This window comes from Muntiacus reevesi, chromosome 21, assembly GCF_963930625.1.
Source record: "Muntiacus reevesi chromosome 21, mMunRee1.1, whole genome shotgun sequence".
Classification (NCBI taxonomy): Eukaryota; Metazoa; Chordata; class Mammalia; order Artiodactyla; family Cervidae; genus Muntiacus; species Muntiacus reevesi.
The window spans coordinates 8845402-8989580 of NC_089269.1; positions in this window are offsets into that span (position 1 = coordinate 8845402).

A 144179-nucleotide genomic window follows, 5' to 3' on the forward strand; every position below is an offset into this window, starting at 1 on the left:
ACTTTTTTATCTTCTATAACCATCATTCAAGCTAATTCTACATATTTTTTCAATGAAGATATTTATTTTCTTATTGATTTCTGATAACTTCATGGTAAAGACCTATTAGAAAATTCCAGTTCTTTATTGGCAGAACTGTAATCTACTCTGATTTAGTTAGGGTGTCCTTTAGAATACTCATGAATTTTAATATTTCCTTTCAATGAAACATAATAACTAGATACTTTAATTCCTGCAAATTTAATTTATTGGAAGTTAATAGTAGTGTACCACAGTTGTATATGATCTTAGTATTTAATATTCTAAATTTTAATATCTTGTAGGCTCTAGGTGCAAAGTTTTCCTGATTATAATAAATGTATCCTGATGGGAGAAGCTTTTGAGGTCATGAGTGTCTGTTTCTTGCTTTGGTAAGAATATAATGAGGCTGTAAGCATAAAACTACTTTATCTCTCCAACTTTCCAAAGGGCATTCAAATTATAACTAGGTGGTCTAAACTCTGTTTTGTTTATTTATTTCTTTAGAGTTTGATACATGATTTCTGAAAATTTTTTGCATTAAAATATCAGGTTAATTCAGAGGGCAGTCCGTTATATCAGTATTGACATTCTGAAAAGTCATGCACTTTTTCATTTACATTCACTTGGTTTTACTTGTGTTGATTCTATCCATATCACTTGTATTTTTGTATGCATATTAAATGATAATATTCTTCTTATTTCAATTTGTTATATCCCAAAGTCCTTCTTTTTTTCCAGTAGTCACATATGGATGTGAGAGTTGGACTACAAAGAAAGCTAAGCACTGAAGAACTGATGCTTTTGAACTGTGGTGTTGGAGAAGACTTGAGAGTCTCTTGGACTGCAAGAAGATCAAACCAGTCCATCCCAAAGGAAATCAGGCCTGAATATTCATCGGAGGGGCTGATGCTAAAGCTGAAGCTCTAATACTTTGGTCACCTGATACGAAAAACTGACTCACTGGAAAAGACCCTGATGCTACGAAAGATTGAAGTCAGGAAGAGAAGGGGACGACAGGATGAGGTGGTTGTATGGCATCACTGACTCGATGGACATGAGTTTGAGCAAGCTCCAGGATTTGGTGATGGACAGGGAAGCCTCACATGCTCCAGTCCGTGGGGTCACAAAGAGTCAGACACAAATGAGTGACTGAACTGAAGTGAATTGAAAATCCTTCTGCTCAAGAAGCATCAACATTAAAAATGAGTAAAGCAGGGTATTTCCTTCCACATCATTGATAAGCATAATATCTTTCTTCACTCCATATCTAAAAGTTGATATATGCTCTATTTATTGGTCAGGGTTCTCCACAGAAACAGAATTACTATAAATATATAGAAGATTTATTATTAGACAGTGATCCAGGTGTCACAGATACTGGTGAGTCTAAAATCTGCAGTATAGGCTTGCAAACTAGAGATCTAGGAGATAAATCTAGGTGCAAATGAAGTCTGAGTGTAGTCTGCTGGAGAATTCTCTCTTGATTTGGGAGAAAGTTCTTTATGTTCTATTCAGGCTGTCAATTGATTGGATGGGGCCTACCTATTTATAGAGGGCGATCTGCTTATTCAAAGTTTATGAACTTAAATGCTTATCTCCTTCAGAAACACCCTTCAACCTGACACATAAAACTAACCATCACATATGCAATTAAGATATAAATATCAGATGCTAATCATCTCATTAACATTAGGCTATCCACTCCAGTATTCTTGGACTTCCCTGGTGGCTCAGCTGGTAAAGAATCCTACTGCAATGTGGGAGACCTGGGTTCAATCCCTTGATTCGGAAGATCCCCTGGAGAAGGGAACAGCTACCCACTCCAGTATTCTGGCCTGGAGAATTCCATGGAATGTATATACCATGGGGTCCGAAGGAGTTGGACATGACTTAACGACTTTCACTTTCACCACATACAAAGCATTGGGTTACATCAATTATTAAATGGCCACACCCAAAAGCTCTTAAGTTTCCCATGAAATTCCAATCACATGATTCTGTAAATAAATGGGAAACTGAATTAGAAATATCAGTTCAGTCGTTCAGTCCTGTCTGACTTTTTGTGACCCCATGGACTGCAGCACGCCAGGCTCCCCTGTCAATCACCAACTCCCAGAGCTTGCTCAAACTCATGTCCATTGAGTCAGTGATGCCATCCAACCATCTCATCCTCTCTCTTCCCCTTCTCCTTCCTCCTTCAGTCTTTTCCAGCATCAGGGTCTTTTCAAATGAGTCAGCTCTTCACATCAGGTGGTCAAAGTATTGGAGTTTCACTTTCAGTCCTTCCAATGAATATTCAAGATTGATTTCCTTTAGGATTGACCAGTTTGATCTCCTTGCAGTCCAAGGGACTCTCAAGGGTCTTCTCCAATACTACAGTTTAAAAGCATCAATCATCAATTCTTTGGCACTCAGCCATTATGGTCCAACTCTCACATCCATGCATGACTACTGGAAAAACCACAGCTTTGACTATATGGACCTTTGTTGGCAAAGCAATGTCTCTGCTTTTTAATATGCTGTCTAGGTTTGTCATAGCTCTTCTTCCAAGGAGTAAGAATCTGTTAATCATGGTTGTAGTCACCGTCTGTAGTGATTTTGGAGCCTAAGAAAATAAGGTCTTTCATTGTTTCCATTGTTCCCCCATGAAATGATGATACTGGATGCCATAATCTTAGTTTTTTGAATTGAGTTTTAAGCCATCTTGTTCACTCTCCTCTTTCACTTTCATCAAGAGGCTCTTTAATCCCTTTTTACTTTCTGCTATAACAGTGGTGCCATAAGGCAAAAAGATGTAAACTGAAAGATGAACTCCCCAGGTGTGTAGAGGCCCAGTATGCTACTGGAGAGAGTGGAGAAATAGCTCCAGAAAGAATGAAACGGTTGAACCAAAAGGAAAACAACACCCAGTTGTGGATGTGACTGATGATGGAAGTAAAATTCAATGCTACAAAGAACAACATTGGGTAGGAACTTGGAATGGTCCATGAATCAAGTTAAATTGGAAGTAGTCAACGGGACATGGCAAGAGTGAACATGAACATTTTGGGAATCAGTGAACTTAAATGGACCGGAATGGGTGAATTTAATTCAGTTGACTATTATATCTACTCACGTGGGCAAGAATCCCTTAGAAGAAATGGAGTAGCTCTCATAAATCAACAGAAGTGTCTGAAATGCAGTACTTGAATGCAATCTCAAAAATGAGAGAATGATCTCTGTTCATTTTCAAGGCAAACCATTCAACATCACAGTTATCCAAGTCTATGCCCCAACCACTATTTCTGAAAAAGCTGAAGTTAAAGGGTTCTATGATGACCTACAAAACCTTCTAGAACTAACACCAAAAATGGTGTCCTTTTCATTATAGGGGACTGGAATGCAAATGTAGGAAGTCAAGAAACACCCAGAGTAACAGGCAAGTTTGTTCTTGGAGTGCAAAATGAAGGGGGGAAAGGTTAATAGAGTTTTGTCAAGAGAATGCATTGGTCATAGCAAACACCCTCTTCCAACAACACAAGAGAAAACTCTACATATGGACATCACCAGAAGATCAATATTGAAATCAGATTGATTATATTCTTTGCAGCCAAAGATGGAAGAGCTCTATGCAGTCAGCAAAAACAAGATTGGGAGGTGACTGTGACTCAGATCATAATCTCCATATTGCCAAATTCAGACTTAAATTGAAGAAAGTAGGGAAAACCACTAGACCATTCAGGTATGACCTAAATCAAATCCCTTACAATTACACAGTGGAAGTGACAAATAGATTCAAAGGATTAGATCTGATAGGCAGAATGGCTGAAGAACTATGGACAGAGGTTCATAATACTTTACAAAGAGGTGGTGGCCAAGACCTTCCCAAGAAAAAGAAATGCAAAAAGGCAAAATGGTTGTCTAAGGAGGCCTTACAAATAGCTGAGAAAAGCAGAGAATTAGGAATATAGGGGTAATTAATTACCACTAGAAAATGAGTCTGTCATGATCAGCTTTTTCATAGTATTGTGCTAGAATTTTCATGAAATGCTGTCAGAAGAGTTTATTCTACTGTATCATGGTGGTTTGGTTACAAGTCATGTCCGACTTACAGTATCATATTTCTTCCCAAGTAACAGAAGGGAACTTATTGCTAAAATGTTTCTGTGTGCATGTGTGTTTGTACATGTGCACTCAACTTGCCTTTCATGCACCCTCAAATTCCAGCATGTGGTCAGATACTGTATTTCCTTGCTTAAGGAAGTTTCAAAGGGCTGAAAGCAGAAGTTGTTTAATTATAGAACTGCTTCATATTCAGATATTCCTCAATTTATCAGGGGGTTATGCTCCAAAAAACCCATCCTAAGGTAAAAGTATCCTAAGTCAAAATTTCATTAAATACTCCACTCCTATAGAACATCACAGTTAAGTCTAGCCTACCTTAAACAGGCTCTGTCAGAACACTACATCAAGCACACACCTATTTTATAATACAGAGTTGAATGTCTCATGTAATTTATTGAATGCTGTACCGAAAGGGAAAACTGCATGGCCGTACAGGTACAGATGGTTTAGTGTACTGTCCACCCTCATGGTTGTGCAGTTGGCTGGGAGCTGTGACTCTCTGCCACTGCCCAGCACTCCAGAGCATCGCGCTGCATATCAGTCACCTGAGAGATCAGAATTCAAACTTCAAAGAACAGTTTATCCTGAATGTGTATCACTTCACCATCACCGTAAAGTTGAAAAATTCTAATTCAGGGACAGTCCATTTTTGGTTAAAGTCTGCTCATTACAGAAAGGATGCTGGGTTTTGAGGAGAGGTGGGAAGCAAATAGAAACTGCTTTTAAGTGTGGAAATGTCTACAAAGCTACCTAGAATGGAGACAGAAGAGAGAAATCCCAGCAGAGTGGAAAACTCTATGGAGTAACTCCGCCAAAAAGTGGGTGAATTGCAGAAAGGCCAAGGTGCACAATGTATCAAGGGAGTCTGAAGCCCAAGAGCCCAGTTTACCTGCTCTGGGTAAATTCCATTCATAGGAACGGCAGAGAAGGAGAAAGCCGCTGGCCTGGACTGTAAGGGACCCTGTGACCTGAGACTGAGCTGCAAATGGTTGCACAGTGCATAAAGTAAATTATACAGACCATAAGATCATTTGCGAAATACAGAAAGAAAGGGGACCTAATTAATAATTGAGGTTGACTGTAGATCCAGCATCAAGTCAAATTAAACCAAATAAGGTTATATCTCTCATACATCTAGGTGTAAATTTTGAAATTCACACTGATAAACTTGACTCTCATAGAGCAACTCAGTAGGATAAGAATGAGAAGCTGGCCGATGATGTGTTTAATTTCAACTTAGATATGGGGAAATAGGATGTAAATATTAGGTTGCTGGTCTTCTGCTAGGTATTTACTCACAGTTATCACATTTAACATCTACTGGTGTACCTACTGGTGTATCTACTGATGTCCCTGTTTTACAAATGAGGAATTGAGGTTAAGTGTGAATAATTTAAGTCACAGAGCTTACAAGTGGTTGAAATGTGACATGAACTGGGACCCAAATGCCTCTGATTTTCTTCATTAAACCCAAGTGCTTCAACTCAAGGGTTCTGTTGTATGTTCCGTCAGCCCTTCAATAAGGCTGAACTTTCATGGTGTGGCTTGACAAGATCTCTTTCAATTCTTATTAAATATTGGTATTTCCCAAGCACTGACAGCTCATACGCTATGCCTGTGAACATGATTCCTAATTGGCTGGCTGTCTACTTTTCAGGATATTTCTGCTTTTTCACTTTTCTCCAAAATATGTGTCACAGTATCATCTGTAAATGGGAAAGATCTAAATGTCCATCCACAGAGAGAGAAATAGGGAAGCTATTTTGGCAAACTTGGATTGGATACATTTTATAGCCAATTTATTAAAATATAACTCAGATATTATATTAAATATATGATAAATATAAAAGCCTTCTGTTATTTTCTGGAGTTATGAAAAAGTTGATTTTGAGAATTTTTTTTCCAGTGTCCTTAATGCTTGTATGGAGAAGTAGATAGTTTTAAGTTTCTTACTTTGTCATTCCAGAAGTCTTGCTTCTGAAACGATAATTTAGGTATTTTTCATACCTGCTTTTCCTTACTATGTAATTTACCTTATGAGGTAAAACAAAAGCATTTCTAATCCCAAAGTGCTACCACAGAACCTAATTTCTAATCACTAAGCAATGAGATATTTAACTGCTCTAAGATTCAACCTTAGAAATAAAAGTACAAGACATTGATAATGGTAATTTTACTTAGTTTGAAGTCAATATGCAAAAGTACAAATATTCATCAAATATGAAATAACAATATAGAATGTCAAATAATGAAAAACTGAAAATCTCTTTGTGTAGTTGATTTTTCGAGCTTAAATTTATAAAAAATCTACACATAAAACAAAAATTTTAGTTACCTTAGCATCTCATTGTGATGTTTCACATAGACAACAAGCATTGTTGAAGGCTTATAAGAAGGCTGCCTTCTCTAAACCATAGAGAGAAAGAGAAGGTTTTTATCATGATCAACAGAATAAGAACTGTAAACTAGTGAGCCTAACCAAAACCTATCAAAGTTTTACTCTCATATCCTCTATGTAAATACTCTCATTATTAAAATATGATTTTTCCAAAATTAAATGTAGCTTGGTTCACAAAAGATAATGGGATAAAAATGAAAAAGCTTAATTATTTCTTTAAAATATGAACAGTCCCAAGACAAACTCATCATATAATCTATAAATGGTCATAGCATAAATTCTAATTTAAGACTGGGTTGTATTAAGACTTCTGATGAAGAAACACTATAATGCACACAACAGACTTTTTCATCCTAAAATATAATGCTTCTTTCTTGACTCAATTTCAAAGTATATATATAATAGAATGTATCTTATCTATCAAAATATACATAGTCTCCCTAGTCAGAGAACTAAAGAAAATCAATAAATAATATCTGACCCCAGAACTCTAATTTTATGAGGGTTCTCATTTTTAATACACATAATTGACAAGCTAAGATAATGGAAACAAAATTGCTCTAATGGTAATAAAATATTTGTAAACTAAAAAATATTCATTTTGCCAGCAGAAGAGACATTTAAATAATTTAACTGCTGTGAGTAAAATTGAAATGGGGTTGTAATTACTAAGACTTCCAGCATCCCTTCCTTTATGAAAAGAAATGACTGCTGGCTTTCCCACCACAGATAGTTTTCCCCTGCCAAATAAAAAGATTAAAAATATGTGCCAGGTGCAGGGAGAGTGAGCCTGCAGAAAATTAACAAAATACAGGTGATACTTTTTCCAATCACCTTTTTTTATTAATGTGATGTCTTACAAATATGTATTTCATTAACTCTATAAGTATATACATGAGGGATATATCAGCCTTAGGTAAAAGCTAAAAAATAGCTACCATTCTGTCAATTTTGAAATCCTTTCCACTAGCTCTTTCAGTTCAGTTCAGTCACTCAGTCGTGTCCGACTCTTTGTGACCCCATGGAATGCAGCATGCCAGGCTTCCCTGTCCATAGAAAGTACTAAAAATAACTCTTAAATCAATACTACAAAAAAGCAACCCAAAAGTTACCTAAGTAGTTTTCCTGCTCTTCATTGGGACACTCCTCCCCCACAATAATCTGGGAAGCTATAAATATCAAAGTCTAAAGTCTAGGGAAACAAAGTTAAATGAGTTCAATATCATTGTAATGTTTTTCTTGAATATTTATAGATGAGAGGATTTTGGAATAAAGACATTTAGAATAAAGAAACTTTCCATGACTCTCTAGCACCTCTCCTACTCCTTTTCCTCAGACCAAAAAAGCAGCTTTTTTTTCTTAAAATATATGTTCTACTAATGACTATTATGCTCTGTTCTTTTTCCTTCATCCAGCCATTGCTTTTTTTTTTCTGCCCATTGTTCCATATTAAACATATGGAACAAATTAAATCCTCCCTTGAATCTTGGGCACATTCAAGTAGCCAAGGACCACTATTATTTTAATAGCCACTGATGTCTCCATTGATTAACTGATCTCTCTTATACTAATATTCATGTGGCTCAATTAGACCTCAAAAAGAAGGATAAAATCTTTTTGTTGTCCCTGAGAGTTACCCAGCCTCCTATAGCTGGAGTTACTACGAGGATCCACCAGAGTTGATCCTAATCAGGAAAAAATGTTTATCCTCATTGTCTGTCCTCAAGGTGATAAGATCCAGATGTCAATCACCCAAGTATAAAGCCCGTCGGGGATGAAACGGGGATGAAACGAGAAGCTCCCAAGTCATTAGACCCTTCTACCAACAATTCATGACCAACAGCTCCAGGAAGGGTCCTGCTGCCTTATCGGTGCACACAGCTGTATTTCTGGCTCATTTTCCATCCTTAACAGCGATCTGGGAATGGAGGGCTGACTGACCTGGTTTGTGGTGCCATATTCCTAGCTCTTGTCAGCTCTTCCTTCCAAGTGACGTAGCCTCTACTGTCTCCTCATTCCCAGCAAACACTAGCTGGCGACCTGTGGCAAGAGCGCTCTCAGAATTCCAAGGCCATACCATCTTTCACACAAATTCCTTTCTTTTCAGTACCTCCTTCTGTTTTTTTAGAGAAATAAGACTCCTTCCTTTGATAAATGTCTCTTCCTCTTGTCCAACTACGTGATTCCAGCGGTGGCTTTCAATGAACACATTTGCTGGTAATCCAGCCATGGAGATCCTGTTTGATCCATGCAGACCCCATCATCGTCACACTGTGGTGTTAGTCCAGCAGGTGAACACTTTCCTAAGCAGTTCCAGAGTCTTTCTCCGAGGGTTTGTTTTGATATTTATATTTTTGCTTGTGGGTTTTGTTTTTGTTTTGTTTTTGTTTTTGTAGTTGGAAAAACAAATCCTTTAGGGAATCACAAACTATGAGGGCTGAGCTTACAAGCTGCTAGCCAACACAGTTCTACTTTGTGTAGGTTAGTGGCTAGAGATATTGAAGTTGTCATGGAAAGAAAGATGGAAAGGAGAAGGGTTATTGGCACCATTCTTGAGGTGTTTTGAGATGCATGGGGCCTACCTTCTGTAGATTGGGTTCCTTAGCCCTTTCTTCAACATAGTGAATTGGATAACTTTACTTTTACCTAAGTTAATTTTAGTTACATTGCTAAACTCCTTCAAACCCACACTCCAGGACCACTTGATTTGTGGAAATATACAATATCACCACTTGTATTACTCCAGCATTATTACCCAAATAATGTCCAACTTATAGAGTCAAGCTGATTATTCTCAATGTTCAACAGAGCTAATACCAGGTATTGTTCACTTTCAACTATCAAAATTAGTCCACTCAAATCACTGGTATTAGTCTAAGATTAATATTTAAATATTTAAACTCCTATTGCAAAAATCATTCAAGTTATGTCTACCCTTAACAGATTATAAATCAATCCATGATCAAATCTCACTCATTTCTTAAACTGTTGTGTAGTGAGGTTTTCTGTATGGTCCATTTAAATTATGAGACAAGCTCACCAATTTTACACAAATAGGTCCATAAACTTTTCAAAGTTTTACTATTTTAAAATATTAACTCACAAATTATATTTTAAGCATCATCTAAAACTGTATCAACTTTATCACCTTTTACACTAAGTATAGCATGAATTAGATAAAAAGAGTACATATCTCTGAGTTCTCTTTTCTATGTTCAATGATAATTAATGCTTGAAAACTCTACAACGGGCAAAGATTTTAAAAATTACTTTGTATAGTGTTTATAATGTAAGGTAAACCACGCCGCTAGAATGTGTGCCAATAAAGACTCTTACAGGCAGCTGATGGCCTTCCCATGAGGATCCATGTTAATAAGCAAGTAGTTTCATTTTCATTTTATTTATTATTATTATTAATTATCTACAAGTAACACCATCACTAAACACTGCATAAATTCAAAGTGTCACAAAAGACTTCATGGAATAAGTGAAATTTGACTTGAGATTTGACACACAAATGGAATATAGCTGGAAATGCTTTAGGAATGTCATGGATATAGGCATAAAAGCAATGTTCAGGGAACTGTGAGTAGGTAAGTTTGGTTGGGATAGATTGGCTGTGTATGGAGCTACTGAAAAAATAAAGTTGGAAAGATGGGCAGAATTCAAATTATGGAGGAATATAAACATTATATATTAATCATTCTATCAAGGAAAGTCAATCTTCAAACCACACCTAACAAATATGTACCATGTTTCAGGTACTGTCTATAGCACTGATAATTCAAACCCTGATGTGGGGAAAGATTGAGGGCAGGAGGAGAAGGGGAGACAAATAACGACGTGGTTGCATGGCATCATGGACTCAATGGACATGAGTTTGAGCAAACTCTGGGAGATGGTGAAGGACAGGGAAGCCTGGCGTGCTGCAGTCCATGGGGTCACAGAGAGTCAGACACAACTGAACAACAACAGCAATACAAACCTCACTTTGGTCCTTCACGGCTACTAGAAGAACAACAAGTAACTATGACATGATGGGGAGTATTGAGGACTTAGTAGGTTTCCTGGAGGACTTGCTGTCTGAGATGAGTCCTGAAAAATGATAATCACTAACCAAGTCAAGGAGAGGTAAGATTGAAAGCAGGAAATCTATATTAATTATCAGGACAAGGGTAAGGGGACAGAGCCAAAAAGAATCTGACAAAGAGAGAATTACAAATTGTTCTGTAAACTTGACAGCGTCGAAACATAATTCTGGAACTACATTTAGAAACTGAAATATTATACCCCACTATTGATAGGGAAAAAGGACGCAATTATCACTTAGTTCATGTTGCTTTATTCTCTCAAAGTTAGAAAGGATTTTGTGCACTTTCTTTATGTGACTACTTAGAAAAAGTCTTCTTCATGAAACTCTTTCAGTATAGCTTGAAGTCACATTATCACAAAGTATTATTCCGCTTAGTTTACATGACGAAGGCAGAATATTTTTTCTTCTGTTCACTAATATATCTCAAAATTTGAGAAATACGATCTCTAGATCTTTGAGCAGTACCTGGCATAGGAAGAGTATTCAGAAAACATTGGTTGAGTGAAATTAATGATATATTAATATATTCTCAGAAAGCCTTTTTTTTCTTCTTACTTGATGAACACATTGAAATAAAAGAAAGGCTATCACTGATCTATGTTCAAAGATTCATATTATCGAACTATGTAGAAGAATAATAGTTTCACTCGTTCTTCTGCAATTGCCTTTTGGAAAAGGATCCTAGGGAGCAAAACTCCTTCCGACTCTGATTGTCCCATATTGTCTGGAGAAGACTTCTCCCAGAAACACACTGAATAAAAATCTGGGCTGCATAAGATCTCAGCCAGCTTTCAGCACTGAGCTTATTTAAATTAGTCAAACACTTACTCTAAAAAGCACTGATGTGGGAGGACTCATCTTCTGATGCATTCTGGTTGAGCACAAATCAACTACTAGCCTCCTGCTGCTAGTGAGGTTTGCTCCTCATAGGAGTTCAAACGGAAAATCTGCAGCAGTTTATACATTGAATTTCTGAAGATAACAGTCCCAAACCTATCCTTTTTAAACTCTAAGAGTGGGAGAATAAAATAATATTTTAGTATTTGTCCCTCAAAATTTAAATTCATCACATTTAGGAAGGATATTAGAACTGTCAAATGCAAACAACTGTCAACCAACCAAAATCCCTAGGCCCATAGGACACACTTTTCTCAGAAATGGGATGAATGCATTCAAGACTAAAATATCATATGATATCACTTATATGCAGAATTTAAAGAAAATGGTAAAAATGAGCTAATATACAAAACAGACCCAAAGACAGAGAAAACAAATTTATGGTTACTGAAGGGGAAAGGGAGTAGGGAGGGATACATTAGGAGTTTAGGATTAACATATACATACTGCTATATATAAAATAAAGATCCAGCAAAGGCCTAGTAAAGAGCACAGCAACTCTATTCAATTCACTTACAAGTGAAAAGACTCTGAAAAATAGATATATGTGTATGTATACCTGAATCACTTTGCTGTACATCTGAAACTAACACATTGCAAATCAACTAGACTTCAATAAGAAAAGACAAAACTATCTGAAAGGATAAAGCATCATGATACCAGCGGTACTCTTCCCTGTAGAAAGTATGTGTGTTTCATGAGAAAACCCAATCTTGCATTTCTTGTCCTCTTTTCCTTAATCAAAATACTTTGAGCATTTTGTATTAGATGTACAAAGGCTATAGTAGCATGACAATGACTTTATAAGCTCTTGGATTTAGGGTCCATATACCTTCTTCATTATGTCTCAACATTCCCCAGGTAAGAAATAAACATTTACTGAGTGCCCATTATGTGCTCCAAACCATGAAATGATATTTAATGATTGATGCCTAAGTGAACAGTTCTGAATTTTATAAGTGACATAAGAGAGGATAAGTTAAAATAGGCTATCAAATATCATCAGTTCAAATATCATCATTTGAATTGAGGGGCAACATAATGCAGTGATTATACTAGACTGTTTGGACATAAATGATAGCTGTTATACTTACCAGCTTTCTGTATTTGAGCAAGTTTTAAAAATTTCTTTGAGTCTCTTAGCACCTCAGTTTCCTTATCTATAAATCAGTAACAACAGTGGCAAGGAGTTGATACATTAACTTGCAAAGAACATTGATGCAACATAGAAAGTAATTAATAGAGCTGATCCCTGAACAACACAGTTTGAACTGCACAGATTCACTTACATGGGAATTTTTTTCAATGAATATGGCCCACACAACTACACTATATGATTTTGGTTAAATTTGCAGATGTGGAACTGCATACACAGGGCTAACTGTAAAGTTATACTTGGATTTTCTACTGGCACGTGGTAAGGATTGATGTCCCTGACCAGGTTGTTCACAGGTCAAATGTACTAGCTATTATTATCAAGATTATTCCCACTTACAAACTCCAGGACTCATCATTGCACTTTGCTCAGAGTTAGGTAACTAAAAAATATTTTGTGAGAAAAAATTAATAATTCAATTCTTTTGGGGAAGATGTAATAATCAGTCATATAGATTGCAACAAAATAGATGAAATAAACCAACTGCTCAGAAAAAGTTCAATTCACCTCGGTGGTAAGATCAAACAGTAATTTCTTCTAGGGTTCCTGATAAAAAGGCCACTGTATAATGAAATAAACAATAGTCTTCACAACAGCCATATAACAAGCATAATGACAACTCCAAATATCAGTACAGGCTGATGGCATCATACTAGAGTCCGATTCAGAACAGCAATTAAGAAGAGACTCTGCAGAGAGCTGATAATGATTCACAAAAAGAAGAGCTTTGGAGGTCAAATCTTAAACTGGCCCTGTACAAAGAGGGCAGGGAGAGGCCTAAGAAAGAAGCAGGCCACTCCAGATTGGTAGGTGGCAGTTTTCATAAAAAGATATACCAGGCTTGTCTTGGTTAGTCACAAGACCAGTAGGTCTCTGCACCTGCCAGCCAGAGTTTTCAAAGATCATACAGCCTTACCTGGATTCAGTCACTTATTTAGTTCAGATGGTCTCAACGGCATTTAGTTTCTCAAGGTTCATCCTAGAAACAGCTCCTAGCAGGCAAAGAGAAAGTACATCACAGGGACCAGGGGACGAGTGAGGAGCCTCCGACCATCTGCGTCCACTTGAGAGTCAACAAGTGGCAGGTCCTCCTGGTGCTCTCTGCCAACAGGTGTTAATTAGCTAAATGACTTGCTTTCAGCTGTTTTCTCTTCAAGGAATACAATTTATACCAAGGAGAAGGAGGGGATAGACAGCTTGACTTTAAGAGTCCTCCTTGAACACTTTCTCCATCAAGTAATGCTTTGAAAAATGAGTGGCAGAGCTTGAGATTGCATTCTTGGCAAAAGAAGCCAGGAGGGCGATCTGAGCGTAAATGTTTTCCTTAACAAACAAAATTGTGAGTAAAATCATTTGCTAGACGTCAAGGTCTCTAATGGAGACAGTTACCTAAATATAAGTCCATTCTGCCTTTGCTCTGTAGGGATGTTGTCCAGCATCTTTTACAGACAGGTCTATACAGCCCAGTGCATAGACAAATTAGAGATCAACCTTGTAAGTTTCAGTACTGGGGCGGACTCCCGAAATCTCCTTGCCAACGGGGGCGCTGGCCGGCTGCCTCTGTTCCCACCACCCAAGAACGTGACCCTGCACCGAGGCCGGAGAAGCAGAGCAGCCAAGATTCCCACCTGCCCACATGCGTGCTTCGACGCTCGCTCACGACTACCTGTGCCGCCTGGGTTCCACTCCCAGGATCAGCTCCTGCAAAGTGCAGAGCTCCGTGGGAAAGCCACCCCCACCACTGCCGTCCCCCCAAGGCCAACCTGCGTCCCTGGTACCCAGCTTCCTTCTGGCAAGTCCGCTTCCCCATTCCTGGCCACACTGTTTGGAGTCCCGAGCACTCTGAATTTCCCGGGCCTCCAGCGGCATGGCTGTGATCTGGCTCTGGAAGCCACAAGGAATTAGGATCCCGGTGGTCAGCCCTGCAAAACCAAGGCGGGGGCCCCTTCTCGAGGGGCCACCACCAACCGCCAAAATTCTTTCCCAGAAGCTGAGCTTATTAGAGCTCCTCCTCTCCCGGGTCCGCCCGCCCCACCCTGAGACTAGGCAGGCCCAAGCCAGAAGTCACTGGGCTATTTTATATGAGAACAGCAAAACACCAAAAAGGATTGAGAAAACTCTGCTCATTACTCTCCAAGGCACTCGTGAGCCTTCCTGACACCCTCAACCAGGTGTCTTGAACCAAGTTGACAATAAACTTCCAAGTGGCCAGCAAGAAAAAAAAAAAAAAAAAAGAGAGAAATCAAGGATGCAATATTTTACTCCATAAAACATAAATTATTTTATTTTGAAAAAAATAGCAGTAATTATAAACACAACTTTCCCAGGCAAAACAACTTCTCAGGAGTGTATGCATAGAATGCCTACTTTTGAGCAGGATAACTCCTAAATAGACTGCTTATGAAAGAATACCAAAGTAACCAAATGAGGTAATTTATCCTCTGGCTTTGTCTTTTATAAACCTGTTAAAAGCAGCGACAATGTCTATCAAAGGTAATTGGCTCTGTGTTAGAGTCAATAGTGTGTTTCTCTTGGAAAAACATTAGGAAGCAAGATAGAATGTTTCTGAACAAATCAAATTCACACTGATAAAGTTATAACAGACTCTTAGGTGTTTACTGTAAGGCAAGTGCAGAGAAAAAGAGTGAGCCTGGCAGCCAGGCAAGAAAAGGAAAATTTATTAGAAAGAAATGAGAGGGTGACTGGCCCTTAAGGAGGACCAGCGTCCTCCCTTTCTCAGACGGGATCTTTCTTATACCCCACCAAAGAAAGAGTCTCTGAAGGGATGGTTAATTTTTACCCTGTAGTTGAGTCCTGTGGTCACATAGCCAGAGGCCTGGAATCTGGTGGCCTCATAGCTTTGAGAAGCTCAGCACCAGTGAGATAATAGAATGTCATTTGGGCAATTTGGTCAGTCTCAAGGGTCACTGTGATTTTATTCTTTGTTTGGGAGGTTAACATAATGATCCATCTTAACAATGAGACCCCCTCAGGCCCTATCATTTACTATTCAAAAAGTGGTGTCAGATCATTAAAGATACATTTTTAAAGACAGAACAAAATATACTTCTTACACCTTTGGAAACTTAAGTCTGCCTCACAAGACTGTCCTACCAATTCTAATTAGTGCATTAGTACAAAAGTGTGACTTTCCACAAGTAGCAAATGGGTCTGTAATGACGGTCTAACTCTTTGAGACCCCATGGACTGTAACCCACCAGGCTTTTCTGCCCATGGGATTTCCCAGGCAAGAAAACTGGAGTGGGTTGCCATGCCCATCTCCATGGGAACTTTCAACCCAGGCATCGAACCTGGGTCTCCTGCATTGCAGGTGGATTCCTTACCATCTGAGTCACCAGGTAGGCCTTTAATGATACTAACAACCTGCCTATCACTCAGGACTGCTGAGGTAGAAGCTGAGAAAATAGCAGATTTATTTGCCTGGTGGATGTTTGATGCGGCAATAAAGAATGCAACAAGAGATGCCTGTCTCTAAAGACCCTAAAGCTGCCACCATCACCTTCCTGTACCTTGGGCAAATATTATTGTATTATTATTATTCCTGAGACTGAGCAGGACCTTGTGGGGCTCCTGGGCACAAAAGCCTTTCTGTGAATCTCATTTCTTGACAGGAAAAAGATTTCACTCAGCCTCCATGGTCTCTGCTGCATTCCACAGAGTTGCTAATTGGGATGGGAGGGGATGCAGAGGCACGGGAAGAGCAGTCAAGAAAAAAATGTTGCAGCCTGGGGGTAGGGTCCTGGTTCCCCCTCAAGGGCTATTCATAATAATTTCTCTGAACCTTTTGGCAGGTACTGAAATCTCACCAGGTGGGAGATGCTAACTCTATGCTGCCCATAGGCACATAGATCCCAGACTGGTTGGAACCAGAAGGTTGATGATGCTGACTCCTATTTACCTCACCATCAACTAATCAGAAGAGTGTCCACAAGCTAATCATATCCTCTTTAAACCAATGCCATAAAACCACTCGCAACCCCTCCAGGTAAGGACACAGTAGCCCACCATGGCTCCTTTTGCCTGGCAAAGCAAAAAATTCATTTCTACTTCACTCAAAACGCTGTGTCTGAAATTTAATTCAGTGTCAAAGTACAGAGGCTGGATTCAGCGTCATTCTGAATATTCAAGATTAGCGCTAAATAAGCTATACAATTTGTTTGGGATACTTTATACTTTACTTGGAACAGAGGATTTTCCTTTTTGAAATTAAATAACCACACTCTGAAATAGCCAATAAGACCATGCCTTTGAATTGATAAATATAAAATAATTAGTGATAATATGCAAAAAGCTTTAGCAGCCTTGGATGGAAGAAGGAGGAAGGGAGGGAATCCTCCCTAGATGCTTTTTTCAGATAAATATAATAAGATAAAAATGAGAAGGAATATTAATGAGGTCCACTGGAAAATCACATCGAATTTACAAAATTTACAACCCCTTTATCTTGTTTTATAGAGCTAAGAAGATTAAGTCTCCATGATGTAATTAGAATTGGAATTTTATACCCTCAACCCCTAGTTCTCCCTTAATAGATTTAAAAGAACTACCACATGATCTTGCAATCCCACTCCTGGGTATATATATGTAGAAAACAATAATTTGAAAAAATACTTGAAGATACATGCACCTGAATATTCATTGCAGCCCTATTTACAATAGCCAGGACATGGAAGCAACCTAAATGTCCATCAAAAGAGAAATGGATAAAGAAGTGTATATCAATGGATGAAGAAGTATATATATATATGGAATATTATTCGGCCATAAAAAGCACAATAGTGTCATTTGCAGCAACATGGATTATCACACTAAGTGAAGTAAGCCAGACAGAGAAAGACAAATATTACATGATATTGCTTATAAGTGAAATCTAAAAAATGATACAAAATGAACATATATACAAAACAGAAATAGATGCACAGACATAGAAAACAAGCTCATGGTTAACAAGGGGAAAGGGGGAAGAAGGATAGATTAGGAGTTTGGGATTAACATCTATATTTTTTATCTGTATAAAATAGATAACCAACAAGGACCTACTGTATAGTAAAAGGAACTCTACTCAATATCTTGGAATAACCTATAAGTGAAAAGAATCTGAAAATGAATATATATATGGTTTGCTTTACTATACACCTGAAACTAACACAACATTGTAAATCAACTATGTTGTCATTTAGTCATTAACTCATGTCCAACTCTTTTCAACACCATGAACTGCAGCATGCCAGACTCCCCTATCCTTCACTACTTCCCTGAGTTTGCTCCAGCTCATGTCCAACGAGTCAGTGATGCCAGTGGAGAAGGGTATGGCAAACCACTTCAGTATTCTTGCCTTAAGACCCCCATGAGCAGTATGAAAAATCAACTAAATTTAATTAAAAAAATAAATTTTGCACAAGCTAAAATTTTAGAAGCACTCTGATATATATTAATACTTTAATAAACATTAAATATTATAGAGTCTCACATTTCAAAATTTCATTTTTTGCATGATGCTTCACAAAGCTCATTAAAGTATTTTCCCCTTATAATGGTCCTTGTCAAAAAAAGTAGCCACAGGACTCTTCAAGATAGGAGTCTGTCCTGTGCATTATTTCATACCCAGAACACCGGCTAGGGTCTCCAAATATCTATTATTTTAGAACCAGGAACTGGTATAGTTGCATTGTAGCCACATGTTCCGGGAAACAAACTCACTCAGAAGGACAATGCAGATGGTGGAGTGCAGTTTATTACACTGACGGGCCCAAGGCAGAGTCTCCTCTTAGCCAAAGACCCCAACCAATTTCTGTGAAAACCTTATATACTCTAAGTGTACATGCTCAAACCCCCCTCCCCAAATTCTCTGAAACTAGTCTGAACAAAGGAAAAGAAAGACACAAAGTTAACCCATGATTCGTATGCCTTAAACCCATGATCCGTACACCTAGAGCCTAGAGAGGTAAGAGTGGACAATTTCCAATAGGCCTGTGGTCATACCGTAGGCCATACCCTAGGATTTCCCTGGTAACTCAGACGGTAAAGTGGCTGCCTGCCGGGGTCCAGCCTCGGCAGGATCCAGGGGTACCCTCAGGATGAACGGCGTCGGTGAGAGAAGACACATGAGACCAGTCTTGTTAGGGCCAAGTCTGTGTTTTACTTTTGACAACAGTTTTTATACCCTCACGCAGAACGTTTCCAAGGTACCAGATGCTTACTCATGCTTACACAGGATTAGTATTACATCCGTTTGTTTTTTAGGAAGAGCAGGATGTTTTCTGCTTTCTAATTCTATAGTAAATCTTAGCACATAATCTTCTGACCTTGGGGCCCATTAACATTTTATGCAGGTCAGGTGAATGTAAACCTATTTTCCATTTCTGTGGTAACCTTAACTGAAAGGTAGCAGTCTCCTAGGGCAACAGTACAGAGTAGAAGTATAACCTTGTTAACACAGAAATTAATCCTTCTGCAGAAGTTGTCAGTTGAGTGTATCTAAGAAGTTTACCCCACACTGACTCTGCGACTTTGGTGAGGCAGGCCCTGCCTAGAACTCCTGGCTAATAATTAACAACTGTTTCATTGTTACCACACTAGGGCTAAGCTCTTATTTTTCTAGATCTATAACTATATTAGCAATGGTTTCCACAGCACAACCTTAGCACATTAAAAGCAAAAATACAGCAAGCAAAACACAGCAAGCAAATATCAACCCAACAGCCACCTTTAGAATAATTTTTCTTATGTTTTCTAATAAGACTCCCTCACCCCCCCCCAAAAGGCTCTATGTCTATTAGGGCCTTTATATGATCAGGTTCTTTATGCTATTTTATGATTAGGGTATTATAAGCAGTCATGCATATTAGTACCAAGGGCATAAACGCATTTGCCAAACAAACTAAAATACCAGCAAAAGAGTTTAAATTAAAACACTCCTTTCACCCTGGATAATCTCATAAAATACCACCACCCATTCCCCCCCCCCAAAAAAAATACCACCACCTGGAAACTTACTGATTAAAGTTTTAAATTGATTCCTATTTGGGAAGAGATCGGGGAAGGCTTTCTGCCTGTGTCACAGAAATTAGGGAGTAGTCTATTGACAAGCATCAGAAAGACAGATATCATCTTTAAGGTGAGAGCCGGGGGCAGGTTTTCAGAATCCCTGAAAACCTGATCTGCCTTGCCTATCAGGTTTTCTCTTCATGACCTTGTCATGGGTGGGATCTCGTGAGCTGGCCTTTTTGAAATCCCTGAAAACCTGATGTGCCTTGCCTGTCAGGTTTTCTCCCTCATGACCTTGTCATGGGTAGGGTCTCGTGTGCCAGCTCCCGGCATCTGCCTACAATGCGGGAGACCTGGGTTCAATCCCTGGGTTGGGAAGATCCCCTGGAGAAGGAAATGGCAACCCACTCCAGGATTCATGCCTGGAAAATCCCATGGACCGAGGAGCCTGGTGGGCCACAGTCCATGGGGTCACAGAGAGTCGGACACGACTGAGCGACTTCACTTCACTTCACTTCGTAGTCATACCCCCAAAAGAATAATAGAATTTATAATTCTATTCAGTTACACAGATAATTAAGGTATTCTTAGGCGACGGAGAGTCTAGATACAGGCCCTGGGGCTCTTCCATCAAGGGGGTCTGATTTTCCAGCCGGTATATCATTTCCATAGATACTGGGCATAGAGCTCAAAGTCCATAGTCCTGGCCAAGCTGGAGTCCTGCTTTCAAGATGGAGCCTGTTCGGTCTGTTTCCGCCTTCAGTTGGGTTTACGCTTATAACTCTCTGGAATTAAGAACTGTTTTAGCTTATCTACCAGAAAAGAAATTTTATCCTCAAGACTGTAAGTCCAGTTTTACATGATCCTTTGCCCGACACAGTCATGAGTAGAGCTGTTCTTGTTCAGTCGCTCAATCGTCCCTGAGTCTTTACGAACCCTCGAACTGCAGCACACCAGGCTTTCCTGTCCTTCACCACCTCCTGGAGTTTGCTCAAATTCTTGTCCATTGAGTCAGTGATGCCATCCAACCATCTCATCCTGTCTTCCTTCTCTTCCTGCTTTCAACCTTTCCCAGCATCAAAGTCTTTTCCAATGAATCGGTTCTTCACACCAAGTGACCAAAGTGTTGAAGCTTCAGAATCAGTCCTTCCAATGAATATTCAGGACTGATCTCCTTTTGGATGGACTGGTTGGGTCTCCTTGCAGTCCAAGGAACTCTCAAGAGTCTTCTCCAGCACTATAATTTGAAGGTATCAATTCTTCGGTGCTCAGCATTTTTAATTGTCCAGCTCACATATCCATACATGACTACTGGAAAAACCATAGCTTTGATTACAAACAGCTTTGTTGGCAAAGTAATGTCTCTGCTTTTTAATAAGCTATCTAGGTTTGTCATTGCTTTTCTTCCAAGGAGCAAACATCTTTTAATTTCACAGTTGTAGTCAGCATCCACAATGATTTTAGAGCCCAGGAAAATAGTCTGTCACGATTTCATGGTTTCCCCATCTATTTGCCACGAAGCGATGGGACCAGATGCCATGATCTTCGTTTTTTCAATGTTGAACTTTAAGTCAGCTTTTTCACTCTCCTCTTTCACCTTCATCAAAAGGCTATTTAATTCCTCTTCACTTTCTGCCACTAGGGTGGTGTCATCTGCATAGCTGAGGTTATTGCTATTTCTCTCCGCAATCTTGATTCCAACTTGTGCTTCATCAAGATTGGCATTTCGCATGATATACTGTACATATAAGTAAAATAAGCAGGGTGACAATATAAATTCTTGACATATTCCTTTCCCAATTTGGAACCAGTCCATTGTTCCATATCCAGTTCTAACTGTTGCTACTTGATTTGCGTACATATTTGTCAGGATGCAGGCAAGGTGGCCTGGTATTCCCATCTCTTGAAGAATTTTCCACAGTGTGTTGTGATCCACACAGTCAAAGGCTTTAGCATAGTCAATGAAGAAGAAGCAGATGTTTTACTGGAATTCTTTTGCTTTTCTGATGATCCAGCAGATGTTGGCAAGTTGATCTCCAGTTCCTTGCCTTTTCTAAATCTAGCTTGTACATCTGAAAGTTCTTGGTTCACATACTGTTGAAGCCTAGTTTGGATGATTTTGAGCATTAGTTTGTTAGCATGTGAAATGTGCAGTTGTGCAGTATTTGAACATTCTTTGGCATTGCCCTCCTTGGGACTGGAATGAAAACCACTTTTCCAATCATGTGGCCACTGCTGAGTTTACCAAATTTGTTGGCATACTGAGTGCAGCACTTTCACAGCATCATCCCTTAGGATTTGAAATGGCGCAACTGGAATTCCATCACCGCCACTCACTTTGTTCTTTATGATGCTTCCTAAGGCCCACTTGACTTTGCATTCCAGGATGTCTGGTTCTAGGTGAGTGATTATACCATCGTGTTTATTCAGGTCATGAAGATCTTTTTTGTATAGTTCTTCTATGTATTCTTGCCACCTCTTCTTAATATCTTCTACTTCTGTTAGGTCCATTTCTGTCATTTATTGTGTCTGTCTTTGCAAGAAATGTTCCCTTGGTATCTCTAGTTTTCTTGAAAAGATCTCTAGTCTTTCCCATTCTATTGTTTTCTTCTATTTCTTTGCATTATTCACTTGAAAAATGGCTTTCTTATCTCTCCTTGCTATTCTGTGTAACTCTGCATTCAGATGGGCATATCTTTCTCCTGAGTAGAGTGAATATTAATTTATTTTAGTCATATTTCATAGCTTTTCTAGTGCATTCATTTGTCCTAATAAAACTATGACATAGAAATGATGAAGTTTAAAACAAAGGGAAAATAATCTTTCCTTTTTTGTTTCTTTTTTTACTCAATTATAGCATGTATTTTTAAAGTGGCATGGGCAACAATGCATAGATGGTAAACAATAATACAATGTAATGCTGTCTCTTTAAATCAATATGTGGGCACATTTCCCTTATATCTATCCTATATAATATTTAACCCACTAAACGCTTATTAAAATGAACCTCCTGAGAAGTTTCCTGTTAATAATAATATATTAATATAGTTTTTCTTGAATGCATGCATTGCAGTTAAGTAATACTTTCATTCCTACCCAAAACAGAGTACCTTCAAACCTGAGAGCAGCCTGAGTATTCAGAAACCTATAAACGATTATCTCAGCCGTGGGCTTCATAAAATAATATGTTTTAAAGATCATAAAAATAAAACCATGTGTCTAAACATATGGCATGTTCATTGGCAGTGTGAATCTCATCATAAAAGAAATCTCATCCAATTTGTCAGGAAACGGAATCAAATATTTCCTGCCATGTGAGCCAGAGAGCTCAAGAGCAGTCTCTCTAAGGTTTGTGGTGAATACACCTACTGAAATACTATCACTGACAGTACAGAGATAAAATCTAAAGCCATAAATGCAGAAAAATTTTTAAAAAATCAATATTTAGAGGAAATATGAACCTCAAATGGACACCCCTACCCTACCAGGAGAGAACTTTTGCATCCTGGTAATTAGCAGATGAGATGAAGTCTCAGAAAAAAAAAAAAAAAAAAAAATGGTGCCAGGCACTTAGCCACAGAACATCTGTACATCCTTCTATTAATGTGCCTTGAAAGTTTTAAAACCACCTGTTTGCACATCTTTGTTAACCCAGGAGGAGTTCCACTCCAGGAGGAACCCAGTGGAGTTCCACTGGCTACTTCTTAAGTGCTCCCACTCTAAAAGTGATGCACAGTACTTTCCACTTATATATTGTTAACTAGATCAAAGCACAGACAGTTACTCTCTTCCCAAATGTGTGGTATAAAGGAAAAAAATTAGCCATCTCAAAATATCTCTTTGGGAAGTGGATTCTTTCAAATAAACAAACAAAAAAACCCCAAGGCCCGAAACACTCAGGAAGAAACTTTGACCTTCCCCCTATCTGCCTGAAGAATGTATACAAAAGACCTCTTCCGGGAAGGGAGCTATCACCAGAGGTACCTATAGTATGAATTTAGGGTATAGATCAAGATGAACCTAGCAAAGTCTGTTGGTTAAAATTTGCTTCTGTGTCTCACAGTCTCCACAGGGCCCAGCAAACATTTGTTTACCAAACATTAGCTTTTTCATCTCTATGTCAGTTGCCTTCCTCTCCTCTAAAATCCCAAACCACTACCCCTAATATCCTGTTTCGTCTTTCACTGAAAATAGTATTTAAGGTGAGGGGTTTTGTCATTTTGGCAAGTTACCCAGTTTTCCTGGGTATACATGTTATTAAAGTTTGTTTGATTTTCTCCTGTTAATCTATCTCATGTCAATTTAACTCTCAGGCCAATCAGAGAGCATAAAAGGGTAGAGGAAAGTGTATTTCTTCCAACAATGGAAATAAGACAAAGCAGAATATTAGCTTAAGGCTTGAGAGAATGAATAGATAGGACTTTGGAATTGTGGAATTAGATAAATCTACCTCTTTTTCTTCAAAGTGACGAGCTACACTCTTGATTTACAGAAAAACAGAATAGCCTCTTTGGGAAAATATTTAAGCTATGTTCACAGTTGTGTGTGGACCCAATGGACTTAAGAGGACTTAAAAGAAATTGTATATATAAATTGTAAATATTGGGAAGGACCCAAATTGTGATGAGGGACAATGAAGGAGAAGAAGGCATCTGGCATGTTAGAGTCAGCCTTAACAGTCAAGTCTAAGGATTACAGGCAAATGATTACTCCACAAATAGCTTAGTGACTGTTCCATAATGCATATGATTGTCTAATAAATAAAATGCTTATTTTTTTTCCGGAATAGCATAAATTTCTGTGCAGTCAAATGTCAGTGTTTCCCATTCTTATATCAATAAGTCTCTAAAGATATTGCCTTATACAATTCTAGAGCAGTCAGTAAACATTTGCCCTTCCTTATCAGGAATTCAGTGACAGCTGCTTATCAGTACACATTCAGCACGCTTTGAAGTTCATGAAACCGTATGTTAAAATTCCTTGCAAAATAGAAACTCAGTTATTTTGATTTTTATTTTATTTATAGCCCCTTTCATTGCAAACTACCAGAACACAATCCTGAGAATAAAACAGAATGTTATTTTTTTTAAGTGTGAAACTCATAAGACATGGTAGAGGCCTATTTCCCCAAACTGCTGTGATGTTACAGTTACTGTTTTGTTTTGTTTTTTTCCTTAAAAGAATAATAGAAGAATCCTAAAGAATGCTGGTGAAAATAACCAAATACGTAAATGAATATCACAATCTCCATAGTGACATTCTATGTCTAGTCTTTTCTAAAATATAATTTCATGGAAAAACAGTCCACATGCTAACCTAATTATGGAAACTTGTGGCATATTCCTTCACAAGAAATTAGTTTGTCTCAGAAGATAAGAAGATTTTAACTCCTAGCTCCTGTTTCCATATCTGTGATGTTTCACTGATGTTGTTTGTAAACACAAAAGATAAAATGAAGTTATGTGAAACTCCACAAAATAAGTACTGCTGCTGCTGCTGCTAAGTCGCTTCAGTCGTGTCTGACTCTGTGCGACCCCATAGACGGCCGCCCACCAGGCTCCCGTCCCTGGGATTCTCCAGGCAAGAACACTGGAGTGGGCTGCCATTTCCTTCTCCAATGCATGAAAGTGAAAAGTGAAAGGGAAGTCGCTCAGTCGTGTCCGACTCTTAGTGACCCCATGGACTTCAGCCTACCAGGCTCCTCTGTCCATGGGATTTTCCAGGCAAGAGTACTGGAGTGGGGTGCCATTGCCTTCTCCCAAAATAAGCACAGAAATAAATAAATACATAAATAAAATTAATGAACAATAAGTGCTAAATTTATGCAAAGTGTTACAACGTTTAGGTGTGAATCTGAACTCCCTCTCCATAAAATGCAAGTGATGCCAGCACTGCAGAAATAAAATTGTTTGTCCCATGTAGTCATTAATAGTATAAGTATGCTAGTCAATTCTACATTTTTCTCTTAGACAGTGTTTCAGAAAACAATTAGGGAATAAAGCTAAACAACTGTGTCTTAGAAGGAAAGGAACAGATGGAGGGAAAAAGAAGGAAGACTTAGCTAACAGTCCAACACAGTGCCTCTGAAATGGCTTAATTTATAATTCACTCAAGATCATTTTGATTTACGCATTATGCTGAATTGTGTGTATTGCCATCTCTTAACAATGATGCTATGCCACCCTCAAAAATCTTTACTGCATTCTTTAAAATTGTCTTATTAAAATTATGATCGTGTTTCATAATTTAGTGGTGGTTTTACAAAAATGGGTTAAGGATTGAACAAAAAATGTGATATCGATTAAGATAAAAGAATGATAGTTACAGTCTGTGAATATTTATTGTTCTTTCTTTCTTGAAATTATACTTAATTTTTTTCTATACTTCATGATAACAAGTTATTTTCTCTGTGTTCTAACTGGAACAGATAGACTTAAATGAAAGCTTATGGGATTTAAGTCAGAATTTGGGAAGAATCTGCTGACAGAGGGATGTGTTAAGTCCTCAATGTAAGCTTAAAAAAAATCTATTTCTCTACTAGCCTTTCAAAAAAGTATGGGATGTTTTTCTCAATTCGGTTTTCTTAAAGACAGAGAAGACAGAGTAGATGACAGTTTTCATAATGTTTTAAGCACTAATTTTCTCTAATTTGATGATTATGTAATTAGGTCCTTATCACAAATATTTCCTTCATTACTTTTCCTGTATTCTTACCCATCACCAACATTCCTCACTATCCTTGCCATTTCTGAGATTTTTTTCAAAAACAGCTTCAATGTATAAAAATAAATTCAATTATTTTGCATAAATGAATTTATTACATAGGGGGATATACATTTTCCCAAATGGAAATTAATAAAACTTTTTGCAACTGTAAACACTTGAGGATACATTTGAATTTATCCTCACTGGTGGTTAAAATAATTGAAAAGCCTCACCCACTTTCTATAACTCCAGATTATTTTCATTATTCTGTTACACTTGGCCATCCTAGCAATACAATTCAGATAATATATGCATGAATTGGGAGGTTTTGCTTTGCACTTCACAGTAACTGATTTCCAGAGGCACCTGAGTGATTTTGTATATAAACAAAGTTTCTGCCTGTGCCTTTCATTTGAGAAGTATTTTGGAAAAATTTTTCTAATGCTGGGCTGAATTGGGCCTATTTAACTTGGTTTGGTCTCAGCTTTCATGAATTTTCTATTTGAGTCAGTAATTTTCAAAACCCTTTTAGGATTTTTTTAAACTTCTCATCAACCTTGGAAAGGAATCGTGTTTGCTAAGCCTTGTAAATTACTTATTTCATACTCTTGATTGCTAAAGAGTTTTACCAGGCAGTAGAACAGACTTATAGTCATTCAAACTACATTTTTTATTTCAATAATTCAGCTATTATTTTCCATGTGATCAACTGCTAAGTGTAAACCATCTTTTCTACAGAGTTTGTAGGTGACCGACTGCAAAGCATTTTGTGGTGGGAAGTTGTATTATTTCAAATATCCTCTGTAATCCTTCACTATGATAAAATGCTTATTCCTGATATAGGTAAATAAATCTATTCCAGTAAATTCTGCCTGTAATCTAGAAGCTTGTGGTCTCTTCTTTTGCTTCTGAAATTCCATGCAGCTGATACATATGCCATGAGTGTAACTCAGATTCTGCCATCTCTATTCTGCTCCTGGTGAAATCATTATGCTCTCAGTTGATATTTCTCGCTTTCCCTTTCACAAAACCACAAGGATTCCTTTTTTATACATCCTATGTAATGAAACCTCAACAATCAAATAGGTTCAGTTTTGCCATGACTTCAATACAGTGAACTGCGTTTGCAGGTGTTCTGAATGTAACACAGCTGCTTGCAATATACCCAGCCTGGATGCTATATTAACTTTTAATTCAATTTTAAGCTCCACTTTTTGTTGCCCTTGCCATGATTCTAAAACTGGATTTTAGTCTTTAGTGCTATTAACATTTAGGTTCATACAACTTAACTGTCATTTTATATGATCATTTTCATTCAATTAAATCACAAAACAGATATGCCAGCTATAAACCTATTGGTCCCCAGGCCAAAAAAAAAAAAAAAAAGACAAGGAAAAACTCCCCAACCTCTGAGAACCATGTAAGTCATCACCAAATATAACTCTTCAGAATGTTAGTCCTGGGGCCGTATAGCCAAGATATTGATAGAGATAAGCTGAGGGAAGCCTAAAGAAGGAGAGGTAGAGCCAAAAATACTGAATATGCCACAAAATGCTTCATTGGCCTCTTCTGCCACAATCTTCAATTGGTATTTCAATAAGAAGCATGTAAGGATATAGAGGCTTCCCTGGTAGCTCAGATGGCGAACGATCTGCCTGCTGTAGAGGAGACCTGGGTTCCACCCCTGGGTCAAGAAGATCCCCTGGAGAAGGGAATGGCAACCCACTCCAGTATTCTTGCCCGGAGAATCCCGTGGTCCGAGGAATGGTAGGCTTCAGTCCTTGGGGTCACAAAGAGTCAGACACAACTGAGTGACTAACACTACTACATTAAAGGATATATAAGGAAAATGCAGATCTGGGCTTGATGCACAGCCAAAATGCAACTGTGGTGGTAGCTAAGCAATCCCCCGAGTGCCTCATGACTTGGACAACAGAGTAGGCTTCCAAAGATAAATCAAGCCCCAAGCCACTCCTCCAAACCTCACCAGATTATCCAGGGGGGGATAAAATCAGCAACAAACGCCACCAGTTGCAGAATATGTGCTTCTGCATTTCAGAGGATGTCATAGAGTCTTGGCTCTCTTAATTCCAATTTTTAATTTGTTAAAATAATTAATTTAAAAAATTTTTATCATGAACTTTGTGAATGGAAAAATTAAGAATAAGTAAATTTAATTAATTCATGGCTGGTAAAATAAATCTAAACCAAACTTTATAATAAATTTTTGTTTGTCTATTTATTTGACCAGCTATACTTTCTAATGTTTTCAGTGATATTCAACAACTTCCTTATGTACAGACACTATTAAAAAACAGAAGGCCTTAAGTATTTTCTCATATTTCATTAAACATTAAAATATAATGTCTTTGTGGCTTTTGTCTGGTGTGAGAAAGACTGGTATGTTTTGGATATATCTGATACCTAATAGGATAGGTTGTGCGTTTACTTGATGGAACTAATAAGTAGATATGTACCCTGAGTTAATCATTATGACTTGGGCTGTGTACTGGAAATAAATGTATTTTATAGCTATCAGCTCTGATGTGGCACTGCTGAATGTGACCAACTCAAAGAATCTGTTACCTCACCTCTTTTCCCTCCTTTCTCTTCTTCTACTTCCTCCTCATCTTCCTTCTCCTCTTCCTCTTTCCTCTTCTACTTTATTTTTGATAATGCTTTAAAAAATGTAAAAGCTATTCTTAGCCCATTAGCCACACAAACACAAGCCACAGATCACATTTGTCTTGCCAGTATCAGCTGTAGTTTGCTGACCCCTATATCAGACCAAAACTGTTTCAATTTAATCTGTTTTTCTTCCTTTGTAAAAAGCTTATACCTACTAAATGGAGAGGCTAATACTATCTATTGCTAACCCAAAATAAAATTTTTTAAACAGTTATGAATATGTCCATAAAAATTCAATTAAACTATTTCTTCATCATTTACCTCATAGGACGTTCTTATGTTACTTCTCTGTTATTTGAGAATTCTCAAGAAAGTGTTCATATTAACTGACCATTCAATAGAGAGTTAACATTCACTATAAACATAGACAAGATGATTATGAAGTACTTTGTTCTAATATTTTATTCTTCACCCAGCACAGTGAAAGGTACTGGGAGTATTAGGATAAATATAACATAGGTTCTGCTTTTAAAGAATTAGCAGAATAGTAGGAAGGACAAACAGGTAGATAATTAAAACATTTAAGCTAAATAATTTGAAATTTGAGCAGAAGTTGGATTTATTTCCAACTAGCATGAAGCAGTAACATATATTTATCTAGGGCCCAGGAAGAAGATGTGACCTAGAGAGATATTAATATATCTGAGAGTTGTAGGCACATGTAGTGAGCTAAAGATGTATGCAGACACAGACCCTTTAAGGAGAGCATAGAGCGAGAAAAGGCTAGGAGGAGTAACGGCAGTACCAGCAGACAGTAAGCAGAAAAGAAGTGATACAAAGGAAGCTTAGGTAAGAAAGGATCGCAAAGAGGTCAAGGAGTTCAAAGGCTTCAGGAAGCTCAGCCACAGCAGGACTGGACAGTAGCATTGGGGTTTGCCAGTTGGGAGCCATCTTCGTAAGAGGACTGAGGGATGCTGAGTGTTAACTAGGAAACACTGCCTTAAGATAGTTATTCTCACATGAAAATCAGCTAGGGAGTACTTTTCAGAATTGAAGTAGCTCTTTCTCAAAGGAAATGTCAAAATGCAATATGCCAGAGGAAATGTGTGTTTTAATATAAGCTTTCTGTTGTTCCAACAAATGTCCTACTCACAGATTGAAAATTAATGGGAATTGAAGGACTTGAGATAGCAAGTGTACCTTATTTTCTAGGAACAAAGGCTTTGTTAGAAAGAAAGAGATCAAACTATAATGAAAAGGAAACATGGGATATAGGAAAAGCTTGCTTTGTTGTTCTTTAGGGTGAGGAAGATTGGAGAATTTTACAGACCAAGAGCTAGTAAAAAGCACAGTAGCTAAAGATAAATGGTAGAGGAAAGAACCCAATATCTCGACATGTTCCTGAGGCAGTGAGAGTGGAAGCAGAACCACAAACAGAGAGATTTTCATTTGCAAGAAGATAGTTTTTTAAGCAAGGAAATCTGTGCAAAACAAATACTTCTATACAGTTTCAATACTAATTTTCTCTACTTTAAGTTTTATCTGTATTGAGGAAGAAATAAAAGTATGGGAGGGGACAAAAACCTGATTATGGGCTGACCTGTATAATGGATTTCTACCCATTATTTCTCACCAGATTATAGCATTTTAGGATCATAAGGGGAAAGAAGTACTATGCATTTGAAAGATGATGCATAAAAGGGGCAGAGATGAGATTCCCACCAGGGATACTAATAAGGAATATAATAAGAGCATCATATGCATAATCTAAGGGTTTCATTAACTAAACGAAGGCAAAGCTGTGAATCCTGATCCAGCAGCCTTGTTGATGAGTACGTCACTCCAGAGTGCTCTTGAGGACAAGTTAACAAAAAGAAATCGATGTATTTTCTAACCAAAAGAAATATGTAAAACTTTTTCTGTTTTGCTTGTTTTATAGCTGAGAGACATCAGAAAATTTACAGAGGAGGTAGAATGGCAAGTGTTAAAATTTAATAATTTTTCCATTAACACCAAATTTTCATGGTGGGGGGCTCTGTTTATATGATATTCTAAGATTGCACATATATGTGAAATATGTGAATTTATCTACACAATGGTGGCTCAGTGGGAAAGAATCTGTCTGCAATGCAGGAGACACAGGAGGTGCGGATTTGGTCCCTGAGTGGGACGATCCCCTGGAGAAAGACATAGCAACTCCCTAAGTATTTATTCTTGGGAAAATCCCACTGAGAGAGGAGCCTGCCTGGCTATAGAGTTGCAAAGGGATTGCAACTGGCTACAGGACTTGCAAAGAGTTGGACACACCTGAGCACCCACGCGGACGCGTGCACACGTGTGCACACACATACACACTGCAGTGCAAATTCACTTGAAAAAATGGGATGTGTGTCTTCTGTCACCTGCAAGTCTATCCACGGAGAAAACGAACCACTAATACAATTATCAGGAAAGGAAAAGTGCCATCTAGAGGCTGGTCAGGCATCATACAGGTATGAAAGTGAGAAGTGAAAGCTCAGTCCTGACTCTTTGTGACCCCATGGACTGTAGCCCGCCAGGCTCCTCGGTCCATGAGATTCTCCAGGAAAGAATACTGGAGTGGATAGCCATTCCATTCTCCAGCGGATCGCCTCGACTTTGAGACCAAACTTGGGTCTCCTGCATTGCAGGCAGATTCTTTACCCTCTGAACCAAGAAGGAGGCTCAAATAATCCTTAAAATTTATTTGGGATGGGTTTACTGGGAAGAAAACAAGAAAAAACTCAGGAACTGATACAAATCATATAACATACGTGCTTGTTCAAAGATCTCATACCTCAATATAATAGACCACTTTAAAGGAGAAGTGTTACTCCAGTTCTATTTACTTTAAAATATTAACTCATGTTTTCAGCCAAGTGGCAGCACTCAGTCAGTTTGTGATTATGGGCATTCAACATCCTATGTGCCATTTAAGCACCTTCAGAATCAATTTGCAACTGGCAAACTATTGCTATTTATGTTTTCAGTGCATTTGAAATAATCTAGAAGTTATTTTACTTCCATTAGACATTAAGAATAGAACCAAATGTAAAATCATTACTTTGCCAATTTACTGTGAAACCCAAAGGAAATCTCTCAAATGTATCATTTATTGAGTGTAAAAGTGAAAAATAAAAGAACTTCTTGGAACTGGTTAACAACATTTCAGACAGGTAGATTTATCAAAAGTATAATAAAGATTTTTAGAATTTTTCCATTTATGCTGCTATAAAAACAGCATAAAATAGCTGATTAAGTATCTTCTGTATTTCAAATATTATTAGCAATGTTATATTCCTTTTAATCCTAAAACCTAGCAAGTTAAACATGATCTCTACTTTACATAAAAGGAAACTAAGGTTACAATTCATCAGTTTGAATGACTAGCTACTTAGTGATAGCCAGAACTCCAATATGGGTACTTTTGAATTCAAAGCCAATGCTCCTATATTCTCAAGTGAGTCCATTTAGCGATTCAGATATATATTTAACTCTGGAGATAATAGAAATCTTCATATAAATATAATTATAAAATTAAAGCTTAGATTCCTTAATTCAACTCTTAAATGTTCTTACCTATTTACAAGATGTGACCAAGCATAACTTGTGAGACTTCAGTGTCTTAGTTAATATCAGTGTATTCCTAGCTGCTTAGGCCACTTGCAAAAGCACTGCACATCATTTCTCATCCCTCAGCCTCTCCTGAATTTTGTTTTCCTTTGTTTCTGCTTGGGCTGAGTATAATTGAAGAAATATTTAGAAGCATGAAGATTTGACCCACCACACATTTATCCTACTCAGCATCATCAGGATCCTGAATGCTTCTTGCCATCATTTGATGCATCCTTTTAAAAGTTCTCCAAGGCCCCAAAACATTGTTGAAGACTAACTTTCACTTGAAACCTCTCATTCTGCACCTTTTCATCTTACATTGTCACCTTCACTGATCATATATTCTGACCTCCAGGTTTTACTCTTTCTTTCCGTTTTAGTAACTCTCTCTCTTCTTCTCTTTATATGTGTGTGTGTGTGTGTGTGTGTGTGTGTGTGTGTGTGTGTGTGTGTGTAGATAGATACAGATATACAGCTAATCCTTGAAAAAACAATGGGATTAGGAACACAGACCCTGCACTGTCAAAATTCATGCATAATTTATAGTCAACCCTCCATATACAAAGTTCCTCCACACACATTTCATCCATACTGCTCACATCCACAGTCTCAACTGAGAGTCCTATAGTAATGAAATATTTTCTATTGTAAAGAAATGTGCATAGAAATGGATCCATGAGTTCAAACCTGTATTGTTCATGGCTAAACTGTATATCTATGTCTACATGTATATATGTCTAACTGTATATCTATGTCTATATGCATATTTTGTATCTGCTTTCATTCCACTGATAGCCAAGATGACCTACACTTTCTAACTCAGGTTAGCTTGCCCTTTTTGACTTCTGCAGCAACTCACTGCTACAAATATATTTTCTCTTTTCAGCAATTCAATCTGATTCTCATAACTGAATTCTTTTGTCTCAGTTTACACATATTTGCAGCAGCAGGCAGATTAACAACCTCCTAATGATGCCCACATTCTGATCCTAGTACCTGTGAATGTTACCTTACTTGGTAAAAGGAATTTTGTAGACAGGATTTCAAAGACAGGAACTTTGTAGAAGGTGTGGCAAGAATACACAGAAGAACTATACAAAAATGATCTTCATGACCCAGATAACCACGACAGTGTGATCACTCACCTAGAGCCAAACATCCCGGAATGAGAAGTCAAGTGGGCCTTAGGAAGCATCACTACGAACAAAGCTAGTGGAGGTGATGGAATTCCAGTTGAGCTATTTCAAGTGCTAAAAGATGATGCTGTTAAGGTGCTGCAATCAATATGCCAACAAATTTGGAAAACTCAGCAGTGGCCACTGGACTGGAAAAGGTCAGTTTTAATTCCAATCCGAAAGAAAGGCAATGCCAAAGAATGTTCAAAATCCCGCACAACTGCACTCATCTCACACCCTAGCAAAGTGATGCTCAAAATTCTCCAAGCCAGTCTTAAACAGTACATGAACCATGAGCTTCCAGATGTTCAGGTTTGGTTTAGAAAAGTCAGAGGAACCAGAGGTCAAATTGCCAACAGCTATTGGATCATCAAAAAAGCAAAAGAGTTCCAGAAAAATATCTACATCTGCTTTATTGATTATGCCAAAGACTTTGACTGTGTAGATCACAACAAACTGTGGAAAATTCTTAAAGAGATGGGAATACCAGACCAACTTACCTGCCTCCTGAAATCCATATAGAGGTCAGGAAGCATCAGTTATAACTGGACATGGAACAACAGACTGGTTCCAAATTAGGGAAAGGAGTACGTCAAGGCTGTATATTGTCACCCTGCTGATTTAACTTATATGCAGAGTACAACATGCAAAATGCCAGGCTGGATGAAGCACAAGCTGGAATCAAGACTGCCAGGAGAAATATCAGTAATCTCAGATATGCAGATGACACCACCTTGATGGCAGGAAGTGAAGAACTAAAGAGCCTCTGGATGAAAATGAAAGAGGAGAGAGAAAAAGTTGGCTTAAAATTCAACATCCAAAAAATGAAGACCATGGCATCTGGTCCCATCACTTCATGAGAAATAGATGGGAAACAATCTAAACAGGGACAGACTTTATTTTCTTGGGCTCCAAAATCATGCAGATGGTGATTGCAGCCATGAAATTAAAAGTCACTTGCTCCTTGAAGAAAAGCTATAACCAACCTAGACAGCATACTAAAACGCAGAGACATTACTTTGCCAACAAAGGTCCATCTAGTCAAGGCTATGGGTTTTCCAGTAGTCACATATGGATGTGAGAGTTGAACTATAAACAAAGCTGGGCACTGAAGAATCGATGCTTTTGAACTGTGGTGTTGGAGAAGACTCTTGAAAGTCCCTTGGACTCCACGGGGATCAAAATAGTCAATCCTGAAGGAAATCAACCCTGAATATCCATTGGAAGGACTAATAATGAAGCTGAAACTCCAATATTTGGCCACCTGATGCAAAGAACTGACACATTGGAAAAGACCCTAATGCTGGGTAAGATTGAAGGCAGGAGGAGAAGGGGACGACAGAGGATGATATAGTTGGATGACATCACTGACTCTAAGGACATGAGTTTGAGCAAGCTCCAGGAATTGGTGATGGATAGGGAAGTCTGGCATGTTTCAGTCCATGGGGGTCACAAAGAGTCAGACTTGACTAAGCAACTGAAATGAACTGAAGTGAACTGAGACAGGATTAAGTTAGGACCTTGAGATAGAAAGTTTAGCCTGGATTATTTAGGTAATCCTAGTATAATCACAAGGGTCCTTAAAGGTGACGAGGGAGGCAGGAAAAGGAAATATGACAACAAAAGCAAGGTCAAGAAGGACAAAAATAATGTGAGAAAGACCTGACTTTCTTTGCTGGCTTTAGCAATGGTGACATGGGCATAAACCAAGGAATGTTTGTGGCCTCTGGCAGCTAGAAGAGGTAAGAAAACTGATCTTCATCTGAGCCTACAGAAGAGGTTTCAGCTCTACTGATTTTAGTCCTTGATTTTAGTCCTGTGAGACCCATGTTAGACTTCTGTCCTATATAACTGCATTATAGCAAGACACTAAATTTGTGCAATTTCTTACAGTAGCAACAACACCAACAACAACAAAAACTGATATAATCTTTATCTTAAAAGGATATTTATGGATGTTACCACCTCCTCTCTTCTTTCCCTAACCCCTTATACATTTTAGAGCCCCCAAATTGTAATCAGTATCTACTTACTTCATTAATTTTTTGTGTACTCCCTATCTTCTTCATAAAGAAGGAAGATAGTAAATGGCAGCCCACTTAATATGGAACTGAGAACTTCCAGTTGTACAAGTTAGATTTAGAAAAGGCAGAGGAACCAGAAATCAAAGCACCAACATTCGTTGGATCATTGAAAAAGCAAGGGATTTCCAGAAAAACATCTACTTCTGCTTCATTGACTACACTAAAGCCTTTGACTATGTGTATCACAACGAACTGTGGTAAATTATTAAAGAGATGGAGATACCAGACCACCTTAACTGCCTCCTGAGAAACCTGTAAGCAGTTCAAGAAGCAACAGTTAGAACTGGACATGGAACAACAAACTGGTTCATAATTCGGAAAGGAATATAATAATGAGGGCTGTATATTGTCACCCTGCTTATTTAACTTATATGTAGATGTATTCCCTGATAATTCAGTTGGTAAAGAATCCGCCTGCTATGCAGGAGACCCTAGTTCAATTCCTGGGTTGGGAAGATCTGCTGGAGAAGGGATAGGCTACCCACTCCAGTATTCTTGGGCTTCCCTTGTGGCTCAGCTGGTAAAAAATCCTCCTGCAATGCCGGAGACCTGGGTTTGATCCCTGGGTTGGGAAGATACCCTGGAGAAGGGAAAGGCTACCCACTCCAGTATTCTGATCTGGAGATTTCTGTGGACTGTATAGTCTATGGGGCCGCAAAGAGTCGGCCACGACTGAGCGACTTTCACTTTCAGAGTACATCATGCGAAATGCCAGACTGGATGAATCACAAGTTGGAATCAAGATCTCCTGGAGAAATGTCAACAACGAGTGGGAGTCTAGAATCAAGCTTAGTTTCTGAAATTAGTTTTGTCTTCATTCTAAAAGAGGTGCATCATCTAGACTGTATTTGAGAAGGAAATTTTACTGATGTTAGCTCATATTCTTTTCTTATTACTATTAAAGATTGCAATAAGCAGGGGAATTTTAGACATTGAGCTACAAATAATCCATAAACTAGGTAGTAATTCTTTGAATCTTTGAGTTAGTTATTCAGTCACTGGATTTTCTTTTCTTTTTTTTTTTGACAATATTGTGTGCGTGCTTATTCACTAAGTCGTGTCCAACTCTCTGGTACTCCATGGACTGCAGCCCATATGGCTGATCTATCCATGGGATTTCCCAGGCAAGAATACTGGAGTGGGTTGTCATTTCTTCCTCTAAGGGATCTTCCCAACCCAGGGATCAAATCTGCATCTCCTGCATCTCTTGCATTGCAGGTGGATTCTTTACCACTGAGCCACCTGGGAAGCCTGTTGATAATATGTAGCTGTTAAGAAAATAATGTTTCTAAAATTATAAAGCAATTGAAAACAAATTAGTCATTTAACGCCCTATGAAACAGTAAGTATTAAAAATGTCTGAAGATACATAAAATAAGCCTAAAAACAAAAACAGTTTTAAAAGATTAACTAAAATAGGAGCAAGAGCTATGTTCCGGTACTATAATTTTCTTGAATATTCATCTACTACTGTGTTTTTTTTTTAGAAGGAAAGATTGGCTTTGTAACACAAGCAAAACCCAAATGGACTTTCCTTTCAGGCAACATGCTCTCTGCATAACTTGGCCCTACTTCACAGTGGGTCCTAATGCCTAAGAGGAGTCATTCACTTTATTTCACAAGCTATGCTGAGAAGAAATTCTGAACCCACATCATGGACATCCCCATGCTATTTATCCTTTAGGATGTAAGGCACATGTTCAATTATTTTTTAACCCATCCAGAAAATTTTACGTGCTTTCGGGCTGTGCTGTGTGCACTTTTATAAAGAAATAGTCAAATAATGAGATTTTTCTCATGCTTAATGATTCAAACAACAACAACAAAATATCACCAATATGTAATAAAGTAGAAAAATAAAATGTGCATTTTTTCTCATTTGCAGCTAAAAATGCATGCTGAAATATCCATCTATTTAAAAGCCAATATTTAATCCAAAGGTCACCAAATAACATTTACACAAGTAAAAATAAGTTGCAAAAACCACATGTGAAAGATTACCTTCTTGACCAAAAACCCACCATCAACACTGAAAGAATATGATAAAAATGTGCTAAATAGCAATGACAGATGCCAGCACTTTCTAAAACAATACCAAATGAGGATTTCAGGGCCACTTAATTTAATTCGCATCCTGGGGATATATTTTTATCTTCTTGCCAAAGAATTTATATTCATAACCTGCCACAACTGATTACAAAAATGAGAAGCCTAGGATGTTTTTGTTTGTGTTTCTATTTTTTTTTTAAACCAGGAAACATTAGAACATTAACTTTAAAGTGCTAACCATAGTTAGCATATCATTTGGAACATTTCCCCTGTCATGCTAGCAAAGTAAAATAGTCCAATTTGCAAATTCCAGAGGCTTGGGAGATAACAGTGGCACTAATGTTTTGGACCATAGGTCTCTGCTGGCTCATACCTTCTCAAATTATTGTTTTTGTAGCCACTAGCCCTATTTCTCCCACCCCATATAAATACTTGCACACAGTGAAACAATGAGATTTCTGGCATATCCATAGGCCTTCTTAATCTCTCTCTTGTTTTGCTCCTTTTCTCTAAGCTGAATAAGAGAAAGAGAGATGTTTTACTGTGAATCTTGGCTCCGTTCACCTTTGAAAGAATTTTTTCCCTTCTGTCTTCATTTTAGCAAAGCTTTTTTAAAAAACTGAATGTTATTTACATTTGCTTTGAAACTGCCTTTTCAATTCACTACCTTGCTGTGTGTTGATTTCTTTGCTCAAGTTTGCATGCAGCTAAGCATAACATTTTTATGCTAATTTTGCTTTACAAATGTTAGGTAGATAGAATAGGAAAAAGGAGTCCAGAATGGCAGTAGCTAAAAGACAAAGAAGGAAAAGCTAGACAGCATATTAAAAAGCAGAGACATTACTTTGCAAACAAAGGATTGTCTAGTCAAGGCTATGGTTTTTCCAGTAATCATGTATGGATGTGAGAGTTGGACTATAAGGAAAGTTGAGCACAGAAGAATTCATGCTTTTGAACTGTGTTGTTAGAGAAGACTCTTGAGAGTCCCTTGGACTAAAAGGAGATCCAACCAATCCATCCGAAAGATCAGTCCTGTGTGTTCCTTGGAAGGACTGATGTTGAAGCTGAAACTCCAACACTTTAGCCACCTGATGCGGAGAGCTGACTCATTTGAAAAGACCCTGATGCTGGGAAAGATCGAGGGCAGGAGGAGAAGGGGGCGACAGAGGATGAGATGGTTGGATGGCATCACTGACTCAATGGACATGGGTTTGGGTGGACTCCGGGAGATGGTGATGGTCAGGGAGGCCTGGCGAGCTGCGATTCATGGGGTCTCAAAGAGTCGGACACGACTGAGTGAGTGAACTGAACTGAACAAAGACACGATATCAACATTTTCTGCCAGAAGAGTAGACTGCGCTATTGTCCAAACTTGACCTTTCATCATTTATTTATAAGTGATATACTTATTCAGTTAATGAAACCCTCCCACATGGGTCACATGGTCTGTAATCATCTAGAGATGTACTGTCCAAAACGGTAGCCACTTGTCATGTGTCATGACATTTAAAGGTGATGCCTTCCATATTGGACAGTGCAGATGTTACAGACCATTTCCATCATCTCATAGAGTTCTATTGGACAACACTACTTTAGAGGAAGTCTCCTAGACTGAAGAACTAGAAATCTAACCTGGTCTTCTCAAAGTATAAGAAATCAGAGGGGTTTTGTTGTTGTTGTGTTCCATACTCAGTGTAGGAATTCAATATATGCCAATTAGAATGTGTTGATAAGTGTGCAGATGGAACATGAAATTAACAAATTGGGATTTATTTATCAATACACATTACATGACAGAGAAAAGAAAGCATCCAAGTTATAATGTACTTACCTTTTCTGCTCCTAAAACCTCTGACTCTTGTAACCAATCCTTAGTGCTACTGAAGCTGAATTCATCCTAAATTTATCGCCCACCTGCTATGAGCAAGTTTATGAGCTCCACATTTTTTGCAGGGGGGAGCATTCAAGAAAGCATTCTCCATTCTAATGAGGAAGATAGTCATGGACTTAAATAAACATTGTATAAGCAAGGTCTTATCCAGGCTTTCTGAGACCCTAAAACATATGCAATTTAGTAAGCACTCAAAAAATAAGAACTCCCCCAAATTGTAAATATGAAAAACCATATATACAGTTTTATATACATACATATGTATATGTTTATATGCATAAACCATATTTACATATATAAAGCTCCCAGAGTTTTGGAAGGAGTCTGTGAAAGTAAGTTTTCCTTAATTTATTGTAAATCCATTTCTGAATATTAAACAAAATATAAAAAAGGGCCATGTGCAAAAAGCAGGGGAAAATAACAATGACAGAAAGGACTGGAGATGGCATTTTTACAGAAAAAGCACTGAAAGCTCATACTTCATACTATTAAAATGATAGTGTTTACTCCTAATATGAGGACTCTGTGAGGGCGCAAAGGGGTTGGTGTCATATTTTAATTTTTTATATTTCCCACAGCTTCTACAGAGACAATTCATTCTTGCATAACCTGTGTTTGAAAAGGGTCTGACCATTTTGTGGACACACACTTACCCATACACTTCAAAGTTGATGCTTGAATTAGGCACTGAAGCCTGGATTCTTATCAAAACGTGGGAGAAGGTCTTAGCTCAGGCTGCTGTAACAAACATCAAAGACTGAGTGGCTTAAGCAGCAGACACTGATTTCTCACAGTCTCGGATGACTGGGAGCTCAAGGTCAGGACGCCAGCGTGGTGAGGCTCTAGTTAAGGTCCTCTCCCGGGCTTGCAGCCGGCTGCTTCCTGGCTGGGCTCTCACTTGTGGCAGGGGGCAGGGGGCGGGGGAGGTTAGGGGTGGGAGAGAATCTGGTTTATTCTTACAAGGGCACTAACTCCATCATGAAGACCCCACCCTCATGACTTCATCTAAACATAGTTACCTCCCAAAGGCTCCACTTCCTAACACTATCATATGGTGGGGAGGAGGGGGAGGGCAGGGCAGGGCAGGGTGTTGTTGAAGCATATTTATGTGCTTCCACATGTACATCTGAAGGGAGCACCGCATTCAGTCCCTAACAGAGAGTCAATCCTGAAGGAAGGGATAGAACTTGCAGGGCCAAGCAGTATGTTCCAGCCTGGAAGGTCTTGTGGAGAGTTCCTGCTGAAAAGTCTAGCAAAGGATAAATCAGTATTTCACTATAACCATAGAAACTGACATCCTAGTCTTTTAATTCAGATTTAAATGGAACTACTTAAATTGTTTTTCTTCTATAACACATGTTCCACTGGCAGGATCAAGATTTCAACTATTAAAAGTTATTCTACAAACATGTACGAAACACATACTTTATATAAGATATTTTTCTATAATGAGAATACAAAGCAATAAGATATGCTCCTGTTCTCCAAAGAGCCACTCTTCGTTGGAGAACAGAGACTAAACAGAAACCAAGAGATAGACTAAAATCAACACTATTCCTGCAAAGTGAGCCCCATCAATCAGTGAAATAAGTAATCTGGGGCCTAAACATATTAATGGAAAAAAAAACCAAGATGTTGATCATATTTTTCTTGAATATCAGTCCTGACAATCATAATTTTACATAACTTATTTATCATATAACCAGTAGTTTTGGAAGAGATTTTTCCTAGATCTTAAAACCAGAATTCTCTTAACAAATGTCCATATTTACTAAAGAACATGGTGTTCCACTGAAGATCTCACTAACTCTAGTTGCTCCCATCACCTTTATTCAGAGATAGAATTGCAAAATGCTTTTTATTACTGGCAGGTTTCCACAAAATGTATATGTAAAACAAATGGCGAATGCTTTGCTTTAGCCTCAGTGCTTTTCCCTTCTTCCATTAGAAGTCCAGTTTACCAAATAAATCAGGACTTTGTCACTTTATTGAAAATTTCTCTGGGAAAAGAGAAGCACCTTATTCTGTGGATCACAGTATTTCACTAGGAAAAATTTATGTAAAAAATCTTCCAAGACACTTGTCTTGAGGACATTGAGGACATTGTGTACTTGTCTTGAGTACATTGCGTCTCTTTTCTTCTGACCCCCTATGCATCAAAGCATAGCCCAACCTCACTCTCTCCCCTTTCCTTCCTCCTTTTCCATCCAAAGTATTTTCCCCTTCATTCTGAAATATAGGACACATAACATAGGATGTTTATAAACTTTAAAAGGGCTTATCTAAAATCTTCTCAAATGTGGGCTGCTAGGATGTAACTTATCCCCATGTAATTACACAAAGACAAAAGCTTAATTTAATTAAATCCTCTAACTATATAGGACTACATAACCCTATAACTCTAACATAATTAGAAGAAAGAAATAATAATAAATATTTAATGAATATTTACTATGTGTCAGCTACTGTTCTAATAGTTTTATATAAATAATGCCTTTTAGTCCTCAAAATAATCTTATGAGTTACATACCATATCAATATTTTATATTCACATTTAATAAATCTATATTTTATTATATCTATATCTAATAAATCAGAAAATGGAAGCACAGCAGCTAAGCAATTTGCCGAGGTTACTCAACTGAAGTGAAGAGCTGGGACTTTAACCAGAAGCGTAGGTTCCAAAGCACTGTTAATCATTTTATCACAGAACCTCAGCCAGGAACTGAACCCACAGCTCTGTTCTAATTCAGTAGGGGATGCTAGTAGAAAATACATAGAGTCACAGGGCAAATGTTCAAGTTCAACATACAGCTTCTCTGTATAAGAAAAAGGGGCTTCAAACTGTGATTCTGGATCCTTGCACAGAGAAATTAGATGCTGAACTAGATAGTGGTCTAATTAGATAAAAACCAGGGAAAAACCCATAAAATTTTCTGAAACCTAAAATATCTCTCATTAAAACAGATGGTCTTTTTTCATTGTCTTTATGCCATTTAATTAATATGTGATAGCTTCCAATTAAGGCAAGGACAGTGCTTTTAAACTCTTTCCAATCTTCCAAAATTTCAAACATAATTCTTCACAAATGAAAAAAAATCCATAATTTTATCTTATACAGATGAACACAAAAGTAGAGTGTGAGAAAATGAAGCAAATATAAGTGTTGTGGGCATTTGTTCAATTATATTATTTAAATAATCCCTCTCAAAAACCTTTCTGGTTGAGTTCCAGTTTGGAGGGATATGATTTTTCAAGATGCTTACATCTCCTATTTTTCTTTCTTTCTTTTTTTTTTAATAGTGGTTTTATCTTTATTTTTTTATTTATTTTTATTAGTTGGAGGCTAATCACTTTACAATATTGTAGTGGGTTTTGTCATACATTGACATGAATCAGCCATGGATTTACATGTATTCCCCATCCCGATCCCCCCTCCCACCTCCCTCTCCACCCGATCCCTCTGGGTCTTCCCAGTGCACCAGACCCGAGCACTTGACTCATGCCTCCAACCTGGGCTGGTGATCTGTTTCACCACAGATAATATACATGCTGCTCTTTCGAAACATCCCACCCTCACCTTCTCCCACAGAGTTCAAAAGTCTGTTCTGTACTTCTGTGTCTCTTTTTCTGTTTTGCATATAGGGTTATCGCCACCATCTATCTAAATTCCGTATATATGTGTTAGTATGCTGTAATGTTCTTTATCTTTCTGGCTTACTTCACTCTGTATAATGGGCTCCAGTTTCATCCATCTCATTAGAACTGATTCAAATGAATTCTTTTTAACGGCTGAGTAATATTCCATGGTGTATATGTACGACAGCTTCCTTATCCATTCATCTGCTGATGGGCATCTAGGCTGCTTCCATGTCCTGGCTATTATAAACAGTGCTGCGATGAACATTGGGGTGCACGTGTCTCTTTCAGATCTGGTTTCCTCAGTGTGTATGCCCAGGAGTGGGATTCCTGGGTCACATGGCAGTTCTAATTCCAGTTTTTTAAGGAATCTCTACCACATGGTGACTTCTGCATAATTCACTACTCATAAGTTTTCTATTAAGATATGGCATGGGAAAATAAAATGGGGGGAAAATCAAATAATATTACTGTTTAGGCAAAGAGTTGATAAAATGTTCACTGAGAAAAAAGGAAATGTAATTGGGTAAAATCAGATATTGAGGATTTTCCTGTATACAGTAATACACACAGCTCCTTTACAATTATAATGCTTAAATATACAGTGTTTGTGTGTGTGTGTGTGTTCACATGTATTGCTGATTTATTCCTCAGGAGAAACTTCCAAACTGCTTTTTGAAGTCATAAAAGAATAACTAAATAAAAGGAGAACAATTCAGAGGAAATTAAAAATATGAAAATTTATATTTTCCCCAAATTAATCAGGTATTTCATGGTACTTCAGACAACTTCCCAACAAGGTATCCTATGGATCTGCACAAATTGGTCTTCAAATACACATGGAGGAGTCAGAGCTACAGTATTGCTAACACAGATCTGAAAATGAAAAAGAAGGAAAATGTCCCACCAGGCATCAAGATCTTTATAAAGCTAATTTAATTTCAAAGTGATATTGATGAGGCAACAAATAAAGTGAAACAGAATGGTGAGTCAGAACTAATCATGGGTGCCCTTACGGAAATTTGGTATATATTTGAAATGGCATCACACATCAATGGGATTGATTCAAGAATTTATTTGTGAATAATGTACATTTCCTATAGGGAAACAATAAACTTAGATCCCGATGCCAAGCAAAGTAGAATTCATAATCCCCCTACCCCCCAAAAAAAACCTAAGAATGTCCAAAAGATATTGCAAAAGGTGTTTATCCTCAACAGTTGTCAAAGAAAGAAATAATAAGAAAAATAAAATCATTTCACATGAATCAGATTGGCAAAATTTGAAAGGTTTGATAATACTCAGTTGAGCAAGGATAAAGAAAAATGGAAATCCTTGAACACTATCAGAACATAAATTACCACCATCAGGGTGGAGAACAGCTCAAGGTCATCTAATAAAACTAACGCTGGAAAAACATAAGCCCTATAAGCTAACGATTCCATATCTAATATACTATTGAGGAAACATTCCCACAAAGGAACCTACATATTTGTATATATATGTGTGTGTGTATATATATATATATATATATATATATATATATGAACATTATTTGTAATACTGTTAATAAAAAATGGAAAATAAATGCTCATCAGTAGTTTTCTTTCATTTAGAAAGCACATATGTTGACCCTCCTGTGTGCTGGCACTATGCTAAAGGACTGGTAACTCATTTGATTCACATAATAACTCTATCATCTAGGTACTATTATGCATGCATGTGTGTTCAGTCGCATCTGACTCTCTGCAATCCCATGGACTGTAGCCCATCAGGCTCCTCTGTCCATGGAATTTTCCAGTCAAGCACTGTTATAATCCCAATTTTGTAGATGAGAATAATGAAGCGGTTAGGAGAACTTAAGTAACTTCCCCTTACAAAACCAAGATTCCACAGTAACAAATGGTACAGCCAGGTTACAAACCCAGATGGCATGACTGCAGAGTTTGTGTCTTCACTGAAGCCACTAAGCTATACTGTTTTTCACGTATTGGAGAATTAAATTAGGGGGGCTCCAAAATCATTGCAGATGGTGACTGTAGCCATGAAATTAAAATTAAAACTTGCTTCTTGGAAGAAAAGTTGTGACCAACCTAGACAGCACATTAAGAAGCAGAGACATTACTTTGCTGACAAACATCCATCTAGACAAAGCCATGGTTTTTCCGGTAGTCATGTATGGATGCGAGAGTTGAACTGTAAAGAAAGTTGAGCACCAAAGAATTGATGTTTTTGAACTGTGGTGTTTGAGAAGACTTGAGAGTCCCTTGGACTGCAAGGAGATCCAACCAGTCCATCCTAAATGAAATCAGTCCTGTATATTCATTGGCAGGACTGATGCTGAAGTTGAAGCTCCAATAATTTGGCCACCAGGTGCAAAGACCTGATTCATCGGAAAAGACCCTGATGCTGGAAAAATTGAAGGCAGGAGGAGAAGGGGATGACAGAGGATGAGATGGTTAGATGGCATCATTGACTTGATGGACATGAGTTTGAGCAAGCTCCAGGAGTTGGTGATGGACAGGGAGGCCTGGAGTGCTGCAGTCCATGGGGTCTCAAAGAGTCAGACACAACTGAGTGACTGAACTGAACTGAATGCTATAAAATGGTATGTGTTATCAAGAATGATCTTGAAAACTGAGGAGGGGAAAAACAAGAATATTTCAGGATATTATATACTCTTGGGTTGCATCTATGTAAGCTTTTAAAAGTTATAGGCACACAATATTATATCATTCACTTATGTGTCTATTCCTGTATGTGACTGGAAGAATTCATACTAAATGCATGAAGTAGCTGATTCTTGGAAGACACAAGTGGAAATAAGACTGAAATAAGACTAAGGATAGGAGACTAGAGGCTTTTGAGTTTATATTTGAAGTTGGGTTAAAGAAAACGTTTATTGCTTTGTGTGTGTGTGTAAACTCCAATATACAGACTGAAATTCAAAAAGGTATGGCTTTCTCAAGAACACAGAAAATAGAACTAGAAATCGAAATTGAAATATTCTAAATCCAGTGTTTTCTCCTTTTAAACTTTGCCTAACCAGATATTTGCTATATACACATCAGTTGCCCAAAAATAATTTTAAAAGGGAGATTACTTACAGTGAAATATAATCTATTTTTGTCCCCTAACTTTCTCTACTATTAATTTATCCATTACTAATGCACAATATTTATTGAACAACTGCTCAGCACAAGTCATTTTGTTTAGGTAATAGATATAGGTTGACACTCTAGTGAGATATGAACTCATGACCCCTGGTTTACAAAACTAGAGCTCCAACCATGGTCAGCGCAAGAAGGTTTTAAAGCTAGGAAGTGTTCATTGTTTGAGCTTCCAGAAGAAAATCTTTCTAAGTCTGACAAGGATTTATCTTTACACTTCATTCTTCTTCATGGTGTAAAAATAATTTCAAGCATTATCGCTATTATTCTCTGTAATTATATAATAGCCATGATACCTCCTTTCTAACTCTCCAGAGAGAGGAAGAAAAATCTACAGGAAAGATGATGAGAGAGATTAGACCAAATGGTCTTGATAGATTTTCTTTTGTAATTTTAGACAAAGCCCTAGACACCATCTGACTAATTGCAGATATTTCTGGAAAGCTTGAAGGTCTCCAAATAATTAGTTTGGGAAGAGGGGGAAAATCAGTTAGGAAGCCGGTATATCCCTGGACATTGCTCCAAACTGGCAACTGACCTGCAGGCCAGGGTGGTGCTGGCAGTGTGAACACCAGGCAGCCCATCAGAGGAGGCTGATTTGGTCTCAGAAGCAAGGGTATGCCTATCCAATTTGGGAAAGCACCTTGGCCATGAGAAGCATTTCAGAGCAAAAGTTCATAGAGAAAAGAAAGAGGAAACTTGAAATTAAATTTAAAATGTATTTGGTATAAGCTGAACAAACAACAATTTTATGTGCACTAACCCAAACACTGTCATTCTGAATCAGTAACTGTTACATTCAAATTCCTTTGCTAAAGAATAAAGACGTGTCCAGGGGACTGGTAAATCTTGATTTGCTTCATTAAGTCTGCTGAAAAATAGCAAAACTTGATAAAGCTATCTTATGATGATCTGGCTATGATTATTATTCTCATCCAACCCAATTAATCTGGTACAGTGAAAGGATCATTAATAGAATTGTTTTTAAATTTAAGAAAAATATAATGAAATGAATGAAATATAATGAAAAATATCAGTGTTGGCAGCAGGAAGGTTATCTTGTAGCTGTAAGATACAAAGGGAAAAATAGTTATTTCTTGCCAACAGTCTTCATGTCTTTATTCAAATGCCGCATTTCTTGCATAATCCATTTCTTCCTGATGAGAATATTGATATCAGCTTTTGTAACAATCACAGCAGAGTGATATAAAAATCTGGCTTTTATATACCCAATAGATTTAATACATACTATTAGAGCCTATTATCTAGAGTCTTTGCACATTTCAACATAGGTAAATTTGTTTTCAAGTGGGGATGTTAACAACCTGAGATGTTAGAAATCTCTTCTCTCCATTTCCAGAGGTTAGAAGTCCAAAATCAAGGTTCAACAGGGTCATTCTCCCTTTGCAGACTCTGGGGAAGAATATCTCAACTCTTCCCAGCTTCTGGTGGTTGCCAGCCACCCTTTGTGTTCCTTGGCATATAACTATATCACCCCAACTGTTCTCTGTAATCACATGGCCTTCTTTCTTTTGAGAGTGCCTGTATGTCTCCAAATCTCTCTCTCTTTTAAGAGCATGTAGGGCCCACCCTAATGCAGGATGGCCTCATATTAACTTTATTACATTTGCAAAGACCTTATTCGAAAGTAAGGGTACATTTGCAGGTACCAGGGATTAGAATTTGAGCATATCTTTTTAGAGAATGCAATTTAACCAATTAAAAATAAGTGAAATGCATATTTGGATTCTCTGAACCTGGAAGGCAGGAATAGGTGAAAGAAATGGCTCTCAGAGCAGTAGCAATTGATTCAATTCTTAAATGTTATCATGAGGTTATAGGGAAGAAATCTGTTTGTATGATTGTGCAGAGCAAGAACAAATATGCAAATATTATGAAGCCTGACATCCTCCATATAAGAAAGACTTTTTTTTTCCTTTAAAGAAGTATATGCATCCAAGTCAAGCAGCTAGGCACTAGCAGGTCATGAAATGTTATGCTTTAGACTCTGGAAATAAGGGCAGGGGATGGCAGTGGGGAACAGGAAGGAACCCCATTATGCCCATTTCACAGAAAAAGAAACTGAGGAACAGAAAGTTTACATAAACTGACCAAAACCAATCTGCTAAAAGGGGCAGGATTGAGACTCAAAGTCTTTCAGTCTGTACTCAGAGTTCTTGGGTCCTTCACAATATTATTTCTTCTGAAAGAAATGTTCAATGGAAATTGTTCGACTTCTGCATGGGAATATCATATCAGATATTACTCGTAAGCTGATACAAGTCCCATTGCCTAGGCCTTCCCTGGGCATCTAATTCTCCAGGAAACCTTTTCAGGAAAGGCTGTCATAGCTGAAGTTCAATATTCCTGTTCCTGGATCTTTCTTTGTACCAGAGACAAAGATGATGAATTCCTTCAGATGAATGTTATAAACATCTGGGTACAATTCTACTTCAGACAAGTCAACTAACTTGCTTTTCCTTCAGAGTCCCATGATTCACCAACCACTGCGCCTTCCCCAAGCTGCCCACTTCCACTGTAAGGATTCATTGCCCTTTTACTCACAACTGTCTTGGCCAACTGTTATTTAGAATTCCAACCTACATTTTAAGTGTTACCCCAATATAGACTCATTTCCTTATCCATCTCTACCACCCAGACTGAGTTTAATTCTCCTCTCCTGTAGCTGTTTGGGATATACAACAGTTGGGTACTCTTACCAAATAAGCATAATTCAGACCTTCTTTCTACCAAACAGAACCTGAAAAGTATTCAAGTAGCCAAACTCATCCACAAATCAAGGTACTCAGAGAAAGCTAATGCACTTCCAACTTGAAGGATAGCCTTCCTTTTTGCTAAAATGTCATCATACCAGTAAGGTGCCTGCATGCTGTTGTATCCAATCCTTTCCAACTTCATGGAATGTAGCCCACCAGCCTCCTCTGTCCATGGGATTTTCCAGGCAAGAATACTGGGGTGGGTAGCTATTCCCTTCTCCAGGGGATGTTCCCAACCCAGAGATATAACCCAAGTTTCCTATATCTCCTGAATTGCAGGTGGATACTTCACCACTGAGCCACTGGGAAAGCCTACCAAAAATTTCAGTGGCGTAAAGCTATTGCAGTTTCTTATTGATAATGATTATGTGGGTTGGCTAAGTTTAATCTTCTTGTCCATGTCAGCTCAGCTGAAACCTGATCTAGAACAGACCTCAGTTGGATGCCTTCAGCTTCAGTTGGGACGTTAGCTAAAATGATTTGAAAGCTGAGAGTTCTAACACTCCTTGGGCTCTCATCCTCCAGTAGGCAAAACTAGACTTCTTCACTTGGTGGTAGAGGATTTCCTAGCAGCAAAGGAGGGCAAACCCAATGCACAAGCATTTTCAAATCTTTGGGTTTTTTCACAGTTGTTAATGCCTGTTAGTCAAAGCAAATCACAAGGTCAAGCCTCTATTCAAAAGATGGAAGGAGAGGTTCTACAGTTGAAGCAGCAAAATCACATTGCAAAGGGCTGAGCATACAGGAATGGAGAAGGAAATGGCAACCCACTCCAGTATTCTTGCCTAAAGAATCCGGTGGACAGAGGAGCCTGGTGGGTTGCTGTCCATAGGGTCGTGCAGAGTCAGACATGACTGAAGCGACTTAGCATGCATCATGTTTTGGAGAAGGAAATGGCAACCCACTCCAGCATTCTTGCCTAGAGAATTCCATGGACAGAGGAGCCTGGTGGGCAACAGTCCATAGGGTCACAAAGAGTCAGACAGGACTGAAGCGACCTAGCATGCACGCGAGCACTGCTGACCCCTTTAACCCGCTTTTGTTTACGTAATATATGTCACATTCTAGTATGCTGTGTTATTTACATATTAGGTCTATTGTTTGTTATTCTGTCTCTTCCTTTAAAACACACGTTCCCAAGGTAGAAATCTTTGTTCACTAACTGATCTACTTAGAAGAGTGATGGCATTACTAGGTGATACATAGTAGTTCCAGAAATATTATATGAATTAAAGTGTGAAAGACCCATCAGTAATGTGAGGCCAATGGGGACCTCATATGTAGCCAGAGAAAAGTATCTCATTCACATCAAAGGAAATGCAGATAGAAAATCTGCAGCAATGGAGAGGGCCTAGGTTGCAATGGTCTCTGAAGAATCCATTAAAACTGTTCTCAAAAATAAAATTCTATATTTTAAAATTTTAAATATATATGTATATATAACAAAATAACACCAATAATCTGAGAATCTAGCACCAATTTCTGACAATATTAGCCAAATTACAATTTCCCTGCCTCTTTCAAATTAGATGCATAAGTAAGAGGCCAATTATTTACTCCCTCCACCAATCCCTTAGGCCATGGCTAACAGGCAATAGAACTGAGCTGAAAACAGCTCCTTTGAGATGGAACTAAAATTAAGATTGAAGTTTTAATTATCACATGAAATATGACCTATATATTGCTGGCCAGAGAACTTGACTGTCCAAAAGTGATCAGAAAAGTCATGGGACTTCCCCTAAATTTTATTTAAGAGAAGGGGAAATATTAGTCCCATTGAACAAACTAAAAGAATAGTGTGTGTTGGGTGGGGTGGGGGTGGCAAGGAATAAAAAGCGCTTTATGGTCATATCCCACAAGCCATACCTGTCAAACATAATGGTTACGTTGCCTTTCCAATAGTGAGAGATACAGCTGCAAAATGACTGATTCATTCCTTGTTCATAGGAACGCCTCCCACATGGAGGAAAGTAATGCTTATCAGAGACATGAAAAAAGAGAGTTAACTTTTATTGAACATATGCAAGGAATAGGAGCAGTGCAGGAACTATTTCATGAAATCTTTCCCAAATGCTATAAACTTAATTATCATTGTTATCAGTTTAGGGAATTGAAGTACAGAAAAATTAATGTGTAGTCAGATAGCTAGGAAGTAGAAGAGGTTGGCTTGAAACTAGGTTCTTGCTGACTCTAAATGACATGCTCCTCTATTAGAAGCCGTTGCCTTCCACACTGAGGCAGAATCAGATATAAATCTACTCAGTATATAATCTTGCAATATCATAAGACCTTGGAGAGTATCCATAAATCACTACCATACGAGGTTCTAAGTGCTTTAGGAGATGCACTGGAAAGTCAGAAGTGGAAGAGATAACTTCCTCTTAAGGACCAGGGAAAACTTCCCAGGGGAAAAGGAATTTTATTTCACATCATAATTATGACATAACCAAAGCTCTGGTTGCTTTTCTCTTCTTTCTTTCCTATCTTTGAGAATATTATGAGTTCTATTTATATTTTACAAATTTGAAATAATCAACTAAACTGAAAGTAACTTAGACATATCTTCTTTTCCTCCTTAAACATGTCTTCCTTTTTTCCCATATAAACAAAAAAGCCAAGTTAAAAAAAAAAGAGGCTAGACTCCCCACCTCCATTTCTTTGTATATATTGCACATTCCACTATTAAAGCAATTTGGTCTCCCCATACTATTGGAATAGCATAAAATCAAGTCTAAGCACCTAAATCTTTATAAATTGTATTAGTTAATGTTTATATATGCTTTGACAAATATAATTATCATTTCCAGCATTTTCCTCATTTTGAATTTCTAAGTTGTTTTTCATGCTAAATTGACAATATCAATTATACCCTTTCAAGCTAGAGAAAAGAGTAAAGATGCAATAAACATCACTGTACATATCATAAACTATGATATTCCACATACTAATGTCAAAAAGGGTATAGTTACACATGAGACTTGAAGTGATTAAAAATTATAGAGTAGAGTAGGTACTTAATTTTGCTTAAAAATACATATTTAAAATTTATAAATGACAATAATAATTTTATAATTATATACTCTAGCTTTATAAATTAATACATGAGGATAATGGTATAAATTCACAACACACCTTAAATGGCTATTTGCAACTTGCATAGCTTTTCATTAACCAAGAATTTCAGAGCCCACTATGGAATAATAGAACAAAGATATGATCCATATAAATTGATAAAACATAAAATCCAAAATTCTGTTTAACCAACCTAATTCCTCTCTAGAGACTAATCTAGATCTTAAGTTGAACCCAAACTGTGTAGCAAGCATCAAATGAATTCAACACTTTAAACTCTGCACAATCTGGACACAGATATAAAAAGTGATTTATGAATCACCTACATGAAGAGTTACCTCTTGAATCAGATTAATAATTAAATGCAATAAGGAAAAAATTAGTTTCGAGAGTTAGTAAGTACCAGGTCTTTTCCATATATTATTTCGTTAAAATAGTACATGATAGACCTGGGCTTTAAACTCACATAATGTGTTTCCAGAGTCAGGCAATTCACCACTACACTATGGATCTTATACTAGAAGATAGCTAAGTTTATACCAATAAAATTACTGATTCCACATTATTGCAAGATTTTGGGATTGCTTTTTTATCACATGTAACAGTTCAAAGTGTGCAGAAATTGGGAGTTTGAACCAAGGGTGTTGTTTTATCCTAAATCTGTTTGAAAACTCCAATACATATTCAAGAGCCCTTCTAATAGTTCAAGTTTGAACAGGTTGCCTTAACCTATCAAGTGTTGAAACGAGTCTTATTTTCCTCAGTTTTCCTCTAGTTTTGTGGCTCTGCTGTTAGCAGTGTAATACTGATAAGTGTGTGATGCCCAAAGTCTGCACAAACACATCACCCAGTACAACCATATGGCTCCAACTTAAGCACAGGCTGATTCCATGTCTCGCCAGTATCCTGTTCATGGCCCATCATGGCTTTCCTTTCTCCATCTATGTTGCTACTTCCAGGGAGTTAATCCTTACCTAGTAGGGCACCCTGAAAGAACCCTGCCACAAGTGGTATATGCCACATGGCGCTTTAATAAAGTCACAGCCCAGCTGTGCACTGTTCTCAGGGCTTCCAGCACTGCTGCTGAAGTGGCTTTGGATGTCACTCTGCTTGATTCAGGCATCATCCGGTGTCAGTCTAGGAGACCCCAATTGTATCCTCCTTACTTGTCCCCACATGGGCCCCTGTGGTCATCCCTCTGTGTTGCAGAACCAGGAATAAATCTGCTGGGCCACAGTTTATATGCACTTAGCATCTGACAAGAAACTATTAGGAGGCTTCCCAGAATAGCTGTGCTAATCCTGCCAGAATATGTGAAAATCCTTACTGGTTATTTTTATTCTCAGGGCAGTTGCTCCTAATTTAAGATCTACATTTATAGGTTTTCCCCTTATGCTTCCTTTATTAGTTTCTTAAATAGAACAATACTAGTATATTGAAGGTTTCACATTATTTCGCTCTTCCTCCCTACCTCCCACCTCTAACATACCCTTGATGTTACTTATGTTATTTTCCTCAATCTGAGCTTTTTAAAATAACTATGATATCCTCTAGTCTTTTGGCCACCATTACTTCATGTATCTCTTGTAGCACCCTTGCATTTTTATGTATCTTATTATTTTAACACATTCTCTAAAAGCCTTTCACAGTGGGTTTCCATATGGTCAATATTTTGAGGCCTGACTCGATATAATGCTCTTTCTTTTTTACGATGTAATTATGGTGTTACAAAGCCTGATATCAATCTAAACACTTTTCCTTGTTAGGTGATATGCTGTTCTCTTTGGAAGTATTTTCCTTTGGTCTTTGATGATCTAGAATTTAATTACAATAAATCTGGGTAATAATAGCTAATATTAAAATAGCAATTATGTACAAGGCACTTTTCTAAGAGCTTTTTACATATAAGTTAATTCACTTACTCCTCACATTAATTTTTTAAGAGTAAGGGAACCATTATACTATTCTCATTTTATTGGTGGGTAAACTGAGATATACATGGTTTACCTTATTCAAATAAAAAGTCTGCCATTTTGTTTTAACTCTGGGATAAATAAATATTCTTTATTTCTTCAATTTTTTTCCCTTTGTCCCACACTATGACCACCAGCATCTTTCTTCTGTATATTAATGTTAATGATATTATTAATTGTATAATAGAACTTTTATTTCTAGTCTCCAAATCCCATAGTTTATTATTATAGTTTCTCTTTTAATTTCTTTTCTGTTACCTTCTGAGAGTGCTCAATCTGATCATCTGATAAACAAATTATTTCTTCAGCAGCATCATGTGGATTCTTTTTCTTATTTATTCTGCTATTTTCTTCAACTGTTATCTTTTTCATATTTACTGTTTTCATTTGATTCTTTTTTAATGACTTCAACATTTTATTGACATCATTCTCCTCTCGTTATTTCAATAAAACTTATTTTAAATTGTCAGTCCATCTGTTCAAGAATTCTGTTGCAAAGGATATCAGTTTGGCATCTTTCTTTTACAGGTTGCTCTTCCTGTTTTCATTGTTTTCCCAGTGACTTCATGGCACTGTCTGACATGAAAATTAGGGAAGGGCCTAAGTTATATTCCTCCTGATGAATTTAAGCAAAAGAAATGGTGCGACTGAGTGGCTGTCAGTGTATCTGAGTCTCTCTCAATCACTTCTGTTTGCTGCTGTTCCACCAGACAGATCTTCAGCATCATTTTCAAGACGGGAAAATCCCGCAGCCCTAACCCTGCAAGAGAACTGGGACAGGGAGTAAGATCCCTCACAGCCGACCTCTGTTCCGTGAGCACCTCACCCCAGCCAGAGTTTCTGCTCTCTAACACTGCCCCCGGGCGCTGCCAAGTCCAGGCTGCTGCTGAGTTCTGTGCGCATTTTGAGACAACAGCCCCAGGTTGCAGAAGAGCAAGGCTGAGGATATCTGAAAACCTCTCTCTCAAACTTTCCTCCCACAGTTGCATCTCAGCCAGACTGCCCTTGACCCTCCGCTCCTGCATTTACCCGGCAGGGATCTCTCATAGTTCTTATATCTTTTCCAGATCCAGGCTTCGCTCTGCTTCTGTAGTTTCTCCAGGTAGATGTGAAGAACAGAGCAACAGAATGGGCTAGTTCCCTCTCTTCTCAGGAACCAAATGCCATTCTTTCGGATTGTTCTGCCTTTTTTATTTGGGAATAGGAAGGATGAGAGGAAAAGTCAGCCAATATTACCTAGACTTAGAAAAAGGATTGATCAGGCTTATTTCCAAACAGCAAATCATTGGCTCCTCCCTTTGGTACATTTCAATCTTCTGGCTTCCTAAATTCATTGTCAGTCAGCATCATCTTTCCCGCTACCACAGGGTGTCTCCATGACCTTCAAGCCACTCTTTTTCTGGTGATGGAAGCTTCTGAAGTCTTAGATATTACTATACACATGAAGTCCTTAAATTGTGCTAGATGGGGTGAGGGTGTGGCACATTACAGTCAGAAACCTGGATCCAGAATTTCCCATTTTTCAAGTTATTTTGGGAGCTACTTCGGATCTGACATTATTAACTATTTCTTCAATTACAAAGCTCCATAGCTTATTCAGCACACTAGTGTTCTAATATCTTAAACAAACAAACAAAAAACAAGAAAGAAATCTCATAAAGCTTCCAAATGACTTAGAATTGCTTCCGATGGGCACAAAAGAAATTCTCACATTTTAAATTTGTTTGAGGAAACTGCAGAGGTCTCAGTACCACCTATGCTATTAGACGTTCAGGGTAAAATCTAAATTCAGAATTTCTTCTTCCAAAACATTCTAACTGTTAATGAATTATGCAGGTATTACACCTTCTGTGCCTTTCCCGTTCAAAAGAAAAAAAGCTGTTCTTTTCATCTGAAGCAGAGGCTGTGATTATGGACCAACTAATTAACTTGTCTAATGTGGAAGGGATGATGTAATCTTCACTTTGAGCTCTTCTGTCTGCCGTGAGGACAGGGTTGCCGCTTATAAACGCTATGACTGCTCTTGGGCAAAAGCTTGTCCTAAGAACTTGCCTTAAGTTCATTTTTATACCTACCATTTGGCAACCTTAGCAGCAGAGAAGAATTTTAAAGCCGGCCAAACTAAGTGACCAAGTTGAATGTTCACATACTCTTATTTATAAAAGGCAGGGTTTTCTTTCAGAATTTTCTGAGCTTCCTTCCGGACTTTAATATTCTTTTTAAAAAAGATCACTGTCATTTAATAAAGCAAATCGTAGCATGGGAGAGAGGATTACCTATGTTTTCCTTCTTACCACAGCTGTGCAGAGCAAAACCAGGGGAGAAAACCAGGCCTTCAGAACACTGCAGCTGGAGGAGTCGGGGCTGGTTTCCTTCCTCCGCCATTGTAGTTAGAAGATTATTTCTCTCTTGCAAAAGGATAATTCCTGCTGTTTCACTGATTGGATATTATTCTTCATCAAAGTACAGAATCAAAACTTAAACTATGTAATGATACTTGGTTTAACAACAACAACAACAACAAAATTAGCAACAAACATTTGAACATTTTTGCAGAGAAAAAGAAAAATCCAACAAGCATGCTTCTAATTGATCCAAAAGAAATTTGTTCAAGCCACATATGGATATGCCATACACTTCATCTAAAATAATAATGGCAACTAACATTAATATTGATAAAAAATAATAAATTGCCTTCCAAGGAGAAAAGCATAGAGGCCAAAAAGACATCTGTGATATATAGCCCGAGAACTCACAAGGGATGTTGGGTGATTTATAAAATGCCTAACTGCCTTGGGTTCAAGTGCCAGTAAGTATCATCAATACCATCATCCTTAATATATGCTTTTTAAGACATCTAAATAGCTGATGCAGTATTTCATTTATGACCATCCTGAAGAAGGCTGGTTTCTGTAGACTTAGAGAAGGGAAGAAGCCTGGTTAGGTGGTTAAATGCATATCGGAAACTGGCAGTATTTCTGACATCGCTTATACCTACAGAGTGACCTTGAGGAACTGTCATGGAACCTCAGGACATAGAATAGACTTTAGAGATGTCTAGCTCAGCCCCTACAGGGTCAGGCTGTCTTCTCAGGGAATAGTCCTAAGGTTTTGCTCACACCTTCTATATCACATTAGGCAGATAATAATAGTCAGTATTATGAAGTCTTACAACTATTTTGAGTACTGTTCCAGATGCTTTACATAAATCAGCTTATTTAACCCTCAACATAGGCCAGTGAGAAAGGTGCTGTTTCTGTTCTCATTTTTCAAGATGAGAACGTTGATGTCTAAATGTTTTAAGCTAGCTATCCAAATTTACACCTTAACACCAGAGCCTGCACTTTAAAGTTTTAACATTTAGAGTTTAACATTTTAACTACATATCGGTGCCATAACACACTGTTTCTAAAACGTAAGCTCCTCAAGGGCACAAACGTTATCGTTTACCTTTGAAATACTCCATAGCACTTAACAGTGTTTGGTAGGCTTACACAAGTACTGGGTAACAAATCCATTGTGCAGAAGGTGAATGCACCAGCAAATTCTGTGTCCCACTGGATCTTTCTCCTTTTTGCTCTTCTGCCTTGGGCCCTCAGGAAGCTGACTTCTTTAGACTATAGGCAGGTCCGTTTGCACTCTGGATTCTCACGGGATCTGGCCAGTGTGGAAAGGCAGCAGGAGATTAAAGGCAGGAGAGAGAGAGCTCCACGTTCTTTTCCTGCCTCCATCACTGCTGCTCAGGGGCTTGGCAGTGGCTGCCTTGCTCAGTGGAAAGTCACAGCACCTGTCAGGCAGCTGTAACTATAGCTCTTCTGGGGTCCCGGAAGCTACCCGCTCCCCTGGCCCTTGAGACCTGCTGGTGATAATCCAGCCCTTGTCAGCCCAGAGGTGAAGCCACATCCCTCTTAGGTTTTCCTTGGCCTTTCACACAGTGTCCTAATGAGTACCTTTGTTAAACTCCCTTTAATTATTCTGTTTGTGTATGCCTTATGTTCTCTGCCAAGAACCTGAGTGATAAATGAAAATAAATCTTAGAAAAATCAAGCAATTTGTCAATGATCGCCATTTGTATCTCTTTAGCAGATAAAAATGATCAACATTATTGAGCACTTAGTATCTGATGAGCCCTGTTCTGTGTGAAAACATCTACTTGGCATTAGAGCTTGATACATGCTTTAATGTGTTCCATCCTATGCTCATATATCGCCTGCTTTCATTATAATTGATGTGAACTTTGGCAAGTTATTTAATCAGTCCATGCTTCGACTGCTCATCTGTACAAGAGGGATGATAATACCTACTTCATAGATTTGTTACTAAGTACCTGGCATGTGGTAAGTACTCAATCAATTCCTATTAGAATCTGGTGCTTAGAACTTGGACTCATTGCTATTTTTCAAAGACTCTAAACCTTGTAGGAACACAGAAAAAAAGCAAATAAAACAGTATAATTCAATCTGCTCTCAATTAAATTCAGAATTAACAGTGCTAGACTGACTTGTCTCTTCTACTACGAATATTTCTTAGATGTTTAGGGCATGCTTAGGCATTTTAATATTGCCCCCAAATACATAAATATAAATCTTCTGTCCCTCAGACAGATGTAACAAATGGTCCAATGTGGAAAACAGTAAACTAGGCAACTGTTTTAACAATTAATATCCACACTGAATTTGGTAGATAAAGAGAAACTGACCATATTGACTATATTGGCCAGGAATTATGGAATAAATATTGGCAATGAAGTGGTCCTAAGAAATCATAAGATTATTCCTCTTTTCCTCTGGAGATTAGAAAACTGAGGCTCAAAAAGGCTAAACCAGATCAATGAGTTGTACAATTGGCCTGTGTCTAGTTAGGTATAGGAATCAAACCTCTCAAGTCCTAAACAAACAATGAAATGTTGATCTAAAAGTGTTGATCATGTCAAGGTCCTTGTATAAAAACTGTATAAATGTTTTAAGCCCATTTCTTTTTACATCTTCTTTCATTTAAATATTTATACTTTCACTCAAGTAGTTTCATAAAATATTAGGTGTTACAAAGAATAGTACTCCTAAGCCTATATAAAATATAAGAAAACACCCATGATACAAAGAAATACAAAAGAACCTCAAATTTATAAAAGAAAACTTTTGAATGAGAGTTCCTATCCTTTGGGATTTCATGGGCCAATCATTTTGTTTAATATTGAGCTTTGTACCTATCGCAATGGCCAAACTCCAGAGCACTGACATCACCAAATCCTGGCAAGGATGTGGAGCAAGAGGAACTCCTCTTCACTTCAGTGAGAATGAAAAATTTGGAACATTTTGGAATACAGTTTAGCAATTTCTTACAAGTTTAACCGTACCCTTACCATTCAGTCCAGTTCAGTTCAGAAGCTCAGCCGTGTCTGACTCTTTGTGACCCCGTGGACTGCAGCACGCCAGGCTTCCCTGTCCAGCCCCAACTTCCGGAGTTCACTCAAACTCGTGTGCACTGAGTTGGTGATGCCATCCAACCATCTCATCCTCTGTCGTCCCCTTCTCCGCTTGCCTTCAATCTTTCCCAGCATCAGGGTCTTTACCGTATGATCTATCAATTACACTACTCAGTATGCACCCAATGGAGTTAAAAACTTATGTCCACACAGAAACCCACACATGGATATTTGCAGCGCCTTTGTTTATCATTGCCAAAACGTGGAAGCAAACAAGGTGTCCTTCAGTGGGTGAATGAATAAATGGTGGCATATCCAAATAACATAATGGGATGTTGTTTAACACTAAAAAGAAATGAAGCAGTAAGTCATGAAAAGACATGGAGGAATCTCAAGTGCATCTTCTTAACTCTACTTCTGCTTTATTGACTAAACCAAAGCCTTTGACTGTGTAGATCACAACAAACTGTGGAAAATTCTTCAAGAGAAGGGAGTACCAGACCACCTGACCTGCCTCTTGAGAAACCTGTATGCAAGTTAAGAAGCAACAGTTAGAACTGGACATAGAACAACAGACTGGCTCCAAATCAGGAAAGGAGTACGTCAAGGCTGTATATTGTCACCCTGCTCATTTAACATATATGCAGAGCACATCATGAGAAATGCCTGGCTGGACGAAGAGCAAGCTGGAATCAAGATTGCCGGGAGAAATATCAATAACCTCAGATATGCAGATGACACCACCCTTGTGGCAGAAAGTGAAGAGGAACTAAAGAGCCTCTTGACGAAAGTGAAAGAGGAGAGTGAAAAAGTCAGCTTAAAACTCAGCATTCAGAAAACTAAGATCATGGCCTCCAGTCCCATCACTTCATGGCAAATAGATGGGGAAACAGTGACGGACTTTATTTTTCTGGGCTACAAAATCACTGCAGATGGTGACTGCAACTGTGAAATTAAAAGACGCTTGCTCCTTGGAAGAAAATCTATGACCAACCAAGACAGCATACTTAAAAAGCAGAGACATTACTTGCTGACAAAAGTCCATCTAATCAAAGCTATGGTTTTTCCAGTAGTCATGTATGGATGTGAGAGTTGGACTATAAAGAAAGCTGAGCACCAAAGAATTGATGCTTTTGAACTGTGTTAAAAGAGAAGACTCTTGAGAGTCCCTTGGACTGCAAGGAGATCCAACCAGTCCATTCTGAAGGAAATCAGTGCTGAATATTCATTGGAAGGACTGATGCTGAAGCTGAAACTCCAATACTTTGACCACCTGATGCGAAGAGCTGACTTATTTGAAAAGAGCCTGATGCTGGGAAAGATTGAGGGCAGGAGGAGAAGGGGACGACAGAGGATGAGATGGTTGGATGGCATCACCAACTCGATGAACATGAATTCAAGTAAGCTCTGGGAGTTGATGATGGACAGGGAGGCCTGGCGTGCTGCAGTCCATGGGATCTCAAAGAGTCAGACAGGACTGAGCAACTGAACTGAACTGAACTGAAAGTGAGAGAAACCAATCTGAAAAGGCAAGACATGGTATGACTCCAACTATATGATAGTCTAGAAAAGGCAAAACTATGGAGGCAATAAAATGATCAGGAGCTGGAAGTGGAGTTGAGGGGAGAGATGAATAGGCAAAGAAGAGAAAAATTTTAGGGCAGTGACGACACTCTGTGTGACACCATAATGATGAGTACACGTCATTATACATTTATCCAAACCCAGAGAATGTACAACATTAAGAGTGAACGATTATGCAAACTATGGACTTCTTGGGGGTGATTATGATGTCCATATATGTGTGTGTATATGTATATGTGTGTGTGTGTGTGTGTGTGATATTTAATCAATAAAACAGAAGAAATAGTCATTTAACAAGAGAGAAATAAATGACTAAAATGACAAATAACAGGGTAAAAAACAGCCCCATCTTGACACTTAGAGAAGCTAGAACTTATATAGTTTATAAAAGAAAGCCATGTACACTATCTCCCAAATAAGAGTGCGGTAACATCAGAGTAAGACAATTATCCCCTTCCCCCACATCACAAGATAGAAAAATTTCAAGGTCTAGCTATTACAAATTACTGCTGTATAATACTGGTGTAAAGCATTAAGTGGACACTTAATATGTGGCCATAAACTGAGAATCCCAGAGTGATTTTGATTAGCTGGATCCACCTATTCCATTCACATTCGAGTATTTGAGGGAAATGTTATTTGCCACAAGGTCCATTTTTCTGGGCTCTCCTGCTGTGAAATGGAAAGGTCTGCTTCAGGCCCCTCCGCTTCTTACAAACAGAACTGCAGAGAACCTGAGAGATTTTTATCCCAGAGACACAACCTTTTCCTATTGAACAACCATTTGTGCTCAGCCATTACCAACCAGTCTCTCGGGCATTTGGAAGACAATACCTTTAATCGTTGCCTTTCAATGAGCTGGCCATATAAAATCATGCTACTTTACTGGCTTGGTTTTAACCAAATTGTGATTCCCTGTCAATGAACTTTGTCAATTCTGCAGTGCACAAAGGAACAGAAAGGAACTAATTTAGTTGTAAATTGCCATTCTGTCCTTCCTTTCCAAATTATTTTCCTTTTGTGTCCCAAGAGTTCTCTTCTATTGTCCTATTGGGACAAAGGTGTTTTTGCCCTCTCAAATCCTCAACTTTCCAGAGTCTATTCTTATAGATATTTATTAGCAAAGTTCCATAATCAAGAGAGAATAAATGAAGGGCAATCTTGGGTAAAGATAACATGGGAAGTGACTCTCCTATCCTGGAAGATGTTATATAAGACTTTAGAGTTTTAAAATGGACCACAGCATTGTAGCATCATAATACAAGACCCACCTAGACTATCTATCTGACTGTATTTGCTAGCACTCTCAGACTAATTCATCCATGTCTCTATTCTCTGGCTCTCTTGTTATTCCTATAGAATACCAAGTATGCCTAAGGGTATCGTAGCTACTCTTTCCTCTGCTTTTCCCCATAGAGCTGCAAGATTTACTTCCTTATTTATTTGGTTTTGACTGTCAATTCAGACACTGCTGCTGCTGCTGCTAAGTCGCTTCAGTCCTGTCTGACTCTGTGTGACCCCATAGATGGCAACCCACCAGGCTCCCCCATCCCTGGGATTCTCCAGGCAAGAACACTGGAGTGGGCTGCCATTTCCTTCTCCAATTCATGCATGCACGCTAAGTAGCTTCAGTCATGTCCGACTCTGTGCGACCCTACAGACAGCAGCCCACCAGACTCCTCTGTCCACAGGATTCTCTAGGCAAGTCATTTCAGATGACACTGAAAATATTTTAAAAATACATAAAAATATCATCTGTCCAGCATGCTCAGTTTCCTCTGCTTTACATTTATTTTAAAAATGTATTTTTTAAATTATAAAAATAAAATCTTATCTGTTTATTTTACAGACGGCAGCCAACCAGGCTCCCCCATCCCTGGGATTCTCAAGGCAAGAACACTGGAGTGGGCTGCCATTTCCTTCTCCAAAGCATGAAAGTGAAAAGTGAAAGTGAAGTCGCTCAGTCGTGTCCGACTCTTAGCGACCCCATGGACTGCAGCCCACCAGGCTCCTCCATCCATGGGGTTTTCCAGGCAAGAGTACTGGAGTGGGGTGCCATTGCCTTCTCCGATTCTCAATTCTACTACATCGTAAGATCGGAGCAGAGTGGGGGCACAACCTTCCTTGATATTGTTTTTCACTATATTTTCTATTCTTCAACTAGTCCCTGGAATGTAGTATATACTCTAAATTTTTGTTGATGGACAAGTTAAATAAGTGAACAAGTGACTCAAACCAACCTTCTTGTTTGAGAGTTATTTTGCATAGTTCTAAACTGGGTTGTTTTCTCTTTTACCCATTCCTTTAACAGCTTTAGAAAAGAGAATATAATTATACCCTTATATAAGGAATAATTCCTAGATATAAAACAAGTCAATGAACCAAATTCTCTTCATTTCCCTCATTACCTCATCAGAGCATTTCACTGCCTTCTCAGATCATTTAAAGGGTGAATCTTTGCATTGGGTAAATTATTTGGTGAAAGAAATAGATGTTAGTGTAGTGGAAGATCGCAAGACATGATTCTGTCCTCCTTCAAGAATCTTTATGTTCTGCCTCTTGGCCAAAAGGCAGTGGGTTTCTGGCAATCAATTTTCTTGTGAACTCCAGAAATTCCATTTTAGCCCTAAAAGCTACATGGTATCACACATAAAGAGCTGAAATGTCAAAAGCTCTGACATCATACACGGAAAAAAACTCAAAATGGATTAAAGACTTAAATGTAAGACCAGATACTATAAAAAGCTTAGAGAAAAACATAGAACATTCTTGGACATAAATCATAGTCATGATTTTTTGGACCCACTTCTTAAAGTAATGAAAATAAAAACAACAACAAATAAATGGGAACTAATTAAACTTAAAGCTTTTGTGCAGCAAAGGAAAGCATAAACAAATCAAAAAGACAGCTTACAGAATGGGAGAAAATAATTTCAAATGATGTGACTGACAAGGGATTTTTCTCCAAAATATACAAACAGCTCATGCAGTTCAATATCAAAAAAACAAAAAACCCAATCCAAAAATGGCCAGAAGATCTAAATAAGCATTTCTCCAAAGAAAACATATAGATGGCCAAAAAGCACATGAAAATATTTTTAACATCACTAATTATTAGAGAAATGCATATCAAAACTACTAAGAGGTGTCACCTCACACACCAGTAAGAATGGCCATCATCAGAAAGTCCACAAACAGTAAACAGTATAGGGAAACCTTCTATACTGTAGGTGGGAATGTAAATAGGTGGAGGTTTATTAAAAAAGTACTAAAAATAGAACTACCATATGCTCCAACAATCCCACTACTGGGCATATATCCAGAGAAAACCATACTTCAAAAAATACATGAATTCCAATGTTCAATGAAATACTATTTACAATACCTAAGACATGCTAGCAACATCAGTGTCCATCAACAGATGAATGGATAAAGATGTGGTGTATATAAATACACACATGTATACATACAATGGAATATCATTTGCTGTTGTTCAGTTGCTCAATCATGTCCAACTCTTTGTGACTCCATGGACTGCAGTACGCCAGGCCTCCCTGCCCCTCACCATCTGCCAAAGTTTTCACAAGTTATGTTCATTGCATTGGTGATGCCATCTAGCCATCTCATCCTCTGACGCTCTCTTCTCCTTCTGCCCTCAATCTTTCCCCAAATCAGGGACTTTTCCAATGAGTCAACTGTTTGCATCAGATGGCCAAAATACAATGGAATATCACTCAGCCATAAAAATGAAATAATGTCATTTGCAGCTACACAAATGAACCTAGAGATTATCATGCTGAGTGAAGCAAGTTAGAGAAAGACAAATACCGTATCACTAAAACGAACTTATGGCTACCAAAAGGGCAAGGAGGCAGGGCAGAAGGGGCAGATTTAAGATGTAGGCATTAGCATATACACACCACTATATATAAAACAGACAACGAATAAGGACCTGCTATATAGCACAGGGAACCCTAGTCAATACTCTGTACTAACTTATGTGGGAGAAGAATCTGAAAAAGAATAGATACATGTATATACATGACTACTGGTGGCTTAGTGGTAAAGAATTCACCTGCCAATGCAAGGGACATGGATTTGATCCCTGGGTTTGGAAAATCCCCTGAAGAAGGAAATGGCAACCCACTTCAGTATTCTTGCCTAGGAAATCTCATGGACCAAGGAGCCTGGCAGTCCATGGGGAAGCAAAAAGTATCAGACATGACTGAGTGACTACACAACTACACCATGAAAAAATTATTAATACTTACACCTGAAACTAACACAAAATTACAAATCAACTATACTCCAATATAAAATAAACAAAAGAAGAAAAAGAATGTGCTAACATAGTAGGCACCCAAGAGATATTTTCTTTTGGTCTTATTTCTTAGAAAGCTCCTACTCTACATGCTCTAAATCAGGGATGTTCAAATGGTAGAACATAGCTACCTTGGGTTCTGTGGAGACACCTTTGTGTTTGGATGGGGGGAGATAGTGGGTATGAAGGACTGCCAGTGAGAATAAATGCTAAAGGAGAGAAACCATGAATGAAGTCTTCAATCAGAGCAACTCCAGTGTTTTCCATTTTGAAATTCTGAATATAATTCTCTAATTTTTACAAAGGAAACAGGTTTAGATTTTGTATCTTATTATATAAAAACACAAGATAATTTTAAAAGTCTCTAGCCATAAATTAAAGATACCTGTAGTTAATTCATTGAGGGACAGAGATGCAGTGGAGTGCAAACAGAAAGTACTGTTACTCCTTCTGGCTAATTTTTCTTGGAATCCCCTCTCCTGACTTATTTTCCTTTCATCTGGGTGAAGTTTCAGGCAGATATGTAACTCACCTAGTCATTTTCATTAATTAACACATTATCTCAACATTCAGAGAATTTTTAAAGCCTCTACTGGAATGTATGAACACAATTTCAGCATCTCCTTCAACAGAGAATTTTCACTTTCCTGGCTCATGCTAGGAAGCCTTCAGCAGGAAAGAAAGTAGACTTTGTCCACATCTCCCTTTTGTCCCTTTTCCCTCTATTGCTCTTATACATCACTGCGGGAGAGGAGAGTAGAGAAGAGTGATCAGGTATTGGAAGAAAAAAGAGGGAAATAAGGGGCAGAAGAATTCTTCTTTGACTAGCATGGTTGGAATTTGGCATGAGTGCCTTCTGGATGTGGCAGATGTTCAAAGCTGACTCTCTCTCACAGAAGACTTTGTTTTTCATTTTTTTATGGAGCACTTTGGATGATTTATGGAATATCCTGACACTGAAACTCTTCCATGACACAGGGAATATCTCTTCTGGACAGACACTTATGAATGGCTTTGATACCAGCATTTATCAGTCCATACCATTCATATTCCCTCCTTAGAGGATCAATGAATCATCCAAGTGGACCTCTTCCTCATGGAACTGCTCAAGATGATCCCAGTCTGGTCCAAGCGGAATCTACATCTTTGCCCACCTGGAATATGCCAGTGTCCTTTCCCTACTGAAGTCTGGAAGTAAAGGTTTTTCCAACACATCACAGCTTTTCTTGCCACAGCAACTCCAACAAACTCTTTCATATATTTTATGAGTCCCTTTGTCTCTTACGGGCTTCCCAGGTGGCTCAGTGGTAAAGAATCCATCTACCAACACAGGAGATGAGCATTAAATCCCTGGGTCAGGAAGATCCTTTGCAGAAGGAAATGGCATCCCACTCCAGTATTCTAGAATGGGAAATCTCGTGGACAGAGGAGCCTGGCAGACTATAGTCCATGGGGTCGCAGAAAGAAATGGACAAGACAGAGTGACTAGATAACAGCCACTGTCCCTTATAATATGAAACACATGTCCAGCTTTCTGTTGGTTTTCTGATACACAAACACATCCTTGAGGAGTTGGGGAGAACCTATCCTCCAACTGAAAAATGATGAGAAAAGCCTTTTTAATAAAATAGGAAGATTCTCTGATACAGAAATCTTCTTTTATATAGCTTGGATATGGATCTTGAGTTATGATGATGCATGATTCATCCTTTTTGTAGTTTTAGGTCTTTAGCTATAACTAAGAGATATAAATCCCCTGAAATTTCACTGCTCTGAAATTACTACCAGCATGTTGAACATTTCCACAATCAAGATTATAGCAAACACATTATTCTTACCATTGATTTCTCCCCTTGTCTTTTACACCTCCGCCTTTCTCCTCTCTTTCCCACTCACTTGACTAGCCAGTATTGACAAGCTGGTATATGCCCTTTGTAACTCACAATAGTGACACATAATAATAAGAGTTTCTTTTTACTAACAGTGACCATAATCTTATGCTTAATTTTCATATGCTTATCTGTCTTCTGCTTTTGTCATTTAGTATTACACCGTGGAAATCTCTCCCAAGTTAACTGTCCCAGAGAAAATCTTTTATTTTTCTTACCTGTATTATTCAATGTTGTGAATTTACAATAATTTCAATCATTCTCCTTTTGAGGGACAGCCACTTTAAATTATCATATATCCTAGTGGTTTATTTTTCTGTGAAATAAATTCCCAGCTGAAGTTGAAGAGTATTTATATTTTCAATTTTAATACTTTTTCCAGATTTGTTTATAAAATTATCATAAATATAATTTTTACTTGCAAAGGATGAATCTACTCTTTATGCTATGACCCAACAAAGAATGTCATCTCTTACAATATTTATTAATCTTATAAGCATAGGAGTATGTAATTTTTTAAAAACTAAGCTTTTCCTTATTACCAGTGAGGTTGGACCTCTGTCAGAATGTTTCTTGACTCTCTGGAGATATTCTTCTGTGATCTATTCATGATGAACTTTGTTCATTTTTATATTTTTTTCTTATTAATTTGTAAGAGTTCATTTTATTCAAAAGTTGTTGATTTCTCAAATGTATTATGACTACTTCCGTCAGTCAATCATTTATTATGGACTTTGTTTATGGTGTATTTTGCCGTAGAAATATTTTTTGAACATTTATGTGGTTAAATATGTCTATTTTTTGTTGTTGTTGTTTTTTTTGCATTGTCCAGTAGAGATTTATGTTTTTATTATATAAGCTTTTCAAACTTCTAGGTTGTACATAGATTCATATAATTTTTAAATTAAATTTAAATTTCAATACATAATTCATCCATTGTTTACTTTTTATATGAAGAAAATCCAGATTTATTTTCTTTCTGAAAGAGTGCCAATTGTGCTGGAGTTACTGATTAAGCAAAACTATTACTTACCAAATGAATCTTTATCATATCTTATTTGTCTGGGTTCTATATTCTAATTCACTCCTTATTTTTTCTATTCTAATGCTAACAAGACACTGTTTTTACTGCTATGTCTTTAGAGTATATTTTAATAACTGATAAAGCATGCCTCTCCCCACTATTTTTCTGCTTTGATAATTGTCTTAGCTATTTTCAGACAATTTATTCTTTAATATCTAATTTTTTTAAACATTATTCAGTTTCAAAATAAAGTGGTATTTGAAAAAAAGATTTCACCAAACATATGTGAAAAGACACTCCAGCTGAATGGGGAGGGTGATGATTTTTTAAAATTAAATCAATGGTTTCTGCCCTAGGTCTGATGACCAGTGAGTAGAAAGGATGCTTCAGAAGTACTGGTACATTCTTCCTTCATAACTTAAAAAAACTTAAATGAGTGGATTTCATCAGTAATTCGACAAGTAACTTACACATTCTGCTCATTTTATCTGCTCAGAATCACCTTCAGAAATTTAAGATCTTTTAGAATCATCAATTGCAATTGAGCATGAGGACTAAGAATGTACCTGTAGAATCTAATCTCTATTCACCTCTAATTAGCAGATTTCTATTTAATGTGTGTGTGTGTGTGTGTGTGTGTGTGTGTATAGATAGGATGAGGGGAGTGAGGAGTCAGTGGAGCAGAGGGGAAATCAAAAGACTGAAGCAAAGAAAAGAACAATAGGAAAAATAGTCTGAAAATTGCCTTAATTCTCTTCCTCTATTTGCCTGCATTCAACAATTCCATGCATTTTACTTCAGCAAATACAATTGTTATCCTACTTTCTTCCCCTTTCCCCCAGCATCACTTGCTCATAAACAGGCTCCAAAGCCCTGTAGAAGTCATCTGTGGAGAAAAGCACTAAATGCTGATCTTTGAAATTTTGTTGTTTTAGTTAGGAGTATAATTCTTTGGAAGCAACATCAAGCTAAATAAAGCCATCCAGGTTTTAATCACAGATGATTTAAATCATCATGTCAGTTAACTCCAGGGTCCATAAATCTCCAAAAATGTGGATTTATGACATAGGGATGCAATTTACCAGAACTGCCTATTTTAATCTGATCAGAATGATGGACTTTGATAGAACAGACTTTTGCAATTCTGCTGGCAACTGTACCAAAAATGGAGGCTCTCAAGCTCACAATCGGTTGGTGTATCAAGCATTGGTTGCATGTTTTCCCTGTTCAGACTAATTGCTTCTTTAATCTGTGATTGCTTACACACATGTGTGGTTGCACAAATTTAAAAGGAAAAAGATGATTCTGATAGTCTTCAGTTTTATTAGTATATTCTGTTTTAACTGATTTCCTTACTAGCACATCATTATTTTATTTGATGATTTAATAAGCAGGAAATCCAACAATAAAATTTAAGAGTTTTAAGATAGCTGTGGATAAATGTTCAGTGTAACATAACCCAAAAGACCCGAGTCAAATGGATCCATTCAAAATATATCTAATGCTCTGACAAGTGGTAGAGATTGAGGCTTGCTGTGATTTGCCTTGCTTAGCTTGTGCAGACCACCTATCACAGTAAACTTTCAAAATCTGTGCTCTCAAATTCTGATCCACTCACCCTAAACTCGTAGCAGGCACGCACAAGGAGTCAACTGCCCTGCAGCTGACTGATACTCTGGTGCATTTTTAGAATGGAACAGAGTGAAGCTGAACCAATGCAGTGGCTAAAATAAGAAACCAATTTCACTCCATTGTAAAGACAGCCCAAATCATCCCCCCCAAATAATTCCAACTGTTGGGCTGCAATACTGAAAACACATATTTGTTCCTTTTTTGGCATGCATTTTTTATGTACTTCTCAGCCTTTCCCTCCTACTCACTGAGGCTCTCATCGTCCTCTTGTTCTGGAGGTTTCGGAGCTGTTATTATATCCACGCTTTCACATGATGCCTCTGTTAAGTTTGGTTCAGCATTTCCATTATAAAACCCATAAGCTTCCAGAACAAACTTATTATAACTGTCTACGAGGGAAAAAAATGCTCTCAGCTGAAACTTAGTATATCTTACATTCATTTTCAGTCCAGAAGGCACTTGTCTTCTTTAACATATTATAAAATAAAATTTCATACCATTTCTTTTACTTTCTTTCATTGCTTCTGTCAGTATGATAACACAAAAGAATAAAATAGGGAAGCAAAGAGCCATTCATCTCACACTTGGCCGATTTTCTCCAGGACACTATTCCTTTTACATTCCAAGTCTAACATCAAGGTTTCAGGTCTTAGCATAGTGCCTTGCATGTCCCTTTTGCTAGGGCTTGTTCTGGTCACACCTAGACTATTAGATTATAGGGATTTGGACAATCAGGGGACCACATAGGGAGGTTTTTTATTTCCCTGTACTCAGTAGCCATTGTGAATTAAAATTCATAAAACATAAAACACTAAAACTTTCTAAACATTACTTCAGAATAGAACATTAAAAGAGATTTATGCCAATTCAAGCAATCCCATTTTGAGATTAAGTATTTCATGGAACAGGATATTCTTTAAATTGTTTTACTGTTTGATTTTGGAGAGAAAGGAAAAGGAAGGCACAAGCATGTTTGTGAAATGGAAATTCTACTACTGAATATTGTTACAATTTTCCTTGTTTAGTAACATGAAATTCTGTAAACAGCATTTTTTAACATACCTTGAATCTGAGAAAATCTTTTCACAGGTTAAACAAACATGTAGATTTCTAGTGCATCTTCATAATAGAATCAAAGGTAATTAAATTCCCAGTCTTCTGACTGACGCTGAGGAGGAAATATACCATTTTTGGGAGATGCCTTTAAGGGAGGAGGTGCCAGGAAGGACCTGTTCAGAAAAGGGATTAATCCGGAGTCAAGGGCCTGCAGAAAAAGCTATTAACTGTTTGATCCCTGATCCCAGACCTAAATCGCTGTGTTTGGCATCCATCTTCTTCTGGCTCCCTCTTGCTCATTCCTATTACCTCCCCGCTGGACAGGAGATTTATAAAGGGCTAGTACAGGGCTTCATGGTCCAGAAACCACATGAACCTCCATGGCTGCCAAAAGCTGCTTTCCATCCAAGGCGAAGGACGCTGTGTCCATTGGCACTCCCTTCTTTGTTCTTCACACTTCAGCTGAGCAAAGGGGTTTTATATTTGTACCCAAGCTCAATCCAGAAGCCAGGGTGCAAAGAGAAGCCAACAGACAACGAACATCCTGTTGGGATGGGCAAGTTGATTCAAAGACAAGTCTCAACACAAACGCAGGCATCTGCCACATCCTAAAGAAAAATAAAACAGAGAGAGCTGATACTTCACTGTAGATACAAAAGAAGCTACATAACCATCTATTTATTTCTGTAGGCTAGCAGATGACAAGTAAATCTATCCAGAATATTTTCTTTGAGAACCTATTTCAAGCCCAGTAGTGCATGGGAAGTTAAGAGAAGGAGTGCTACATAGAAAAAGAAGACTTTATTTGTGCCTGGAAGTAATTAACAGTCCCATTAAAAAAAAAAAAGAAAAAAAAAGTCATGAGTTTCAAATGAGATAATATTTTAAAAGATACTTTGTAAATACTTAAATGCTATGCATTTATTAGTAGATACTAATAAACTGCTAAAATAAAAATCAATAGATTTAAACTTTTCAGGAAAATTGTAATCCAAAAAATAACATGTCAAGTTAACAATTCCTGCATAACATGGTGGATAACTAGCTTTTATAGAAAGAGAATGGAGTTTGAAGCCAGACTCATCTCTGGTAATATACTAGTTATGTGAACAAGGCAGGAAGCTTTCACTTTTTCGAGCTTAAGCTTTCTCGTCTAATTAAATGGGAAGTAATTTTTTCTTCCAGACCTTTTACACCTACAAGACCTTTTAGAACTAACATCCAAAAAAAAATGTTCTTTTCATTAAAGGGGACTGGAATGCAAAAGTAGGAAGTCAAAAACAGCTGCAGTAACAGGCAAATTTGACCTTGGAGTACAGAATGAAGCAGGGCAAAGGCTAACAGAGTTTTGCCAAGAGAACGCACTGGTCATAGCAAACACCCTCTTCCAAAAACACAAGAGAAGACTCTACACATGGACATCACTAGATGGCCAACATCGAAATCAGATTGATTATATTCTTTGCAGTCAAAGATGGAAAAGCTCTATACAGTCAGCAAAAACATGACCGGGAGATGACTGTGGCTCAGATTATGAACTCCTTATTGCCAAATTCAGACTTAAATTGAAGAAAGAAGGGAAAACCACTAGACCATTCAGGTATGACATAAATCAAATCCCTTATGATTATACAGTGGAAGTGAGAAATAGATTTAAGGGGCTAGATCTGATAGAGTGCCTGATTAACTATGGACAGAGGTTCATGACATTGTAAAGGAGGCAGTGATCAAGACCATCCCCAAGAAAAAGAACTGCAAAAAGGCAAAATGGCTGTCTGCAGAGGCCTTACAAATAGCTGTGAATAGAAGAGAAGCAAAAAGCAAAGGAGAAAAGGAAAGATATTCCCATTTGAATGCAGAGTTCCAAAGAATAGCAAGGAGAGATAAGAAAGCCTTCCTCAGTGATCAGTGCAAAGAAATAGAAGAAAACAAAAGAACGGGAAAGACTAGGGATCTCTTCAAGAAAATGAGAGATACCAAGGGAACATTTCATGCAAAGATTGGCTCAATAAAGGACAGAAATGGTATGGACCTAACAGAAGCAGAAGATATTCAGAAGAGGTGGTAAGAACACATAGAAGAACTGTACAAAAAAGATCTTCATGACCCAGATAATCACGATGGTATCATCACTCACCTAGAGTCAGACATCCTGGAATGTGAAGTCAAGTGGGCCTTAGGAAGCGTCATTACCAACAAAGTTAGAGAAGGTGATGAAATTCCAGTTGAGCTATTTCAAGTGCTAATAGATGATGCTGTTTAAGTGCTGCACTCAATATGCCAGCAAATTTGGAAAGCTCAGCAGTGGCCACAGGACTGGAAAGGTCAGTTTTCATTCCAATCCCAAAGAAAGGCAATGCCAAGGAATGCTCAAACTACCACACCATTGCACTCATCTCACACACTAGTAAAGTGATGCTTAAAATTCTCCAAGCCAGGCTTCAGCAATACCTGAACCGTGAACTTCCAGATGTTCAAACAGGTTTTAGAAAAGGCAGAGGAACCAGACATCAAACCGCCAACATCCACTGGATCATTGAAAAAGCAAGAGAGTTTCAGAAAAACATTTGTTTCTCCTTTATTGAGTATGCCAGAGCCTTTGACTATGTGGATCACAGTAAATTGTGGGAAATTCTGAAGGAGATAGGAATACCAGACCACCTGACCTGCCTCTTGAGAAACCCATATGCAGGTCAGGAAGCAACAGTTAGAACTGGAAATGGAACAACAGACTGGTTCCAAATAGGGAAAGGAGTACATCAAGGCTGTACATTGTCACCCTGCTTCTTTAACTTATATGCAGAGTACGTCATGAGAAATGCTGGGCTGGATGAAGCACAAGCTGGAATCAAGATTACCAGAAGAAATATCAATAACCTCAGACATGCAGATGACACCACCCTTATGGCAGAAAGTGAAGAACTAAAGAGCCCCTTGATGAAAGTGAAAGAGGAGAGTGAAACAGTTGGCTTAAAGCTCAGCATTCAGAAAAATAAGATCATGGCATCCAGTCCCATCATTTCATGGCAAATAGATGGGGAAACAGGAGAAACAGTGGCTGACTTTATTTTGGCAGCTACAAAATCACTGCAGATGGTGATTGCAGCCATGAAATTAAAAAACGCTTACTCCTTGGAAGGCAAGTTATGACCAACCTAGACAGCATATTAAAAAGCAGAGACATTACTTTGTCAACAAAGGTCGATCTAGTCAAGGTTATGGTTTTTCCAGAGGTCATGTATGGATGTGAGAGTTGGACTATAAAGAAAGCTGAGCACCGAAGAATTGATGCTTTTGAACTGTGGTATTAGAGAAGACTCTTGAGAGTCCCTTGGACTACAAGGAGATCCAACCAGTCCATCCTAAAGGAGATCAGTCCTGGGTGTTCATTGGAAGGACTGATATTGAGGCTGAAACTCCAATATTTTGCCACCTGATGCGAAGAGCTGACTCATTTGAAAAGACCCTGATGCTGGGAGGAACTGGGGGCAGGAGGAGAAGGGGACGACAAAGGATGAGATGGCTGGATGGCATCACCGACTCAATGGACATGATTTTGGGTGGACTCTGGGAGTTGGTGATTTTACAGGGAGGCCTGGCAAGCTGTGATTCATGGGTCACAAAGAGTAGGACACTAGTGAGAGATTGAAATGAACTGAACTGAACTGAATTTTTTCTTCAGATAGATATATATGAGTAGAATTGATGAATTAATACGCTCCAAACACCCAGCAAGTTAGTAGGCATTCTATCTATCTACTTCTGAAACATAATCAAATTCCTTCCTACAGTGGTGATGAGTCTTACAGGTAAATATGATGAGGTTTTGGGTTTTTTTGCTGAAAGGAAAAGGAGAGCATTCTTAAAGTTTATTTCTAAAACATCAGTGCTGCGCTTTAAGTTTTCTCTTGAAAAGGAAAACTGACCAAATATGAGCCCCTAATATCTGAATAGAAGGTCATGCTGTCCTTTCAAAAGTAAGAACTCATTAGAAATCACACATTCCAGGAAACTTACAGTTCTCATTTCTATTTAATTTTATTTTTCCCCAATCCTGCTTAAAAAAAAAAAATACTCTGTGAACTTCCCTTGAAACTTGTGGATTTTATTATGATAAGTTCCATAAACACAGGAGTCATGGTCCTTCTTTTCCTCTCACAAGTCCAGAATGACGTCAGACCTGAACTCTAATAAGGCGCCTTCATATTTCAATTCCGAACAAACCAGAAATACCAGGTGAGAATGGCCGACTGCACCTGTGAAATGATCAACCTGCATTCCAATTTACCTCTGAGTCCCTTTTCCTCAGGCTTTACCAATCATTTGGCCCTTAATGGGTCTTTTTTGCTGTTTATCACTCTCTTTCCCCATCAATTTTCATTGCTCTCCACAGCTTCTTTATCACTTTTTGTTGTCAGGAACATAACTACTTTTGGATCAGATGGTTGCCATAAATTCCTGAAATAGACATGTAGCCCATAAAGAATAGAAATGAATAGGCTAGTTTTAAATGTCACCAGTAGAGAGTTCATCTCAGTAGGCGTGATTGTTAATACTTTCACATCTCTAGTTCAAAATTGAAATTTTTCCAGTGCTCCAGGCATAATTATTTTTCTCCAAATGACTTGGAAGCCAGAACTACAGCATCCACCTACACATTATATTTGACCAAAACACTGACATCAGGCAGAGTCACAGAAGTCTGTTTATATATGCTCCTTAGTGTTGGCAGCCTTGATTTCTTAGGAAATATCGTCTTATTCAGACAGAATAAAATTTGATAGCATTGGCAATTACTGACTTCTGCTTTAGATTAATGTCCACATGTGAAAAAAAAGTGGGCTTTTGTGATTTGGGTTATAGAAAAAAATGGCAATGACACTGAAACTTTATATACCATATTTCAGTTGGCAGCACAATTTAGGGTTGAGTTCCACACCCTTAAAATGAAGGCTTTCAGTAGAAATGTTGACAGACCCTTTACTTATAGGGAAGTATTTGCCTCTATAATAATAGCAACATATTACATTTAAATTGTTCCTTTCATAAAGGAATTAAAAAAACTCTTAACCTGAGTCTCTTCTTTCTATATACAAGTATCTCTCATAAAAGTCAATATCAAAACTATATATCTATCATTTTTTTACTTAATGATCATGTATTTATTACATTTATGAGATTCACCCATCATTTCAGTGTTATTATCTTAGAAGTTTAACACACCTTTACAATATATATAAGGGGTATATATGGCCAAGATGGCAGAGTAGGAAGACCCTAAGCTTATCTTCTCTCATGAGCACATGAGTTTACCAAAATTGTAACACTTTGCAGAGTAACTATCTATGACAATGACCTGAAAAATACCAGAAATACCTCCCACGATTAAAGATAAAAAGAAGCAAATACAACGAGATTGGTAGGAGGGGTGAAGACACATGATAGTCAAGATCCATACCTTTTGGCATCACAAATGATGGATAATCACAGTTGCAAAATTCTGTCCAAGGTGTGAGGGGTGCAAGCCCCACATTCGGCTCTCCAGTGTGGGCTCCTGCACCATGAACAGGAGCCCCCACACATCGGCTTTGAAGGCCCACGTGGCTTGTGAATGGGAGACCCAGAGAGTTATAGGAAACAGACACTTTTCTCAAAGGGCATGAACAAAAGTCTCACACACTCTGAGTGCCAATGCAGAGGCATTCATTTGAAAAGAGCATGGGTTCAGCCCACTTGCTGATCTTGAAGAGACCATCAGAGAGGCAGGAGGTAACTTTGAATACCCCTGGGACGTAGATACAGGTGACAGTCATTTGGAGGAGCTTTTTCTACCAGGAGAAAACTCACGCTGGCAAGCATCATTTTGGAATCCCTCTCTAGTCTATTAGCGCCAAGAACTTATTCATTCATTACGTAGGCACCAGTCCTAGAATTTCCCCCAGTCCTGCAGATGACTTCCCCAGGACACAGCCTTACCCACCAGAGGGCTGGCACCACCCAAGACCCCTCTGGCCCATGCAGCTGGCTAGCTAAAGACCTTGTCATGCCCACTGGTGGAATAGCAACCATCGCATGAGGCAGGACTTCACAGCCAACCGTAATTACTAGCACACCCACACTTACAAGCACACCCACATTAACTGAACCTGCCAATGAAAGGACCCACACAGCCCACACAGAGGGCACCCCTAGAGTATGTAACTCTGGTAACCAGAGGGGAGTGTACTGCTGGGTCCCATAGAACATCACCTCCATAAAGTCACTTTTATAAAATTGGGGAATGTAACACACGTACCTCATGCATAGAAATAGACTCAGAGAATTAGGCAAAATGAGGAGACAGACAAAGATGTTTCATATGAATGCAAAAGACATAACCTCAGAGAAAGAAATAAACAAATATGAGCAGTTTATATGCTAACGAGTTCAAAGTAATGGTCATAAAAATGTTAGACAAACATATTTAGATGAGAACGGATAAGCACAGTAAGAATTTCAACAAAGAGTAGACAATACAAAGAAGAACCAAACAGAGCTGAAGAATACAATAACTGAAATAAAAATACAACACTAGAAGAAATCAACAGATTAGATAATATAGAGGAACAGAAAAAAAGACAGTAGTTTATCCAAAATGAAGAGAAAAATATTTATTTTAAATGACAGTTTAAGAGACCTCTGGGATATCTCAACAAAGCTAATAATCCCATTATATGGGTTTAGAAGTAGAAGAAAGAGAACTTACCAGAAGAAATAATTGCTAAAAATATTCCTAACTTAGGAAAGAAGATAAACATCAAAATCCAAAAAGCTCAGAGAGTTCCAAGCAAGAAACCCAAGGATCACACCAAGACACATTATATTTAAATGGCAAAAAAAAAAAAAAAAAAAAAATTAATGATGAAAAAGACAATCTTAAAAAGAGCAAAAGAAAAGTAATAACTTATATACAAGGAAACTCTCAGAATGAGTCTATCAACTGACTTTTCAATAAAAACTTTGCAGGCAAGGAAGGGATAGCACAGTATATTCAAAGTGATAAAAGAAAAAAAGACCTACAACCAAGAACACTCTATATTTACCTTAGATTAAAGGAGAGACAGGAGTTTTACAGAGACATAAAAGTTAAAATAGTTCATTACCATTAAACTGCCTTTACAAAATGTGTTAAATGGACTTTTTTAAGTGGAGAAGAAAAGAACACAGTATATTATCAAAAAAAATTACAGAAGCAAAAATCTCACTGGTAAAGGCAAACATAGTAAAGGTAGAAAAACAACCAGTTATAAAGCTAGTAGGACAGTTAAAAGACAAAAGTAATAAAATCATCTATATCCAAACAAAACTAGTTAAATTATACACAGGAAAAAAATGTGAAATATGATATCAGAAATAATAAATACAAGAGTGATAGTAAACATGTAAAGTTGCTAGAATACATTCAGCTTCAGAGATTATCAATTTAAAATAATCACATATTTATACAGGTTGCTATATAGAAACCTCATGGTAACCACAAATCAAAAACCTATCCTGGATGCAAAAATGAGAAAGAAATGAAAACATAACACAAAAGGCAAAAGACAGCTATTAAATCATAAGAGACGAGAGCAAATGAAGAAGAAAGGAACAAAAAAAAAAGAACTACAGAAATGATTAGAAAACAGTTAATAAAATGGCAATAAGTATATATACAATAACTAAATATAAATGGATTAATTCTCCAATCAAAAGAAGGAATAGCTGAACTGATCCAAAAACAAGACCCTATATAGGTACAGCCTATAAGAAAGTGAAAGTGAAGTTGCTCAGCCGGGTCCAACTCTTTGCGACCCCATGGACTGTAGCATACCAGGCTCCTCCGTCCATGGGATTTTCCAGGCAAGAATGTTGGAGTGGGCTGCCCTTTCCTTCTCCAGAGTATCTTCCCGACCCAGGGACTGAACCTGGGTCTCCCATATTGCAGGCAGATGCTTTGCTGTGCTTTGCCAAGCAGAGGGAACAGACTATAAGAAATTCACCTCAGATCAAAAGACACGCACAGACTGGAAGTGGAGAGATGGAAAAGATATTCCATGCAAATGGAAATAAAAACTGAGGTTGCAATAATTATATCAGACAATATAGACTTTAAAACAAGGACTATAATAGCAGACAAAGAAGAATATTATACAATAATAAAAGAATCAACCAACCCAACAAGAAGTTGCAAATATATAGGCACCCCACATAGGAGCACCAAAATATAGAGTATATATTAAAAATCATATAGGGAGAAATTGACAGTAACACAAAAATAATAGGGGTGTTAAATATCTCACTTACATAAACAGACAGAAAATCCAGACATGTAGACATAAAATCAGTAAGGAAACACTGGCTCTACATTACACCTTACTCCAGATTGATTGTATACACACACACACACACACACACACACACACACACACGCACACATAGAACATTTCATCCAAAAGCAACAGAATACATATTCTTTTGAAGTGCTCATGGAACATTTTCCAGGATAGATATACTCATGGATTGGGCAAAGTAATATTGTTAAAAGTGACCATATTACCCAAGAGAATCTACAGATTCAATGCAATCTCAATTATAATATCAATGGGATTTTTCACAGAAAAGAACAAATGATTCCAAAATTTGCTTGAAAATACAAAGACTTCAGTTAGCCAAAATGAACTTGTGGAAGAAAAATAAATCTGGAGGTATCACACTCCCAATTTCAAACTATACAACAAAGCTACATACAAATTATACAACAATGACAGCTACATACAAACTACACAGCAAAGCTACAGTATCAAAGTACTATGGGATTGGCACAAAAACACACACCTAGATCAACGGAACAGAATAGAAAGCCCAGAATTGATCCCACACTTATATGGTCAATTAACCAATGACAAAGAAGTCAAGAATACACAATGCAGAAAATATATACTCTTCAACAAAAGGTGTTGCAAAAACTGGACAGCTAAATGCAAAAAAATAAATGTGGATTACTTTTTCATACCATATACAAAAGTAAACTCAAAACAGATTAAAGACTTAAATGTAAGACCTGAAACTATAAAATTCCAAGAATAAAATCTAGGCAGTATGCTCTTTGAACATCAGTCTTAGTAATATTTTGTGGGATATGTCACCTCAGGCAAGGTTAAGGAAAGCAAGAAAACACAAATGTGCCTACATCAAGCTAAAAAGTTTTAACACTGTGATGGAGACTATCAACACAATGAAAAAGTAGCCTATGGAAAACAAGAAGATATTTGCAATGGCATATATGATAAGGGATTAATATCCAAAATATACTATATATACTCATATACCTCAACATCAAAAAACAGTTACAAAATGAACAGAGGATCTGAACAAACATTTTCCCAAAGAAGACACACAGATGGTACACAGGCTTATGAAAAAAGATGTTTAATGTCACTTATCATTGGGGAAGTGCAAATCAAAATCACGAGATATTATCTCACACATGCTAGGATGAAAGTGAAAGCATGGTTGCTCAGTCATGTCTGACTCTTTGCAACCCCGTGGACTGTAGCCCGTCAGGCTTCTCTGTCCATGGAACTCTCTAGGCAAGAATACTGGAGTGGATTGCAATTTCCTTCTCCAAGAGATCTTCCTGACCTGGAGATCGAACCTGGGCCTCACGCGTTGCAGGCAGATTCTTTTCTGTCTGAGCCATAAGGATGGTTATCATCAAAAAGACAGCAAATAATAAGCAGAGAAAGGGGAGCCTTCATGCACTGTTGGTGGGTTGTAAATTCGTGCAGTCACTTGGAAAACAGTATAGCATTTCCTTAAAAATTAAAACTAGAACTACCATATGATCCAGCAACTTCACTTCTGGGTATTTATCTAAAATAAGGTAAAACACTAATTTGAAAATGCATATAAACCCCATGTATATTGCATCATTATCTACAACAGCCAGAATTTGGAAATATGGAAGCTGAGTGTCTATCAATAGATGAATGCATAATGAAGATGTTACATACACACACACACACATATATATATGCATACACATATACATATGATAGAGTATGATTTAGTCATTAGAAATGAAATCTAGCCATTTGTGACAACACGGATCGATCTAGAGCAACAGTCCCCAGCATTTTTGGCATTAGGGACCAGTTTTGTGGAAGACAATTTTTTCATGGGTGAGGGAGGGGAGATGATTCAGGCAGGAATGTGACTGGTGGTTCAGGAAGTAATGTGAGTAAGTGGGATGGTTCAGGTGTTAATGCGAGTGATGGGGAGCAACAGGGAGCAGATAGGGAAGCTTTGCTCACTCTCCTGCTGCTCACCCCCTGCCCTGTGGCCAGGTTCTGAGTAGACAGCAGACCAATACCAGGCTGTGGCCTGGGGGCTGGGGACCTCTGATCTACAGGGTGTATGTTGCTAAGTGAAATAAGTCAGACAGAGAAAGATAAATGCCCTATGAGCTCACTTATATGTGGAATCTAAATACAAAAAAAACTAAAACAGACTCATAGATACAGAGAATAGGGCTTGCCAGAAAGGAGGATAGTGGGGGAGTGAGCAAAATAGGTGAAGGGAATTAGGAAGTACAAACCTTCAGTTGCACAATAAATAAATCATGGGGATGTAACAAATGGCATAAGGAATATGGTCTATATTAATAATATTGCAATAATTTGGTATAAGACATATGATTCCTAGACTTATCATAGTGATTGTATTGCAAATATCAAATCACTATGTAGTACACCTGAAACTGACATACAATTGTATATCAAATATGTTTCAATATAAAAGAACAAATGATATGTATAAATACATACATTCATCAGAAAAGAAACACAGATTGATGTAGCTCAGAATTACTTCAAATATTAGAAAAAGCAAGCAGGAGGAATAATATCTAATCAAAGGCATTTAATAGTTTTTGGTTGTTGGTTTTTATATTTTGTGTTGTGAAGAGTTGCTTCATAGCAGAGGTTAGTATAAATGGGATGCTATGGGGAAATTTGCATTAAAAAGTTATTCAACTTTATACGTCATTTTCTCAAACAAATTTATATCATATCACTGTTATGTGCTTAGCCTTGAGCATAGGTTTAAAACTTCAGTCTTAAATTCAGTCTCAGGATCAATTCTCTAACAGGGTCAATAGCTGAGTACTCAGCTCCAAAGTATTTGATAGTATGTTTCAATTCAGAGTTTATCATCTAAGAATGTTGCTTCCTTCACATCAAATATTTCAATTCTAATAATTATATTGATAGATTACATGGTCTAAACACTTAAAAGTTAGAAGATGAATCCAGATACTCCCTTTCAGCCTCAGTTCTCAGTGCATCCATGTCCATTCAGGAGCGAGTCTAGATTTAAGTTCCACTTCAATATCATCATGGTTCTCTAACTGAGAAAATACTAGGTTCAGGGTGTAGAGAGACAGTAATGGTAGGATTTTGGCCAAGTTGATCTGAAGAGTCAAAAAGATTTATAATCCCATGTCCTAGACCTTTGTACCAATGTAGTATTAATATATGGCCCGGGGTTAGTTATGAACCTAGTGAATCAGCATTATGATGCCTTATTAACACTGGGTTGAGAAAAGTCTGTTCGTGTCTCTAACCGCCTAGCACTAAATTAATCAGTGGGTCTTCCCTGGTGACCCAATGGTAAAGAATTCACCTGCCAATGCAGGATCCCAGGGTTTGATCCCCAGGTCAGGAAGATGCCCTGGAGAAGGAAATGGCAACCCACTCCAGTATTCTTGCCTGGGAAATCCCGTGGACAGAGGAGCCTAATAAGCTATGGTCCGTGGGGTCGCAAGAGAGTCTAACATGACTTAGCTAAAAAACTAAGGCTGGCAAGATTTCTTGCACTCCTGACCACTAGACAGTCAAGATCCAGATGTTGCTCCTCAGGAGCAGAGAGCCAAAGCATTAATTTACTATACCTTAAAAAGTTCTTATCAACTACATGGCACAATTTTTCAGCTTTAGTACAAAGGAACACCTCCAGTGCAAGATTATGAAATTCATTTGCAACTAAACCCAGCCCAGAATGTGTGCATGCATGCTCAGACACTAAGTTGTGTCTGGAATGATCACAGAAAAAAAACTTATACATTTGATTTTCAGACAGTGGAAAGAAAGATAAGTGGAAAAATTATGTAATGCAAAATGAACTAACTTTTAGAAAACGAATATTCATCCCCCACCCCATTTTTTCCCACTGGATCGTGTTTCTACCTGGGTACACAGGTTTATTTTTCAGCTTTAATATCTAAAGATGTGTGTATAGGCATTTTTCTTACTTGTTAGTGATTTGTTAGATTGATACCTCAAGGGCCATATTTGTCTCTGAAATGCTATAACTTTCAGAATAATGTTATAAATAGTAACACTCAACATTTTTAGAGCACTGAAGATATATTTAACACAAAGAGACAGATATGATCCTTATACCTCCATACCTACACAGATTTAACATTAATTTCTGATTAACTCAGGAATTCTCATCATCAGAACCCTTCAGTTCTCAGACATGAGTTTACCATCCTTTCCTCTCATACAGTGTGTGCCTGCAACCCTCGTTACCAAATCTGATTTACGAAGTCTGCAAGCATGGTGAACTGTGTTGATGTTCCAGGAGAGATTTGCATTTCTTCTTTTGCTACCCTTCTAAAACACTCTTTCGCTTTATCAGTGTCAGTCATTCAGGCACCTCTTTGACAAGGGGCTTGAAGGAAGATGACAGTACCAGAGTTGATGATGCTGGATCAAATAAAAGACAAGTTTTATGAACACTTCCTGCAATTGCAGATGTTCATTTAAAAATAGAAGCATATTAATTATTGCAAGACTAAGGTATTTGCATTTCATTTCTGAGCAACAACAGAAAATGAAGTCAAAAGGCAAGGTGGGAAGAATGACAAGGCTGGTAAAGAAGGGCAGGCTGCCTGTGGGATGTTACCCCACAAGGGACCTTATTTTGCACAACAGGTGGTCAAGGGGAATTTTATCCCATTATCTTACAAGTACTGGAAGCTTTGCATTTCAGCCCCCTAGAGAGCTCATGGCAGGTCTCCTGCTATTCCCCTGTTATTTTTACAAGTAATTCTGCCAAAGACGCTGTTTCTCTGGTTTACAATAGTTGATCACTGCTGTGAAATTCAGGCTGCACATAAAATTAATTTTTAAAAAAAGCAACGAAAGAGTAAGGGGGTCCAACACTCCAAAACCTACTTGCTCTTGGACAAGCTTTGCCAAATGCTCCACTGTAGAAGGCCATTAAGTCTTTCTGAATTTCCATTTCTGTTTTAGCTGGTTGGTGATTACCTAGCTCCTGCTATCTAAACCAAGAGCTTGTTCCTGCTCTTCTTTATGAGAATACTAACTATTCCTGAGGGATGTAAGTCTCCTTTGCTTGCCCTTTGAGACAGAATTCCATACAATACACTTACTCATGAATGTTTATTGATTGTAAAAGTTCGGCAGCTTTGAACATGCATATTCAGGCCATTTGCGATGGGTCTTTTATTGTTCTCTGTACACCCTCAGCTCCACCAGCCCCTGCCTCATATACAGCTTACTCGGATCATTGAACTTCCCTTTTAATCATAAAGCCTAATCAGTAAATACCTGCAAATTTGTTCACATCGCCCACCCCCAACCTGCTAGTCATTGTTCACATTTCTAGAGTGGCTCACTTAGGATAGTTAACAAAGGGAGGGCCTCCCCCCTTTGCTGGTTTCCTGGGTAATGGATGAGACAATCTGCAGTCAATTCCCGCAACAACTTGTAGGCTGGATAATCTGTTTATCCCACTCCACTTTTCCCGACAAAGACTGCTGCTGTGCTTCCTTCCTGCCATCAGCCGTTCATGGTGGGGTGTCTCTCCAGGACCCTTTTGCCTCAGACATGTAAAAATCTTCTATCTATTAAACCACTGGTGTTGAAGGAGGAAAGCCACAGGCCAAGCTGACTCCATCTTGAAAAAGAAGGAAACTCCGTCTTACATTCCCAGTGAAGTTTGGGCTCTGTGCCTGGTAGCCATGGAGATCACACACCTACAGCCAAGCAGGCCTCCCAGACTGATAGACGCCAGATTCCATACCAAGATTTCCCTTTGCCGGAAAGAACGTAATAATCCCCTATGTAACCTGTGTAACCTTTATGGAACCCACTGGTGGAGGTTACAATGTATGACCAGCTGGCCTTCTGATTGTGAATCATGGCTGTAACCTGGTTATATCTCCCTTTAACATTTTCCAGGCTAGGTTTAGGGAATTTGGGGATGTGGGCTTGAGCACATATACTTAAGATATATAAGGTTTCCACAAAAGTCGGTCAGGGTCCCTGGTTAAAGAGGAAGCTCTGCCTCGGACCACCCGTGTAAGAAACTGCACTCCATTATCCACACTGTCCTTCTGAGTGAGTTTCTGTCCCGGAGCGTTTGGCTTTAACAATGTCTCTGTTGCTGACTCCAGGCTCTTTCTTCAGTGCTGGGGCTGGACAAGTACAGGGCTTGTGGGCACACAAAGCAAAAAAGCAAAAGAAAGGTTGTATGGAAAAGGGTAGCAATTTGGTTATCTGACGTTGCGCTGAGATGCCTCTCATTTCCTTTATATGTGCGTGCGTGTGTGTGTGTGTGTGTGTGTGTCTGTGTGGAGGGGGGGGTCACACTCCTCACGATGGCAAGCATTTCTAGATACCATTTGACCCATCAGCCCAACCTGGAACACGTTTACCATTTTACTTACCATACAGTGTTTTATTGGTAAGTATTGATATTTACTTGGTCTTCCCTGCAAGAATATGAGATTAAGATCAGAAAGGATTATCTCAGTCCTGCTCATCATTTTAACACCACTGCCATACAGAAGAACTAGCACAGGGTGGCACTTATTTAATTTTTACCCTATCCATGAACAATAGGGTTTATTTTGTTAACTTGGTTTCCTCTCTTATGTACAATTGCAATAAAGCAACTGAGTTTACAAGAAAAATAAGTTCTCCATGGTGGACTTCCCTTCAGTGGTTAAAAAACAAGATTGAACTCAGCATTCATGAATCTGAAATTCCACTGGTGGGGTTAAAGTTCTGTATCCTTCATTCAATTTTAAATACAATTGCAAAGCTAATAGTTAGAGTGTGAAGAAGATTTTATTAATCACGACATTCAGTTAGAGCTAGACTCTGCTGAAACCAAAGCAAATAAATTATAGGCATAGCTAATAAGGTCAGGAAGCTGCTAGTACCAAAATCCTGGGAATATCCTCTAAATCTCTAAATTACCTTTAACTGGCTTAAGTAACTGCTTTATGAATAGATAGTCACCTATGAATAGTTATTCTAGAGTAGATGTTTCCCTTTCTCCTCTGAGAACATGAGCTGTGAATTCCCTCTTGCTTTTTCATAGCCTCCCCTGTAGAACTCAAGTACCCTCTGTACTATTTCCAACAGTGGATGTGAAATGGTTGAAGGGTAAAAACCGAAGCTGTTGCAGCCAGCAAGGAGAGTTACATGCTATTACGTTGCAAGGTCAATAAATGGCCTGTTATTTTAAATATTTAAATTATCTTCCTAGGAATACAATGTTCAGCAGACTCTCCATCTTCCCAAAGAAGCAGAATTTAACACACCTCGCTGCTTCCACATGATGAAAAAAACAGATACTGAAACCATGGGCAGAAAGAACAAGAATAAAAACAAAGTTTCATAAGGACTTTTCAGGCAAATTTAGTTCAGTTTAGTCAGTCTCAGTGTAAGGTCCCCAAACCAGCAGAATTAACCTTGTCAAGGCTAATTCTTGAAAGAAACACAATCTTTGGGCCTCATCCAAGTCGCTGAATCAGAAATATGAGGGTGGGACCCATCAATCTTGAGTTGAACAAGCCATTCAGTTGATTTTTAAGGCAGGTTGAATGAAGCTTGAACACGTGTCATCTAAGGCAGTAAGTAGACTCAGGCCTTTTTTCAAACTACTATATATAGGAGACATTAACTGACCTACCCCTATAGTTCATGAGGCTTCTGTTAAAATCATAACTGCAAAAGTATTAAGGATCTTGATTTTAAAAAATGTTCATGTTAGTGTAGCTGTGGGTAGAAAACACACATGAACACACAGAAGAAGAATGTCAAAGGAACTCAACTTAATGGATACCAATTGTATTAAAATATTATATTACTAATTGTATTATGTTGTATGTTGTAAATTGTTATAATCTGTAACTATAAAAACAATATGGTTTGGAACAGGAAGAGTCTAATCAATAGAAGATAGCTTAGCCTACAAGCCCACCTCAAATTTACATTTCATATATGAAGTATGAGATCATATATGTCACTGGAAAGGGCAGTGTCAGAAAATGACTCAATAAATAAAAATTGGAAATGCAACTTTCTGTATAGCAGTGAAATGGAATTAAAAGCTTATTACTTCAGCAATGAAAATCGATGACAAATAGACTGAGACTTTAAAAAGTGAAAATAAACTTTTTAAAAAAATTTAAATAAATTCATATATTTTACTTTGTTTCAATAAAATTTTATCTACAAGGCACAAAAGTCACTGACGAGAAAAAAGATGAATATAATATATATATTAATCAATTATATTAATGAAAACAAATTTTTGAAGGAAATGAAAAAACTCAAATCACACTCAAAAAAATTTATAATATATTTTATAATTTATATATAAATAATTTATATATAATTATATAATTATAATTTATATACAATTATAATATATAACAACTGACAAAGGATTAGTATCAAGAACATACAGAGAACTCATATAAACACCTTTTAAAAAAGATTTTTAAAAGACAACCATAAAGACATGGGCAAAACAAAATCCTTTTGAGCAATATGAAGATAAAATCTCAGTTGTAATTAGAAAAGCAATACCACAATGAGATATCATTTTAACCCCCCTTGTTTAATCAACTTACATGAAGTTTAACAATATTGTGTTGAAGGATAAATAGATTGAGGATCTCCTTTTACATTACAGATATGAATGTGATGGTTATAAGTTGTCTTAAAAACAAATTAAGATTTATCTGCTAAACAATGGCAGACTATGGCTCCATAATTTCACTCCTGGGAAAATACAAGGGTATCTTACATATGAGCATCATGATACAAAAATATTCACTGCAACATTGACTGTAATTATTAGAGGCTGAAAACAATATAAATTCCCACAAAAAGGAAGATTAATAACTATAATATAGCAATTTAACACAATCAAATGTTGTGGCAAGGAATCACACAGAGTGATTTTAATAATAGAAAACAATAAAAAAAGCTCCCAAAGATTATAACTATATGACATCCTTTTATAAAGTTCAATAACAAGCAAAACTAACAATGTATTCTTTAGATATATAATAATGTTCAAGAGAATGATGAACACAAAATTTAGGATAGCAGTGATCTCTATGGGGAAGTTGAGGGCTAGTAGAGGAAGAGGGTTTGTGTGAATAGCTGATTTATTTTAGATATTCTTTGGAATGTTTATTATGTTATTATATTAGGTAAAAATCAAAAGAAAACAGTATAAAAAGATAATATATACAAAAGATAATGATGATAATTATGATTAAACTAATTCTGTACTTCTGAAGTTCTTAAATTCAAAATGTAAATAAGAGAGAAGAAAAGAAAGAGGAAAAGGAGAAGGGTGAGGGAAGAAAAGAAGGAGGCAGGGCGGAAGGGAGGAACTCTGGTAGGCAGGCAGTCTGGGTAAATATTTAGTGTATTATTTTTGTGGTTTCATAGTCATTCCCATTCTTGATAAGTTGTTGCTAGGCATCCTACTGTAGGAAAGATTTCTAGAATATTTCTATTACGTCCTCTATCGATTCCTCTGTGCTTTGACAGATTGCTATATGAATATTTCCCCCAGCACCTTGCACCAGAAGCAAGTGATAAGTAGGGAATAAAGATCTGAAAGATAAGGTGTTAGAAACCAGTTTATGGAAAATTCTTCCAGTCATCATAGATGTAAAATTATAAGCACAAGATTCATTTCCCACTAACACCTAGTCAAACTGTATGTTCCATCTATGAAGAATATATTTAACAATGCATCATATAGAAGTATAAATGAATAACACATTATTATGGGAATCATATTAAATACAAAGCATGGAATTCTGTGTTTGAGATCACAAACATATGAGGTCACATATGTTTATATACCCTCAATATTAATAAAAAAATTTTAATCACTTATGATAGAGGAAAGATTTTTCTATTCTTGATGTAAAAGTGCTACAATAAAGTCATTTTTATATAAAGTGTTAAAAAGAACACAGCAAATATATATATATATATGTATGTATATATATTTACATGTAGATAAAAAGGAGTATTATAAAGTTGCAATAGAGAATTAATTAAAATGTTAGATTTTTAAAATATTGGATTTTTGTAGTATTCCTCCCCTTTTGAAAATCTTTAACTTGGTTTATTTTTGTTTTCATATTAAATAAATATATACTTTTATCCTAATTTTATATTTACAAATTCAAAATAATTTTGAAGATAGCCCACCAAAATATATATCACCTTCAACACTTTTAAAAATCTGGGTAGACCCCTCCCCGACCCTTTAAAAAACATGTGAAATCAGCTCCTTCTACTTACCCTGACCTGAAACACCCATTCCTTTCATTTGCTCTGCCCTCCCTCGCTCTCAATGTGTACGGAGGCAGGACCAAACCAAGATACCTGATAAAGGCCATTTTTCTTTTCCCCTGACGAAAGTTTAGACAAAAAGATGTAAGAAGGAATGGGATGGGAATGAAAAACCAGTATACCCTAGTCTACGGGTGTTAAGTCACTTCAGCTGTGTCTGACTCTTTGCAACCCCCATGGACTGTAGCCCGCCAGGCCCCTCTGTCCATGGGATTCTCCAGGCAAGAATCCTGGAGCAAGTGGCCATGCCCTTCTCCAGGGGATCTTCCCGACCCAGGGATTGAACCTGCCTCTCTTATGTTTCTTGAAGTGGCAGGCGGGTTATCTTTACCACGAGCACCACCTGGGAAGTTCATATAATTTATGCCAAGTATTATAACAAGGGATTATCTTGCATCTCATTTTAGTCATGTAAACAATATTCTGTGCAACCCTGTATTTTCCATGATGAAATTCTGAATCCATTTTCTGCATAGAAATGTCATTACAGATGACTATATGTTCCACATCAATCTACATTCAGAGCTATGTTCTGGGTAAAAGGTATGTTAAATAGGTATTCTGGATGTTTCCCTGAGAAACTCAACCATTATGCATAACTTGACTTTTTATGGGGAAATGAATTCTGAGTTGCAAACAAGAGGTTTACAAAAGTCCTTTTAAAAGAAAACCTTTCCCTCAATCAGAACTTGAAGGGTCTTATTGTGCTTCTTACCTCTTTTTTTAGTACCTCAATTTCTCTGTCAGCAATACAGAAGTAACAATTCAACTTGTTTCCCAGGAAAAGATGAGAAATGAAAGGGATAATTAAGACCTAAAATTAAAGACTTGGTTTTATTTTTTCTGAGTGCAAAAGGCCACAAATGTCTCTGTGTGAGTAAAATCTTAGGAAGAAGAAACACCTTTTCGTTGATATCATACCCTGAGAAGGCAGTTTTAAAAATGTAAAAAGACTACTGGAATTTGAGGTTTAATTCTGGCTCTTTCCCTTATTTTCTTTAGGTTCTTAGAGTTTAGGAAAGTCCTTCAATATCTCTGGTCAATAAGACTCACAGCAGAATAATGGAGGGTGGGACCACCTGGTCGATAATGTCCATCTTGATTTCACAGTCTTTCATTTTGTGAACAAGACAACCAGAAAACACTCATTGAAAATAGACGTTAGAGACAATTGTTCTTTTTATCAATCCCAAAGTATAAAAAGTAAATTCCTGTTATGTATCAGACTATTTAAAGCCAACTGCCTTTAGGAACAATGTTTCCATCCTTAAAGGAAGATCACTCAAAGATCCAAGTTAGAAAATTTTTGTAAAGCCAAAATACCACTTCAGATGGCAGCTGTTCTGACTGATTACATCATTGACTGATGAAAATAAGAGGTAGTTAATTATAAAAAGGTAAATACTTAGGAATAATTTTTTTCACTGATATTATCTACTTTATAAAGGTCAAGATTAAGGAAGGTCTTACAACTTGCTGTAAACTTGCTGCATTTTCAAAATGCAAATAAATATTGCCCCATTTACTGGAAAATTAAGCCTAATTCAATAGAGAAAGACACTGAAACAAAGTTTTTAAAAAGATCTGAAAGAAGGCTCACACTTCTGAGGCATGAACACTTGAATTTAGAATGCAGTTATTTTACTGCTATCTGTACCAGTGTTTCATTTTTAGCAAAGGCAAGGAAAATTAAAAATATTCAGGCAGTATGTATGTCATAAATGTAACCACTGTTTATTTTAAATCATTTCATCCCCTTTTATGATTTTTTTTAAAACAGCTGTTGCCATTGCTACATGTTTATACCAATCAATCAACCTCTTGCTCCAACATTTGCAACAAAATCTAAAAAATCACAAGCTGCAACTTATCTATCTACTCATCTTGGCAGCTATGAAGAGAAATCAAATGAAAAGCATTTTATGTTAAGGGGTAAAAGTTCCATCCACATTTACATTTATATTTAGCTGTATTGAGTTTGCAAGCTCAAGTTTTGGGATGAAATAGGAGCAAAGTTTTCTGAAGTTTTGGCCTGGGAGACAATGAAAATCCATATGATTTCAGAAAACCATAAAACCTGCAGGCCCATCATGCTCTGCCTGTAAAGAAAATTGTCTACCAGCATTTTAGCTGAATTTTGAAAAGAAAGTTTGTGTCGATATCCTTGTGAGAAATTTTCATCGCCACCTATCACTAAGCAATTTATACTATAGGATGTTTGATCGCCTCTCTGGATTCTAGGAGAAGTTTCTTGAATTCTCTTAGGGATCAGATGAGACAGACACAAACAGAGAGAGAGAGAGAGAGCCTTAAGAGAAGTAAATGAGGAGATATCTGACAACCCACCAAACATTGCTTTGAATGTCAAAAGACATTTTAGGGATGGGATGGGAAGGGAGCTGGGAGGGGGGATCGGGATGGGGAACACATGTAAATCCATGACTGATTCATGTCAATGTATGGCAAAAACCACCACAATATTTTAAAGTCATTAGCTTTCAACTAATAAAAATAAATGGAAAAATAAATAAAGAAAACTCTACCAAAAAAAAAAGCCATTTTAACAAATATCACTTTTCAACATTTAGAGAAGAGAGTGGGCAAATGTCTATTTATTTCTATAAATCCTGTCTCCTGTTCTGATATACCTTTATTATAAACTGGGTAGAGGTGGGAGTAAGGAATACACATTTCATCTTGGGCATCAGACCTCCAGTCTGCATTCTTTTGGAAACCTCAACACAGAAGAAGACTGCTGTCTCCACTTACACACTTACTCTCCTGTGCTGAGAATAGGTTCATTGATTTCTGGAATGTAGATATAAGAATCCAGTATCCACAGGGAAAAAACAATATCTCTTCTTCACTAAGAAGATGAATTAGCTTTAATTAATACTACTGCTGCTGCTGCTGCTAAGTCAATTCAGTCGTGTCCAACTCTGTGCGACCCCATAGACGGCAGCCCACCAGGCTCCACCGTCCCTGGGATTCTCCAGGCAAGAACCCTGGAGTGGGTTGCCATTTCCTTCTCCAATGCATGAAAGTGAAAAGCGAAAGTGAAGTCGCTCAGTCGTGTCCGACTCTTAGCGACCCCATGGACTGCAGCCACCAGGCTCCTCTGTCCATGGGATTTTCCAGGCAAGAGTACTGGAGTGGGGTGCCGTTGCCTTCTCCGTTAATTAATACTAGAACAGCAAAATTCCTAGTTCTAATGTATAATTTTTATGGCTATGCAGATATCTCCAGGACAGCAGGAATAATGTCCATCTCATTTATTGCTCCATTCCCTACATCTAGAGCATATGTGACACTGGATAGTCTTTCAACAAATGTTTGTTGTTGAATAAATATATGGATAGAAACTATAGTTAGGAAATACCCTGACAACTTCCAGACACTGACAATAACCAGATGAACTTTAAAAACAATTCTTTAAAAGAGGTAAATGTGTTTGATCTAGGCTTTCATGACCTAAGATGATGTGCTAGAGTGAAAGGTACAAAATGAGATAACATATGCATAAAATAGGAGGCATACATAAATTGTTGTTTTCCTCTCCACAACATTACACTGATTCTAATTTTAAAGTCTTAAGTGCATTCACAACATCCATTAAAATAAACCAGCTCATGTACTTTAAGTTCTATGAAGGCTAGGGCAATATCCATTTCAATCTTTGCAGTTTGTTTCCTCAACTCTTAGTACAGAGCTTGGCACATAGAAGGTGTTTAATAAGTATTTGTCAAATAAGTGAATAAGATATAAATGAATGAGTGAAAAATGGCCTCGCATTATCGATCAGTGGGAAACATTTGTGAAAAGTAACTTGTGTTTGTTCATTTGTCAATCTCCTGATGTATGATATTAAAGGCTCCTTTAAGGAAAATCATTTTCTCATAATTATCAGTGCAGAATAAAATAAATAAATTGTGAATAATTGCAAAATAGAGTTTTACATACAGAGTTCCTTTTTAAAAAATGTTCCGGGCAAGAAGGACCTGACCGTTGACATATTCCTAGAGCCAGGAGTTAGCCAGGGGTTGACGATTCTTGACGGAAGATCTAAAGTGAATGGAGGCTTGGCCACCATGGCGAGTCCCAGTTTCTAGCAGGTGCTCGCCTTGCCTCAGACGTGTTCACTGCTAAGCATCTGGTTGTCAGTGGTGGTAAAGATAAGGCCCACTGTACTTGCACAAGACTCTCTTGGCAGGAGTTACTGTTTCCAAGCTCAGAAAAGAATGCAGGAGATTTGCATCTATATCTAACATGTCAGATGAATGGTGTACTTATTTTCCCCCACTACATGAAAGAAGGACGAGAAAAAATATTAATCTAAAAAAAAAAAATCATATCTAGTTTTAGGTTGGCAAACGTGAAGAATAATGAAGTCGTACAAGGAAGACTCTAAGAGTGCTCATAATCTGTTTTGAAACACTCAAATGAAAGAAGTTGTATCCCTGGGAAGGATGAAAGGATGGATTCTGAGAGAGGGGTTTTAGCCGATATCCATACCAAAGACTTCTGCATAGATCTCGCCTCGTGCAGATCTTATTGGGCATCACCGCGGCTGGGACCAACACAAGAGACGGGAGTGGAAGGAATTTCACTGCGAGGGGCACCCTCACCACGCGGGTAACATGCTCTTAGTAAGAATGAGATGGAACGCGAGCTCATTTAACACATTTTCTACACAGCATTTGCTATCAAATTTCCTTTCGGAAAGAATTCCAGGGCATTCTGCCTTTTAACCAAATGGGGCGCTCCTGCGACGTGAAAAATCTGCAAGGAGTACACACTCGACAAATTCCAGATCAATTCCAAACCCTTCCATGTGGACAGTTTTGCAATTCAATGGTTCTTTGTCTATAAAACTAAACTTCATGTCTTGAGAGCAAGCCCCTTCCAAATACTAAACTTTCAGCTTCAGTCTTGAGGAAGTCTCAGGTGAGGCCTTGTCCCCCATCTACTCCTCTCAGCTGGCTGTCTGCCAACAGCTGAGCCGGATTCCACACCCAGGAGGCTGGATCTTGGGTCCACAAGGCTGAGCAAAGCACAGAATTCCGGGTCCTCATCAACCCTGACCCAACTTCCAGCGCAAATGGCCCTTTGCTCTCCTGCCCGAGACTCAGCTCCAGCAGCCTCGCTTTTCCATGCATGATTTCTTCCACCGGCTGGCTTTCCTGCCATTTGAATAAAAGTAAAAATAGAAAACAAAGAGGGAGAAGAAAAGTGACAAGCTGAAACCTGCAAAGAGAAAGTGGACGAGGTACAGAAAACCGGCTCCAGATTGCTGGGGAGGGGGTGGGGGTATGATGAGCTGATACTGCCATCTAGTGGCTTCACGACGCTCGGAGAAAAATACTAGATCAGTCTCCCTCCTCCTGGAGTGATGTGTTTATTTTTTTAGTTCCAGGGAAAAAGAGAATCCAGTTGGCACTTGAATGATGTGGTGTTTAGGGCTGCCCAACCCCTGCAACTGAAAAAAGGCCACTGCGATATCAGCTTCAAAAACAAAGGGATTAATAAATGACTCACCCAAGGGTAGGAAGCTGGAACAGTTTAGACCAAATCAGAACTCAAACCCTGGCTCTTTTCGTTTCACATATTGTGATCTCTAATCGAACACAAACGTTTTCCCACACTGAGTTAATTTTAAAATCTGTAAAATGAAAATACACGTACTGTATTTATTGAAAAGAAAAACCCGCGTTTAAGTTGACCCATGCAATTGAAACCAGTGTCCTGCATAGATCAACAGCTCCTTTCTAAATGAGCCAGAACTGTGATGGGGACAAATGTTTCTTGCCTTAGCAAACAGCTTCCTTCTTGTTTGGGGAAAAAGAGAAGGACAGAGAAAACCTTTCCAGAACTGCCTTGCTGTCTTTACAAGTGTGTCCTCAGCTTTTCTATTTGAGACTTCAATAGGTATCTTTCTTTTTGCAAACATCTGTTTCGCCTACACGAAGATTGCCAAATTAATATATCTGGTGGCTCAGATGGAAAACAATCCTCCTGCAGTGTAGGAGACCCAGGTTTGATCCCTAGGTGGGGAAGATCCCTTGGAGAAGGGAATGGCTACCCACTTCATTATTCTTGCCTGGAGAATTCCATGGACAGAGGAGCCTGGCAGGCTACAGACCATGGGGTGGTAAAGAGTCGGACACGACTGAGTGACTAACACACATGCACATATAAGCAGATATTGATATGGGTATACAGACGCAGTCAAATTTAAACACCTAAATTATTTAGTATAAGGATGTTCATGCAATATTTAGGATATACTAAAATTTTAAAAATTCATCCTTTATCTAAAACTCAAATTTAATTGACCATCTTGTATTTTTGTTTTGTTTTGTTTTTATTTTTTATTTTTCAGTGGGTTTTGTCATACATTGATATAAATCAGCCATAGAGTTACACGTATTCCCCATCTTGTATTTTTATATGACAACTTTACCTCACTCCCAAGTAATGACACATTTTAGATGACAAGTTTCTATTAGAACTAACCTGAAGTGAAGCTGTCCGTGAGAGAAATATATTACTTGTATCATCTTCACTACCATGACCATTATTGCAGTGGTGGTATGATAAACACCAGAAAAAAAATAATTAATAATAATGGTAATATCTTAGGCATTGAATCAAAGTCGGTATTGGTTTTTCATAGGGAATTCTCATTCATTCTGTGATGCATGTAGAGCTAAGAACTGGTAGGAAGCAGATAAGGTTTGAAAATCTAGTCATTAAAATATATCCCAGACTGATAATCACATAGTGATTAGAAGCCTGTAAGTTTGTTAATTTGATCTTAATGTTATTAGCCCAGAGCTTACATGTAGGTGAACAAAGAATTATGAATTGTCATTATAAAGGAGAGTGAATTGTGAATAAAAGGACACCTCACTTGACAGGAAAACAACAGTCTAAAAAAAGACCTCAGTGTCTTAGCAGCTATACTTTTCAGCTTTAACATACTTGACCATTTGACAGATCAGAGTTTGCTTTTTAGATTTTGACTTTTGATGAGAACATTCCTCTCATTTCACATTGCAGAAGGACAAGGTTTAAATCTCCCACTGAACTAGGATAGCTTGTCAACCGCTACAAAGGTGCTGTGGGTTGAATGATCTTGTGTATTTAGGACAGCATTTTCAAATGATGGATGAGGCCAAATCTTCCAGAACTTACTACAAACATATTATGGATGTTGTACAATTGTGGGCATTTTTCAGCTTGTGTCAGTCATCAATAATAATAGAAGAACTACCCACAATGAGAAACAATAATCTCATTTCATGTTGAAATAGCCACAGCTCCAAAGAGTGCTGCTGAGTAAATGATCAACACCATGTACTGCCCTGGGGCTGCTTGCTTTAATTCACCTCAAGCTGCCAGTGACTTTCACTTCTTCCCTTGCCTCTTTTTAGGTAGGAGCTGCAATAGAAAACATGAGCCTTCCTATCTCCAATCCTCACATATCCTCTACGCAGCAACATCATATTAGTATTTCTTCTTTGCTTATTAATGTTAGACAAATAATTATCTGTGGCTTAGTTTTTGCCCATCACAATGGGCTAACATCTAACCTGCCTTGTCTAAATAAAACAACCTAGTAATAGGAATTTAATTCCTTTGAAATTCCTGGAGTAGACCACATTCATTAGGTTCAAATTCTTCCCATAATTAAAGGATGCCTTAGTCCCAGATAGAGCATATTTAGAAGTTACACACCTTAGGATCCGGGAAACAAATATATTACGCATATGATGGTATTCTAATACAGATTTTTGCTGCTTGACATAATAAATATAGTCTTCCATAGGGTATCAATTCAGATCATCTTTTGCTATTGATTTATTATATAAAGTAGGAAGGGCATTATCTTTATTTCTAGTCCTTCTTCGATTGCCAGTGATCCCTGGCACACTTAACATCTCTACCCCTGGTCAAGTAGCTAGTAAAAAATAAACAAAGAATACAAAATAGTATTAGATAAAAATATTTTATACTACTCCTTATTGTATATGAATCATTTCCTTTAAACTTCAGTTTGTATGCTTGGAATTTTTCCCAAACAACTGTATATATATTTTATCAACTAAATTATTTTTAGGTTATGAAAGCTACATTAGTACTCAGAGAATCATTGTATAAGTATAAAAATCTATAAAATAGAAAATATAAGATTTGCCTATCAATTTCAACAGAATGGGTGTCAATTAATTTAGCATGGATTATAGAAAATATATTTTGAGGAAATTTTTTTTTTATGGTTTCCCTTTATATATATGTCTTATAAGCAGAGTCTGGAGAAGGAAACGGCAACTCACTCCAGTATTCTGATGTGGGGAATTTCATGGACTGTATAGTCCATGGTGTTGCAGAGAGTCGGAGATGACTCAGCAACTTTCACTTTTTCACTTTCACTCTGAGCAGAGTCACTGATAGTTTTTATTTCAGACTATCATTTTAATTATCCTTCAGTGCTCAGCCTTCCTTATGATACAGGTCTCACATCCATACATGACTACTGGGATAGCAACAGTGATTCAATGCACATGAGTTTGAGCACACTCTCGGAGATAGTGGAGGACAGAGGAGCCTGGCATGCTGCAGTCCATGGGTTGCAAAGAGTCGGACACAAATGACTAAACAACAACAATAATTTCAAAAATATATTTTCAAGGCATTCTTTTCAAGAGTGGAAAACAGCCTTGGGATATAGAAATAGCATCACTTTCCTAAGCAGAGGGCAGATCTATTTGCTGCCCAATATAATAATGATAATAAAAACATAGTGAGGTCTTCCTCTGGGCAAAGGTTGAGCAAGTTTTCTTGTAACCCACCTTAAAGAGTGATTTCTTTTTCTCTGTGACACAAATACACTAGGTGCCCAGCATCTCCCTGGGTCCATCTCCAAGTGACCAACTTGGGATCTGGGGGTGAAGATGGAAATCAAGGCAATCAAGAAGCTCAGGTTTCCCGTCTTGCCATGAATAATCAAGTCTTTTTTCTCTGACCCAAGAATCTCATGTTTTGTCCTAGCATCCATGAATCTATGGCAGGCTAGTTTAAAAATAGGGTAATATCTCAAACCCTCATGATTTTTGATAGAAATACATTACTGTGGACTTTTTTTTTAATTACTTGTAGATCTTCAAACTTCTGAGATAGTATTGTTATACTTACAAAATGATAATGTATGTGTCTGTGCGTGTATCTGGGCTTATGTGTGTTATGGGGAAAAGAGCTGAATCAGAATCTCCGAAAGGTAATTTTGCTAACATGGGCAACAGCATAGCATGCCTAAGGCCAGTCCTACTGGTTCTGCAGCATTCATAGACCTGTAAAGATGGAAACACAGTGTAGAAGTTCCGAGTGCACACTCTGGAGTGATGTCATGCTGTCCCAACTCTGTAATCTGTTGGCAGTGTCATCTTGGACAAGTTACTGCACTTTTCTTTGTAGTTCAGTTCAGTTCAGTTCAGTCGCTCAGTCATGTCCGACTCTTTGCGACCCCATGAATCGCAGCACGCCAGGCCTCCCTGTCCATCACCAACTCCTGGAGTTTACTCAAACTCATGCCCATCAAGTCAGTGATGCCATCCAGCCATCTCATCCTCTGTCGTCCCCTTCTCCTCCTGCCCCCAATCCCTCCCAGCATCAGGGTCTTTTCCAATGAGTCAACTCTTCGCATGAGGTGGCCAAAGTACTGGAGTTTCAGCTTCAGCATCTTTGTAGTTAGTAATACATATTTCATAGGGTTGTTGATAAAACCTGGTAGTCAGTTACTGTATTGTTTTTACCGTAGTAAGTCAAGCAAATAAAAATAATTCAGTTTTGTCTGATTTAATTGAGGCATAAAGATTTGAGGCAAACTACCTATGGGATAATCTGGCTTACTGCATTAATTATATAAAATACACTGCTTTTTAAATTAAAAACTACTGTTCTGTTTAATACCTCTTTCACAGGTTAACAGCCACCTTTGCCAGCAGTAACAGATGTATTTATATCTCCTCAGAATACCCCCATAATCAACATACTGAAATCAACAATGAAATTATTTAATAATCATTAACAACTCTCTCCTTGCCTAACATTTTATTTCATTTGGCATAAAATCTTTAGGTTTCTTACTGCCTGTATTAAGTTTAAGTACTGTATGTACACATATTTTTTCAGAAGAGGATTTGTGAGCACTTAGCACATACCTCCTTTTCTGCCAAAATCTAAAAGTTACATTCCTAAGAAACATTAAATTAACTGAAATCTTTAAAAAAGCAATGATTATCATGGGATAAAACAGAATTTTAGACAATATTGTGCTATAATCAGTGTTTTAGACTTACGACATCAAGCAGTTTTCCTATGGGGACTTTAATTAAAACATTAATTAAAAAGTAGTTTTATGATTAAAAGTTATTTTCATGTATCATAAATTTCTTGACTAAAAGTGGAAATAGGTAACTAACCAATTCTTTATTCGCTTTTCAATTCACATGTATGAGTCATAAAATTTAGCACTCGTGCTTATAATATACAAAGCACAAATTTTACAAAAGATACTTTTGTTAAAAAGTAATAGAAATCATGAAATAGAAAAATCTTAGTATAATTTGTTACTACCATCAGTAAAGAAGAACTCTGATGGTAGTCCGGCAGCCATAAATCATAACCTCAAAAGTGAAGCTGCATGTATTTTTCACCATATAATCTTTTTTTTTCCCCTTTAAAATCACTATTATTTCTCAACATCCTTCAAGGTCACTTAAATCTCCCTGAACAGAAGCCACTGCACTTTGTAAGCATGTGCTAATTGTTGTCTTTCTAAAGATAGTTAAAATAAAAATCCAAGTCAGTTACAGATCTTCATACCCCTCAGAAAAGTGCAATACATTTTTATAAGTGATAAGAAGTCATCAAGAAAGAATTTCATTGGAAAATTTCAGTCAATTAATCAAGAAAACTGAATTTATTTTATATACTGATCTTCTCTTATCCTCTCTTTTTTTCTTCTCCATATTTCACATCTCTTACTACTGATTTCCTAAAGAACTTACATCTGACAGGTGGTGTGGATAAATTGCAATATGTCTGTCTTGCTATACAGCAGCCTAAATAGCCATTCCGGGAATTCAGAGTGAAGAAAAGTGGTCAGAATTCAAGATCAGTTAAGTTCAGTCGTTCAGTCATGTCCGACTCTGCAACCTCATGGACTGCACCACGCCAAGCCTCCCTGTCTATCACCAGCTCCTGGAGTTTACTTAAACTTATGTCCATTGAGTCGGTGATGCCATCCAACCATCTCATTCTCTGTCATCCCCTTCTCTTCCTGCCTTCAATCTTTCCCAGCATCAGGGTCTCTTTCAAATGTCAGTTCTTCACATCAGGTGGCCAAAGTATTGGAGTTTCAGCTTCAGCATCAGTCCTTCCAATGAATATTCAGGACTGATTTCCTTAAGGATGAACTGTTTAGATTTCCTTGCTGTCCAAGGGATTCTCAAGAGTCTTCTCCATCACCACAGTTCAAAAGCATCAGTTCTTCAGTGCTCAGCTTTCTTTCCTACAAAATCTGAAATGCTTTCTGTTTCCACTACAGAACTTCCTCATTCAATAGGTTCACGAGGTTGAAACAGACAGAAATAATGATCCCCTACTGGCTCTGTTCTACAACTTAGGAGTAAACAGAAGCTTTAATTTTGGGAGCTTGTTTGTTATTTTCCTCAAACATATCAACAAGTTCTTCCCTGCTTACTGCCAAAATTGATTCACAACCCAGACTGTTCTAAGCACCTTGGATTCAGGAAAAGTGCTTATTTCTTTTCTTCAAAGTCTACTTTTAAATGGTGAGGACAAAGTCGTAAGACCTGTGCATGGACAAGTGTGGAATCAAAGTGTCTTGAGGCAGTGATAAGGGAGTGGGGGGTCTGTTCTGAAATATAGAATCCTGAGCCCATAGCCATTCTGAGTGCTGTGTGTGCCAGCTAAGGGCATATTAATATGTACTGCCTTCCTATAGCCAACAGCACAGCTATAAGAAAAACAGACAAAAACATTACCACAAAAATACTATTAATGAAGCATGTCAAAGTTTTACTGTTAAAATGTCCCTTCAGAGCAGAATCTTGAAAAGCTTTGTTCTTCTCCACTCCAAAGGAGGGAGACTGAGGCATGAAGAGGTTAAGCGAGTTGACCAAGGTCACCCAGGAAGTCAGTGAATTAACCAGAAATAGCACCCAGGACTCCTGCCTCCTACACCACAGCTTCAACCACTGGACCATGTTTCCTGGTGTCAACGACGCATTAGACCACAGTGGTTTGCCAGCAACATCAAATAGCATTTTGCCAGTGTAATTTACCTCTTTTGGAATTAAATAATAATAACATTTTACCTTAATCTATCACCTTTCATCCCAGGGGAGCCTGAAGTGCTAAGTGCTTTAGTTATGAGTTTGAGCAGCTTCCATATAAATCATTTCACACATCATTAAAATGCAGCTGTCCTTGGAGTCAATGTTGCAGCTGTTAAATGTAAGTATTGCAACTGTTAAACATTTATTGAGCACCAATGATGTGCTAAATGTTTGAGAGAATGCAAAAGTTGAATTTAGAGAGTTTACAAGGACTAGGAAATAGAGGAAAACTACTTAAAATCTTGATAACATATAAACAGAAATCAGACTACTACTGGAACAGACTTTCTAGTGAATATAATCATTTCTAGTGAATATAATCATGAAGGGGTCTGAAAAATTGCCTTTGGTTGTAGAAAAAGGACCCTTAGATGAATGATCGAAAAATGTTAAAGTGTTAGTTTAGACCACAGATAGATATTTTAGAATCATTTCAACACATTCTCCTAATTTTTACCTGATTCCTCACATTTATTTCTCATTCTTTCTTGTGTTCTCAGGCACTTAATGATAACAAATGTTGAATAATGAAGTCCAATAAGTTTAATATAACCTGATCTGATTTTCCCATGGAGATCTATTATATAACTAGAAGCATTTACTCCCAGGGTAGGGTAGGGAGGAAGGCACAGATCCAGAAGAGAAGCAAAGCAAACTTGAGCATCCTGTAAATAATGACATGGTTAATGGAAAAAATGATAATTTTATGATAAATGGTTAAAGTAAAATTATAAGGTTTTTTGACCATAGCTCTCACACCATACATAGACTTTAAAATATGATTGATCATAATAAATTCTATGCACCGAGTAGACGTGCCATAGAAATTATGAATGGAATTAACCAGGATTATTTTTTACCCAACCACGAGAAAAATCAAAGGAAAATAAAGGAAGTTCAAAGGAAAAGAAAATCCCAAATGGGGAAGTGAGTCTTTATTGTATCTGTACAGCATTCTATGGTTTGAAAACATACTTTGGTTGTTCAGATGTTTTGTAGCACTTTATGCCAAATGAAAATGGCTGCTTTGAAAAATGAGCAAGTTGATCTGGGCTTCAGGGTGGAAAAGACGCAGAAATACAGTAAAGAAATCTTTTTGATGTGCTATGGACACGAACCCACAAAGGGATCACACTGCCCAAAATACAGGCTTGGGGACAGGAGTGAAAACACGCTCCATCCTCACTCTTCTCTCTGCTATCAAAATAGAGCAAAAGTGAAAACAAAAGTCTTCTTAACCTTGTTGGCTTTGTAGGTTCTTCGGTTTTTGATGGCTTACATTTCAGAAAGTTTTACCTAAACCAGACAAGAATACTGCAGTGGGTTTCCATGCCCCTCTCCAGGGGAACTTCTAGACCCAGGGGCCAAACCCATATCTCTTATTACAGCCTTGACATACTACTTTCCCTATTTGGAACCAGTCTGTTGTTCCATGTCCAGTTCTAACTGTTGTTTCTTGACCTGCATGCAGATTTCTCAGGAGGCAGGTAAGTTGGTCTGGTATTCCCATCTCGTTAAGAATTTTCCACAGTTTGTTGTTGGATTAATAATTTATTAATTAAAATATACTCCTCAGATCTCAGTTTTTTCAACACATATGTAAAATTAAAATACACATATGTAGGTGTAAGTGGGGTAGAGAAAATCTGGTTCAGCTGAGCAGAAGTGAAAAGGTTTGGAAATATAAATTGGCAAGAGGCTCAACATGACTCAACCACGTGCTACAACTGCTAAAAGAGGCTGATGGGAGTCTTAGTCCATAGTCAATTATCCATTTAGTCCACATCATTTATTGAGTCTCTAGCATGTACCTAACATAAAGGGGAACCCAGTGATGAGTAACATCTTATCCTCATCTCAGGGAGCTTAGCATTTAATAAGAACACAGATGTAAATAAATAATGACTGAATGAGCAAATAAATAAATCACCATCCAATGCGATATATGTGAAATAAAAGTGTATATATAAAGTGGTTTTAACAACTTTAACAGAGGAGGTGGGCGGGGAGATTTAGAGGATGATGTCTGAATTCCACAAAAGAGATAAGATTCCCCCAGGAAAGGGTGACTCATGGGTGGCAGGAGGGGATTTTAGGAGCAGGATATCCAAAAACAAATGTGACGATTCTCCCATTCTACTCAGTGTAAATTGAACTCTACTTGGACAAGTAAACTGTGTCCAAAAGAGATCTCTGTTCTGACAGGATTTGAAATGCTCTTTTTCAGTGGAGTCAGTGGGAATACAGAGTCTTCAAGGGAGAAAGAAGGAAAAACATCTGTGTTTTCCTTCGGCATTTAAAGATTCTTGTGTGAAAGAGAGAGAACAGCTTGTCCTATTTAGCTAAAAGAACAGAATGAGGAGGAATATTGGGGGGAAATTAGAAAGATGCAGACTGGCTGGATCCATGGACAGACAAAACTGGAGTGGTTCCCAAACAGATTGAGGTGTCACCACGACTGGAGATACCGAGGCCAAATGAATTATGGTCAGGGATATTGCTGAAGAAATTCAACCATTATGTGGGTGAATTAACTGACATCTACTATCCTTATCTTTCCTATAAGTGAGTCTATAAAGTGTATTGTAAAACAAACCGAATTGGTAGTGGGCCTGGCTGGCTTTACAAGCACACTGTTCAGTTCAGGCAGCTATTGCCAACCACACACTGGTTGGCTTATAAACAACATAATTTCATTTCTCCCTGTTCTGTGGCCTGAAAGTCCAACATCAAGATGTTACAAGGTCAAGTTCTGGTGAGAATCCTCTTCTGTGATGGTGACTGCCAGACTTGCCTTCTATCCTCACGTGGTAGAGAGCAGAGACAGAAAACAAGTGCTCTCGTGACTTTCATAAGGACACTAATCCCATTCATTTAATTCTAATTATCTCCCAAAGGCCTTGTCTCCTAATACCATCCCATTTGGGTGGGGTAGGGGTTTCAACGTATGAATCTGGAAGGAGCATACTCAGTCCATCAGTTCAGTTCAGTCACTGAGTCGTGTCTGACTCTTTGTGACTCCATGGACCACAGCACGCCAGGCCTCCCTGTCCATCACCAACTCATGGAGTCAACCCAAACCCATGTCCACCGAGTCGGTGATGTCATCCAACCATCTCCTCCTCTGTCATCCCCTTCTCCTCCTGCCCTCAATCTTTACCAGCATCAGGGTCTTTTCAAATGAGTCAGCTGTTCACATGAGGTGGCCAAAGTATTGGAGTTTCAGCTTCAGCATCAGTCCTACCAATGAACACTCAGGACTGATCTCCTTTAGGATGGACTGGTCGGATCTCCTTGCAGTCCAAGGGACTCTCAAGAGTCTTCTCCAACACCACAGTTTAAAAGCATCAATTCTTCGGTGCTCAGCTTTCTTTATAGTCCAACTCTCACATCCATACATGACCACTGGAAAAACCGTAGCCTTGACTAGACGGACCTTAGTTAGCAAAGTGATGTCTCTGCTTTTTAATATGCTGTCTAGGTTGGTCATAACTTTCCTTCCAAGGAGTAAGCATCTTTTAATTTCATGGCTGAAATCACCATCTGCAGTGATTTTGGAGCCCAGAAAAATTAACTCAGCCTCTGTTTCCACTGTTTCCCCATCTATTTGCCATGAGGCGACTCAGTCCATATGTGTATGTTATGTTTCTGGTTTTCTAGTGAGGTCCCAAATCTGAGAGCAACAGATCACACATGCAAATACAGCTTTCATGCTGGATATTCTAAGAGGTGGACAAAATTGCCTCTGTAACCCTTAACCCATGTTCTACCTCTGCCCTTATTGATATGATAAGAAATTCAAGAGAGGTTGATAAGAGAGGAAAGGATGATGGAAGGGCATTAATAAAAATAAAGAATACTGTGGCATAGGGAAGAGACTGTCTTCTTTCAAATTCCAGGCTAAATGGGAGCAAGTCAACCTCTGAAAATGAAAGTGACAGACCTTCAGAAGAAAGGAATATTGACCTCCAGACCTAATATTTCTGGAGCTTTGGAACTGTGGGTCGGCTGCTGCCTGCTATAGAGAATGTTTGTGTCCCCCTCCCCAATGCATATGTCAACATCCTAACCCTCAGTGTGACAGAACTAGGATGTGGGCCTTGAGAAGTGATTGGTCACAAGAGTGGGACCCTCATGAATGTGAGTAGTGCCCTTGTCCAAGTGACCCCAGAGGCTCCCTCATCTCTTCTGCCGTGTGAGGACACAGCAAGAAGACAGCTGTGTATGAACCAGGAAGTGGGTCCTCACTAGATATCAAATCTGCCAGCACTCTGATCTTGGATTTCTCTATTTCCAGAATTGTGAGAAAGAAATACGTGTTGTAAAAAAAAAAAAAGAAAGAAAAGAAATACGTGTTGTTAATAAGCCACCCAGTCTGTGGTATTTTTTTATAGCAGACCACAGGGACTAGGACACCACCAGAGAACCATGGCTATATGCAATGAAAGAGGTCTTTGGAAACTTTGAGGAATGTCCCTTGGAATTTTGGAAGCCTGATGACCAGTGTGTGATCCTTGCCTGAAAGCAAGCAGAGAGAGCTGTGTGAATGGCACACATTTCCAGAGTTCAGCAGAACAAGGATCCATGAGTTGTCCTATAAGCCAAGTAGACATTGCAGAAGAGAACTGGGCTAGATTCTTTTTTAAAGGATCTTGCCTTCAAAGGCTTCTTGTTGGAATGAGCAGTCCCTGGAAGAAATCCTGAGCAGGAGTTGAGGAAAAACTGTAGGTTACAGGACAGAAGTCTTCAGCACAGATGAAAGAGACTGAGAGTAGGGAGTGTTTCTTTCTTTCTTTTTTAAATTGGAGGCTAATTACTTTACAATATTGTAGTGGTTTTTGTCATACATTGACATGAATCAGCCATGGGTGTACATGTGTTCCCCATCCTGAACCCCTCTCCCACCTCCCTCCCCATCCCATCCCTCAGGGTCATCCCAGTGCACCAGCCCTGAGCACCCTGTCTCATGCATTGAACCTGGACTGGCGATCTATTTCACATATAGTAATATACATGTTTCAATGCTATTCGTTCATATCATCCCATCCTTGCCTTCTCCCACAGAGTCCAAAAGTCTGTTCTTTACATCTGTGTCTCTTTTGATGTCTCACATATAGGGTCATTGTTACCATCTTTCTAAATTCCATATATATGCATTAATATACTGTATTGGTTTACTTTTTGACTTACTTCACTCTGTATAATAGGTTCCAGTTTCATCCACCTCATTAGAAATTATTCAAATACATTTTTTAAATAACTGAATAATATTCCATTGTGTATATGTACCACAGCATTCTTATCGATTCGTCTGCTGATGGGCATCTAGATTGTTTCCATGTCCTGGCTATTATAAACAGTGCTGAGATGAACACTGGGGTACATGTGTCTCTTTCAATTCTGGTTTCCTGGGTGTGTATGCGCAGCAGTGGGATTGCTGGGTCATATGGCAAGTCTATTTCCAGTTTTTTAAGGAATCTCCACACTGTTCTCCATAGTACTGTACTAGTTTGCATTCCCACCAACAGTGTAAGAGGGTTCCCTTTTCTCAGCACTCTCTCCAGCATTTATTGCTTGTAGACTTTTGGATAGCAGCCATCCTGACTGGCGTGTAATGGTACCTCATTGTGGTTTTGATTTGCATTTCTCTGATAATGAGTGATGTTGAGCATCTTTTCATGTGTTTGTTAGCCATCTGTATGTCTTCTTTGGAGAAATGTCTGTTTAGCTCTTTGGCCCATTTTTTGATTGGGTCATTTATCTTTCTGGAATCGAGCTGCATGGGCTGCTTGTATATTTTTGAGATTCTTTGTCAGTTGCTTCATTTGCTATTATTTTCTCCCATTCTGAAGGCTGTCTTTTCACCTTGTTTATAGTTTCCTTCTTTGTGCAAAAGCTTTTAAGTTTAATTAAGTCCCATTTATTAATTTTTGCTTTTATTTCCATTATTCTGGGAGGTGGGACATAGAGGATCCTGCTGTGATTTATGTCAGAGTGTTTTGCCTATGTTTTCCTCTAGGGGTTTTATAGTCTCTGGTCTTACATTTAGATCTTTAATCCATTTTGAGTTTATTTTTGTGTATGGTGTTAGAAAGTGTTCTAGTTTCATTCTTTTACAAGTGGTTGACCAGTTTTCCCAGCATCACTTGTTAAAGAGATTGTCTCTTCTCCATTGTATATTCTTGCCTCCTTTGTCAAAGATAAGGTGTCCATAGGTGCATGGATTTATCACTGGGCTTTCTCTCTTGTTCCATTGATATATATTTCTATCTTTGTGCCAGTACCACACTGTCTTGATGACTGTGGCTTTGTAGTATAGTCTGAAGTCAAGCAGATTGATTCCTCCAGTCCCATTCTTCTTTCTCAAGATTGCTTTGTCTATTCGAGGTTTTTTGTATTTCCATACAAATTTTGAAATTATTTGTTTTAGTTCTCTGAAAAGTATCATTGGTAGCTTGATAGGGATTACATTGAATCTATAGATTTCATTGGGTACTATACTCATTTTCACTATATTGAGTCTTCTGATCCATGAGCATGGTATATTTCTCCTTTTATTTGTGTCATCTTTGATTTCTTTCATCAGTGTTTTATAGTTTTCCATATATAGGTCTTTTGTTTCTTTAGGTAGATTTATTCCTGAGTATTTTATTCTCTTTGTTGCAATGGTGAATAGAATTGTTTCTTTAATTTCTCTGTTTTCTCATTGTTAGTGTATAGAAATGCAAGGGGATTTCTGTGTTTTAATCTTATATCCTGCAACTTTACTATATTCATTGATTAGCTCTAGTAATTTTCTGGTGGTATCTTTAGGGTTTTCTATGTAGAGGATCATGTCATCTCCAAACAGTGAGAGTTTTACTCCTTTTCCAATCTGGATTCCTTTTATTTCTTTTTCCTCTCTGACTGCTGTGGCTAAAACTTCCAAAACTATGTTGAATAGAAGTGGTGTTTCTTAAAAACCCACAAAAGTCCTTCATAAAAGAGCAGTGCCTGATGGAGACCAGGAAACAAACAATCAAGAATCAGAAAAAGAGACAGGCAAATCACTTTTCTTGCCTTTTCTTCTAATACCCCATTACCTTGTACTCAAAGGGGCTTGCCTGAAGCAAAAGAGCAAACAGAGTTGAAACAGGAAATACTGAAAGAAACAAAGCTGTCCCCCTGCTCCAGCACTGTCCCCCAGGAAAGCCTTTGGTCAGCCCTGACCTGGGGAGAGACAAGACTTTCCACTGCATGGAGGACAGAATTTTATTTTATTTTTTATATCAAATGGGACCTCTTAAATCTAAAGAGAATAGTCAGTATCCTATCCTAATGACATAACAGACAAGTTACGTTATTTTCCCAAATTATCTTCAACATACAGGGAATGGAGATTGAAACATAATTAGTTAAAGCCAATAGTGGAGAAATAGAAAACTCTCCTGAATGTGTTCCTTAAATCTAAGCCACCCTGAAAACTGGAAAAATAAATATATCTTATCAAAAGCTGCTCTATGCATCTTATTTATTCAAAATATTCCTATTCATTTATGCAGAATATCCCTATAACATTCAGTATTGTACATCAGATTTTATAGTAAATTTTAAATACATTCCAAATTACAGTTTATGTTCTATTAAAAGAAGTGCATTCATGTTTATACTTTGAACTTCCTTATATAATGAAGATACTCTATAGCAGTTATGGAAATCAAGTTTGGGAGCAAGAAATGAGGGAGTACAAATAGGGCATGGTAATTAAATTTTGCTCTGATCCAACATCACTCATCTTTGCAATGAAGAGCAGCAGGATGAACTTACATTCTTGGAGATGTCGGCTGGTGGCATTGGTTATTGTGAGCACATCCTCTGTATACTCTGTGAAGGTTGCCTAATCACAGCAGGAGCCAACACAAGTTTATGCTGCAACCCTGTATTACACGTGATGACTCAGTAATAAACAGCCCATTCAGAACTCTTTCCTAGAAGCTTTTTATTGAGTATCACACAATCCATACTGTGCATACAATTCAGAGTCTATCAAAGCAGATGAGAACATGTTATGCTTTACTATTATGGGAAACAGCTCCAATCAGCATCCCCACTTCAAATCCTTATTAGTGGCCTCCTACAGCACTGTGCTGAGGATGGTTCGATACAATTACATCAGGGTGCGGCAGGAGTTTCTGTGCTCAGTTGCTCAGTCATGTCCCACTCTTTGTGACCCCATGGACCATAGCCCACCAGGCTCCTCTGTCCATGGGATTCTCCAGGTAAGAACCCTGGAGTGGACTGCCATTTCCTACTCCAAAGGATCTTTCCGACCCAGAGATAGAACCTGCATCTCTTGCATCTCCTGCATTGGCAGGTGCATTCTTTACCACAGTGCCACCTGGGAAGCCCCCATACTGCACTTCATCTTAGCCAAAAGGGCTAGAAGCAGCAGGAGTACCACAAGCAATTAGCAACAAGAATCATGAACAAGAAGGGAGAGGTAGAGAGGGGACTGTGCATTTGTCATCTCTGAATGAAAGCCTGTTTTTCCTCTAACTGTTGGCAGGCTGTTGATTCATGGCGAAATGGAGAGAAAACTCTTGTTTGACAACAGACAGACAGCATTAGGTTCTTTTGCAATAACCAAAATGGTATGCTACTTTTGATCTCAGCTGTTTGTCTAACTACAAACCCAAAGACAGACGTGTATCTGGAGGGAGACAGGAAGCTTAGAAAGGGAAGGTGAACAACTAAAGACAGGTATTGCAAGTTCATGGGTCCATATAGTGTACAGAACAGTTCCTGAGAAGACAGAAATAACCACAGCTTTCTTAGGAAGAAAAGATAAATATATGTATATATTCACAGTGTTAGTAATTATTCACAGTAGCAGTAATTCTGCTCTATGAAGTCACTGGGAACACTGAACTAGTGAATATCAAACAATTGCTCCTAGGGTTAGGTTCCTGTGAGCCTCTGGTCATGTTTTCATCAGTACATCAATAAAGCACCTTATTTCATGTGTGTTTCTGCTCAAAGACATCTTACTTAACATATAACGTGATTCATTGACATTGAACTTGTGGCCAAGAGCATTGTAACTCATGCCTGAACAAAGCTTATCTCACACATGGTTTTTCTGCAAGGTATATCCCAGCCTTCTTACACTGAGGAAACCTCGACAGCAATTTTACACTATACTTCAGTTCAGTTTAGTTCATTTCAGTTGCTCAGTCATGTCCGACTCTTTGCGACCCCTTGAATCACAGCACGCCAGGCCTCCCTGTCCATCACCAACTCCCAGAGTTTACTCAAACTCATGCCCATCGAGTCGGTGATGCTATCCAGCCATCTCATCCTCTCTCTTCCCCTTCTCCTCCTGCCTCCAATCCCTCCCAGCATCAGGGTCTTTTCCAATGAGTCAACTCTTTGCCTGAGATGGCCAAAATATTGGAGTTTCAGCTTCAGCACCAGTCCTTCCAATGAACACTCAGGACTGATCTCCTTTAGGATGGACTGGTTGGATCTCCTTGCAGTCCAGGGCATTCTATAAGACAAAAGCACCAACAAAAAGCACCAAAATATCAAAACATGGCACTAACTAGATCATGTAGATGACACTTGTTTACAGTATGTGATTATAACATGTACTTCAAGCAACTCACAGGTTTTGTGGACTCTGTCCACAAATTACCAAAAAAGTATCGCGAGTATTGATTTTATGTTTACAAACAAATTTTAGCAAGTGATTGAATTTGAAAATACAACATCGGTGAATAATGAGGATAAGCTTTATGTGTGTGTGTTTATATGTATCTGTAAATGCTATAAAGCCAGGACGTTTCAACTAGAAATAAAGACACAACCTTTAATTGACCCCAAGAGTTTACATTTAATTGAAGAATTAGGACTAACACAAATAAAATACTTAAAGAAAATATAAACTGAAAATATAAGGAGACCCTATTCAATGGATCAAATGATAAGAAGTTAGATGAGTCATCTAGTATGTGTAAGGCAGACATATATTTTTAACTGGGAATTTTTCTGGATTCTTGAGTCCAGCAGAGAATTTGTCTAAGAGGGATGTAACGAATAGGGTATTCCTGGGAAAGGCCCAGAGTGGACAAAAGTTCAGAGGCAAGAATGACACCCTAAGAACCCCCTATTGTGCTCCAGAACCAGCAGAACATGGACGCAGAGATTGGTCCCTGTTGGGTCAGACAGAGAGAAAGATTGAACCAATGGGGCTACACAGAACAGGACCAAAAGCTCCCTTCTGGAGTCAGAAATATACACCACTCTGACCTTCACATTCTGATTTCAGGTGCAAGCTCCTACAGAATAATGGCTGCGCCTTTTATGTATACGTGTATTTAGCTAAATTAAGCATGGGGCACTCTGCACAGAGGGGCACTTAATAAATCTGTTTCTTGGTTATGCCTTCACTCCTGCCTTGCATAAGAGAAGTGAATGATTATAGTTTTTTCCCCTTTTCCAGCAGTCTCACAGTATGGGAGCAGCATGTTCCTTCTCATTGCCATTCCCTCTCAGCAGGATAAAGGAGAGAAAAATGACTTGAGCCACAACAAATATTAGCCCAGGTATATTACTAAGTGTTCCCAAGGGAATAAAAACTAAATAAATCCACCATGCGTCTTTAGAGGGGCAATGTCCAAGAGGACTTTATTTCTGATTGCTTCCTGAGAATGTGCCCATGGTTAAATCCTTTGTTTTCATTCAAAATGAGGAGATTCAATATTCAGCAATTAATATCACACTGGAATGTCACAGACATACCTGCAAAATGTTTAAACATCCTTCCTTAAACATACTAGTTTAAAGCATATATGTGTCTTTTAGTTGTTGCTGTTGCTATGAAATGTCTTATTTATAAAATGTAGACAAGTAAATGGATGTTGCTGGGGTAAAAGGACAGACTCATACAATCTACTTGGGCAGGAGTCAGTAACATTTTTTGTAAAAGTCTAAATAATAAATATTTTAGGCTTTGCCAAAGAGTCATCTGCAATGTGAAAGCAGTCATTGTCAATACATAAATGAATGTGTGACTATATTCCAATAAAACTTTATATGTGGGCATAAATATTTGAATTTTAAGTATTTTTCACGTTACGAAATAATATTCTCCTTTTTATTTTTTTCAACTGCTTACAAATGTAACATCCATTGTTACCTTGTAGGATATACAAAACAGATTTGGCTCAATGGCTATAGTCAATTGACTTCTGTTCTTAGGTAAAAAAGGATAGTGAAGCCACTCAGTCATGTCTGACTCTTTGCAGCCCCGTGGACTGCAGCCTACGAGGTTCCTCCATCCATGAAATTTTCCAGGCAAGAGTACTGGAGTGGGTTGCCATTTCCTACTTCATAAAAGAGGATAAACACTTTGTAAATAAAGGCTGAGAAAGAGAACCCTGGAGCAGGCTAAGGGTGTAGCATGAATCCAGGTAAGAAGACAAGGTTCTTGTCAGCCATAAGCACTGTGCCCAAAGGTATATTCTCCACGGACTAGAGTCACAGTCTTTGGCTGTTTTACCAGCCTGAAAAGATATTCCAAATTAGCACCAAATTGATTGTTTCTTAAAAAATGAAGAGTTAATGCTGTCTTTCAAACCAGTACCACACAGACTTACAGCCTTAACTCTGGCTTGCCTGTCCCAAGCTCCTGGATTTAATTAAATTATCCTCACTTGTCTTTAACAGGCTCTGACTCACTGAAATTATCTTTTGGAAAGGGCAATCACTTGGTGGGGTGGAGGAGTGGGGAGAATAGGTTGATTCTAAGCTCCTGGTCATCACTAGAATAATGGTCTAAAGAATGGGCAGAGATTATCATGATAAAAATTCTGAATAATTCTGTTTGTTACAGATAGTTAAAACTGAGAAAAGTGCCTTTCACATATGGCTTTGCATGTGGTAAACAAAGCAGTTTGTGAACCAATATTCTACTCCCAGTGCTATCTTCAGTCTTTGTCTTCAAGACATGTAAAGCTGGTCTTGGCCTCATATAAGATCACTCAGTCTCCCTGTAGTATTTCAAGCAATAATTTTTAAGCCTCTAGTATGCACCAAGAATCTTACAAAGGATATTTGATTTATAAACTTTATAAGACCCTTGACACCAATCACCATTAATATGACTGTTCCACAGATGACTACAATGAAGCTCATAAGTCCTGTGTGACTTATTCAAGCTAGTAACAGAAACAAGACTCAAATCCTTTATCTACATGTCCCTGTTACTGTACACTGACTCTTTATCGATTCATAAAAGTTACACTACTCTCTGAAGGTCTGGGGTCTAAAGTTTCCAGAATCTGAGAACCAAAATGTGAGTTGAAAAGGTCTCTGAAAAAGGCCAAATAAATGTCAATGCTTAGGTATTCAATATATTTCATTTTGCTAAAAGTAAAGTCCATTAGCCATCACCCAGAGACCATCTACTTTTATGAGTGATGTCATTTTAATCAGTTTGGCTATCTTGTTTTTCAATTATAAACAACATATCTAAGTTAGGGAAATCTTGGAGAATATTTTATTTGATAGCTTAACAACTGGAAAAGAAACAAAATAATTATGCCATAAGGATGCAAAATACATAGCTGTCTGGGACCATTTAGTATAGTGCCTTTACTCTCTGTTATGTTCTGCTATAGTAGTTAATTTTCAAAATTAAAATGAATCTTCAAGAAATGCTTAAATTTTGCTCATCATACTCTGCTTACAAAAGCAAGAAAGTTTGTGAAACATGTTTGGATTTTTTTAAATCAAAACTAGTTTAAAATGTTAAAGTTTGAGAGCTTAAGAGGATACATATCAGTTATAGACAAATCTTATTTTACTGCCTACTGACACCATAGGCATATAGACAAGTTCAAGCTAAAAGATCTTGGTAACTAGCCTTATGGGGCTGTCTGTAATGGTAGCTCAGGTGCATGGGAAACCCAACTGAGCCAAATAACTCCAAAACCAAAGGATTAATTTTTAGAGGCACCATGCCAAAGGAAAGATATAAAATCAGGAACCAGGAAATATAGTTAAAGATCGATTTCCAAGAAAGTCATCAATCATTCCTTAAAACTGAAGAGTTTAAAGAAATAGAAGAATGAAGTGGACGATGGAAACAAAATAAAAAGTATCCCAAAGGAATGAGTTGATAATAAAAAGAAGGTTTTGCAGATGAGAGCATTTTACCTTTAGATGAAATCTGGAAAAGTGCTGTATCATGATAATGGACTTCACAGGTGTCTACTCAAACAAGTCAACAGCATGCAAACTTGGCAATACTTCTTATGGATCCCCAGGTGGCTCAGTGGTAAAGAATCCAGCTGCCAATGCAGGAGACACAGAAGATATAGGCTCAGTTCTGGGCTAGGAAGATCACCTGGAGTAGAGAATGACAACCTGTTCCAGTATTCTTGCCTGGAAAATTCCATGGACAGATAAGCTTGGTGGGCTATAGTCCATGGAGTCCCAAAGAGTTAGATACAACTGAGTGACTAGAACACAAAAAAGCCACTAATACGTTGCAACTCACTGTAATGCCTTTTACTAACCAATCAATCTACTTTATTGAACAAACAAAACATAAGCTTCATGAAACCTGGGGCCATATCTGTCTTATTCATTGCCATTTCAACACCATCTGCAATATGTGAAATAGATGAATGAATCAATAAATATATGTTAAATAAATGAATGAAGAAGCCCTACTAACACTGTGCCCCATTACTTGATAACATTCCAGTCATGTATACCTAAAATTAAACATATTAAGACGTATTAACCAAAAGGTAAAACTTCATAAGAAATATAAAGCTTCACATACATCAGAATATAAATCTTCTTTTCCCATTTTCTCTTCTTTATAGGTAGAAAAATGGGGGAATCCTATTATTATCCTATTATTCCAGAATAATTCAAAGATATTTTAACTTCAAACTGAAAAAATCTAACAGGAATCATAAAACCGGAGAAACAGTGATATGTTTATGCAAATACATGGAGTTTATGAGCTAATCTCTTCAATAGACATACTACCCAGCTTAGCAAGGATGCAATATAGCGTACAGGGCAAGGGCAGGAGCCCTCCTCTCAGACTGCCTTGGTTCACATCCCCCGCTGCCACCAGTTGGCCTTGGACAACTAACCTACAATCTCTGGCTCTTGGTTCATTTATCTGAAAACAGAGATAATAATAGCACCGACCTCACAGGATATATGGGGCTAATGATTGTGCCTGATTCTGTGTATTGTCTCTCAGCCCAAATCTATTCTTTTCTCTTCTGATCTCTGGTGCTGAAGCGGGACTCTACAAACTACTTTTCTTAGATCCCTTTGCCAATTGACATCTCATTGTTCTACCAACAGCAGGCACGAAGAGGCAGACTGGGAAATAGGAGGAGGAAGAAAGGACCTCCTCGTGTTTTTGGCTGTTTTCTCAGCATTATTTATGTCCATTTATTTGAGCTTCCATCCCATTTTTTTTAATGTATTTTTTTTTAATTGAAGGATAATTGCTTTACAGAATTTTGTTCTTTTCTGTCAAACCTCAACGTGAATCAGCCATAGATGTACTTATGTCCCCTCCCTTTTGAACCTCCCTCCCATCTCCCTCCCCACCCCACCCCACCCCCCTAGGTTGATACAGAGTCCCTGTTTTAGTTTCCTGAGACATACAGCAAATTCCCGTTGGCTATCTATTTTACATATAGTAATGCAAGTTTCATTGTTACTCTCTTCACACATCTCACCCTCTCCTCCCCTCTCCCCACGTCCATAAGTCTGTTCTCTATGTCTGTTTGTCCATTGATGCCCTGAAAATAAACTCTTCAGTACCATTTCTCTAGATTCCTTATATATGCATTAGAATACGATATTTATCTTTCTCTTTCTGACTTACCTCATTCCATATAATAGGTTCTAGGTTCATTTACCTCATTAGAACCTACTCAAAGGCATTCCTTTTTATGGTTGAGTAAAATTCCATTGTGTATATGTACCATGACTTCTTTATCCATTCATTTGTTGATGGTCATCTAGGTTGCTTTCATGTTCTAGCTATTGTAAACACTGTTGCAATGAACAATGGGATACATGTGTCTTTTTCAATTTTGGTTTTCTCAGGGTATATGCCTAGGAGTGGGATTGCTGGGTCATATGGTGGCTTTATTCCTAGTTTTTTAAGGAATCTCCATACCGTCTTCCATACTGGCTGCATCAGTTTGCATTCCCACCAACAGTGCACACCCTCTTTCCTCCACACCCTCTCCAGCATTTATTGTTTGTAGCCTTTTTGATGAGGGCCATTCTGATCAGTGTGAGGTGATATCTCATTGAAGTTTTGGTTTCCATTTCTCTAATAATGAGTGATGTTGAGCATCTTTTCATGTGTTTGTTAGCCATCTGTATGTCTTCTTTGAAGAATTGTCTGTTTAGGTCTTTTTCCTTCTTTTTGATTGGGTTACTTGTTTTGCTGGTATTGAGTTCTATGAGCTGCTTGTGTATTTGGAAGTTAATCCTTTGTCAGTTGTTTCATTTACTATTATTTTCTCCCATTCTGAGGGTTGTCTTTTCACCTTACTTATAGTTTCCTTTGCTGTGTAAAAGCTTTTATGTTTAATCATGTCCCACTTGTTTACTTTTGTTTTTATTTCCATTACTCTAGGAGGTGGATCACAGAGGATCTTGCTTTGATTTATGTCATTGAGTGTTCTGCCTATGTTTTCCTCTAAGTGTTTTAGAGTTTCTGTTCTTACATTTAGATCTTTAATCTATCTGAGTTTATCTTTCTGTATTGTGTTAGGAAGTGTTCTAATCTCATTCTTTTACATGCAGTTGTCTAATTTCCCCAGCACCATTTATTGAAGAGGCTGTCTTTGTTCCATTGTATATTCTTGCCTCCTTTGTCAAAAATAAGGTCCCCATAGGTACATGGGTTTATTTCTGGGCTTTTTGTCTTGTTCCATTGGTCTATATTTCTGTTTTGGTGCCAGTACCATACTGTCCTGTTGACTGTAGCTTTGTAGTATATCTGAAGTCAGAAAGGTTGATTCCTCTAGCTCCACCCTTCCTTCTCAAAACTGCTTTGGCTATTTGGGGTCTCTTGTGTTTCCATATGAATTGTGAAATTTTTTTGTTCTAACTCTAAGAAAAATGCCATTGGTATTTTGATAAGGATTGCATTGAATCTGCACATTGCATTTGGTAGTATGCTCATTTTCACAATATTTATTCTTCCTACCCAGGAACATGGAATATCTCTCCATCTCTTTATGTCATCTTTGATTTCTTTCATCAGTGTCTTAAAATTTTCTGGGTACAGTTCTTTGGTCTCCTCAGGTAAGTTTATTCCTAGATATTTTATTCTTTTTGTTGCAATGGTGAATGGGATTGGTCCCTTAATTTCTCTTTTTAATTTTTCATTGTTAGTATATGCAAATGCAAGTGATTTCTGTGTATTGATTTTATATCCTGTGTTTTTGCTAAATTCACAGATTAGCCTAATAATTTTTTGATAGTATCTTTAGGGTTTTCTATGTATAGTATCATGTCATCTGCAAACAGTAATAGCTTTACTTCTTTTCAGATCTGAATTCCTTTTATTTCTTTTCTTCTCTGATTGCTGTATCTGGGACTTCCAGAACTATGTTAAATAATAGTGGTGAAAATGGATGACCTTGTCTTGTTCCTGGTCTTAGGGGGAATGCTTTCAGTTTTTCACCATTGAGAATAATGTTTGCTTTGGACTTTATCATATATGGTCTTTACTACATTGAGGTAGATTGCTTCTATGTCCAGTTTCTTAAGAGTTTTAATCATAAATGGGTGCTGAATTTTGTCAAAGGCTTTTTCTGCATCTATTGAGATTATCATATGACTTTTTCTTTCAATTTGTTGATATGGTGTATCACATTGATTGATTTGAGTATATTGAAGAATCCTTGAATCCCTGGAATAAACCCAACTTGATCATGGTGTATGAGCTTTTTAATGTGTTATTGAATTCTGTTTGCTAAAATTTTCTTGAGGATTTTTGCATTTATGTTCATCAGTGATATTGGCCTGTAGTTTTCTTTTTGTGTTGTCTTTGTCTGATTTTAGTATCAGGGTGATGGTGACCTTGTAGAATGAATTTGGAAGTGTTCCGTCCTCTGCAGTTTTTTGAAAGAGTTTTAGAAGGATAGCCATTAGCTCTTCTCTGAATGTTTAATAGAATTCTGTGAAGCCATCTGGTCCTGGGCTTTTGTTTTTGGGGAGATTTTTTTTATCACAGTTTCAATATCAATGCTTGTAATTGGGCTGTTCATAATTTCTATTTCTTCCTGGTTCAGTCTTGGAAGATTGAACTTTTCTAAGAATCTGTCCATCCCTTCAAGATTATCCATTTTATTCCCACATAATTGCTCATAATAGTCTCTTATGGTCCTTTATATTTCTGCACTGTCTATTGTAACCTCTCCTTTTTCATTTCTAATTTTGTTGATTTGGTTCTTCTCTCTTTTTTCCTTGATGAGTCTGGCCAAAGGTTTGTAAATTTTGTTTATCTTCTCAAAGAACCAGCTTTTAGTTTTACAAATCTTTGCTATTGTGTCTTTCATTTCTTTTTCACTTATTTCTGTTCTGGTCTTCATAATTTCTTTCCTTCTAACTTTGGGTTTTTTGTTGTTTTTCTTCTCCTTTTCCCAGTTGTTTTAGGTGTAACGTTAGGTTGTCTGTTTGATGTTTTCCTGTTTCTTGAGGTAGGACTGTATTGCTATAAACTTCCCTCTTGAATTGCTTTTGTTGCATTCCATAGGTTTTGAGTTGTCGTGTTTTCATTGTTATTTGTTTCTAGTAATGATTTGATTTCCCTTTTGATTTCTTCAGTAACCTGTTGGTTATTTAGAAATGCATTGGTTAATCTCCATGTGTTTGTGTTTCTTACAGTTTGTTTGTTTTTTTCTTCGTGTAACTGATATCTAGTCTCATAGCACTGTGGTCAGAAAAGATGCTTGATATGATTTCAATTTTCTTAAATTTACTGAGACTTTATTTGTGACCCAAGATGTGGTCTATACCAGGGAATATTACATGTGCACTTGAGAAGAAGGTGTATTCTTCTGCATTTGGATCAATGAGATCCATCACATCTAATGTATCATTTAAAACTTGTGTTTCCATATTAATTTTCTGTTTAGATGATCTGTCCCTTGGTGTGACTGCAGTGTTAAAGTCTCCTATTATTATTTTGTTACTGTCAATTTCTCCTGTTATATCTGTCAGTGTTTATTTTATGTATTGAGGTGCTTCTATGTTGGGGGAATTGATATTTACAATTGTTATGTCTTCCTCATGAACTGATTCCTTGATCATTATGTAGTGTACTTCCTTATCTCTTGTGATATTCTTTATTTTAAGATCTATTTTGTCTGATATGAGGATTGCTACTGCAGTTTTCTTTTGCTTCCCATTTGCATGGATTATATTTTTTCACCCTCTCATTTTCAGTCTATATGTGTCTTTAGGTCTTATAGACAGCATATATATGGATTTCTTATAGACAGCATATATATGGGTCTTGTTTTTGTATCAGTTCAGCCAGTCTGTGTCTTTTGGTTGGAGCATTTAATCTGTTTACATTTAAAGTAATTATTGACATATATGTTCCTATTGCCATTTTCTCAATTGTTTGGTGCTTGATTTTGTAGATATTTTTCTTCTCTGGTATTTCTTAACTATATATAAATCTCTTTAACATTTGTTGTAAAGCTGGTTTGGTAGTACTGAATTCTCTTAACTTTTGCTTGTCTGAAAAGCTTTTTATTTCTCCATCAATTCTGAATGAGATCCTTGCTGGGTACAGTAATCTTGGTTGTAGATGTTTCCCTTTCATTACTTTATATATATTCTTCCATTTCCTTCTGGCCTGCAGTTTCTGTTGAAAGATCAGCTATTAAGTGCATGGGGTTTCCCTTGTATGTTACTTGTGTTTCCCTTGCTGCTCTTAATATTCTTTGTGTTTAATCTTTGTTAGTTTGATCATCATTTGTCTTGGCGTGTTTCTCCTTGAGTTTATCCTGTATGGGATTCTTTGTGCCTCTTGGGCTTGATTGATGATTTTCTTTTCCATATTGGGGAAATTTTCAACTATAGTCTCTTCAAAGATTTTCTCATACCATTTCTTTTTCTCTTCTTCTTCTGGGACCCCTATAATTCAAATATTGGTGTATTTTATATTGTCCCAGCGATCTCTGAAACTATCCTCAGTTCTTTTCATTCTTTTTACTTTCTTCTGCTCTTCAGAAGTTATTTCCACCATTTTATCTTCCAGCTCACTGATTTGTTCTTCTGCTTCAGAATTTCTGCTATTGATTCTTTCTAGAGTATTTTTAATTTCAGTAATTGTGTTGTTTGTCTCTGCATGTTTATTCTTTAATTCTTCTAGGTCTTTGTTTATTGATTCTTGCATTTTCTCCATTCTGTTTTCGAGGTTTTTGATCATCTTTATTATCATTATTCTGAGCTCTTTTTCAGGTAATTTGACTATTTCCTCTTCATTTATTTGCACTTCTGTGTTTCTAGTTTGTTCCTTCATTTGTGCAGGATTTCTCCACCTTTTCATTTTTTTTTTTTTTTTAACTTTTTGTGTTTGAGGTCTCCTTTTCCCAGGCTTCAGGGTTGAATTCTTTCTTCCTTTTGGCTTCTTCCACTCTAAGGTTGGTGCAGTGGTTTGTGTAAGCTTCATACAGGGTGAGATTTATGCTAAGTTTTTTTGTGTGTGTTTTGTTTTTCCTCTGAAGGGCAAGGCTGAGTGAGGTGGTAATCCTGTCTGCTGATGATTGGGTTCGTATTTTTTTTTTGTTTGTTTTTTGGATGAGGCATCCTGCACAGGGTGCTACTGGTGGTTGTGTGATTCGAGTCTTATATTCAAATAGTTTCTTTTGTGGGCGTTCTCACTATTTGATGCTCCCTAGGGTTAGTTCTCTGGTAATCTAGGGCTTTGGAGTCAGTGCTCCCACTCCAAAGGTTCAGGGTTTGATCTGTGGTCAGGATTGAAGATTCCACAACTGGTTTGTTTTGGCATTAAGTGAGATTAAAACACAAACCCAAAATTAAGAAACCAAAGATGAACCCCACACTAAAGGTAGATATAAAATTAGGCAAATATTAATTAAAATAATGGAATATACATGTACACATCCACAAGCAAAATCAATACAGTCCAGCAAAAATAAGTACAATCAATTGTCCTGGCAAACAAAGGAAACCAAAAATTATATTTACCAATTAAGAACAAAACTAACTAAAGTACAAACTCAAAAACAAAACTAAAACAAGGTGCCAACTGGGGAATAAAGCAATGAAAGCAAAACTAACAAATATCTAGAAAGGAAAGAAAAGAAAGAATAGATATGTAAAGCTAAATAGAGGTAGATAAAGAAGATTTATACACATTAAACATTAACTGCAAGGGGAAAAGAAGAGTAAGAAAAGCAAGTGAATGAAAGTCACTCAGTTGTGTCCGACTCTTTGCGACCCCATGGACTGTATGGAATTCTCCAGGCCAGAACACTGGAGTGGGTAGCCTTTCCCTTCTCCAGGGGATCTTACCAACCCAGGGATTGAACTCAGGTCTCCTGCATGGCAGGCAGATTCTTTACCAGCTGAGCCACAAGAGAAGCTCAAGAATACTGGAGTGGGTAACCTATCCCTTCTCCAGTGGATCTTCCTGAACCAGGAATCAAACCGGGGTCTCCTGCATTGCAGGTCTATTCTTTACAAGCTGAGCTATTAAATAAAGGAATAAATGTAGGAAAAATAATAATAGGTTTAAAAATTAAAATTAAAAAAAGAAAAAAAAAGAGGAAAGAAGAAAAAAAAAAAAAGGAAAACTCCACAGAACTGCAAAAGCCCGACATAGAGGCAGAGATTTATAACAACAATAAAAAGTATGATTGAAAAAAAAAATTCAAAAGCCCAATTAGATTTCATAGTGCCAATAAAATTGAAAACTACAATGAGGGGGAGGAAAGAAGAAAAGTAAAAGAAAAAAAAAATCCAAGAGAAACTACAGAACAAGTCAAGACATAAGAATAATAAATGTTTTTCTTGAGTCACTGCTTTCAGTGTCTTTTCCCTCGCTGGGAGTCACAGTCCCTCTCACCTCCCTAGGAGGCCCTCCAACATGGTACTGGTCTCTGGACTCGCTGTAGGGGCAGCTCAGGTTCTAACCTGGTCCTGCTCCTCTGTGTTCTTGCCTCCTATGTCCACAGCTATCAGAACTAGTGCGTTTTCTTTTGTGGGAGCTCTCAATGGCCTTTTCTATTTCCATAGACACAGCCTGCCTAGTTGATTATGTGGATTTAATCTGCAGCTTGTACAGCTGGTGGAGAGCTTTCAGGTCTTCTTCCTTAGCTGCATTGCTCCTGGGTTTCAGTTGTGGTTTTATTTCCACCTCTGCATGTGGGTCGTCCACTGGGGTTTGCTCCTGAGGCTGCCCTGGAGGACTTGGGTTTGCCCCTGTGAGGCTAGGGGTGGAGGTGATGCAGCTGCTTGGATCACAGCAGTTCTGGCAGCACCAGGTACCCAGGGGAGTTGGCAGCTATGGTGGTAGGAAATATAGTGCTCTAGAGGGGATGGCAAACAGTATTGGCCAATATACTTTAGTATTCTTGCCTGGAGAAACCCCCTAATAGAGAAGTCTGGCAAGCCACAGTCCACAGGGTCGCAAAGAGTTGGACATGACTGAAGCTATCCCATATGCAGAGACTCAAGACTATTTTTCTTTGCCTGTGGCAGCTCTGCCCCAGGGAGGATTGAGCATGAAGGTGGCACAGATGTTTGGATCGTGGAGACCCTGGTGTTGAGCCCCCATCTTATTTTAACACACTTGAACTCTTTGAGACGCTAGCAATAGTCTGTCCATGCCATTGTTTCAGAGAACAAAGCACTGGTTCTATGGGCCATTTCTCAGATTCATGAGATGTCAACTATAGCTGAGTAACCTCATCAAAAGTTTGAGCACCCTTAAGCAATCTACCAGATTCTGGTAAACTCAAGTCTACTGTTCTCCCACCTCCTGGGGAGTGAAATACATGTAGCTGCTTCCATATGTTTATTATGTTTCCTTCTCCAGCACTCTCACACCTGTATAACCAATTCCCTAGGTTAAAAGTCCCCTACTCAAACACCTATTGTGGTTATTAGTTTTCTGACTGTGTCCTGACATACAATAAGTGAATATTTGTAAAATACTTAGAACATTTCATAGCACATTGTTAGTGCTCAGTAACTTATAGTGTTATTATAAGCATATTGCTCAGGGATTTATTAGGAAAACGAAATCTCATCTTGAGTTACCACAGTCCAAAAGGTATCTGAATTTAGGAGAAAAAGATAAAAAATATTCTCCCAGCAAACTCTGTGAATGAAACATACTCATCTACAACTAAAAAACAGTGTATAGTAGGCATGAGATAAATATTTTCAGAAAACAGACGAATCAATGTCCCTCTTAACTCTTTATTGAGGCACTTCCCTAGCTATCTGTGGTTAAAAGAAAAAAAAATTTTTTTCTTCATTTTAACCCTCCACAGAGTGATATGCAGTCCCCTGAACACAATCAAAATGTAGTAGTTTGTTTCACCTGTGAACCAGGAGATGAGCTCAGTATAAGCAAACCATTTTATTAATAGATCCTGTTCAACAAACTGAGGCCACTGATCATGAATATCTGGGTCATATTGTACTGACAAAAGACTTTCTAAACCCTACTCTCAATTTATACACTTATCTTTTGTGGATTGGTTACCAATAGTTTAAATGGTCCAGAACGCACTTTGAGTTCAGTTAGTTCAGTTGCTCAGTCGTGTCCGACTGTTTATAACCCCATGAATCGCAGCACGCCAGGCCTCCCTGTCCATCACCAGCTCCCAGAGTTTACTCAAACTCATGTCCATCTAGTCGGTGATGCCATCCAGCCATCTCATCCTCTGTCGTCCCCTTCTCCCTAATCCCTCCCAGCATCAGGGTCTTTTCCAATGAGTCATCACTTCGCATCAGGTGGCCAAAATATCGGAGTTTCAGCGTCAACATCAGTCCTTCCAATGAACACCCAGGACTGATCTCCTTTAGGATGGACTAGTTGGATCTCCTTGCAGTCCAAGAAACTCTCAAGAGTCTTCTCCAACACCACAGTTCAAAAGCATCAATTCTTCGGCACTCAGCTTTCTTCACAGTCCAACTCTCACATCCATACATGACCACTGGAAAAACCATAGCTTTGACTGGACAGACGTTGTTGGCAAAGTAATGTCTCTGTTTTTTAATATGCTATCTAGGTTGGTCATAACTTTCCTTCCAAGGAGTAAGCGTCTTTTAATTTCATGGCTGCAATCACCATCTGCAGTGATTTTGGAGCCCCCAAAAATAAAGTCTGCCACTGTTTCCACTGTTTCCCCATCTATTTCCCATGAGGTGATGGGACCAGATGCCATGATCTTAGTTTTCTGAATATTGAGCTTTAAGTCAATTTTTTCACTCTCCTCTTTCACTTTCATCAAGAGGCTTTTTAGTTCCTCTTCACTTTCTGCCATAAGGGTGGTGTCATCTGCACATCTGAGATTATTGATATTTCTCCCAGCAATCTTGATTCCAACTTGTGCTTCATTTAGCCCAGCATTTCTCATGATGTACTCTGCATATAAGTTAAATAAGCAGGGTGACAATATACAGCCTTGACCTACTCCTTTTCCTATTTGGAACCAGTCTGTTGTTCCATGTCCAATTCTAACTGTTGCTTCCTGACCTGAATACAGGTTTCTCAAGAGGCAGGTCAGATGGTCTGGTATTGAGTAGCACTGTGTTATTCACTTCTTTCGTTAGAAAATTCTCATTGATTGTGAGGTTTGGTTCTTCCCTGATAGGACTGAATTTTCTTTAATTATAGAGTTTTCTAACTACACACAGAGAAGAAAAACTTGAGTTATATTGGAGAATGTTGGGACCAGCCCAACGACGAACCTCCCTGAGGGAGCGGTGCTGCAGAAGAATAAGGAAAAAGAAGACTCAGAGATAATTAAGTAATAATAATAATTAATTATAATTAATAACTAATAATAATTAATTAACCACACATAGTTAATACAGACTTCCTGGTATTGAAGGTTTTGGGTGTGTGTGTGGTTTTCATTTTTTTTTTTTTTTTTCATTTTAGTTCATCTATCTTCTTTAAAGATTTTTAGTTCCTTGAGGCAAAGACCCCTTCTTAGAAAACTTTGTGTCCTCCTAAGAAACTGCATGTGGGCTACATAAAAGTGTTTCCTAACTGCAAATTTTTACATCAAAATGGTGCAGTGAGATATCCACGCTCATAGAGTATGGCAGTGAAAGAGGAAGCACGCATTTAATTACCAAGGAAGTGACTAGATTTCAGTACACCATACAGTTTTTTAAACCAAACCATCATGAGACCAATACTTACATTTGGAAATCCTTGTGTAAAGGAGATTTTTATGAATGTAGAATAAAATGAGACAGTTCCAGCTAGGAATAAAAAATAATCATGAGATACGTATTTATTAACATCTGAATAATCTAGCAAATAATAGTTTCATTTTTAGAGTGTAATAATAAATGAAAGTTTAAAAATTTATTAGAGAATGTAGTGAAACAATTTGTCTACATTGGAAATAATTACTGGTGAGGCACAGACTTCATGCATGGAGAGTTTTTCTTTATGCATAAGGAATATTTCTATCCTTCTTAGCCAAAACTAGTATATAAAAGCTTCAGATTTCTCTGTTTTTAAAGAAAGAATTTGCCAAGCAAGTAAATAACAATTTAGTCTCTATCTAAATTATTTAAAGTCCCTTAATCTTAACTGATTTGTTTTTCTTATGTGAAAATGTCAAAGGAATAGTAGAAATAATTCCATTGAAAGAGTCTGGTTATACCACACATATTTGTGGCCCTGTAGCCAGTTTAGGAATTCTCTGCATATCTTCACACTAGTCTGAAAATGAGATTTTAAAATATGTGATCTCCACATTTCTTTTCATCAGAAATAAGAAAAGTGTTTTTGAAATGGAAATTTCTCTCTAAGATGAGAAGCTTCAGTGATTGTTGAACTACACCAAGGGGCAATTTGACATTTCCCCAGTAGCTTTTGGGCTAAGTCAAACCTTTTGAACCTTTAAAGGTGATAGAAAGAAAATGACTCATGATAACAATTTCAAAATCTGCCTAGCTGCTGGCATGCTTGGCAGAATTATTTTAACCTTAACCTTATCAGAACCTTCTTTTCAACAAGGCACATTCCTTTGCTATCAAACTTTCCTCTATATGCCATATACATCACAAAAATATGTTTTGACATTGACTTCAATTTGGGGAATATGTTTCATGCTATAGTCCATTTTAAGTAGAGCCTATTATAATGGAAGCTGATGCACACTTAATTTCTGACTAGTACTTAGCCCACATTTTCTTGTGAATTAAAAGAATGTCCATTATAGTTTCTCAGAGATTATGCTAGCATTGGCAGTGCATTTTCTGCTTGTTTGTAGGTTTTATAGTATTTCTTTCGCTATGACCATTTCTCCAGTCCTTGAGAATTACAAGATCCATGAAAATTAGTAAATCAGAGAATGCCAGTTCCAATGAAATCTAATTCTATGCAAATACTACTTAGGATAAGACTAAGACCATCTTTTTGTTTTGTCCTTTCTTGTGGCAGGGATGTGGGTGAAGACAAGCAAGCAGTATGTTGATCAAATAATTAAGAGACCCTGACACTGGGTGCAGACAAGATACATGAGTTTTTACATGCTTCTTGTTGGTGTTGCTTATTTTTTTGTTCTTATGTTGGGGATTATGTATAGTCAGCTTTACTTTGGAGCTATATTGCACCAAAACAATGGTTACTGAAGTATTTAAGTGAATTTTTAATAATAACATTATTATTATGAAAAGTTATAGAAGTTTCCCCTAGACCCACTGTACTACCAGAAATATATTTGTAAAGATATGCAAAAAAGGAGTTCACCAGAGTTGTGAGCCTACAGGCATATCTCTATGCCAAAGGTCAGCAATGAAAATTGCACTAAGAACATCATTTAGTCATAGAAGACAGACTGATGAGTCTAGCCTATAGATAACTTGTATGCCAGCCAGTAATTTAAATTGGAAGGATAGTCTTTTGTCAAAAGTGTCTAGATAATGAAACTATAATAATATATCTTAATTTTATTATAGCTGCTACAGCAGTTTGCTCTGTATTTTCAATATTTTTCATTCAGTAACTTTTAAAGATTTTATTGTCTTTATTCAATAATTCATGATTAGGCTGCATCCCATCCAGCAGACAAAGAGCTCTGAAGAGTTATACAAAATGAAATGTTTTGTATACAAAAGGGAATAGAAACAAGGAAGTTATATTAGGCCAAAAAAAAAAAACAAAAAAGCACATTGGTTATTGTGAGGATACTTTCCCTTAGGTGATGTCAGGGGTCTATTGGGCAGGTGACCTAATTAGTGTTGATTAGGTGATTCCTGATTGACTGCTTTGATTCCATTTCTGGGAGACTGAAACTATAATCAAGTTTCAATTAAGTGAGGTGGAGGTTAGCAGAAGTGACTCCGTTTGGGGCCTACTGTCTAATTTCTAACACTGAGAATGAAAGAATGGTCAGGTAGGAGAAAAGAAAAAGCTATAGGAATATTTGAAAAGGCATGTACCAGGCACTGTAATAGAGATTAGCAATGCATACTGGTAGCACAAGGAGAGAAAGACTAACTTTCCTTGGCACTGGGGGAAGATCTTACAGTGAGAACATACAGTTGAGAACGTTCTTTGTGATGAGCAGAAATTTTCCAAACAGACAACCGAGTAGAGAATAGGAGCAAAAGAGGTATGAAACAGCATGAGCCAACAAGATGCAAATACTCCAAGGGAAAATTAAAGGGCCTCTTATGCCATGCAGTAGTTTGGGGATTTATGTCCTAGGCAATGGGAAGAATTTAAGAAAATGCTTTCTTAAAGCAATGAAATAGTATGGTCATTGTTGCTACTTGGAGATCACTCTGAATGAAACATACAGAACTGACTCACACCAATTAAATGTAAAGTTAGTAGTTCAGAGAGCCTTGTTACCACTGGAGGCTAAAGGAAGGAGGTAGAAGATGATGAAAGGAAGGAACTAATCTGAAAGACTCTCAAGAGGAAAAATGGACTCAGAACAATGACATTGAATGAAGTGGATTCACTTATTTCTTCAGTGCTTTACCTAGGCAGATTACTAGTCCCTAGGGATACAGCTAACTAGACCATACATAGAACTCATGGCCTAACAGGAGGGGCAGAACTTTCAAGAAGCTTTTATAATGGGATGTGAGTATTTTACTGGGGTAAGATGGGTTGCTATGTCTGTAAGGTAAGGGAATTAGAGGGGGCGAGGTTCAGAAAAAGGAGGAGACCAGCACTTTACAGGAACAGATCACCTTTAATGAGTAGAGAAGGGGCAGCAGCAGTCAGATTAGCGAGCTGCTGCACTTCTCCAAGAAAAGAGTAAGTATATATCGGAATGTATGTGGAAAGTTACTGTCTTAAGGGGCCTGTTCTTCTCCAAGGTTGTTTGGAGTAGTTATCTCTTAAACGGCTGAGGCAAGGAATTTTGGAGATCGGCCAGAGGCTGGACCAGCTGGGAACTGGGCATAATCAACCTTAATGTCCATTTTTTTCTTTGGGTGAGAGAGTTCTTTGTTTTATGTAGAATGGTGGAGAGGACCTGGAGGAGACTTTTAACTCCAGGTTATTTTGAGTCATGTAACTTTCCTTCAATGGCAGCAGAGCTTCCAAATATAGACTGGAGATTAGGGAATATTTTGCTGGAGAAATAAAATCTAAACTGAGACCTCAGAGGAAAGTGATGGAGGGGAGATTTGCAGAAAAAGATGAGAGCATTTGAAAAGCCCTTAAGGTAAAACATGGTGTCATGGGAGAGAAAACCTAAAAGAATTTGTAAAGAGATGAGACGAGGTAAGAAAGGTAAGCAGAGGCCAGCAGAGCTGCAGCCACTTGAATGGTAATACTGTGACATTTTCCATCACAGAAACTTGCATTTTAATTTTATATTTATATTTGAATTATATTTGTATATTTGAATTTTAAGATACTCACCCTGGCTGTGATTTGGAGAACTCATAGCTAGAAAATGCCAGCCTTTGTGTTCTCTATGTCACAGTATTCATCACACTTTGCTCAGCTCCTTTGTTAAGAATAAACTACATGATTAGAGCAGAGAAAGCATCTTTCTTGTGCATTACTGTATTCCCACACAGGTACTCTGTAATGTGTGAATGAAATAATAAACAAATGAGTGAATGAGTGAGGAACAATTAGGATGCTATTATATGATTCCACCCAGGGAATGTGGAAATGTTGATAAGAATAGAAGTACAGAACATAAAGATAACTGGATAGATTCGAGAGATATTTAGAAGTACAATTGACAAGTCATTGAAAGTGATGAGAATAAAGTTATGAAAAGGTAAGAATAGTTTCTAGTTTCTGTCTTACAAAACTAGGAGAGTGATGCCTTTATCAATTGTTTCCACTTAACCAGCCAACTTTTACTTACCATAACGCTCTAGCACTTAACCTTATGTTCTTCATTGTTTCCTTCACAAATTATTTCTTAGACTACCCTGGACAGTTAGCTACTGTCTTCAGATTGTAATTTGTTTCTCTTGAGCTCCTTAAAATCAGATTTAAAACTCACACTTTCCAAAGATTTGAACAAAGAAAAATAAGTGGAAAAAAATAGGAAAAACTTTATAAACTAGAGGTAAAAAAATAAATAAAATACAACTGAAGCTTAAATTTAAGTGGAAATTTAGTGGTAATCATCTTTAGAAATTATGATTAAGAATGAATTATGTGTAAAACACTGGATAGAGATAATTAGAGAACTGGGTTGTTTTATTTCAAAGAGAGGACATTTGTGTCCCATAGTGCATAAGAATGTAAAGAATAGAAAGTAATATGTGGTAAAGGTAAAGAGAATAACGTTTATACAAACCCAATTGATGAAAATATTTCTTTGTCCTGGAACACAAGCAAGTCTTGAAGAAAGGACCTGGGACACGCCATATGTCCTAAATCTCCTCTCAATAAGGTTTTGGATCCCTGTTAATGACTATATCAATCTCTGTCTAGTGGGTTTTCCATCAGAATAATATCATGCACCCCAAGTTCAAGATTTTTGCTCCAAACTGCTGGCAATATTCCTGAGTAGACATAGCTAATACCCAGCAGCTGCATGTGTTTGGATTGGTATTCAGAAATATTCATGATGCCAAATGTGAGAGGCACTGATATTCACGCCACTCATCAAATGACCAAATTAGTTTTTAACTTCCACAATTCTCAGAATCTCAACACCTTCATATTGTCTTTGCCAAAAAAAGAAAAAAGTGATATATGGAGAAGATAAAAATCAGAACATGTCATAATCCACATAGAAACTGGACTATCAGCATTAATATATCCTCTCCTGATTTGGCTTATTCGCCTTAATGAAAATACCAAAATGGCAAACAGCTTTCTCCCCTGGCTTCTGGGGAGATAAAATGCAGCAAAATCCTAATGATTTTAACATGATCTATTCATTTTGGATAGTATAAAGTATTATGGGAAAAATGAATGAGAGAGATGAAAGCATTACCCAAGAAAATGACATAATGATAGATGATGTAGTAGACAAAAATCGGAATATAAAGAGAAGAAAAACCAGATCCCTAAGAAATAAACTATACATATATGTCTTTATATGTCGTTTGCATAGTGTGTGTATATATGTGCATTGCTAGAGTCATTGGTGATGTTATATTTGAGTGTTAATGGAGAAATAGCCAGCAACATTTTCTTCCTATTCAAGGCATTTTCCAAGCAGCAAATTAAATATATATAGAAGAAGAGAGAATTAAACGTGGCTTTTATAGGAGCAGAAAAACCCCATGAAGGGGAAGGGAGGGAGGATAGCAAAAATAAATAACTATGAAACAAACATGGAATTGAGCTGGGACTGAAAAAGGAGGATGCACATAGGTAATATCGGAGAAATTCAAATGGTTTCAAGTGAACAGAATAAAAAATTCAAGCAATGTAGGAATTCAACAGAGAAAAATGAGGGTAGTAACTCGATGAAAATAAGGTTTCTAATATCTAGGTGTCTTGGTATATTTTACTGTTACTTTTCATGATAAGGATTTTATGAAATTAAAATGAGAATCTTAATCAGACCAACTTTTGTTCATCAAAATGTTGGAGTTTTTCAGGTTGTATTCATAAGAGACTGCCAATCAAATCCTGTCACTATTGTGGAAACTTATGGAGGAACCCCTGGGAAGTGGGTCTGAGAGCAGGATGTGATGGGTGGAGCAACAAGACAGGCTTGCCAGAGAAGCACGGGGAAAAGGGAGTGGTTAACTCCATTTCTAAAGCAAATTTGAATCTAAACAACTGAGCTAATACATTTACATAAAATCTCATTTGTATGTCTGAGTAATAGAGAAAAATCAGCAAGTATCTCCCTTTCTCTAATTTTTGAATGGTGAAGAAACGTCATGTATGGCTCCCTTAAATGTAATAGAGCATAGGATTAACACTGAACCCATCAGAAAAATGGTTGACCTCCACATCAAAGTTATGTTTGAGGAGGCACAGTGGGGTGGGGAGGATGATGATAAAAGCAAACAAAACTGGTTTGAAGGCCAACTCTTTCCTTATTCATTCATTGTATGACTTTCAATTGGTAACTTATCCGAACCTTTGTTTCTCCTTTTATGAAATGCAGAGAGTAAAATCTATTTATGCAAGGGTGTTTCAACCTATGAATACAAGTATAAGCATTCCTCGCTTTATTGGGCTTTGCAGATACTGTGATGTTTGCAAAGTGAAGCTTAGAAGCAACCCTGCATTGTCAGGTGACAGTTAACATTTTTTAGCAATAAAGTATTTTTAAATTAAGGTATACATGTTGTTTTCATTGATATAATGCAACTGCACACTTAGGCCAGAGTACAGTGTAACCATAACTTTTATTTTCACTGGGAAACAAAAACATTTGTGTGATTTGCTTTATTGCCATATTCTCTTTATTGCAGTGGTCTGAAACTGCACCCACAGTATCTCCAAGGAATGCCTGTAACTTGTTCATTCAATAAACGTTTGTAGTGTCACAAGCAATATGGTTCAGGGGTGAACCAGCAGAGATAATCCCTGACCTCATGAATCATGCTAGTAGACAGGATAATAAATACATAGACGTTCAGTAAACTGCAGCTAGTATTTTATTTGTTACAGGAATAAGAAATGCATTCAAGATAAAGAAAAGAAAATCCCCTGTACGTACCATAAACTATCACCTGCATGTAGGTGTGTCTTTGCTAAATGGAAAACAGATGTGTGTGATTTGGCATAAACTGTAGTATTTTGACACTTGCACAGACAAATCTGACAGAGTAAGAAAGCTGACTAATGCAAGAGGTGTGTGAGAAAAACATGCCTGGCTTCATATGTATGCATGTGGCTTCTGTAAAAACCCATCCCAGCTGCCGCATTACACATTCAACAAGATTTCCTAAATTGAAGAAGCAGATACAGGTTGTGTTACTGCTCCCCTACAGACCCACTGTGAGTATCAAGAGAGTTTTCAGTATAATAAAAACAAAATTGAAAACCTCTCTGGGCTGGTGAATAGGTTGCATTATTTAGCTTGCTGTAGTAACAGAAAATTGACATTCAAAAAAGGATCTCACAGTTCATACTCTTCACAGTGCCAAGTCCAGGGGAAATTTCTTCTCCTACCACACAGCCACGGGAGCTGCCAAAAGCAAAGACCTTGAAATTGAGGACAGCCTTTCTTCTGTTTTCAGAAGTCTCTGGCATTTAACTCTAGCTTCTTGGGATGCTGTTTTATCCACAGTTAAGCCCCAGACTAGTTACATTCCGCAGGAGAAACTGCAGAAACCCTGTGTCAATGCTTTCATTTTTTCCAAGATTCTGTTTAGGTTGCTCCTATTACAGGGACAGCTATGTTGAGCTGGCCTCAGTTCCAGAGGCTGTCTCTAAGCTGAGGCATTAGGGCAGCTCCCAAGGAAACACTGCTGTATGCTGAGGAAATTTAAAATACTCTTAGTCTTGAAATCTCCCTGAGGGCGGTAGCCCTGTCTCTGCGGAGGATTCAGCAAGAGCCTGAGCCGAGTTTCGCACTGAGATTCCAAGAGCATAACTGCATCTCCAGAGTGAAAATGCACTTCCATTGTGAAGAAAGCAATAAAGAAAGTTGAAGGAATAAAGGCTAAATAAGAATTCTCCAGGAAAAGGAATAAAGAAAGAGGTCAAAGGCAGTTAAGGAGGCAAGGAGAATGAGTCGAGTTCTTTACAGTAATGTGTTTCTACAATAATCGAAATATCTCTCTTCCCTGATTTTTGTGGCAAACAGCTATATGAAGACCAGATTCAATTCAGTGAATGATCTGTCAAAAAGAAAATAGTAGTCAATTTTGTTTATTAGAGTTATAGGCTTTTTTTTTTTTTTTGTAATTTTACCTGTGGCATTATATTTATATTCTAAAATGATGATACATAAATTGGGTCAATAGATAAATATTTTTAAAATAAGATGAAGTGGTAGGCACCATGACCTCTGTCTAGTCCATGCCAGCCCCATCTCCTCAGTCAGCACCTGTGTGGTTGTTCTTGACAACTGACCAACTAAATTCACATTAAACTCAGGACTTCATTATCCCTCCACAGGAGGAAGGCAGGGCTGCAAATCACAGAAATCACTTCAACTAGGACAATAAAAACAGAAGTGATTTATTTACCAGTAGGATAGGGGCTATGTCTTGGAACTCAAAACCAAGAAAAGCAGTAGACTTGAAAAGGAAGTAGAACCAGGGACCGGAACCAAATTTTTTCTCTCACATCTCTCTTGGGGCTGTTGGTCTCTCTCATTTCTCACTCTTTTTACACACGCTTCATTCATTCTTTCTGCAAGGAAGCTTCCTCCACTTTTCTATTCACATAGTGGAAAATTGCTATCCTCTACCCACTGGTTCTATTATGCTTCATACTAGACACAGGGGAAAAAGAAAGAGGATATGGGGACTTGAGTTCAAGCACTGGCCCCTATTCATCACACTTTTTTTTTTTTTTTTTTTTTACTGAGACAGTAAATATTGCTTAGAGGTCTCCACTGATGACAAGCAAATATTAAATACTAGAAATCTTTCAAGGCTTCACTGTGCTATGATATGCCATCCCTCCAAAGGAAAAAGTCAAATTTGGCCACTACTCATAAACTTTTGTGTAAGTAAGAACTTGACCTAGAACTTTACCCATTTCCAGTGTTTTGAAGCTAATGAGACTAATGTTAGATCCACATGCTACTCTCCAAAGTAGCCATTTCACAATTCTCCCTTGTCCTCTTCCTTTAAAATCTTTAACACTTTTTTAAAAACCCTGTATAAAAACATACAGTCGAATGAAAACTAGCTCAAACTCCCACCACCAAACATAGTTGTTCCATATGGATTTCTATCTTTCCTCATGTTCAGTTCAGTTCAGTCGCTCAGTCATGTCTGACTCTTTGCGGCCCCATGAACCACAGCACACCAGGTCTCCCTGTCCATCACCAACTCCCAGAGTCCACCCAAACCCATGTCCATCGAGTCGGTGATGCCATCCAACCATCTCCTCCTCTGTCGTCCCCTTCTCCTCCTACTCTCAATCTTTCCCAGCATCACGGTCTTTTCAAATGAGTCAGGTCTTCGCATCAGGTGGCCAAAGTATTGGAGTTTCAGCTTCAGCATCAGTCCTTCCAATGAACACCCAGGACTGATCTCCTTTAGGATGGACTGGTTGGATCTCCTTGCAGTCCAAGGGACTCTCAAGAGTCTTCTCCAACACCACAGTTCAAAAGCATCAATTCCTCGGTGCCCAGCTTTCTTTATAGTCCAACTCTCATATCCATACATGATCAGTGGAAAAGCCATAGCCTTGACTAGACGGACCTTTGTTGGCAAAGTAATGTCTCTGCCTTTTAATATGCTGTCTAGGTTGATCATAACTTTCCTTCCAAGGAGTAAGCGTCCTTTAATTTCATGGCTGCAATCAACATGTGCAGTGATTTTGGAGCCCAGAAAAAAAGTCTGCCACTGTTTCCACTGTTTCCCCATCTATTTGCCATGAAGTGATGGGACCATGGATAAAATTTCCATACATTTATCTCATGCCAAATCTTCTAGCTATACTCTAAATCTGTATTGTCCAATACAGTAGCCGTTAGTTTTATGTGACTATTAGTCACTTAATACATAACTAATCAAAATTGATGTGTGCTATAAGTGTATGATGCACACCAAATTTTAGACCTAATATGATAAAAAGAATAAAAACTATCTCAATAATTTAATATTAAATGCATTTTGAAATAATACTATTTTAATATTTGTGGTTAAATAAAAATTTTTAATTAATCTCACATTTTTTTTCTTCCAGTTTTATTGAAATATACTTGAGCCACCACGCCATATGAGCTTCCCAGGTGACACTAGTGGTAAAGATGCTGCCTGCCAACACAGGAGATGTAAGAGATGCAGCTTCAATCCCTGGGTCAAGAAGTTCCCCTGGAGAGGGGATGGCAGATCACTCCAGTAGTCTTGCCTGGGCAATCCAGTGGACAGAGGAGCCTGGTGGGCCACAGTACATATGGTGCCAAAGGGTCTTTGCTGAAGAGGCTTAGCACACACAGCACTGTATAAATCTAAGGTGTAACGTGGAACAATGGACTGGCTCAAAATTGGGAAAGGAGTAGGTCAAGGCTGTATATTGTCACCATGCTTATTTAACTTATATGCAGAGTACATCATGTGAAATGCCATACTGGGTGAATCACAAGCTGGAAACAAGATTGCTGGGGAAAGTATCAACCACCTCAGATACGCAGATGATGCGACTCTAATGGTAGAAAATCAAGAGGCACTAAAAAGCTAACTAAAAACTGGCTTAAAACTCAACATTCAAAAAACTAAAATCATGGCATCCAGTCCCATCACTTCAAGGCTAATAGATGGGGGAAAAGTGGAAACAGTGGCAGATTTTATTTTCTTGGGCTCCAAAACCACTGCAGACTGTGACTGCAGCCATGAAATTAAGTCACTCACTCCTTGGAAGAAAAGCTATGACAAACCTAGACAGCATATTAAAAGGCAGAGATATCACTTTGTGGACAAGGGTCTGTATAGTCAAAGCTATGGTTTTTCCAGTAGTCATGTATGGATGTGAGAGTTAGACCATAAAGAAAGTTGAGCACCAAAGAACTGATGCTTTCGAACTGTAGTGCTGGGAAGACTCTTAAGAGTCCCTTGGACTGTAAGGAGATCAAACCAGTCAATCCTACAGGAAATCAATCCTGAATATTCATTGGATGGACTGATACTGAAGCTCCAACACTTTGGCCACCTGACGCAAAGAGCTAACTCATTGGAAAAGAGCCTGATGCTGGGAAAGGTTGAAGGCAAAAGGAGAATAGGGTGGTAGAGGATGAGATGGTTGGACAGCATCACCAACTCAATGGACATGAGTTTGAGCAAACTCTGAGAGATAGTGAAGGATCGGGAAGCCTGGTGTGCTGCAGTCCATGGGGTTGCAAAGAGTCGGACAGGACTTAGGGACCTAACAACAAGAACATATTTATTTGACTTACATACATCATGAAATGTTTATCACAATAAGTTCGTGAGCATCCAACATCTTGAGTAGATACAAAATTAAAGAAATTTAAAAAAATTTTTTTCCTTATGATGAGAACCTTTAGGATTTACTGTCTTAACAGCTTTTATGTATTAACACACAGCAATAGTAATCATATTTTTATACTGTACACTATGTCTTTTTATAAATATGACTATTAGAAAAATTTTAAATTACATACGTGGCTCAGATTATGTGTCCGTTTTGCAGTACTGCTACATAGCCTGTCCCTCCTTGCCTTCTCATAGTATCCTCCTCCGCCATTTCCCACCCTTCCCTTTCTCAGTAATACTTTTTCCCCTCTCACCCCTGGATCATTCTCATCAGCATACAAAGTCATTTTTTATTTTGCTTAAAAAATAAGAAACTTCTTTGATTTTTCTCCACATTTCTCCATAACTCTTCAGCACAGAAATCCTCAAAAGATTTATCTATGATTACTAACGCCACTTCTCTACGCTTCTAAAGACCACTCAAGCTGGGCTCACATCTCTTTATTTAGGTAACTTATGGCATCCCTCTTGCCAAGTCATATGGTCAATTCTATTCTCCTCTTACCAAACCTCTTGACCACACTTCTTTGAGATATACTTTCTTACCATCTGCTCTGACTATGTAATACCCCCCAGTGTCCTTCACTGGCTTCCCTTTTTCTCCCTGACTAAAAACACTTCAGTGTCTCAAGCACAACACTAGATAGCCTTATTTATTTCCGCTTACCTAAACTTCACTCACTCATCTAGTCTTGCTCTTGGTTTTAAATGTTATCTATATGCTGATGATTCCACAATTTGTTTCTGTACCCAAAATGTACCTATGAACTCCAATAAATCCAGTTGTTTCCTCAGCCTTTACTCTTTGCTTGTGAATAGACGTCCCAAGTCTTACATAATTTAAAACCTAGTTCTTGACGTCCTTCCCTCCTCTTTTTCCCTTTCCAATCTCTGTTGTGGCATCATATCTACACACATGCTCAGGCAGCAGGCCTAAAAGTCATTAGTCATCTTCTTCTTCTTCTTCATCCTCACATCCAGTGTATTCTCATAGTCACTTCTCAGCATCTCCACTGCAGCCCAGGCTACTTTCCTGTCTGCTAGAATATTGCAATGCCTACCTTCTTCTCTTGTCCCACTTCATTTCCTCTTGTTCAAAGCATATAGAGTATGTTTTTTTTAAAGCTCAGTTGAGTTTATATTACTCTTCTGCTTATAAGTCTTTAATATGTTTGCAGTCATAATTGAAATAAAATCCAATTGCCTTAACAGGGCCTATTAGGCTGTATATTGTGTGACTTCAATCATGTTTCTGATATAATCTCTCACAGGATTCACCATCTTTTCCTGGGCTCCAGTGATTCTGAACCTTCTTTCCTCCAGGAGAACACACTAAGTAAGTTCCTGTTTCAGTATCTTTACTCTTGTATTTCTGTTCCTTAAAATGCTCTTTGACTTTTTCTTATTTGAGCATCAGCTCAGTTATCCCATTGTAATAGAGAATTCCCTTGATTCCCCCTAGATAATGTGTTATCTCCTCCACCCCAAGGATCACTTTCTATTCCCTTACTTTATTGTATTTTCTTCATACTGTCTGAAATCTCTCTCCTATTAGAATATAAGCTCTATAAAGAGAAATTTTGTTCTATTCACTATTGCATCCTCTGTGCTCTAAAGAGTTCTGAGAACCCACTAACTGTTCAAAAGAAAACTGATGAATGAGATTAATGATTAAATAAATGGATAAAACAGTCAACAGAGACGAGATAATAATAAGCAGTTCTACAATGGGTTCTCATGATATATGAGGAATGCCAGTTCTCCCAAGGCCCATACTGAATTCTGGCCCAGTTTATTGAAGTCATTGAGAAACTGTGAAGAGTTTATTCAACTTGAGATATACACAAGAAAAACATTGAATAACCTAGCCAAATTGGACTCCCTCATCACCTGAACCTTCACACTCATACTAATCCAAAAGTCAGAATCCTGTTTTTTGCTGAACTGTGTTGTTTGGCTACAGATGTGTGAAAGGACAGAGAATTCAACAACTGCAATTCAACGTGGCTTTTAACTGATTTCTTGCTCTGGATTTCAACAATTTCAGAACTTTTAGACAACTTAGACTGATAAAGCTTTTCATAAGAGATTTTCATCTTTGCAATGGTATGCCCTTCTTTCGGCTGGGAAGTCACCTTTTCAGTAAGATCCAGTCTTCATGTGTACCAACAAAATACAGGAAACAGCTTATTGTTTCATCAGCCATAAGTAAGACCATTCCCCTGCTTCAAATGAAGGGATTTTCACTTCCTTGATGCTCCATGCTTTTTCCCAGAGGTTTGCTCCTTACAGCCCTGCTGTCTGATAAATTTCTGTTATGTTAACATTTGGTAGAAAGGTACACAAACTCACTTAACTTAGGCAAACTGGAAAATGTATCAGAAGAACATTAGAGATGTTGCCAAGACTCCCAAAGTGACAACATTTAGGAACCAAGATTATTTAATTTTCTATTTCTCTTGACAATTCTGTTAGTGGATTTTTCCCTGATTCTTTATTAACATGGCAAGGACTCACTATACAGCCTTCTTGCTTTTTACCATCTTGACATTGAAGTGCCAACAAAAGCTAAATCAATTTCGAGTTCAGATCCTAAGATCCTGGAGAGAGAAATGTTTTGCCCTAGCTTGGATCATAACTATATCTCTTGTCCAATGGTTACGGTATGGAATCACCTGATCCACTGCCTACTTATGAGTTGTTCTGGATATAAACTTTCTAAAAAGAAGGCAAATGCAGATTCTTTTTAAGAAGGTAGTGTGGAGACAGGGAAGTGATGAAAGGTAAAATTTGTTGCACATCTGGTACAGTGCCAGAAATGCAGAAAAACCTAACTTCTATTGACATTCAGTGCTTCCCTAGATTGGCAGGGACCATATAATTCTACTTTCCAGTTGAACTGCTAGTGCCAAGCACTGTGCATTGCATATAGGAATCCCAGTAATATGGCTTTCATAAAGAAATTAATGACAATTGTCACACAAGAGACAACTTAGAAGTAAACATAAAAAGAAAAGTATAAGGCAGAAGTGAAGGGGAAGAATCATGGAAGTGTGTCTTAAAGAACAGGTAAACATTTCATAGGTATTGGGGTATGAGAGCAGAATATTATAGAGTAATATAATTGAAAATTTTTTAAGATATGGAAATAATCATTGAATTCTTTAATAAGCTAAACTTTACTTAAGGAATAGGAAACCATTGTACAAGCGAATGCAATTTATACTATTAGTGAAGTCACTCAGTCGTGTCCAACTCTGTGCAATCCCATGGACTGTAGCCTACCAGGGTCCTCAGTCCATGGGATTTTCCAGGCAAGAATACTGGAGTGGGCTGCCATTTCCTTCTCCAACTATCTCCTAATTATTCTCTAAGACTCCTTGCCCAATCTGCTAGAACATCACTACTATGATAATTATAGATATGTTGGAGATGGACAAGATACTCAAGACAGATGTGAAAAAAAAATAATGACAAATTTTACAGTATTGAGTTAATATTTTCCAAATAATTTCCATCTGTACAGCTTTTACATTTTATCTACAACAATATTTTCATATGTGTCTCCTTTACCTTAAGCATAAGGTTACCAGTAGAAAGTTTATACCCTACATTAATAGAAGTAGTCTGCATTTTCATTAACAGAGCAGAGAGATTTACAACTGCATTTATATTGGGGCCACGCTTAGGAGGTCAGAGATAAGGTGTAGCCGTTTGGGAATGTTTATACATATCGCAGCGGAGAAGGCAATGGCACCCCACTCCAGTACTCTCGCCTGGGAAATCCCATGGACGGAGGAGCCTGGTAGGCTGCAGTCCATGGGGTCGCTAATAGTCAGACACGACTGAGTGACTTCCCTTTCACTTTTCACTTTCATGCATTGGAGAAGGAAATGGCAACCCACTCCAGTTTCTTGCCTGGAGAATCCCAGGGACGGGGGAGCCTGGTGGGCTGCCGTCTGTGGGGTCGCACAGAGTCGGACACGACTGAAGTGACTTAGCAGCATACATATCACAGAGGAAGGTAAAGTGAACAGCTTATTGTTTGCTGCTCAAACAAATGAAAACTTCATAAACTAACACATAAAGATGTATCTGCCTCTTAAAAAAGGCAACTTTGATATTTTAAAGCTATTTAGTATACCACTGTTGTTTGGTTTGAAAAGGCATATTAAAATGAAGTGCCTGTCCTTGATTTCTCTATTTACAGTGGTGAATCTATTTAGATTTTGAATGACACAGTTCCTTCCATTCAAATCTCTAAAGCTGGGTTCCATTATTTATAACTGTTAAACATTTTACACTAAATATGTTTCCAAGAAAACTTCATTTATATTCTTCCATTTTGTCCTTACAATCATTCTTTAGAGAATATAAATTTGACAAAAATATATTGTTCAACCACAAAACATCAGGTGTTATAGAAACTAGTTTAAAAACTCATTCCTTGCTTTAAGTTGCTTCTAGGGGAGATAATGTCATGTAATCAGAAAATCACCACAGAATATAATGAGAATTAAAGTAGAAGTTAGTAAGAGTGTTCTGGGAGTTGTTAAGTATACTGGGGATCTTACCCAGTGAAGGAAGTTGTTACCTCCAGATTCTTCAATGATAAGGACAAGACAGCCAGTCAAAGAGAATGAGACAGATGCCTGGGAAATGTGGAGAAACGGACCTCAGTGAAATACTGTGCCCATCCTACAAATATTAAGAATTAACAGATGGGCTCAAGCACATAACTAACCTCCAAACTGCAAGTTATAGTTCTACTTTGGCTCATCTGCTTTTCATTACCTTACACTTCATCACTTATACAAATGGATTTTGTGATTACACAAAAAAATTGAAGACTGAAATTATCTGATGATCATAGCCTATGGAGTTCATTAAAATCTGTACTGAAAATAAATACTTACAGCCCTTATAGCATTTTGGTATCAGTATTATCAATGTTGAAGCACTGTATGTGGCTTATCTCATTTGATTGTATAAAAATGCTAAGAGGTATGCACTATTATCTTCATTTATAGTGATAAAATTGAAGCAGTGTTAAAAAAAAAAAAGAATCTTGCCTAAGATTGCACAACTAACAAAGCAATAAGTCTAGTATTTAAATTCATGCAGTTTAACACCAGTATCTGTGCACTTTGATACCAAATGATATTGATTACCAGTGTCATCTTAACATTACTACAACTAGCTTTGTGAAGTGAATAGACAATGAGTTGATACATTTTTTAAAAGTATGTCATTTATGTTTTTTCCATGGGTTCACATTATTTTCACACTTTTTTCATGTTGTTAATAATTCAAGTGTGTTTTAAACGAGTTGCTAGAGCAATAAATCCTGAAATAAAAGACCACATATATAAAAGGCACAGTGTATACTTGTGGAAATAGACTTCAAATGAGAAACATTGAGACTTTAATAAGAGAAGAAGTTATATAAACATACAAAAAAATCAAATTACTAATAAGAAAAGAAAATTGGATTTCTCTTAGAGTTCTCAAAGGAAAAAATTGTTTTTGGTCACACTGCGTAGCCTGCAGGATCTTAGTTCCCTGACCAGGGATTGAATCCAGGCCACAGCAGTGAAAACACCAAGTCCTAACTATTGGACTGCCAGAGAACTCCATCAAAGAAACTATTTTTAAGGAAAGAAAATATGAGCAAAAAATTTATATCCAGCCAAACTGTCTTTCAAGTATAAAGTTCATGAAAAGTGAAAGTGTCAATCGCTTAGTCATGTCTGACTATTTACAACC